Source organism: Clytia hemisphaerica, unplaced genomic scaffold (assembly GCF_902728285.1).
Source record: "Clytia hemisphaerica strain Z4C2 unplaced genomic scaffold, Clytia hemisphaerica genome assembly, whole genome shotgun sequence".
NCBI classification, from domain to species: domain Eukaryota; kingdom Metazoa; phylum Cnidaria; class Hydrozoa; order Leptothecata; family Clytiidae; genus Clytia; species Clytia hemisphaerica.
This window is the reverse complement of record NW_027103286.1, coordinates 1049710-1178349: the sequence shown is the minus strand read 5'-3', so window position 1 is coordinate 1178349 and position 128640 is coordinate 1049710. Positions and strand designations below refer to the sequence as shown.

At 34.9% G+C, this 128640-nt stretch overlaps 3 protein-coding genes across 8 annotated transcripts; 1 reads left to right on the top strand and 2 right to left on the bottom strand.

Annotated features, from left to right (window-relative positions):
• Window positions 1–21391: 21391 nt before the first annotated feature.
• On the bottom strand, window positions 21392–97594 carry LOC136806188 (rho guanine nucleotide exchange factor 18-like). 5 transcript variants are annotated; one of them, XM_067062752.1, is made up of 45 exons: window positions 97356–97594; window positions 96166–96209; window positions 95318–95468; window positions 94523–94816; window positions 93455–93641; window positions 86405–86529; window positions 85923–85982; window positions 84795–84845; window positions 84260–84342; window positions 77487–77571; window positions 76276–77316; window positions 71475–71559; window positions 70608–70661; window positions 70130–70222; window positions 69559–69606; window positions 68069–68162; window positions 67259–67342; window positions 66066–66116; window positions 65703–65733; window positions 56745–56818; window positions 56438–56532; window positions 55892–55960; window positions 55193–55266; window positions 53285–53310; window positions 52883–52997; window positions 52715–52767; window positions 52489–52579; window positions 52141–52226; window positions 51731–51859; window positions 51335–51452; window positions 51132–51181; window positions 50531–50581; window positions 49835–49994; window positions 49590–49678; window positions 49378–49426; window positions 48567–48654; window positions 47100–47149; window positions 32692–32763; window positions 32091–32164; window positions 30259–30297; window positions 28827–28873; window positions 28067–28439; window positions 27615–27659; window positions 27252–27286; window positions 21392–22184 (listed from the first exon to the last, which is right to left on the bottom strand). In XM_067062752.1, the coding sequence occupies exons 1-45, from the start codon at window positions 97441–97443 to the stop codon at window positions 21920–21922; spliced, it is 5166 nt and encodes a 1721-aa protein (XP_066918853.1). In that variant the 5' UTR covers window positions 97444–97594; the 3' UTR covers window positions 21392–21919. The 5 variants fall into 5 exon arrangements, with proteins under 5 accessions (XP_066918853.1, XP_066918859.1, XP_066918866.1 ...); XM_067062758.1 differs by lacking the exon at window positions 69559–69606; XM_067062765.1 differs by lacking the exon at window positions 70608–70661.
• Window positions 24838–26180, top strand: LOC136805864 (ankyrin repeat and SOCS box protein 11-like). Its single transcript, XM_067062426.1, has 3 exons — window positions 24838–24844; window positions 25101–25178; window positions 25618–26180. The coding sequence occupies exons 1-3, from the start codon at window positions 24838–24840 to the stop codon at window positions 26088–26090; spliced, it is 558 nt and encodes a 185-aa protein (XP_066918527.1). The 3' UTR covers window positions 26091–26180.
• An 8351-nt stretch (window positions 97595–105945) lies between the features above and the next one.
• On the bottom strand, window positions 105946–124274 carry LOC136806172 (neogenin-like). 2 transcript variants are annotated; one of them, XM_067062738.1, is made up of 9 exons: window positions 124039–124274; window positions 119883–120008; window positions 116208–116540; window positions 115295–115432; window positions 114002–114169; window positions 112104–112220; window positions 109141–109174; window positions 108469–108559; window positions 105946–107761 (listed from the first exon to the last, which is right to left on the bottom strand). In XM_067062738.1, the coding sequence occupies exons 1-8, from the start codon at window positions 124250–124252 to the stop codon at window positions 108481–108483; spliced, it is 1209 nt and encodes a 402-aa protein (XP_066918839.1). In that variant the 5' UTR covers window positions 124253–124274; the 3' UTR covers window positions 105946–107761; window positions 108469–108480. The 2 variants fall into 2 exon arrangements, with proteins under 2 accessions (XP_066918839.1, XP_066918842.1); XM_067062741.1 differs by lacking the exon at window positions 109141–109174.
• Between the last annotated feature and the right edge of the window lie 4366 nt (window positions 124275–128640).

Genomic DNA, 128640 nt, shown 5'->3' with positions numbered 1-128640 from the left:
CTGGACTCTTTTCAAAAGGTTTGTATCACAGCCATCAAGACTCTTCAGCATGGTTTTTGTCATGGTCCAAGCCATATACCGGGTGCGCCACAAAAAAGTTTCTCTCTTTGAAACTAATTTTCTCAAAATCTAAAGTTTTTAAAAGAAGCACTCCTAATTCATTGGAAAGAAGAAAGATAGACTTAAACTTTGAAGGGTCATTTATTTAATTCGATTCATTAGATCAAAAGTTATGCTCAATTGAATAAAAAAGTTACTTTCAGAAAGTGCTCGAAAACGTCAAAAATCGACCTATCAAATTTTTACTTTAAATTTGGCAATTGCAATAGTCTTTACATAATTAAGAGCATTTTTCCGTAACAAAACACATAAATTTTGAAACGAAAGGGTCGAAAAAGTTTAAAATCCTCATCATCATTAATTTAATTTGGTTTAACTGGAATTTTTCTTAGGTTTTTGGTTCTAGACTGGATAAAGTCTATGTAAGGCTGGATCTACCTCGAAACCCATATTTGATGTATTTTTATGAATTTTACCAGATTATTTGGCCTTTTTCGACGAATTTTCTTCCTTTCATTGAAATTCAACCTTATTTTAAATAACTTCAACCTTCCTTTAAATAACAAAAGGTCATTTAGACAGCTAATTATCATTTTTAATGACTGAAACAAAAATACTGATATATCATATAACTATGCTTCTGTTTAATTTGATAGGTCGATTTTTAACGTTTTTGAGCATTTTCTGAAAGTAACTTTTTTATTCAATTGAGTATAACTTTTGATCTAATGAATCGAATTTAATAAATGACCCACCAAAATTTAATTTTATCTTTCTTCTTTCCAATGAAATAGAAATGGTTCTTTTAAAACTTTTAGATTTCGAGAAAATTAGTTTTAAAGAGAGAAACTTTTTTGTGGCGCACCCGGTAGAAGAATGGGCTCGACAAGATTTCTAAAAGTTTGAAGTTTGAGAGCGTTAGACAAATTATATAACCATACCTTATCTTAATTATTACAAGCTTTCCAAGCTAGACCTTTCCTGATTTTAAAATCGTTTTCAGAGCTGTTAATAGTTGAAATACTTCACAAGTTTGATATTGACACCATTCTTGGAAGTTAAAGGGAGAACATTTCCAGAGGGGCTGATAAATTCAGTTTTTCCAGCATTGCAATAAAGACCGACTTGACTGGCCGAAGTTTCAAGTGAGTGAATAGTCTCAGAAACTAAAGCAAGATCGTCAGCAAGGTCAAGATCGGTCAGAAAAAGGTAATCTGGCACCCGATGTAGAAATTTTCTTCCGACACGCTAAAGCTCTGAAGGTCGGGAAAATTTTCAACATCTGGAAGGTTTACATTACGGAATTTCGCCTGACTGCGTAAATTTTTAGAAAAATGGGCCCGAGTACAATTTGGACAGGGAAGGTGTCATGGCCGACAAAATATGGGTCAGAAAAAACTTCAAATGGTTTCACGAAATAAATTCGAATACAAAACTTTTTGGAGAAGGAATCATGCAAAATATTATCATTCTTTTCACAAGGAGGGCATATTGAAATACTCAAATAAGTATTTTTCCTACATTAAACTGATCACAGAAGCAAAAATAAAATAGAAATAACATTGTACACAAAAAGCCTGAAAGAAGAGAAAAGTCATAATCATCATCTATAATAACACTAAAAGAAAAACTAAAGCTGTAGAAAATGAATTCTAACCCTCAATGAACACTTTTGTGAAGTTTGATAAAGATTTCATCCAAAAAACTTCAGTTCTGGAACACTGAAGTCAGTTTGTTGGTTGTCGGCCGGTGGACAACAGTTTAGTTATATTTGGAGGACTGTCTAAGATAGATAACAACATGAAAGTTACTGATAAAAGCCTAAGCCCATAAGGAACATACCTGCTTTAGTTTCTTTGGTCTTTTAATGGTATAAAATTTGAGAAAGTGCAGAAAAACCATCAAAAGAAACAAAAACAAAAGTTATGATTATCAACTTTTCTGTGGTAAGAACACATTTTTTTGGGTTGGTGCACATACAGAAATTACACTGGATACTAAAACTAATATTCAGGGAGTGATAAGTACAGTTAAACTACAAAAAAACCATCAAAAGAAACCAAAAACAACCATACAGCACACATTTTTTGAAAATTATATCAGCCATGTTGTTTGTAATTTTTGCCGACATTTCTGGAATGCCATACAATTTAAGAATTCAAATTTTTTATTACACGAGATATGGAATCAAAGTCAACAAAGCAAATAAACGCATCTTTGTTAAGTTTTTGCATTTGATCCAAAATACGCCTGATGGCTAAAATCTGTGTAAGAGTACTTCTTCCTTTCGAAAACCATTTGGTTTTTCCTTAGAAGAGGATTAAGAACCAGAACGAAACGTTGTAAAAGAAGTTTAATGTAGATTTTGGCGGCGATAGACATAACAGTGATGCCTCTGTAGTTGGATGCCAAGGTCAAATCTCATTTTTAGGAACAGGAATGATACCGCCAGTTAACAAAGGGGTGAGTTAGAAACTCAAATGTGTGATTACAAAAATTAATAAGCATTTCTATAAAGACGGAATCTTTCCAAAGCAGAGTTTGAATATTATCAAGGCCTGAAGATTTATTATTAGAAAATAGTTTAACACAGTTTGAAAGTTCATCAATTGTAAAAGGAGAAGTTGAAATGTCAAGCTCATCAAAAATTTGAGTTAAAGGGAGCGCATTAGCATTTAAAATAGGTTGGTTTCAGTTTTAAAGTGGATGAGCCAGTTTTCTCTTTTTTTATCTGGTGAGCCACCTTCGAGCTGAATAGAAGGCTGTTAGATAATTGATCGTTTTCAAAGCGGCCGAGTGCTAATGGCTAACATGAAGATTAGAAATTGAGTTCATCTACCCTGAATAAACATTGATTCAGCGTTATTTCTTTCGATAGCCTTTTGTTTCGAATGCTCCACGCCACTGGATACATCCTTGAGAATGACAGTAACAAGTGTCTAAAGAGGTCAATCACCCCATGAGGCATAACAGAACCCTGCAAGATGCCAACCTGTACAGGTGTGGTTTTATATCAGAATTTTCCTATTTTGGTTGCCGTAACCAGGCTATAAGATGCTCCAACTACACCTAGTTCTCCGAAGAGATGGAATGACAAGTAAAAATATTAGAATATGATACAGGTTATATATACTAAAACTCACGGTTTATCTTCAGTTAAAACTCGGTTATATGTGGGTTTTAGACAAATTTCAACACTGAAGTGATTAACATCGTCTCTAGAAAAGTGTTTATTTAACGTATATGATATGTGGTGTTAAATATCTTTAGAAATAAACAATATATTTGTCGCGCAACTTTCAACACTAAAGTGATTAACGTCGAAAATTTTATGTACTTTTGATAAATAATCAAGAAAACTATCGATGAAGGGAAAAAGATAAAGAGAGTCTCACCACAGAAGTGGAAAATATGGAACTGTCTGTCTAGAAAAATTTTTAAACGATCGATAGATCTATATTGTCTTTGCAGTGCAAGGGCGAAAATCAAGAGGCAAGAACTATAAGTCAAAAATGAATAAAAATTTTAGCTTGAGAAAACGGAGACCTGTTGTATATTTTTTGAAAGCTCTCTAAAAATTAAGATTAGAAATATCTTGCAAGTATAGGTGATTTATGTACTGTTCTGTACCTAACTCGAGATATTAACCCTTATTAAAAACAGTGTTTTTCAGCTAGAAACAGCTGTTTTGTCTAGTCAGCCCTGAGAACATTGTAATTTGTGGAAAATTGCAAAGAGCAAATACGAGCAATACTTGATCGATCAAAGAAAGGCGAAAGTTGAATCGACTAAAAGTTTGAAGAGGAAAAATCCATTCAAGAGGAGATTGAAGATGTACGTTCAGAGAAAAGGATGCTTGAAAAAACTGTGCTCTCGTTGTTAAGAGATGCTGAAAAGTCTGCAGAATGCAGAATCGAAATCATCATTGGAGGAAATGACAGCCAGATCCAATTCTTTGAGAAAAATAACTTAGAGAATATTTTGTGTAACTGAGAAAGCTTGCTAAAGACAAGGGAAAGTGTTTAGCTTCTAAACTTATTTAGACAACACTTACTAGTACTGTTGGTGTTGATTGTATATAGTTTTAGATATTTTTTTGTAAATATTACATAGTTTCTAGCATAAAGCTGAATGTGACAGATTTTTGATAAGCGCATGTGAAATTGATTAAACCATTGAATTTGTTATTCGACTTGGGTACAATTAATTAGCGTGTTTGCATTGTGTTCGGCAATGGCGAGCATAAACAAGTTTTTTTGCAACTAAGCTAATAGTATCTCTTTTTAAAGCAAAAATAAAGTTAGCTTAGAACCTTAACTAGCCCCAAAGCGCTTTCTGCGTGAAAGTATTTTTAAACAGACAAGCTTATGCCATCTTTTATTGATAACCAAAAAGTGAGGTTAATTGACCAGTGTTTACACTTGCTGCTATCGTTTCGTTTTTTGAATGACTAATATACAAGGAACTAATCAGATTTGAAGAGCTCTGTCTTACCAAATAGTTTAAAAGAAAGTTCAAGTGAACTGCAACCAACCAACAAGCCAAGATATCAACACGAAACACTATGCAGTATTGGCCAACTATTAGGTAACTAATTCAAATTCAATGTTTTCTTACTCAGTTTTTCATTAAAAGTGGTGCGTTATAAGGGAAATGAAATGTGGCGGATGCAATATTTTAGCATTTTAGCGCACCAAACGCAATTGATATCCCCATACCGCCAGTTAATAAGATCAGGAAAATCGGAATTTGTAAACAAACTAAAAATGTCTTTACCATATGAAAGGTACAACGTAAAGCTCGATTGTTGTACAATGGTAGACAAAGTTTTGAAGTTTTATGAGCATTTAAAACAAGAAATTGGTGATGTACTGTAGGTATATTTAACACCACGCAAATGAATGACTATTTTAATTAGCATAAACCGTATTTCTTGTCTTCTTTGCTACGCTAAATTGGGTAATTTAAAAAGACCAGGCTCTACGGCAAAGATTAATCTTCCGGATTGGAGACCAAAATTGTTTTGTGTGTGAAATTGAACCCCCGCGCGCATCTCAGAATGTAAACAAAAATGCAATGACTTCATTCGAAAACAGGTGGCTGTCACGCCAACTTACCTCCTACTTTAGTGGAAAAAAGGCTATAAACTTAATTAAAATGAATTGTTTTCTGTTTCTTTTCATAGGCTAATGCCTAAGCCAACATGATATGCAAAAAATCTGGGATTGAGATTTTTTTTCGAAAAAAAGAAGATTTTCTGACAGATGACGAAAACAAGCTCTCAGCTAATTTTCATCAAATTCAGAAGCTGTTTTACCGAAAAGCGTGCCGATTGTTCCTGGAAGAGGCAGCTTTTTGCTTGAAGGTGCAAAAGAAATTAAATTTGTATCATCTTTTCATTGTGAGATACAGACCAAAGACTAGAGCAACAATTTTGCCCATTCCGCTTGTTTTTATAAATCAGATCACATGCTTTAAAGCATGCAGGGCCTAACATTACGTAAGTTACAGATCCCACCCACACATACCATGCAATCTTTTAGGGAATACAATGCAAAAACATTGAGAAAAATTAAAATAGTCATTTAAAAAAACATCTAGGGCTTAAATGCGTATAAATTATCCAAAATATTTTTAAGATCTCCCTAGTTTATTTGGCGCCAATTTACGTTTATTGCCATCTAGCAGAAGTGTTTATACCAGACATTCTTCCCACTTCCTTCTAGAAGTGACAATGGACCGTCACGTATATCCCTTAGAAAAGTTGTGTTTTGATTGTGATCAATTTTGCATCGACGAGGAGAGGAGAAGTTCATTAGAAGACAATTTTTTTCTTAAATGATGACCATTTTAATGAGGATCCATATTGTCTTTAAAAAGACCTACTAGAGGCTCTACAGCAAAGATTAATCTTCCGGATTGGAGTCCTCACATAATGAAATTGAACCCCCAGCCAGAGGGTCAGTTGGACGAACACCGAAAAAGGCAAAGGGAAATAAAGGTCACCGTTCACTTAACTCGACGCCCTTATGGACTAGAAGAAATGTTAATGAAATAATGGCCATTGAAATAAATGAATTAACTTCTTTAACGAAAGAGATGCGCCAAGAATTAAATAGACGCATTAAGGAAATCTTTCTATGTAATTTATGCAATAGCATTATGGAAATTCCAAATGTCGCTTCCGTAAAACATTCTGGACCGGTTCGTATCGGCCTCGACTGGTCCATATCAGCCTAGACCAGTCTTACTTTGGCCGAACATCATTATTTTTGTTTTACTCTTGTAGAAAAGCACCATTTTCACTGTAATCCTGTGTTAAGCTAAAGCTAATAAGGCTATTAATCAAAGATCAATATTATTTGTTTTGCATGACTATAACATCAAATCATAAACTAAATCACATCTCAAGATGGATTATTAGAAGTAGAAGAAATCAGAATCTTTAAAATTCAAATTTTGATGGGTTTTTGAGGTTACTACAATCCACCGAAAAGTAACCTCAAAAATCACACCAAATCTTCAATATTTGTCGCACTTTTTTTGACCATGTGTTGCCATGTCAGTAAAGAGTGCTCTCAAGTTTTTAGAGGTTAAAATAGTTTTTACTAAAAGATGTGGTGTTTCAAAGGTTACCCTATAAAAATGATGGTAACCTCAAAAATACCCCATAAAATCTTCCGAAAAATTTATGACAATGCTGGAATCGGTTCAATGTTGCTAATAAAATATATTTCTTTTGTGATGTCCCTCATTTGATCAAAACAGCTAGAAACAACTTGGAGAACTCGCATGCACATCTATGTTCACGAATGCTAACAGTAAGTAGCACTCGTTACTTTTTATATGTTCACTAATATTCTGTACTTTCTATTTGATCTCTGCAAGGTTTTGATGGCTGTACTTTGGGCATGATGAGTGACGTCATCAAAAAAATTTTTTGTCAAAAGTTACCTTATGTAACAAGGATCTTGTGTGCCAAATTTCATCCAAAAAGACCCATTAGATCAAAAGTTAAGGGGTGGTACAGGAAAAGCCCCCCCCCCCTAGTTCTGAACCGCCCCTAAAAGCCTAGTTTGAATAGTGTTAATAATATTCTATTGCTCTTTTTTTTGCTTTCGTTCTTGTATTTTAATGAATAAATATACTATGAAGTTGTCCAACTCATCATCGAATCGATTCGGCAATTGAATGGCTAAAATTACTTAAGAAGGCAATCAACAAATTAGCTTTCGGGCTGCAACCCATGAAGGACTCATAGACACACGTATTTTTTTTTCTATTTCATGTCTATTTCAGTACTTTTAGTCTTCATTTCTACTTTTTATCTTTTCATTTTAAATTGCTCTTTCTAAACCTCACTAATGTTTGATACGCCTCAAATGATTGAAAACATCATATGTTATGTGTGCAAAAAAACTGCCTTAACCCAGTGTATTTTTTGTGAACTCTGCAACACTTGGATTCATAAATCATGTATTAAAATGACTGCCAAAACTTTCAAGTCACACAGTGAGTCTCCTCTTCCATATTTCTGCAGCATATGTACTTCTTCCATATTACCATTTACCACTATAACTAATAAGGTCTTTTCTGACATAATCTCAGTTAAAAAACCTAACTTAAAAACTCTAAAATGCTTTTCCTGCAGCAAAACCATAAGATCTAACCAGAGAGAAATCTTCTGTACACTTGGTAAACATTCATATCATCAATCATGCTTAAACTTAAAACGTAACGAAGTAAACAAATTAAACAAAACCTGGTCATGTAACTACTGTAATTCTTTCCCATTCCAAGAACTAAACGATAAAGATCTCATTACTCAAACTTTTAATTCACTTTCAATCACATATGAAATAAAACAATTAACTCATACTGACAAATATGATTATTACATTAAAAATACACCTAACCTTTTTCTCAACAATATAAACAGGTCTGAGGAACAAGATGAGATAAATGTGAACTTTGCTTACTATAACCTCAACAAACTTTTGAAGACTCTCCAAAACCAATCAAATAATGGTAAGTTGACTCTGCTTCACACAAATATTAGATCCATAAACAAACACATTGATGAACTTTCTTGCCTTAATAAGATCACAGGGTGTTTTGATATCATTGGATTGAGCGAGTTATGGGAACCTGAAAACAGCAAATATGAAAGAACATACACTCTTCCTGGCTACCACGATCTTCAACATCTTGGGGGAAAGACTCAAAACTCTGGTTGTGGAATCTTTGTAAAAGACAGCATCAGATACAAGGTGAGAGATGATCTAAATTGTTCATTTTCTTCAGATAAGGAAGAATTCCAATTATTCTTTACTGGACTCTTTCTAAAATCTGAAAACTTAGTTGTGTGTACATTATACAGACATCCAAGGGGAGATTTTACTGAATTCCAAAATCATCTCATCAAGTCAATCAAGAAAGTCTCAAAACAAAATAAGAAGCTAGCAGTTATGGGTGATTTTAACATCGACCTTCTGAACAGTACCAAACATCAAAATACAGAAAACTTCCTAAACCTCATGCTCGAAAACCTAATGATGCCTAGTATCATTGGACCAACAAGACTAAACGACAATAACAAATATACTCTCCTTGACAATATTTTTTTCAGTGACTTTGATAGCATCGATTGCAGTGGTAATCTGCTATGCCCTATAACTGACCATCTGCCTAATTTTTTACGTTTAAATCTGAAAACAGCTGACCACAATGGCCAAACTATTCTACGAAGAGACTTCTCAAAGTATAATTCTGTCTTGATAAAACATGACCTAGAAAATATGAACATTCTACCAAAACTACTTAACTGCAACTCCGCCAATGCAAAGTACAACCTGCTACATGAAAAATTGACTTTGGTGATTGACAAATATGCTCCTCTAAAAAAAATAAAACCTAAGAACGACTATGACCTAAAACCCTGGATAGATGGAAGGATTATTTCTATGATTAAAACCAATCACATTAACTCGTACAAATATTCAAAAAGTAGGAACCCTGAACACAAGAAAACCATCAGAATACTTAGAAACAAAATAAATCATGAAATTCGTAGAAGTAAGTACCTATATTTTAAAAACTTCTTTGAAAATAATAAAGGCAATATCAAGCGCCACTGGAATGCTGTCAACTTGATCCTCCATAGAAAAAAAAGGTCTCTTACACCAACCTCTGTTTTTAAAAATGGTAAGCTTATCACAGATCCAGCGGATATAGGAGAAATCTTCAACAGGTATTACATTAACGTTGCACCAGAATTGGTAAAAAAACTTCCAAAAAAGAAGGCACTCTTTTCAAATTACCTCAGAAAAATAGATAAACCACTAAATAGTTTTTATTGCAGGCAAACAACAGAGGAAGAGGTAAGTAAAATGATCGAATCTCTTGATATAAAAAAGGCTATAGACATCTACAACTTCCCTATACGAATCATCAAGGACCTCAAGGATGAAATCTCACTGCCTCTTGTCAATATTTTTAATTCTTCTTTTCACTCTGGTACCTTTCCAGATAAATTAAAGTTGGCCAAAGTTATTCCCCTTCATAAAGGGGGCGATCAGTCAATCCCAAAAAATTTTCGTCCAATCTCCATTCTTGACAAAATTCTAGAAAAACTCATGCATAAACGCCTAACATCTTTCTTTGAGACTCATAAATTTTTCAACAAATCACAATATGGCTTCCAAAAAAATAAGTCTACCTCAATGGCTATCCTGGACCTCTTGGAGAAAGCATCTCAGGCTATGTTGAAAAAAGAAAAATCATGTTGCATTTTCCTAGATCTGGCAAAGGCATTTGACACAGTCAGTCACGAAATACTCTTATCTAAACTTGAACACTATGGTGTAAGAGGTATATCTAACAGCTGGTTTCGTTCTTACCTCACCGATCGTAAACAATGTATATCTATTTCAAATTCTATATCAAAACCTTTATCAATTAACTGTGGTGTGCCCCAAGGTTCAATTCTGGGTCCCTTGCTATTTATTATTTACATCAATGACATACTGCAGTGCTCCGAAAAATTTGATTTTGTGCAATTTGCTGATGACACTTGCCTCTTCCTAAAAAATAAGAACAAGGCTACACTCTCTGAATCCGCAAACACAGAACTTTCCAAGATAAGTGACTGGCTTGTGTCAAATCAAAAATGAGGAGCCACCACTACTGAAAATCCAAGGAATCGAAATAGAATGCAAAGAAGTGGTAAAGTATCTTGGTATTTTAATAGATAATAAATTAAATTGGTCTCACCAGACTAAATCAGTTGAACTGAAAATTTCTAGGGGTATAGGAATTCTTCACTCAACCAAATTTCTAATTCCAAAGTCTCTTATTTCAAACCTTTATTTTAGTTTTGTCCAATCACACCTCTTGTATGGTATATCAGCTTGGGGTTCACCTCTCACTTGTATGTCAGACTTAGTAAAAAGATCAGATAAAACCATTGACCTAGTCAGTAAGTTAACCGACCTTAATTTTGCATATTGATCAGCTCTATCAACTAGAATGCTGCAAGTTAATTCTTAATCAAAAACGTAAAATTTTACCATATAACCTCTCTAAAATCTTTGACTTTGCTAACCAAATTCATAACCAAGGCACTCGTCAAGCAGCCCTCGGTGGTATGCACATTCATCACATTAACCGTCTCTTTCCCATACAAGCCCTTTCTTGCAGATTTTGGAACACTCACTGTTTAGAAATCTATGGTCCTGAAGAAACCAAATCAACCTTCATTAATAAACTGAAGCAAAAATTCTTGCAGCCCATTGAAGGACCTTTTATTTATTTTTAGTCCGCTCGTTTCATTAGTTCTATTAATTATTTTTGTTGTTTTTTTCTCTGCGATCAATGATTGTGGTTGTTGTATTTATTTTATCTTGTTCTTTCTATTTATAAACTCATCCTCTTAAAGGAACGATACTTTTTTTTTTCTGTCAAAAAGTTAAGAAAGATTTTCCCTTATTTTCTCATTTTATTCATTTATTTATTTATTATTATTTTTTTAATTTTCTTTTATCACCCTATTTACTTTTTTTTTCTTTTTTAGTTAACATAAAACCCAACAAAATATTTTCTAGTTAATTTTTTTTTTATTCGGATAGAAGTGTACATAGCTCGAAAACCACCCATGGTTAAACCTTATGTACATAGTTTATTCTTCTTCTATAATCTCAAAAAAGATAAACAAACATGTTTTTTATTTTGAAAGGCAAATGAGATATGATTCGAGGGCCAACGATGGTTTGGCCCGAGGAGGCAAAATTTGAAATTTAAGGTGCCAGAAATGCTGAAAAACGCATCTAAATCATAGGTTAATGGATTATTCCGTAAAATGAAAGAATTTAACGATTGTTGATTTTTGATGAGTGCTGCATTCGAGACCTCGAGAAATTCTGCAAACTTAGCTTTCTTTACCTGTTACCCACTATTATAATTTTTTTCATAAATTGCACATTTCCCGTATAGTCCCGCTGCTGAGGTCGATAAATGTTTCATTTCGTGACACACATCTTAGAACTAACTTTTTTTGGTGGAAACTCGCGAATTAGTATATGTAGATTCCGAAATCAAAAAGTTTCCACGATATTATCGTGCAAAATTGCAAGGCCTGGAAATTCATGATTTTTGGGGGTCTTCAAATCAAAAAAAGACCTATATCACATGATAGAGCTCTTCAAACTGAGCAAAAAAGTGTATTACACCAAAAGTCCCATCTTCTCTATATCAAAATTTATTGGCCTATTTGTGGTAAAAAACTGATGGAAAACAGGGAATTTCCCCACAATCTGCATTAATTTATGCAAAATTAAACACCTTTTTGATAATATCGTGGGTACTTTTTGATTTTGGAATCTACATATACTAATTCGTGAGTTTCCACCAAAAAAAGTTAGTTCTAAGATGCGTGTCACGAAAATTGCTTTCTAGCCACTTTTTTCGATCTCAGCAGCAGGACTAGTAAAGAAAATTCTGCTCGTCATAGCTACAATTCTACTCGTCATAGCTACAATTCTTGTATAGATAAGATATTCAATAGCTGAAATGCAGATTCAAAAACTTTATGAGATCCTTTGAAATATGCAGATTCACCGCCAGTATTTCTCGAATCACCGAAATACCGACCCAAAAAATCAATTTTACCGTCACCGCAAGGCATGTCCAACACTGGAATACCGACACTTTTTACTTAAAACACCGAAACACCGACGCAAAAAAGGGTCAATACCGACACACCCACAAACCCGTACGCCCCCCCCCCCCCTTTGAGACCGTCAATATCGTAGGGTACTTTCTCAATAAATCGTCTTCAATCCAAAACCTTTCACCTGTCCCCTTTGATGGCTGGATGTCAATGACAGATTCATCTGAGCTCACATTTTCGGTATCACTCTCTGATTCACATTCCTCTTCGCCTAAGAAGTAAATCAAAAAGTTTAACCATCAGTTTTTCGAGGAGAAAAACGAAAAAAGGTGCATTATCTCCCCCCTCATCCATTTTTCCAATCCCAGCAAAACACCCCCGTCAGTCTGCAAGGGTAGTACCCCGGGGTTCGCAGGGGTAGTACCCATCTGGTTTTTTACTTTGACAGGCTTGAATTACCATTTTTAATTAATTTTAGACATGCAATGATTATAAAAAGGATGACTTTGATGCTTAGACTTCTTTAAAACTTTAAATGAACAAGACAAACTTAGAGGATGATTTACCTGGGGCAAAGTGTTGTAAAGTAGCTGTTGTCTTGAAAAGTTACCCCATCCCCGTGTTTTGGAGTAACTGCTTGACCACCTTCATGACGGTGATCATACAGGTGACCTTACTCATTTTCTACTTTTCTTTTCCCCGTGCGGTCGTCCCGTCGCGGCACGCCGAACCGGGTTCTCGTCCAACTTCTGATTCTGTGTTAGACAGTCTTTTGTTTGTTTTATTATTTATTAAATTCTCTTTAACCACCAAACAATTTGGTATATATCAGTATATATAACTAAACAATATCCTCTACATTAGACTATATAACAAAATTTACACTTTCGTTTTTGATTAAAAATAAAAGCAACAGTAATATCCGAAATGATATAGGGCACTGAAATTTAAGAAGAACGGGATATCCGCTATGCTCTATGGAGGAGAGACCGATCTTGCCAGCGGGGCCTATCCGATGTTCGAAAGCGGTCTTGCCTCCAAAGGCCTAAGTGCGGACCCCACAATAGCCGAGCGGCGACGAAAAGAGCCAGGGACTAGGAGTTGAGATTTTGTTCGGACCTAGACGGACAGAAGACGAGGATTTGTAAACAAACCACAAAATCAAAAACAAGCGATAAGAAAGCTGGAAAATGTGAAGTGATGTATAGTGCATAGTGGTTGGAAGCTAGATTTAGTAGGGCTTGGTCCTCAAGGTTTTAGGGTCGTATAAATAAAATATTAAACATTATCATTATATCCATATTCTAGATTATGATATATAAAAAGTATGTTTTTGAATTTCGACCAGCATGAAGGACAGAGCAAGGCTAGGCTAAACTAAGGAATTGAGGTTTCAAAAATTGTGGTTTCCTCTGTTAAAGAGTACTCCCCGATATAATGATTTGACTAGAGCTAAAAGACATGTGAGTAGACTGAGAGCTAGCTGATTTTGGATTAGTTTCAGTCCAGGCAAAAAAAAAAAAAAAAAAACGCTCACAAAAAGATGGTATGTTATATGGAATTTCTGAGGTCCAGATCTATATATTTTTACCTAGAAATATTTGATTCTAATAAATTTTTTAATTCAATATGACTCTTAGAGTCCCAGTTCCTGAGAATTTCTGAGAGTTCCGAGCGTTTACTTTCATCAAGATGTGATTCATTTTTCAGTTCGATTTTTCCACCAAGGAGTGCGTAAATCATATCAATGTTCTCTTCCAGCGTGATGTTGAATGTCGACTGTAATGTTGAGAAATATCTGTTTTTTGTTGACAACAGGGCCAAAAGGTATCTCCGCGTTGTTTTGTTTTTCATGAGGTGTTGGAGAAATTTGATTTTCCTTTTTTTAACGTTGAACGACACATCAGACAAGTTGAAATATTTGTTTAAGTCGTTTCTGGAATGTTTAGAGATCCCCCACAGTGCTTTCAACGAATTTCTACATTGTTGGTTCAATAATGTCTCGAAATATTTATTAAAATCCAATATCTCTATGCCATACAAAACTTTTGGTACGATGACTGAACGGAATACGGTTGCTGTAGTGCTTGGATGATACCATTTTGCTCCACCGGATATCAAGGAGGTTGTAGTTGCCCACAGTTCTGATAGTCTGGAATCTTTATGTTTGTCTAGAGTCAGTAGATTTCCTTTTGTTCCCCATTTGAACCCCAGATGTTTCATTTCAGACTTGACTGGAATTGATGATGAATGCATTGTGAGGTAGGGATTTGGAAAGGGACAATTTCCAGATATTACAAATTGTGTTTTCAGTTCGTTAAACTTGATAGCATATTCATTTCCGTATTGGAGACAGGTATTTAGCAGACGCTGAAGCTGTGTTAGAGTTGGACTCATCAAGATGATATCATCCGCGAATGCTATTATTGAAGTATCAATGTTTCCTGGAAGAAATGTACCAATGTTTAGCTCTTGCACTCTATGCAATAGGTCCTCGGTGTATAAATTGTAAAGAAAAGGTGCTAGGATCGAGCCCTGACGTACTCCTTGTGATAAATGAAAAGTGTCTGAATACGTGTTATTGTACCTGATTATTGCTTCACCTTTGAAATAAAGTCGGATGAGGAATTTGAGTACTCTGTCCGGTAGGGTGCCTTTTTGTTTCAGAGATTGAAATAGTTTGAGCCAGTTGCAGGAATCAAATGCTTTTTCGGCATCGAGAGAACAGGTGTAGACTGGTGATCCGTTTTGATTGTACTTTTGGATAGTGTCCTTAATGAGTAGTTCAGCATGAAGGGTGGAAGCATCTGATGCAAAGCCGAATTGGACATTTTGGTGTTGTTTGACACTTGGACACTTCAAGACGATGGTTTTTTCGATAATTTTTGTGAGGATAGGTATTAGGCTTATACCTCTGTAGTTGTTTCCATCACTGAGTGGTTTTTGGTATGATTTGACCAATGGTACGAGGATAGACGAAGATAAGCATGTGGGTGGATCATCACAGTTCATCAAGTCATTTATGAGTTTGGTAATGAAACACAGGACGATTTGCGGTATAAATTTGAAGTGCTCAGCTTTTAAATCGAATGGGTCAAATGCTTTATTATTGTTTAGGTCTTTTATTGAGGATTTAATGTTCTCCTCCGTTATGTAAAATTCATTTTCTCCGACAGTCAATTTGGATAGTAGATCGTTTAACAATTCGTTCGATTGGTGGTTATCAATACCGTCAACTTTTGGAGTGTTAAAAATAGAACTGAAGTGTTCTTTGAAGTCTTCAACAATTTCGTCAGTTTTTGTTTTGTTGTTTATGGTGAATAGTTTCTGGTTCCCAGATCTTTTTGTTAACCGCAGTTGTTTCCAGAAGTCCTTAGGTTTTGTCTGTTTTACCTTTTCGATATCGACAAAGTGTTTGACGTTTCTTTGGTTTTGGTGTTTTTTTATCAGATTTCGATAGATTTTCCTTGCAAGGCGATATCTGTTGTAAAACACATGGTTTCATCTTTTGGGAATCCTTGATCTCGCCAAACATTGAAGAACAGTTTTAAAGCTTTTTGTTTTTCAGAGAGTTCAGAGTTCCACCATGGCTTGGCTTTAAAGAAATGAAATGAGTTTTCTCCTTTCAGTTGAGTGTAAGCGTTTACTGCTGAGTTTTTCATTGTTTCATGTAGATAGTTAACTCTGTTGTCGATTGTAGCAATATCTGGACAGTTTTCAAACGATTTAATGAGAAGATTTTGGTATAATTGAATAAATTCTGTATTTTTCCACATGTAATTTGGTATAAAGTCTACATTAGAACAAGGTATTTCTGTTTTTCTGATTGAATGCTGAGTTTGTTTTATTTGAGTTGAGATTGCAAGATGGTCTCCTGTGTTAGAATAATGTAGTTCGTGTACTTTAGTGTCCTCACAAGTGTTGATGATGTTGTTGGAAACAAGTATGTGATCGATGTAACTGCGGTTCGGCAGGGTTGCATGATGGTAAGTGTAGTTGGGTCCTGAACCATATTGAATGTCAATCGGACATAAGGCGTGATTGGCTACAAAGCTGTCTAATATGGTAGATAGAGGGTTTGGGTTTCCTGATCTAGATGTTGAGGGTTCAGAGGGGCAACTTTGAAAGTCACCGAATATGATCATTTCGCAGCAGTCTTCAAAATGCTTAAGCGTTCCACTTATTGTGTTTAATTGGTTTTGATAAGTGTTCAAATAGTCTGAGCCATAACTGATTGACTGCAGGTAAACTCCTGTGATAAGATAAGAGGTTGATGTGGTATCTACTTGAACTGTGGTAACGTAGTCTTCTTTTAGTATGAGATTTGTTTTTTGTATGGATGAGTTCCTAATGAATAATGTATTTCCTCCAAATGGACGTCCTGTATGGTGCTTTTTCCCAGGAGTGAAAAATATAGAAAAATCAGATTTGTAGTTGTGTAACAGATGCTTTTCTGAGTCGAGGAGCCATGTCTCGCAAAGAAAGATAATGTCGAAGTTTGAAAGCAAAACATTTTCAATATAGCAAAGATTGGACTTAAATCCGTTACAGTTTAAACTGACAATTTTGACATTACTCTTGGCCATATTGATATTGTCGAATATTATAAATTGTGTTTTTTTTTCAGGTTTTGTGTGATTTTTTCTATTTTTTGTTAGATGTTGTTTGCTAAAATGTTTGTTTCACCTATAGTGTACTTTTCTATTTTTTTCTATTTGGTTGAGTTGCAGGAGGCTTTGAGGCCTTTTATCGCAACTATAGGCGCTTTCAATGAGCGCCCCGTTAGCACCTTGGACTGACAACCCAATTCCCTCATATTGCATAGGTTGACCCAGGCGAAGGTTCATTCACTTGCCAAGTGAACCGCTGCGAGTGGGAATCGAACCTCAGTCGCCTGTGCAGCAACCAAGGTCAATGACCACACAGCGCCTTCTTGTGTGTCTGTGGGATAGATTGTACGGAAGTGTGTTTGTCAAAAATTTTTGCAATTCATTGTTTCTCCAATATTACTTTTCTTCTATCATCTTCATTTGGATTAGGTTTTCCTTGCACATACCACTATTTAAATTCCCTTCGACCTTTTGCTAAATTTCCCACTGTTTCTGAATGACTTAAAAATTAAACTTTTTTCGTTTTTATCAGTTTGAGTTATTTGTATATAAATACTTTTCTTTTTCTAAAATGACATATATTACATATCTCCACTATTTAAAGAAAAAAACATTATTTTTATGAGGCAGATTTCTGCCGCCAATGGTGGAATAAAAGATTTTAGAAGGCATGTTGCTGCATTTAAAAGGCATTTTCACAATAAATAAAGGAAAGCTATCACGTTTGTCATACAAGGAATGTAGGAAAAAAAGTTTTGCATAGGAACTTTTTGTTTCGGGCTTAAGACTGGGCTTTTGTGTACTCCAAATCGCTTGAGGATTCACATATATTCTTGTGTTTTCTTTGGAGGACTTTCTATCTTTTAAATTAAATTCGAAATTGATGTTTACTAAACCTAATTCTCAGGTACCTAATAGCCGGGAGGATTGGAATAAGCAGGGCGTTTGAAAAAATCTCAAAACTTAATAAGCGGGGGGGTGGAAAATTTTTGAAAAAATAATTAGCGGGGGGACGGCAATTAGGTACCTGAGAGTACGTGGATACAATCATCTGGTATTTTCGAGTCTTTGTTTTTGTCAAATAAAGATTTTTAGGTTATTTGACCTGCAAATATAACTCATCTGATGGTTCAAACTTCCCATTGATTTGATTTAGCTTAAAATTAAATTAAAGTTAAACTTGTATTATTTTTAGTGTAAAGACATATTGAGTGTTAACTTCAATATCTTTTGAAATACGAGATTCTCTCCAGTGAGAAAATTTTCGTTAAAATACAATGCTTGGAAAAGGAATAAAATTCACACCTTTTCATTTAAGAACAAGGTGTTCTTGCAAATGTATCCTTACTTGATACGGAATATTGATTTTGAAGGTAAAGAATAAATTCCTTCACATCGTCCTCTTTGACTATGCTCCCAAATATTATTGCATAGTCAAAAGCTGATGTTAAGCAATTTTCTAGGTATTGCGCCGTAGTAAAAGCATTGAAGTCCAAAATAGTCCCAATGATAATACAAGAAAATGCATATCATGTGTCAATAACATAATCAACAATTTTTGAAATTTTGGTTGCCCAAATTTTAATAGCATATTTCTTTTATTCCTTTGCTGCCAATACAAAGGTATACACTCAAGGTAAAGAATATTTTGGAGTACATGTAAGACCTCTACTAAGCTGGGAGACCCGTCTACTCGGGTTGGTCTAAAAAGCAGGGTAGCCAATTGGGGTAGCCAATTGGGCTAGGTTGTGCTACAGACCANACACGATGTGCAATGAATTGTAACAAACAGTGATTGTTGATTTGAAAGTCGTTAAAGATGCGAAGTAATTATCTTGGGAGTAAATGAACTGAAAATCAATTAAAACAATGTGCTAACAAAAAAGTTACAGAATTATATCCATTTATGTAAAGAAATGTGAAAAATATTTAGCTTAAAAAGTCACTCACGCATTAAATGTGATGTGCCGTTTTTAGTTCTCTTTTGGGAAAACAAAACCTGCTATGCCGGTTACGATTGATTCGTTTTTTATACTACTTAATTGACAAGGAATTTATGATGTTCTCTACCGTTTTGACTTTTTCGACGTCACAACTATGTGTAAGTACTTTCGTTTATATAATGAAAATACACGGATTTTACCAAGCTGATTTAACATTATTAGTTATATGCAAAATGACTCTTTTTTAAAATTATGAAATTTTCCTTGGTTCATTTTATGATATCCTCCTTTTTGTAAAGGTGAAGCGTGACGCTACGGGATCAAGCTGTTTTTTTGCTGGCCCACCAACCTTTGAGATTATAAAGGTACATTTTGTTTTATTTTATAATTCAAATGCCTGAGTTGTAGTTTTTCATCTTACATACTTCTTATTGTTGTTTCTTAACTTTGCTATTTATTTTAGAAAATGAAAAATGAACGGTTGAAGCTTCATTTTTCATCATGAGAGATAATACTACTGACACAGAGTCATTTTTATAGAGAGGGACTATAAAAAAATTTGCAAAATGGATATTGGTAGAAAATGTTGAAAACTTGAAACTTGTGTTATAAAGGTTGTTTGTTGTCAAAATGTATACTATTAGGCTCTGGATTCGCAATTTTTATTTTTTTGCCAAAACCTCTAGGAAAATGAATGAAATTAGGTAAAAAACAGGCCAAATCGCGAAATTTAGTTCACGCGAAAATTTTCAATCTTCCATTCGCAAAATTTTATCCACGCGAAAATTAATCCACTTAAGGTATTGGAAAGTTTAAATTCAAATGAAATAAAAAAACCATGAAATCAAAATATTATATACTTACATTTAAACTTTGTGCTTCATTGATACAGTGTTGGAAATTGCCAATATAAAAAGAATTTCTGAGCTCAAAAAGTTCATCCACGTCATTTGTGTTCGCCATCTTGTCTTGGTCTACACACACTAAATTAGCATCGCTTGAAAGTACAAAACAGTATTCGGTTTTATCCCCGATTTCGTTTGCAAACGCCTGAAGAAGAAGGGCGGAGCGGGCGGAAATTTGTCAGGGAAAACCCCTAAAACGAAAATCAAAGAATTTTGGCAGAAAAGTGGGTAAGCTCTGCTCTAATATAGACGACCAACTTTCTACCCTGCTTATTCTAATTGTTTTTTTAATTAGCGAAAAAAAGTGGACGCAAAGATTGAAAGAAGACATTGCATTGACACCAAAAGAGGGCAATGCATTGATAGTTTTAGACAGCCAACTTTAATTTCAGAATTAGAATAGGCAGGGTGAAAAGTGGGCCGTCTAAACTAGACTAACTCGGAATTAAGTTGAACCAATCAAATAACAACTAACAGTAACAGTTTAATTTAGGTCAGCTCGGTCAGCTTGAGCATAGTAAGGTGAAGAATTCAAATCATTCATCTAACCTTTGTTCGGCAATTCAACTGATCAACTGACCGTCGTTTCGTATGAGATTCCACTTCCCGCACTAATATTCTCCTGATTTTTCCGCTATTTTCCCGGGATAACCGGCATGACATTTACAAGGATTCTTTTTAAAAAGGTACGGAAAGTTTTGTGTTTTAGTTACGAAAATGCCTACCTCCGAAGCCTATTTTTCAACTACCCAAAGTCTTGGTCCTTTTTCCGATAGAAAGGTGGCAGCGGAGTCTTCTTAGTGCGGAAAGTGGGATCTTATACAAAACGACGATAATTTAAAAGACATGAGGGTTAGGGTTAGGGTTAGGGTTAGGGTTATGCCATATTTAATACATATGGAAGGATAATAAATGAACAATACAATTCCTTTAGATTTGTTCTTTTGGCTTTTGTTTTGAAAAAAAATCATCATAGTTATATATACACTTAATTCCCGACAAAAAAAAATTTTAAACTTAAATTTCTAAGATTCTCGTTCAGAAAACAATAAAAACACACATAAGCTAAGGGTTTATAACTTAATGGATACAAAAAAAGTCCTTTAACTTAAATAAACAAGATTTTCGGAGTCTCTATTACTGTTAATTCAATTCTGAAGATTCTTAACCTGAAAAAAATCATTCAAATGGAAGGCCATTGTTTCTACTACAGCAAGGTGAAATGTTTTCGAAAATAAAAACAAACTGGGAAGAGCCCAAATCTATAATTCGGGAATAAAATAGGGGAGAGGTTTATTATCAAAAAAATTACTAAGTGTAGATGTATACTTAATTTATGCAGTAGTAAACAATAATAATAATTAATTATGATAATATCCAGATAATAATATTAAAAAGTAAAAAATAGCTCATTATTTATATAAGCAACACATAAAATGATAAAATTTCTTCATTGGCACAACCTCGTACCCCACAAAGACACAATAGTCTTTTGTAACGACGATTCTGAATTCTATCCATCAAGTTGGAACAGAGGTTTTTTGAAAGCATTTTAAGAGGACAAGAGTATGCCAAAATATTCTAAAGTCCAAAATGGGGCTTCGAATCAGCTGAAAAATTCCCTAAGAAATCAAATAAGTCCCTCACAAGACAGTATAGTACAAAAACGTGATGAGAAAAAATCAAGCAGAATAAAAGGCAACAAAAATGACACAAAATAAAAAGGAAAATTTTAAAAAAATACGAATTTCTCTATCCATTGGAAAGACGCGCGCACAAAAATACTAAAAAATTACGCGAGCGCGCGCACGATGAAAATAGCACGTATCACAAAAAGGGACACATTTTCATAGTGCTGTACAGTACAATATATAAAAATTTCCATTATGAAAAAAAAGTGTTACAAAAAGTGACGGAGAGAGACACTTTTCCATCACAGTTTAACAGCTACCCGGGACCCTTCCGTATTTTGGAGGCAAAAAAAGTCCTGAGTAATTACGTATCATCACTCCATGCCACATTAACGGTACTGAAAAGTACTTCCGGTTGAAGTTCCGGATACTGTAAATGGGTAGGGTCTACCTAGAAGCAAAATAAAGCATGGGCGACAATCTACCAAAGTAACACGCTACATTCGGGAGAACATGCGGACGATCATAGATATACTTCTTCAGGATTTGAGCGATTACGTAACACGCTTCATTCATTCGGCCGTGCGGGCGAACAGGCGGACGATCATAAATATACTTCTTCAGGATTCGAGCGATTACTATAAGTTTCTAGCAGATGTTGATACTGTTGTTTCTTCTCTTCCAGTGATCTATTCATTTTATCAGTGGTACGTTTGAACTCTCTTGATAGCTTGTAATATTGCTCTCTTTCGTTACGGAGAGAACGATCTGTCTCTTTTTGTTGAGTTACCAGTCTATCTTCGAGTTCTTTCTTTTCATTTCGAAGTTTCGCGATTTCGTTACGCGATTCCTGAAGTTCGAGCCGCATCCTAAAAAAAGAAAACGGATTAGATTATAAATTTAACGGAACTAAATTCAAAAGATTGTTTTTGTGGGCACATGTCTGTAAACGAGAAAGAAAACCAATACGATAAAAAAAGTAGATAACACAAATATATGCTCATGCACTCATAGACTGTAAGCAAGTATTAAGTATCTGGTGGCTGTCGGCGGAGCCCAGAGTGAGTGAGTCTATCCCCTTTTCTATTTGTGCTAGACCTGGGAGGTTGAAGGCTGAAGTAGAGCGCCACACCTACTCTCAGCTCCCAGTAACTTCTAGATCATATTATAAACAAACAAAAAGAACCCACAGCCCTTTTAGATTGTAAGGCGAATACCCTACCGACTGAGCTACCCGGCCACAGACTGGAATCGTTTATAATCAATGTATTACAGTACTGAATACGATAATTGGTACGGGGCACACGCTTCTTTTTTATTTATAAGAATGGTGTAAATCCATTTCATCATGTACATTCTTAACTTTTTTGGGAAAGTTATCCTAAAATATTCTTACTGCATTCTTAGGTTAGGATACTAATTCAGACTAGATTTATAACATTTAGTACATACATCCCAAGCATAAAATGACATTTTTGTGAAAGGAGTGAGCCTTACTTGGGTGCAATTGACGATTTATAATTGAAAATGCTCTAAAAAATGGCATTCTTAGCTTGATTAACAAAACTCCATGATGGTGATATTTTTAGCATATCAGGCCATTTTCATCATGGACATAAAATTCTTATAAAGTGTATTCTTATAAAAAAACATGTAATAGCAGATTGCATAAACAATATGTCCCCAATTCGACCCTTCCATAATTTTCTACTATGTCTGAATAATCGTCTAAAAGCTAGACTACTGCATGATCTTAGCTTCAGTGTCGCACTACAACGCTGTCATGATTAGCCTGGATATCCAAGCTCAAAACTTTAGAAAAAACAAAAATTACCTCAACATACAAAGTTCTAAAATTATAGAGCTTGGTCTCCCTAGAGAATGAAAGTGAAAACCCATGTTTCCTAGCCAACCCAGGGCAGCAAAACAGAAATTAATAAAAAGCAGTCTTACAAGATCTAAAACTATTTTAAACAACCAAAGATTACACCAAAGTCCATAAAAAAGTTTGCATGCATTATCATGACCAACCATGTTTTCTTGGAAAATGAACTTGCCTTGTTTTCTTCTTTTTCATGTTTTCATGTAACAGAAAGCCCTATCTTCACTACCAACTGGAGGACTATCCTATTTTTGCTTTACTCAACGCCGTGTAGATTGGCCCTTACGGTTTTAGCGAAGTGAGCGCAAGCAAGCGGAGGGAGACCAGGCTGTAAACAGTCAAGAACACCTTCAAATTAGCCTATCATAGGCTGATTAGCCTATCATAGGCTATTTAGACTATTTTATATAGGCTATTTAGCCGAAAATCGATAAAAACCTCGATTTCTGACGAAATATAAATAGTCGCGTCTATTTTTCACCATTACTTCATTGCCCAAAGCCAAAAGAATCTTTTTCACTTAAACTGATATGACATTCAATTTTGGAAACAGAAATATAAATAAATCTATTTTTATAGGCTAATTTTCTTATAATGAAGTGCCGTGTGCAAAATACATGTTGTTTTTTTCTTTTTTTTTTTTTAAAAAGCCCGATTTTCTTACCCTCGCATGCACAGTACCAAAAAGTGGAATATATCCTAAACCAAAATTGATCCAAAGTCAAAATTTGTCATGAGCATTTCTCTGACATTGAGAAACCATGTATTTCTTAGAGAAGACGCGACTATTTATATTTCGTCAGAAATCGAGGTTTTTATCGATTTTCGGCTAAATAGCCTATATAAAATAGTCTAAATAGCCTATGATAGGCTAATCAGCCTATGATAGGCTAATTTGAAGGTGTTCTTGACTGGTAAACCAGAACATAAAATATCAAAAACTAGACTGTGAAATAGTTTACAGCCTGGATATCCAGGCTATGTCATAATATGCACATGGTTGTTTTTAGAAGCGAAACCATCTTGATTATGTAACGTCTATAAATGGCAAGACAAAATAAGGAAATATCACGTTTCTACAAAAAAGAAATAATTATCGTCTTGGGATTATCATATCGTCTCATTAGATTACGGAACCACAAGAAGAAACACAAATAGATAGTTCGTGTATTGACAATTATGACGAACAGAAATGTGTTTGGATTACAAGTTATTTTTTATAAGAACGTCAAAAAGTTTTGGAAAATTTAGAACATTTTTGGAGCTGAAAACGTCGAGAAGAAAACAAGGATTTAAAAGGCTTTTAAAGTTCCTAGGCATGTTCCTTGAATTTAATTTGCTTTGCCGGGAAGAACGTTAGACAAAATTCTGCAGAAAATATACCACCCTTTTCTCTTTTAGTGCGACGAAAGGTTATAGTAGAAGTTCTTATAAAAGGTTTGTAAAATAAGAAGTAATTAAACAAGCAAATTTATTGTCAAGGGAACAATTGTCAGGTGAAAGCTAATTGAAACCAGTTGGCTGTTGTTAAATTAAACAAAAGAAAAACGATAACTTGTGATAGAGAAACATGTCTAGAGGGTTTTGAAATAGAAAACCGATAGCTTAAATAATGAAAAAAAAAGTCGAGAAAAGATGTGATGAGATGTGAGGAGATGTTGTTGTAATAAGATGTAAGAAATTAGAAGAAACTTGAAATTTGAAAATTCATCAAAAAATGTTGGAGAAAGAGATGGCGTGAAACTTGAAAAGTGGTTTATGAAAAAATCATTCTATAATTTTATACTAAAGCGACTTTTCGGATCTTTTCCCGCAGTATGAAAAAAGCTTTTAAAAAGTTCAAGAGACAATTGAGTGGAGACAGGCTGAGAAGCAATGGACAAAATAAACTTCATGGCTTGAGACGCGTGTGATCATTCGAATGAACGCGCGGTTGATGAAGTGTTGAGTGATGGACACGATATCAACGCTCTTTATTTAGGTAAGGAAAATGATTGTACTGAATTGTACTCAAAATCTCTTTTTTTATAAGAACAAACTATATAAGTACATAAGGCTTTGATGGCCAAAATGTTAAGAACAAGTTAAGCACATTCTAAGGCTTCGCAGACTCGAAAACAGCTAATTTCTTAGAAAAATTGACAAAAATACATGAAAAATGGGGAAATAAGAACATTTTTAGGCTTGATACTCAAAAAGTTAAGAACATCCGGAGACTTAAAACATCTTGGATGTTCTTATTAAAAAAGAAAAACGTGTATATGTAGCGAGGCTTAAGGTTTAAGAAAACTCGTAAACGCGTAAAATTTGAAGAGCTTTTCTGATACAGCTTTTAAAGAACATTGTTTGTAAAAGGAGAGATTGACCTTTTAACAAAAAGTTCATAATGTTCCTATTTCATAGTCATCTCTTTACCTTAGGGACAACACTGTTGAGTCGAGCGATCAACAACCAAAACACAACGCTGGTGCGCTACTTGTTACGAAATGGCGCCGACGTTAACCAAACAACGAACGGAATGAGCCCAATACACAAGTGTATTTTACAGAACAATGCGGAAATCCTACAAATTTTAATCACTTTTGGAAAAAATGTTGATGTGAACCAAACAGTGGCTAATGGGAATTCCCCTCTGCATTTAGCTATTGAAAAACATTCGATTGACTTGGTGGAAATTCTGTTGAAACACGGTGCTGACACTACACTAAAAAACAGACAAGGAGACACGGCGCTTCATTTATCAGCGAAAGTATCTTTCACGGAGATTTTTCGTATGTTGATCGAACATGGTGCGAATGTTTCTTTAGTGAACTGTGAAGGGAAAACAGCTTTGGACATTGCAGGCCAACAGAAAGGCTTTGAAGGAAATAATTTTGTTCAATGGCTAACTTGAGAGAAGAAAAGGAAAGGGAGACTCAATTTAAATGACCGCATTTTCCCTATCTTGAGAGAGACACTTAACAGTCACAACAAAGATTCTATCCAAAATTGTGACAGAAAGACCAATTTCAATTTTTACCTCGTTGTAGAGATAAATGTTGTAGATTCAAATGTTTGAATTTCATGTTTAAAATCATTACAATTTCGAAATTTCGTATTACAGTCATTAAATAGAGCGTAGGATTTTTAGAACATAGATAAAATATAGAATTTTAGATAAAAAGAAAAATAAATATTTATTTTGAATGATAAAACACTTTTATTCATCTACCTTTCAATGATTTTTAATGATCAGTTGGGGTATTCCTTTTTCACGTCAAAAGAAATCTTAAATCTGTGCACGGATACTTCTCCACACCAAAGTGAGGGTGGACAAACTAAAATCAAACTTTTAGCCCTTGGAAATTTCAGAATAACTTTTAACTCCCTAGAATTAAAATATAACTCAAATTAAACTATCTGGAAAAAATGCAAAAAAAATTCCTGATTGTCCAAAGCTCTGGATGATTTCGAAAAACTTCGCAGGATGTTTGTTTCTCTCTTCGTGTAAAAAAATGAATTTAGTTTGCAACCCACAGCATTTTTCAGGGAGGGGGGGCTAAGGTAAAAAGCCCCCGACTAAATTTCAAAAAACTTAAGCCCCACCTTCACAAAGCAAAATATCAAAGAAATTTAGCTTGGAAATTGTCAATAAATTTTTAGCACCGCATGCAAAATATCTTTTTAAGAGGGATCAAAACCTTCCCCACGGCATAGATTTTTAACATGATTCCAAATATTTGTAACCTATCAGCTCTTGTTCCAGTTCTATTACTCAACACTCAGCCCCCTAAAAACCTCCAGTATTTCTTTTAAAATACAGCCCCAATCAAGCAAAAATGGTTTAGTTCACCCCCCTTATTTTCCAGGAGTTGATGAGTCTGCCTGAACCAATGTCGTTTTAAACTTGTCCAAAATCATCAAAAGGGTAATTTTTCCCTGACAGTCAGAAAATTCTGTCGATAATGGGAAGTTAACCCTTTTGAGCAAGTCTAGCCAATGGCGAAATAAACGGTTAATTAAAGCGACAGTAAGTTCTGGGGGAATTGAAAACATTCAAGGAAAAGTGTCTTACTTCGCTACTTCAGTATCCTGTTTCGTCGTTATATCCTGGAGAAAGGAAGAGAGAGGAGATAATTAGTTAATTAAAAATCTGAAAAATATGTAAGTAAACATCTGAGTCTTTACATTGATTTTCAATTCAATTTATTTTATACCTGTTTAAACTATTATTGCTTGTTATGGTTATGACAAAACCATTAAGCGCCACCACTTCAAAAGTTCAAATTTCAAAATATTTTCTGATTTTAAATGAGCCAACACAAACCCAACTACGAAAAAAATTGTGAAACCAACCCTACCGATTTTGCCTTGACACAAAGATCGGGTTGAAAATTGTCTTTAGTGCATAGCTGGAAGGTAATGAAAGACAACTTACCCTTAAACCGTCGAGACGATCTTGTAGCGTTTGACATATCTGCATCTGAAAGACAAAATGACAATAGGTGATTAGCACATTAACGAAAACGTAACAAATAAGGCAATCTATCAGTAAATCAAGTCATTCATCAAGTGATATAGTAGGGGCTCGCGGAAACCGCGGAAAAAAATTCTAGGGAAAACAAAGGAGTGGTGAAGCAATAGACCTTATCGGAGTTTTTTATTTTTCTATAAAAGCGATGCATTGTGGGACTGTTCCGAGTGTATTACGATCGAAATCTCTTAAGAATTCCTCGAGGGAATTCTATTGTAATACACTCGAAACAATCCCACAATGCATCGCTTTTTTAGAAAAATCAAAAACTCCGATAAAGTCTATTTGAGCAAAGAGATCCGTAAATAACTTTCTGCTTAACCGATACATCAACATAAAACGAGTGCAGGTTTTACCTGGGATACAGTAGACGTTAGACTGGTCATCGAAGTCGAATGTGAAGAAATAGAGGCTAGATCTTCCTGTGAACCCATAGCTTTGCTTTTCCATACGTTTAAAAGTGTCGTTTGCGATGGTTTCCTTTTCACAGCCGCCGAGTCGGTTTCCGTAAAATTCAGTGACGGCCGTCCAAGTGCGGGCCGCTGTGAAACGCTTCGATTGATATTGGTGAAGTTGGGAACGGTTTGTGAGCGAGAGGCGCTTGCACCTATGGTATTGCTACCTGAGGTGAGTGGCGAGGGTGAGGGACTTTGGATGGGACCGTCGGTGGGTGATGAAACCGTTGTGGAGAGTTGGTTGACTTCGATGATACACTGTTCGAGAATCTCCCTGGAAAAAGGAACAGCAGATATCAATTTAAAAAAATGCCATCGAACCAAGCTTTACAAAAACGGTGAAATGTATACATACACCCTTCTAGAAAAGGTAGAACAGCATCTATGACTACTTCCCAATAATGGCGACTTGTTGGTGTGTTTTTCTGCGACGGAGCTTGTAATTTGACTAGATCCTGAATGACTGGGGACGACGGTAAACCATTTTTATCGAACTCGATTCAGCGGGTAATTCAAAATCGTTTCAGTCACTCCGCCGTCCTCAAAAGTGCAAATACATAAAAAAAACTTTTTAGCTCGTTGTGTATGTAGGTCTATCATAACTCATAGAATCATAACTCATGGAGACCTCATATTGAATAAATCATTCAAACATTCCTACCTCCCGCTGACGATATCATTCGTTTTCAGTTCCATCGGTGAAGAAGCCTGGAAATAAGAAATGGTCACGTGATAAAAAAGCAAAGGAGATCCTATTTTTGATAGCAAATGAACTTTAGTTACTTCTTAAGGGCTCTGACCATAGTGAATTTTTCATAATTGCCGTGTTTAAAATGTGTTTTCTGACTGATGTAACCAACAAAACTATGGCATGTTATACATTTTCTGTTAAACAAACTATTCCTGAATCTGAAAATTCAAAAATTGCATTGAAAAAGTTTGATGAAGAAGAAAATGAAGACTTTTGCGAGGAAGAGTATTTCAACTTTGAAGAGCTTAGTTTCGGCGAAGAAAAAACATTTTGAAAATTTTTTCGCAGTAGATGGTGTATCTTTTACCGAACAATAAAAATTCTTGCGGAAAATTTTTGTAAATGCTTCTTTGTCTCGAAATCTTCAAAATAGTAGTTTTTCATCAATTTTTCATCTGGATTTTGCTTAAAAAAACAGTCATAACTTTTGACACATCTTTTTAGAAAAATTTTCCGCAAAATTTAAAATAGTTCAATTCTTTGCGGACAGTTTGAAAAAAGTTCGAAACAAAAAGGTTAATTACCCATTAAAACTTAGCACTTTTTATAAAAGAAGGTGATGCAACATATTATTAACGTCTTTTTAAAGTTCATAACGTCATTTTTGCAATCAAGTTCTTAATTACTCTTAAGGGATTTGAATAAAAAGCAATTTATAAAGGCAATTCTTTGTTAAAAGTGTTAAAGAATCTAAAACATAACTTTTATGTTCAGATACTAAAATCAATTTTCTGACTATGGTCAGAGCCCTTAACTATTCTTATCTTAATAAACTGAGGCCCCAAAGCCGTTTGCCTGATGCCGTGATAGGGACTTTTTTCTAGCGTGTGATTACGTGATTTGGAAATTTTTGTCTTCGTGATTGCGTGATGAAAGGTTAAAACGTGATCGTGATTTGAAAGATTTTTGAGCCGTGATACGTGATTTGGACTTTTCAAAGGGATGCATGATTACCAAATTTTTTTGCTATTTTAAAGTGATCGTGAGATTAAAGACAAAAAATTGCGTGATATCGTGATCAGAGTTACCGCTGGGGGCCTCTAAACTAACCAACAGTTTTAATTGTTCTTCTCTCGCCTATCATCTATTGAATGGATCAAAACAATACAGTAGAACAGATATAATGTTGAAGCGAGGCACTTAATTCATGATATGCACCATTGCAATGTCTTCTAATATTACATCACGGACCCAACAACTGATTGGCTGCAAGTGACGTAAAACCAATCAATACGTCACTTTCAACCAATCAGCTGTTGGGTCCGTAGAAGACATTGCAATGTTGCATATCATGAATTGAATAATTAATATGGAAGGAAATAAGTTTTCCAAACAGACATACCTTGATTATCGAACTATCATCCATACATTCGATCAAGTCCTACAAGAATCAGAATGATAGATTTTTATTGACGTGCATTTTTTTTATAAAAAGAGAAAAGCGAATAGGCTCCCTTACTCCCGGCTCCACAGACGGCCATCAGATGAATATGCTTACTTACTATTACGGGAGGAGTTTGTACTTTTACGGTGTGACGGGATTGGCCCTTTTTTAGTACGGTATTACGGGATTTGACGAAAAAAAAACGGGAAAACGGTATTTTAAAATCAGACAGTGACGGTATTTGGCCTTATTTTTTGTCATTATGCCGGTATTTGAGCCTGTACAAACCGGTGTGACGGTGTTATAATTTTTTTCAATTTTCGGGATTCCGGGATTCAGCAAAAATTTTGACGAGAAAACGGTATTTCGAACCCCTACAAACCCCCCCTATTACTTTTAATTCAAATACCCCATCCCCCCACCCGAAGAAAAAAACACAGAAATAGTTCCCTTTTTCGCACGACTTGTCTCATCGCGTTGGAGTGGGGGGATTCCAAATTTTTAGGTGTGACCGCTAGTAAAAATGACCTAATTTTAACTTAACCATATCATAAATTAGAATTTTTCATTGATAGTTTAAAACATATCCATGGTCAACAGAACAGAAGACGGTGGGAAAACCTTGCAACCTGACCGAATGACTCCTTAATACAGTTCACTCTCGCTAATTCGAACTCGAACTGGGAATCTTGTTTGTTCGAATTACAGAGAGATTCGAATTATAGAAACTATTTTAAGGGAGTTTTTTCTTTACGGTGACTTGAAACAAGATTCGAATAAAAGAAGTTCGAATTAACGAGAGTTTATTGTATGTAATGAGACCATGTCCGATGTTCGAAGCCCTACTATCTAACTTCACCTATTGACTTGAAAGGTGATGTTAGCGAAAAGTAGGAGAAATCTTTAATATAGCATATTACATTCACCTAAAACTCCATTGGGAAAGAAGTCAAGGTTATCTCTTTATGCAAAGTATAATAACACAATTCCTGTTTCACGTATAAATACATCCCTATCAATACGATCCAAGGAAACTTAGGTCCCCTCAGGTACCTCCTATTTAGTGAAAGTTTAGAAGTCTCAGAAACTTTGAGATTCTTGGAGGCAACTTCTATATTTTTGGCAAACAACAAGAAAACAATATACCTTTGACGAATGGACAATGTAGGAAGACTTTTAAGTTTTTTTAGAGTTTTAAAGTTTTTTTCATTAAATTTCGAAAATATATCATATACTTTAAGGGCAGAAAGTTTCGCGGAGTCAAAAAGTCGCGAAATTTAGCGAATTTAAGTTTCGCGAATTAGGGTTTTAGCCGAAATTTCACAGATAAAACTTTCGCGAATTCATATAAAATTTGCCCATTTTGGTAACAAAAACTCATAAAACACGCAAAAATTTAGCAAACAGTGCAAAACTGAGTAGAAAAGTTTACTTTTTCGCGAAAAGAAACTTTCGCGATTTTCAGGTTTAATTTCTTACCTGGCAGACCCTTTCGCGAAAAAGGATCAAAATTGCGAAAAACGCGAAAGTTTCTGCCCTTTAACTATAAAACACTAGATAGAGCTTCTCTATCAAACCCATGGCTGGTGAAACAAAATAGTGCACCATCTTTCCTAAAACCACAGCACAAGGCTCCCGCAAGCATAATTTTTAAAAGACTAGATGGAGATTTTTCGTTTCTAACTGATGCTAAAATCATTCGCATCCTTTCATAAAGTGTTATGAAAGTATGCGGATAATTAATGCTCAATCTAGTGTTTTATTTAAGATAACTGTGATCTTCTACTCACCCTCATTTCTGCTACAAGTCGATTTTTATCTGTAAACGTCCTTAACATCTTTTCATCTGCGCTTTGAAGGTTTTCTAAACATAGAGAGATGTACGAAAATTATAACTAACCTCTGTGTTATCTTTTTTTTCCGATGAGGTATTTGTATGCATCTAACAAATTATTGTTGTCAGTATGCCCGAAAAAAAAAAACAGCGGAAAGGTCTCGGAAATGCACCAGGAATGTTTTGCCAAGAATGAGAAAGTTTAGAAATACTACGGTAGGAGATTTGCCTCTGGCTATATCTCACTACTTTTTTCGCAAGTAAATTCTTCACTGATGAAATTCCATGTTGCATTTTTTCCAAGGGTGCATTTTTAATAAAAGTATGACAAGGGATTTCAATCTTTTAAAAATTGAGATGGGTAACTTATTTCTGGCACATCCAATAAAAAAGGGAGGGGAGGTCAAACCCGTCTGCGTAACGAACGAACGAACGAACATCAGTTAATTTATAGGACCTCCACCAAGGTAGGTCCAAAAAGGGAGGAGTTCAAACCCGTCTGCACATTCTTTTGTTGGGAAGGAAGGGCTAAATAAGAGAAAAATCATAAAGCATACCGATCATTTCTTTGAGTTTTTGCATTCGTTCTTCTTCTTCTCTTTTCGCTTCTTCTTCATTGTCCGTTTCTTCTATTGGAAAGAGATGAAAAATGTTGTTCAAGTCATCCGCTTTAAGGGGTTGATATGATTTGTTTGACTCATTTTTTGTTAATCATTTTTTGTTAATCAAAAATATTTTTTTATTGTTTTTCATAAGAGGTCTTGAGTCTCAAACTTGCAAAACCTTAAGAATTTTTTTTAGAATTATATTAAGCCTTTTTAAGTTTTTTTTTTAATTTTTTATTAATTTATATTTTTTTTAGTTCTCCATGAAATCTGTGATTATCAGTTTAGTTTCTTTCATTCCTCTTTTTTGCGCATTTTAAGACAATACTTTCTTTGTAATTCTAGAATCACGAAAGAGTATTTTATTCGAAGTTAAAAAGGGTAAATTACTCCAATTTTCACGCCTTTGAAATGAATTTATTAAAGGTTTTTACGGGAATAAAAGGAGCTTTTTTAGGCAGTGTCTTCATACTGAGTCAGATAAATTAAAGCTACTTTTTTACGCAATGATATCCTGCAAACAAGTGAAAGATCGAAAGTTGTTTCGAGATGTGACCTCACATTCTATTGCTTTTGTAAACAAAAAAATAGCAAATTTACAATCGAATGTTTTGATTATAAGATAGAAAATGTTCTATTTATTATAAACATAAAAACATTCGAAGGAGTATCAGTTAAAGTCCCTTTACTCGAGGAACGTTTTTTTTATTCAATGTATTTTCATTTTTTTCAAAACCTTTTTCTATAATCTTGTCGCACTTGTTTTTACTACATCAGCATCATCCGACCTTTCAATCAAAACTAAACCTTTAATTCGCTCAACAACAATATCCATAAAGTGTTTTTCTTGACTAATTTGCATGGAATTTTAAAAATCTTGGTGAGTGCACTTGCAATACTTTCAAAAATACGACCAGTATTGGAAAACAACAACTCCTCATTTATTAGACGCCGTTATTTGACTTCTTTGTCAGCCTAACGATGTCGGGTCGCCCAAATAAGCACGTGGGATGCAAAAAACCCAACATCAAAATCAGATGAAAATAGGCGAAAAGAGTGTTTTATATTTTCCAAACCAAGTTTAGCTCTTGAACACAACAGGTCTGAGCAGGACACTTTCGGAGTTCCTATGTTTGTTTCTATTGGAGATTTAGAGCTTTCAATTGCATAAAATAATTCTTTGATTGCTGATCGGCTTGGATCACTAACCTGATAACAGATGTGGAGTTTTCTCAACGCAACACGCTTAAGCTCTAAAGATAGCTGAAAATTAACATCTGAAGAAAATGGTAATGGCAATTATCTTTCTTTCTTTCTTCCTGTTTTTTTCTGCTGTAATCGTCGTGCTGTTTTTTCTCTTAAGTTTTACTATAGTAAGTAAGTAAGTCTGCGACCGCAGTCGGAGGCGACCCGAAGGCTCCTCTTTCGATAGCTATCTACCCGAAGGTAGGAGAGGGCGCCACTCTTTCTCCTTGGATTTCTCCACTACCCTTGATCCTTCTCTTAATTGCTGAGCATCAAGCAGAGAGGCATCAAGTACCATTTTGGGAATCTTTGGTATGACCCGGCTGGGGGTTGAACCCACAACCTTGCGAACCGTAGCCGGATGCTCTACCACTGTACTACGGTCGCTTACTATAGTAGGGGGGGGAGCCTGGGGTTTCGTGACATCTTTTTTACGACATATCCATTTTTAGTCTATTCCAAAGAACAGTATATTACAAGATATTTTTGAGAGGGAGGACGCGGATTAGGCCCGGAAAAACTTTTTGTGACCAAAATAGGTACGCCAAATGCAAAACTGCAAGGGAAAATAAGAGGTAAAGAAATAGCTTATTTTCAAAAAATCAAAATAAACGAAATTGATTGGTACCATCTGATAGAGCATGAAATTCTGAGCAAAAGATTGTATTATAACAACTCTCTAACTAAAACACACAAAGAAATACAGCAGCTTTAAGACCAACTAACTGTCAGCTCTACTCAGGGGGGGGGGTCGGTACTAAAATTTCTGACATCATGACTTTTAGTGACGTGGTGGTATTACAAAAAAGGCCTTAAAGCATTACCATGTGTACTAAAATCCCAAATTAGGTAGGGTCTTTAAGAAATTTAAGAAAAATTTAAGTACATAAGTACTAAAAATCACCAAATGTTAGGAAATTTAACTATTGACCAAGCATTTTAGGCAAAATGAAAAAAATAAAAACTTTCTATATAAGATTTAAACACCCCTGTGTTTCAAATTAAGCAAAAATTTCGTTCCCGGTGGGAAAATACCCTTGAATTTCAGCCCCACTAGGAAATTGACTTTGATTTCATCCCCACTCGAAATTCCATGTTAAAAAAATTGCACTCCAAAACCACCCCCACTGGGTTTTTTAACCTTGGAACAATAGAATTTCTATCCCATTAGCATTTCAATGGGAATTTTTATCCCCACTGAGGAAGAAGGTTCCATTCGGGGTTGTGAAACAGGGGTGTATTTAATGTTCTGCTTTTATATACTATGGAATAAATAATGTTTCTTGAAGTTGAATGCTTTGTTTTTGTAAAGAACCATGGATAACTGGATAGAAAAGAAATAGCAAGCTGTAAATTAGAGGTGAAAAATAACCAATCAATCTTTGCAATAAAACTAAAGTAGAGCAGAGCAAAAGTGTCTTGACTGTTTCTGAGTCTTTCTCTAGAACCCTAGAATAGAGAGAGATAGATCAGGTTCATTGACAGCTTAAATAACCAGAGTTGGCATTTTGTTGAAAGTCCAAAGACCGCCATTCTCTGAAGCAAATTACAAAATAAGCCTAATTTAGGTGGTCACTATGCTAAAATGTCAAAACAAATTTTAGTACATGTGTACTGAAATTCCTTTTTCAAAAATTAGGTGGGGGTATGTCAAAAATCGTCAAAAAACCTTTTAGTACTCATATGTGTCTTGGATTTTAGTACCGACCCCCCCCTGTTCTACTGTGATTTGACGTCAAATCTTGTCTTCATCGTACTGACGTCGGTATGTTTTCGAACTGCAAGCGGCTGTATTTCTTTGTGTGTTTTAGTCAGAGAGTTGTTGTACCAGTACATTTTTTTGGGAACCCTAAACCGGGAACCCTAAACCGGGAACCCCAAAGTGGGAACCCAAAAATATGAATCCAAAAGTGGGAACCGTAAAGTGGGAACCCCAAGTGGGAACCTCAAGGTGAGAACCCTTAAAATGGGAACCCCTAAAGTGGGAACTCAAAAGTTGAAACCCTAAAGTGGGAGCCCTAAAGTGGTACTGGTAACACCAAAGTTAGAACCCTAAAGTGGAAACCCAAAGTGGGAACCCTAAAGTGGAAACCCAAAGTGGGAACCCTAAAGTAGAAACCCAAAGTGGGAACCCCAAAGTGGAAACCCCAAGGTGGGAGCCCAAAGTGGGAACCCCAAGCTAGGAGCTCTAAGTGGGGACCTTAGGAAAACTTATCAAATTGTGTCTTTAGTCCATGATTAAACATTCTTTTACGCATTTCGTTATTGATTATAGAAGTTGACAATCATATATAATACAGTTTAAAGTCTCCATTTTTCGAATGCAAAGCAAGTAATACGGAGTTATTTAGGTTTGATTAGGCAATAAGACATAAGTTGATTTATTTGAAATTTCAAGTTTAAAGCACAACAAAACAGATAAAATGACTCAGCCTAACTCACACGGCTATAAGTGACCTCAAGATATCTGATATCTCAAGAATATTTATTTATATCTTTTATCTTTTTTAGTTAGTTTATTCTATTTTGAGGCTCAGCTGTTCTTATTTTTTTGGCACTTTGAGCCTTTTGATCTAGAAAAGTTGAGACTTTGGTTAATACATTTTCTTTCTCAGTTTGAAGAGCTCTATCACGTGGTATAAGTCTTTTTGTGATTTTGAAGACCCCCAAAAATTATGAATTTTTAGGGCTAACAATTTTACTTAAAAACGCAAAAAATCGCAAACTTGGTAAAAACTGCTGGTTTTCAAGCTTGGTAACATTTAAATTCCAAATCAGCACCCTAAATTGACTAAAATCAATGGTCAAAGCTTGTTCACCGGTATTTTGAAAAAAAGTGAAACGTTTTGAGGGGGGTTGGTCACGGCGTAATAAGTGTGTTTCTAGAAAACAAAACAAACCATCGCGCTCCATAGCATAGATAAAGATTCGCTTTTTGAGTCAAAAGTTTGCTTGGGCCAACTTTTACCTATGATGGCACCCTTCTTTCATGCAAAAAAAGAGAAAAATTTAATGATCCAATTTTTCATTAAGTCCAGAAAACCCTATTTTTTTCGAGGGTCACATTTTCATTTTTTGGGCAAAATATCTGAAAAATTTAATGAGCCAAGGTTATAACGAACGAACAAACGGACAATGGTTAATTTATAGGACCTCCACCGAGGAAGGTATCCAAAATAATAAAAATAATAATTAGGCCGAGAACATTGATATATGCTTATAAATAGTGATTCTTTTATAGATAAAGATAGATAAAGACCTCCATGTAGTTTTGAATAAAATACTTAACTAAAAATAATACACACTGTTGAAAAGATAATCCAGACCACTTTTGAAAAAAAAGAAAACCCTGTTGGGAACTTCATTATAAACTATGCTTTGATGCATAATCTCCCCGTAGAACTCATTAAGTGATAATTGATAAAGGTTTTCAAAGTCCCATGTTTTTTACTGTCCTCTTTCGAGACTTACTATTAGTCTGAGTGGTTATAAAATTTTGGCCGTGTAAAACTATTCTTGCCTTTGTGTACAAGTTATGTTATTTAGCAAACTAGGCTGCCTGCACTATTATCAAGTGATTTCTTGTTAATCTCGTGGTTCAGATTGAAATTTTTGAATCAGAAGGGCTGTCGCTGCTGCTACTAGATTTTCTAACGATTAGGAAAAGCTTTAACCTTGAAATTCATAATGTTAGAAATGTCAATCAAATGAGATATGAGATTAAAGCTTGAATGACAGTTTGGTAGGAAAGATTATTGCACTGCAAGGACAATTGGTTGAAAGATATTCGTCCGCTAAGTCACATTTAGAATCTCAAATGTGTCTAAGTCTTACAGGTCCAATGACGGAAAAAAATCCGCGTCAGCATTTCATTTTCATTGGGAACAAGATCAGAAAAATTATAAAAATTTAAGGAGAGCTCAGCCTGAGCCAAAAATTACGTGTATACAACATGTGGCTAAAAAAAATACTTTTATACTAAGAAAAAAAGAAAGGAAAAATAATTGATAAAAAAATCACTCTCGGAGGAATGATACCTGAATAGTTAAGGATTAAATGTGGTGAATGGTTTAATACCTCCTGTGTTGAACAGAATGTGGAAGCTAGGCAACGATAATAAGTATTGTCCACTGAACGGAAAGAATAAACACAGTAAAACAGAGAAAATGAATTAGCATCGGATTAAGCATCCATTATAGCTTTCCTTTTCATTAAAACGGAAATAGAACTTACTTAAACCTTCGAGAATCTTTCTATTTTTTTACTAGGGAAAGTATATAAGTTCCCACTTTAGGTTCCCAGGTTCCCCCATCCCACTTTTCAGGTGTTCATTTAGGTTCCCCACTTTAGGTTCCCAGGTTCCCCCATCCCACTTTTCAGGTGTTCATTTAGGTTCCCACTTTAGGTTCCCAGGTTCCCCCATCCCACTTTTCAGGTGTTCATTTAGGTTCCCACTTTAGGTTCCCAGGTTCCCCCATCCCACTTATCCGGTATGCCATATTTTTGTTGTTATTTTTTTGTATTTATTTTTCATCCCTTTTATGTTGCCGCCTTCTGCTTTAATTTTTTCGGCTCTGAGGAAACCCCAATATTTAAAACATGCTTTAATTTTTCAGTGTGACCCCCCCCCCCATCAAAACGATATTTAACACAACTGATTGGTTGTATCTAAGTGACGTAAAATATGCCAATCACTCGCAACCAATCAGCTGTCGACGATCGATAATTAACACAACTGATTGGTTGTATCTAAGTGACGTAAAATATGACAATCACTTGCAACCAATCAGCTGTCGACGATCGACTGAACGTCGAGTATAAAATGAAAGTACGAGTATGAAAGTTCTTTTCTCCTCAATATGGCAGCAAGTAACGTAGGACCTTTTGATGGTTCATGGAGAGTCAATGAAGACGATGATTGGTATGTTTCGCAATTTGGAGGAGCCCGTGAATTTGGAAGAGTAGGTGAACTTACCCTTGGAATGAGCCCCAATTATCTTTTCCATCCTGGTGATCGCAGGTGCATAAATAGATTGGTGGACCGTTTTAAATTTGTAAATGCAAACCATCCCTGTATAATTGCTGTTTCCAACAACAAAGCGTTCTTCAATTTAACATGGGACAAAATATCACCCGAAATGTTTGGAAGCAAAGGACGGGGAGGAGGTAAGCGTATCCGCTTACTTCAAACATATGCATTTGGTAAAGCTGCACAACATCTTCGTATCCCTTTCCGTGCTGATATGGATGTTTTACGTTATCTTTGATGATTTTTGAATGAATATTTTTTGAATGAATATTTTTTGAATGAATATTTTTTGAATGAATATTTTTTGAATGAATATTTTTTGAATGAATATTTTTTAGTATGATGATGTCGGAAAAAATTACAAAAATACAAATTAATCGTTTATTAACCTTTAGACACCGCTGTTTTTAAAAACAGCGCGCGCTGCTGCCGCTGTTTTTTTCATGAAAATGGAGGTTTCAGGGCTGAAGAAGCTCATTTCATCTCAGAATCGGTTTCGGTGAAGCACACTTTCTCACCAAAATCGACACTCTGGCCACAACAGGTAAATTAAGTCGTCCTGTTGCTCTAAAATTGGCCCTGCACTTACCCTAAGCCTGTAAAATTACTACAATAATCATAACAGACTCTCTATCATGTAAATTCAAGCAATAAAACACCAGAATAGTGGAAAAACTGAGGCAAAACAGCCCTGAGTTGTTGGAGTTAGAGATTTAGCATCTAGCATTTTAGGCAGGAAATACCCCCTAAAACCCCTTCAAACCACATAGAAACTGCCAATAAAGGTTCTCTATCTCATATAATGATATTTATATGCTGAAACGAAGAAAAAACCAGACATAAACATGACTTTTCAGTCCAAAAATCCATCAAACACCCTCAGTCCACCACTAAAACGATGTTTTGTTGACATTTGAAAAATACACCGACATTGAGTTCCAATATCTCGAGATGTATAAAAGCAGGACCCGTAAAATTTTAAATGAATGAACCTTCACCCCTATCCTGTCTGCTAAATTTTACAGAATAGAAAAATTCAAACTGGTCTTTATTTTATTAAACTTTGAAAGGACCCCAGTATCAAAACGTACGTGGTACGTCTCTCGGTATGTATATATGACGTACGTGGTACGTCTCTCGGCGTCTAAAGGTTAATCAATAACCTCAGCTTTTTTTCCTTCATTATGCCCTTGTGGAATGTTTGAACTACACAAAACATATCAAGAGAGAGAAGAAACACGCTTATGAGATAAGATTTGGCAAAGAAAAGTTGAAGGATAACTTTTTCTTTATATTTTAGGGGGTCTTATTTAAAGTTAGGTAGCTACTCCTGGAATTTTCCAAATATAATGTGTGCATCGTTATGAAAAGTATAGAAGTGTGGCTTTCTTGTGGTGCATAGATCTTTTGCATACATACAGGATTTAAATTCTAGTAGAGCACTTAAAATTTTGAATTTTCAGTTTGAAAACTTCCGAGAATTTGTCCTCTATTTTGTTTTTACAGCAAGAAAGTAATATACATCATGTAATACCGTATTGGAAAACAAAACGTCAGCTTTGGAAAGAAAACACAGAAAAAATTGGATGAGTAGAGTGTGTGGAAGGAAAGTTGTATTTGATTACAAAACAGTATTTCTTCAACATTTTGGAATCAGACTTTACACACAAGGTAAATTATTTTTTTTTAAAGAGTCTCCCTATTCCTGGCTATTTTTTGTAAGCCAGAGAGGGTATTATGTTTTCAGTTTTTCTTTGGGATGGCAAGAATTGACCAAAAGGGAGTTTACTGTTGGTCCATGAGTATCTTTTAATTAGTCAGAGAAAATTTTCATCCCATTCCTTCAAGTCGCTTAGCTGTCACTGTCACGTTCCCCACACCAAAGCATATGCACCATCTGTAATGGAGCTTATTGATTGTGGTAAAGGAAGGAAGAATGATGGAAAAATTAAATAGAAAACGTTGGATGAAGTAATGATGTGACCGTCGAAAAGTTTTAAAAGATACCATGCAACATAGTGTCCTCTCCCCCCCCCCTTTATAAAGGGGGGGGAATCAATTTTCCAGTTTTGAATGGGTGAGGGGGGAAAATGAAAATTTGAATAGTAAAGGGGGGAAAAAAAGAGGGGGGAAAACATCGATAGTTGGCAAATTTGGTGGGGGGAAGTGTGAAATCACTTCAATTTTATCTCAGCAACCAAGGTCAGTCCACATGATATCATGTGATTAGATCATGATTGAAAATTAACCAATTTTCGTCTATTTTGTCTAGTATTCCTTTTGCAGCAAAATTTTATGTCTGTGTCAGGTTGAAATTTGAGAAACTTATACGGGTATATGGGGGGGGGAATGATATTTTCAGAATTTTCTGGGGGGGAAACAAAAAAGAGGGGGGAAACTAAAAAACTGAAAAGTCATAGGGGGGAAAAAAAGAGGGGGGAGATTTGAAAAAATCAAGAATTTGGAGGGGGGAACAAACCCTGGAGGACACTATGTGCAACCTGTCAAGAAATAACTTATTGAACAATATGGAACAATTATCATGTTCAACCTGCTATTGATTTAACATTGAAATTTAAATGAGGATTTCTCATGGGAAATGTTTGTAAAGGCCTGTACATGGTCAGGAGTACTCAACAATTTTGGTTTGTACTGTCTCGAAAATTGTCAAATAAAAACTTTAATGAGAATTCAGAATTACTGTAATGCAATCCTTGAAATTATGTTTATCCTCGAGATGTTTTGAAAAGAAAAACTCGAAAGAAAATTAACAGTGCTAGTTTCAATACAACAAAACACATAAAGTTAATGTTTTTTAATGTATTTTTTTTTATTTGCCAACACTTTTGATAACAAACAAAGTTATAGGATTATTTTTCTGAAAGATTTTATTTTATCTTTAAATGATATATATTAAATATATTTATATTGATCCGATGATATTGAAAAATCTTACTTCGTCAGTTATTCATGATGAAGTAAATGGGGTTTCTGGTTTTAATTTTGTTTATAATTTGAAACCTTTTTTAAAATTTAACATTTACATACAAAAATGTGAGAAATGATTTTTCGTCTTGGGGGAAGCCACACTGGAAAATTAAAGCATGCTTTATTTCGTTGCCATAGAAACAAGTAATTAAAGCAGAAAATTTATATGTGACCGCTTCATGCTTTGTTCATTTCTCTTGCTTTAAAAATTATAGCGAAGTTCTGACCCCACTTTAATTTTACTTTAGCTGCTTGTAGACGATTTTTATAATAAGTCTATTATTTTCTTGTGTAAATAAAAATTGGATTTTTCCGCACATGCCGTATGGAAGAAAACAAATAATATCAACAAATAATGTTTTGATAGAAGATAATTTTTTGTTTTTGTTTTTTGTTGTGTTTATTTCTCAACCCTTTTATGTTGCCGAAAAAAAACAACAGTATAATTGTAAAAGGGCTATATTATATATTTCATGTTATTAATTACTTTCAACACTTCTGTATGATTTTATACTTTATCTTTGGGGAAAAAATACAAATTAGGCGAGACCAACTTAATTTGTTGTTCTACGGGCCCGACTGACCCTATTTTTGCTAAATCAAAAAAATAATAATGTTGAATTTCCACTACAATATATTTTACACACTATGTACTGAAAGAATCAAATTTGAACAAAGCTGAAAATTAATTCAAGAAATTGAAAAATTTAGAAAATCAAGCGTTCACTAAGATTTTAATGATCTTCATCGAAGATACAAAAAGTGAATTTTTGAACCAGATATTTTTTGGAAAACATTTTCGGTAAATAAAAAATTTATTCTTATTTTACCGATCGACCGACCCATATTAGACTAACGATCTGCAAGTATAACAACAAATTAAATTGGTCTCGCCTTAGTCGTTTATTTATCAACAACCTCAGCTTTTTTTCGTTCATTATACTGGAATGGTTTGATTGATAAAGAAATCAGAAAAAAAACAGTATAATTGTAAAAGGGCTATATTTTATATTTCATGTTATTTATTACTTTCAACACTTCTGTATGATTTTATACTTCATCTTTGGGGAAAAAATACAAAAATAAAAATTAGTCGTTTATTTTTGGCCATTTTTTTTGAAACTGTAAAAACGAGTTTGAGGACTCTTTTGAGGACTATTCTTGAAGGCATTTTCCTTCATCCGCTCCTTAAAATCTTCAGTTTAGTTCAGATATTCCTTGAATCAAAATCAATTTCAGAAAATCCTGAGCACAATTTCTTCCGCTTTTTGCTCCGGCCTAGGAGCCTTTAATTCTCTCTTCCGACAATCGTCAAGACATTTTTTGTCTGTTTATCTAATCCGATGATATATTCCGATTTAACAAAAACGGATCACTGATTCCGATAATACTGTGATTTGATTGGCCGAAAAGTATTTAGAAAAAGATGGCTATCGAAAGGTCGTGGACTGGTGAGCTGTGAATACTGGCAGATCTCAGTGAAAAATTGATCATTTTCATTCTTATTCATGATGTTTTGGACATGATTTGTGAGAAGTTTGATGGTGCGTTGTACTGCTACTGTATACTGAATTCAAATACGTGTGTTTCTCATGATTTTATGCTGTAAAAATGATCTATTTTGCCTTTTGGATTTTCAAACTTGACAATGAAACTTTCAAACACACAGCCATTGATACACAGTATTTTTTGTGGTGTTATGCATGGCTGAAATTGATCCTGTTTTGGACTTTGTTATTGTCGTATTCATCATCGGTTGGCGACCGTTCCTTTTGATTTTTCAAACCCGACACAGATTTTTTTACAAACATATCACTATGAGAATTCAATAAAGGATACTGAAACACAGTTCCTGTGTAAATTTTAACAAGATTGGAGAAATTTTCACAGTCAGACAGTATTATGGCTGAAAATTATCATTTTTGGCGACCATTCCTTTTGATTTTTCAAACCCGACACAGATTTTTTACAGACATATCACTATGAGAATTCAGTAAAGGATACTAAAACACAATTCCTGTGTAAATTGAACAAGATCGGAGAAATTTTCACAGTATTATGGCTGAAAATGATTGTTTTGGACTTTGTCGTAATTTCGTCGCGGCTGGCCATTCCATTCCTTTTGATTTTTCAAACCCGACACAGATTTTTTACAAACATATCACTATGAGAATTCAGTAAAGGATACTAAAACACAATTCCTGTGTAAATTTGAACAAGATCGGAGAAATTTTCACAGTATTATGGCTGAAAATGATCGTTTTGGACTTTGTCGTAATTTCGTCGCGGCTGGCGACCATTCCTTTTGATTTTTCAAACCCGACACAGATTTTTTACAAACATAAAACTATGAGAATTCAGTAAAGGATACTAAAACACAATTCCTGTGTAAATTTGAACAAGATTGGAGAAATTTTCACAGTAATTACGGCTGAAAATGATCGTTTTTGGACTTTGTCGTAATTTCGTCGCGGCTGGCGACCGTTCCAAGTATTATCCCAGCAGAAAAAATAATGCTTAGCTGAAAACCCGTGGCTTAATGGAATAAACTTTTGCGGGGATTAAATTTTGCTGATTTCGTGGATTTGGGTGTCATCCGCGAAATTAAGTCTCAATGGAAATTTGGAAAGGCCTCATCCGCGAAATATTTCTAAACAAAACTCAAAATTTGTCAAACAAATACTTTTTGATGTTTACTGGCATCAAAGAAGTGCTAATATAATGTGTATTTCAACAACCAAAATGCACGATTTGACAGTTAAGTCACAAAATCGTGAAAATATTGCCACCCGCGAAAGTAAGTCCCTGCAAAATTTTTAAATTTCGCGGGTAGGCCCAATCGTGAAATTAATCCTCGCGAAAGTTTATCCCATTAACGAAATTATCGGACCAATCAAATCAACGGCGCATCATTGCTTCGCTATTGGCAAAGTTAGAAATAAATAATTTATAAGAACTTGGAAATATTGACTTCTAAATGTTTATCTCCTTTAGCTCCAATTTTGAACTTTTTAGTTGAGGATGAGTGGGCGGGGGATGGGCTTGGTTGTTTAAGCAAGAAAGTGCATGTGTAATCACTTAGAAGAGCTAAACTTCCAGCTGGTTTATTTATTCGTTAAGATTATTTCTCATACTCGCTCTGCAATAGATTTATTGCTTTGCTTTCTGATCTGTTCTGATTAGTAGTTTGTGGGCAACGTTCGAACACAACTAACTCAACAAGCTCATCTTTCACATCTTTTAATCTCTAAAGCCGGAGCTTCCAGCGCAGCTGGTTTATTCTACATTTCAAAAAAAAACTACAGAAGCTTTTTATAAATACGAAGCTAGAATGGGCTATTCCATTATTCATTCCATGGACGAACCTTTTCAAGTCAAAATAAAATTCTTGGAAATGTGAGGATACCCCCTGGAAAATGGCAATATTTGCAAAGAAACCCTTGGAAAAATTTATTTTTACACTTTTTACACTAAAGTGACGGTGAACGAACTAAAATCTGTCTTTTACCCCCTGGAAAATGAAAAAAAAACTCTTTTAGAAATGTTAAACCACCCTCAGTATGGAGATAAAATGAAATGGCCCTTTGGAGCCGTTCATAATTCATGTAGTACAGTATTATAGTTGTTTGAAAATACCGTAATAGCACTCCGCATCTAACACGTCATAATACATCTTTTTCCAGTTAGCCGTTTCGTATAAAAAGTCACCAAAATTTCGAGTAAACAAACCATCCCATTGGCTAAAAGCAAAAACATAAACAAAAACATAAACAAAAAAATGTGCTTTCTGTGCTCTTACTCTGGACATTTTTTTGTTTGTGTTTATGCTTTTAGCCAATGAGATGGTTTGTTTACTCGAAATTTTGGTGACTTTTTATACGAAGCAGCTAACCGTAAAAAGGTGTATTATTTCAACTAGAAATTAGTACGATTTCCAATCCAACAGTTCATTTCGAAAAGATTGGAAAAACCGTGAGAGTTATTAGTCTACCTTTTTTGATTTTATAAGTAATTAACGAGCAAGAGCACCTAACGCAAAGGAGGATGGGATTGCAAGTCGTACAAGCGAATAAATTTATGCAAATTTTAGATTCACCGCGGTGTGGTATTGTTACGGAGAAATATTAGGCTGTATGAAACACTGGGAGCATCCCTTGTTCCACGAGAGCTCAAGCCCGACACAAAGAAGCTTGCGTGTCATGAAAACAAAGTATTTTTCAGAAAACAAAAGAAAGATTCGTCGGACAGACTTGGACTGCGTATGACTTTGAAGCTCAGAAGGCTAGCAAAAATTATTTCAGATAAAAACAAAACCGCAAAACGTTTTCAGACCCAAAAGCTTGTTATACATGGTACGAGCCATCCCCACTGGGAATTATGACAGGTCCTACTTCTTAAGAAGTAGGAATTCCTTTAATATTTCACCTCGTCTACGCCTAAGTTTACACGCTCACCCGGCCTCTTGCCGACGTAGTCATAAATCGTATTCATGAACACTGCATATATCGCTCCGGCCCGCTTAGCCGTATCTGGTTCACCTCGATCCAAACCAGACCTACACCCCTAATGTCATCCCAAACTCGGCGTTATTAGCACCAACACACTTTCGAAAATATATTTCTTGTCTGCCTTCTTGCTTGCGTACCCGGCCTTTTTTTGTGTGTTTGTCCTTGTATTCTTTCTTTTTGCATTTTTAAATTTGCGAATAAAGTATTTTTATCATCATTAACAATAAAAAATCTGTCTCAATATGAAGTTTTTGGCTTGCACAGAGGTTTTTAGACGACTACAAATTGTCCATTCCATTTTTGTTTTGCACAATTAGACTTTCAAGAGAACCTTGTCCTCTGTCTTTGTTTAAAATTTCAAAAAAAATAACGATGCAATTTCGATACAAAGTCCAAAAACCTTATTATCCTTAGGCAGTATTTGACTCAAATTTTTCTAAAAAAATATCACCAGGAAATCATTGTGCAGAAAATCAGAAAAACTAATGAACCAATCCCGAGAAAAGCTGGTTTTAGACGGACGAACAGACACGGGTTAATTCATAGGAACGCCGAGGTAGATTCAAAAAGACATGCTTAAGTCAGCTTACCATCTTCTTCTGGGCAATCTTTGATATATGCTTTTAGCTTTGCCATAAATCTAAAAGAAAGAAAGTATTCATTCACATACAACCGAATCATCTAAAAGAAAATACTAAAAAAAACTACCATTAACAAGCAATAGATGACGATAAAAACGCAATCTCGCAAGTTGTGGAAAACTCTACTTAAATTTGGATCGCCAATTCTTTCCTATTATCTAGTTCATCTTCTCAATCTTTCTTACTGTACTGGTGAATGTCAACGAAAATGTTAGCAAACGATAGACTACAGTTTTTTAGAAAGGAGGCTCTGAAACAATGTGAACAATGAAAATCTTCGAAAAAGTTGTTCACTCAAAGTATCAGACTTTTTTGACTCCTCCAATATTTAAGTCGTCCACAATATGGCACAATTTGGCTTCCAGAATAGCTGATACTTCATTTATATGTGTGCGTTTCTAAGTTTATCCTTGTGGAGTTTGAAAAGGGAAAATAATTATGTGGGTGCTGTTCTTGTTGATGGATCAAAAAATTCTCTTCAAAAGATTCTTTTGAATCAAGGACACTTCTTTCTTTCGATTCAATACTTTCAAATCTTCCTTGAAGCTACGTTTTCTTTTTAATCAGAATTTTATCCTGTAAGTTGTTCCCGTTCCTGTTTTAACTTTTTTCCCCTTTTATGATTGCCCCATGGAGGAAAAAAGTTCGAGTTTTATGTAAACAATTTCAACAATTTCAATATACTTCGTAGGCTATTTATTTATAAAGCATTTTGATGCGTGGCTTCACAGTTGTAAAATGAAGAATATACTCGAAGAAGAAATCACTCTGGTATCTGACTTGTTATAGAATGGGCTTTTCCAGAAATAGTCCGTGCCCCCCCCCCCCTGTTGAGGATATCGGATATCCAGGGGGTTAACGATTTCTGTTCAAAAGTGGATATCCAGGGGTAAATATCTACAAGGAAGCGGATATCCAGGTAAAGTGTCTTTTCAAGTAAAAAATACGATATCCAGGCATAAGCATTTTTATAAGAGAGGATATCCAGGAGGGTCTTTACTAATAAAGTAAGATATCCGATTCGTATAAAGTAATATACACGTTTTTTTTTTTTTTTAAGAAACACACTTTTAATAAACATGAGGCTCAGAATGCCTAAATACTAAGAAACATCTAAGAAACATGCTGAGGCTGAGAATGAGAAAATAACATTTTTTAATTCGGTTTTTTAAACAACCTTCCAATCCAGCCTTTCATAAGGCTGATTATGTCGAAAAGTTTAGAAACATGTAAGAAACATTTAAGGCTCAAAAGGCCGATTTCTTAAGAAACATTGAGGCTGTTTGGTAAAACTAGTTTCTTAAAAAAAAACGTGTAGTAAGATATCCATTCGGTACTTCGAAAATTCAATATCCTCAACAGTGGGGTAAATTTTTTTTCTGGAAAAGCCCAATGATCATCAAATGAAATACTCACTGTCGCTGATCTTTCGAATTCTCACAAACGATTTCATAAATCTGAGCGGCATCTTTACTCGTACTGACCAAAAATATGGCTTGTTTATCTAAAAAGAGAACAAAGTGGATGATTAAAATGCGAAATAGACTCCAGTCGGAATTTTAAAATACTCTAATTGAAGAACTTCGAAGCATTCTTTAGAGGTATGATTTTGACTAGCCTATACTAGGTTTTTGGCGAGGTACTCGCTAGATTTCGACTAGCCTATACTAGGTTTTTGGCGAGGTACTCGCTAGATTTTGACTAGCCTATACTAGGTTTTTGGCGAGGTACTCGCTAGATTTTGACTTGTTGAATAAATGACTTTGTCTTCCGGACCTTACAAAAGGTAAGTAAAATTTTGAGAGCCAGAAAAGCTTCTGTTTTACTACTCACTGAGACAGAAATCCGTCTGACAATAGAGCATGTGCACAAGCGAGAAATTTAGAATTTGATTATAAGGTTGTCTCGCGCTGATTCGAGCTCGTACTAATTTGCTCGGGCTACAGAGAGATTCGTACTAATTTAATTTACAGTAATATATTAAGGATTAGAAATTGGTTTCTTCCCGACTGGGACAGAGAATTACTTCGAATTAAAGAAAGATTTTAATAATAGAAGTTTGCCTTATGGGAAGTAATTTTTGCGAAAAAAATTCGATGCATTTTCCAGGTTATTTCTTGCGGGTTTGTCTTTTTTTGGACAAATCTCTTCCATTTTCCTGGAGAGTTTTCAAAATTGTATTTCGTGGGTTCAAATTCAGAGTCAAGTAAAAAAGAGTAAAACAAACCTGTAGCGACATCTCTGACCATAAGATTACGTAATGGTAACTCTGGCGCCTAAATTAAAAAGAAACATAGCTTACAGACTAATTGTAATATTGAGTTGTTAAAGAATCAAGTTTTATCTTGAAAATATGATAGAGCGACAATTACAGTGTTTCTTGATAATATTCAACTAAGAGAACTATCCTAATTGTAAAAATAGAAATTCACCCCTTACTTTATTGTCTACTTGTAGAAGTTGAAGTTTGCCACCGCTGTTGTCTTGGAAGAAAATGATCTTGTCCGCCAGTACAATCATCCGAGTTTCTAAAAAATAGACAGAAATTAATGTAAAAATTGAGCAAATCTATGTGAAATATGAGAACTTTTCAATTCTTTCTGAGTTCTCATTTTTATAAAAACAAAAGCTTTTTCTCACTCATGATTTGCGATTTTCCACTCATGAAATTAATTTAGACTTACCGTATAATTTACTTTTGCCTCTTAATTGAGTCTTTTTATCACATTTGAGTTTACTTCTGGAACGGAATACATTTTTTGCTCTGTATATCGTTTTGGTTTGACCAGTTTTGATTTCGACAACGTTTTTATGGTCCAGATTCTTTCGCAGATTGTTCAATTCCTTGAAATGGAAAAAGGTTGAATAACTTTTAATAACTTTAGGATGTAGCAAGAAAATCGATTTTTCCATTTTGAAAAAAGAAATGACATTACGAGGAGCTTTAAAAAGAGTACTTGAAATTTTACTAAAAAATTGTGCTGATAACGTCATCACAAAGTTCACGCACAACTACCGCTGACCAGTTAAAAATATCCTTTACTAAAAGTTTAACAAATAAAGATTTTTCCAATGTTTAGATTTTCTGGAAGCTATGAAAAAATGCTCCTCTTTGGGAAAGTCTTCCTTTTCTTCTTCATCAATTTTATTCATTAAAATTTTCAAGTTTTTTTAGACCAAGGAATGGATAATCTAGCAGAAATGTTTAAAATATTAGTTTTGTCTAGATCAGATTTCGTACAAAGTGAATGTGAAAGTTCAGACGCTAGAGTCCTTAAGTAGATCGTTATAGTGTTGAATTCGTCTAGGCCAGGATGCTTGTAATGTTAGTAATCTAGCATGGGACTGTATTTCGTGTATAATGTCAAATGTCTACAGACCTTTTGTTGTTCGTAATCATTGACTGCATCGTCTACTGCCACAAGAACTTCCTGTAAACAGAAAAAAATAAGGGAAGTCGAGACAAAGATTGACAAACAATGTTCAAAGAACTGGCTACATATTTAGGATGTTAAGATAAAACACTGATAAATTCCAAATCACAACTTAGTTAAGACGTGTTTTGCAGCGCACTTCAAAAAATGGTGGAAACTCAAAGAAGCATCAAAATGCGCTAAATATGAACAGAAATCGCGACAAAAACACCCAAGATCCACCAATGGAAGCTGCAAACACAACTGCAACATGCACCCTTGTTACGTGTATTGATGACAAAGATCAAAATCGACTCAAATGCCGTAGCTGTCAACATATGGTGCATTACAAGTGGACACAATTGCCACTTTACCAACTGTAAGTCTTCGCTAATTCGTACTAGTAATCGTATGATTTGGAGTGCAATTAACGATTAATCACAAGTAACAAAGGAGAAAAATAGTACTTTGCACTCCAAACCATACGATTACTGGTACTAATAATGTATACAGGTCAAAATTGAGGATCTTAAAAATTAAGTTGAGTAGTTATTTAAGAGTTACTTACTTTGACTAAACTTAACGACGTTTTCAGCATTTCATAATCTGGTTTGGATTCTAACAAGAAAGAAAAACAAAATAAGCACATCAGAGGAAAAAAGATGGAAACAGAAAAATAAAACAGGTCTTTTTCGATTCTTATCGAATAAAAGTACCAGCTTAAGACTATTTTAAAAGAGAGTAACAAGTAATTCAGAAGACAGGTCTTACCTTTTGTTGCCTTTATTATTGCCTCGATGAGGAGAGGATATTTTGTCATTCGTATCGTAACATAGGTAATACATTCTGGTAGTGTTAGGCGCCTTGATCGTTCCATTAATAAACATTTCTGGAGCAAAAAAATATAGAGGTGATGAGATTAAGTAACAAACATTATGTAAAGGAACTTAAGTGAATTGATACTGTAAAAAAAGCCTTATCTGGACTGGAAAAGTTAGAATACAAACTATCTAGGAAAAATCATAGCGCCAGACACCAAAAAAAATGATAGAAAAAATTATTTCAATATTTTGTGTATTTTTTTTAGGTTTACGTTAAACTATTTGTTAAAACTGGTTTTGTTCAGAAAAGAGCCTTTAGAATTTATTTTTAAATAGTAATGAGTACCTTCATGACTTTAGAAACATTATTTTTATCCAACTTCATTATCTCCTTATATTTTGCAACAGCTTCTAGATGTTTACTACAAAAAGTGCCGTAAGCATATTTGAGGCGTTCTCCTTTCTCACCACCAAACTAAAAAAGGGTAAAGTGAATTAAAATAAATCATTATCAGTGTGAAAAAGCTTAGGGTGTTTTTATTAAATTGATCATCAAAAAGATTACTCACTTCCTCAGTAAAGAATCATATATCTGTGTTTATGAACAAAGCAGAAGGCGAAGAGGTGAAGAGGTGTAAAGAAGACTTTGTTAAATCTTTACTTCACAAAGGAGTTAAGGCAAGGTTGGTATTCTGAAGTTAAAAATGTAAGTCTTCGTTTAAAAGGTCTGCTGTTGTTATTGCCAAAGTCACTTACAAACTCTAGCAGAATATCGCCAATGCTTTCAATACAATAATTTTGGCTTTCCTCTTGTCGTTGCTTCATTGCTTTTAAGAATCCGCCTAAATTGGAAAGAAGCACATTTTAAAATATCCCTATAATTATGTGAATAGACTTAAATGAATCACACAATCAGTAATTAGAATATAATTAGTTTAATCTAAATTACTACTAGACGTTAGAAAATCACTGCCTTGATTAAGATTCGAGATCACAGGTTAAAAATAAGGAGTGTGTAAGGTACAATATTTCTAGTACAAACATCTTTCCAAAAAAGCAGAAAAAAAACAAAAATAAGGAAATAATATTATATTCTATGCATACCATTGAGGTCTATTAATTCCTCTAATTCTGGAAAAATTGTATGTATAGTTCTGTCATCAAAATTCAAAGAGACCAAAGCATTCATGTAGATCTAAAATTAAATAACAACAAGGATTTATTTAAATTTGTTTTGTTTGTTGGTATTGTTGTTAACTAAGAAATTTTTCTTAAAAAATGATTGTTGAATAAATTAAAAAATATGAATCACATAAAGTTCTTCAATTACCTTTTTCATAACGTTAAGTGTCCGTACATATTGTGCTTCAGTCTGTATCAGTTCTAAAAATATAAAATAAAATGTAAGTTCAGAGAAGCTAAAAACCCAAATGGAAATATTTCTAACAAAAAAAAACAAGGGCTTACTTTCGAAAACTAAATCATGGTGTTGTCTTACCATAAATTACATCTTGCCGCTTAATATCTTTAGCATGCATTTTACGTTGGACTTTTTTATCAACGAGTTCACTCCATGTTTCAGGAACGTCCTCGGCATCCAAATCTGAATCATACTGTAAAAAAAAAAATAATAAAAGATAGGAATAAACAGCTGTTGTTGCAGTTATGGCAATTCAGGGTAGTCAGGCATTGAAATAAGGGATAGAAAGTGCATTGCAATTTTTTAGTAAGTATGATTTTGCATCCTAAAATGGATCAATTTTCAATTTTTAACTTGTAAAAGTAATCCAAAAATGCATTGCAATTTGCGAAATGCAATACGCTAATTCGATCCCTAGTAGTACTGGTATATTTACCAAGAAATTTAATAAGAAATTTATAATCAAAATACATAACTTACTTCAGAATCATTAAAGTGATTGTAAGCTGAAAATACGAAAAGAATTCAACAAATTAAAGGGGAAGTTAAGTGATTTTTAAGGTATATGTTTTTCCAATGAAAACCAATCCTAACATCATAGAATTCAAGAAAATTTTAACTTCAATGTCTAAACATCAATATATCTTTCATAAACACATACTCTTTTAGATGCAAAAACCGGTGTTTAAAAGACCCCCTTTTTGTTTAAAATTTCTTCTAATCTCTCTTTTGCGTGACGTCATTTGCTCCAGAAAGAATCTTTTTTAAACGACTTTGTAGTAGAAAAGAGCTGTATCATAACTGATCAAAACTTTTTTCAACCCCTGATTTTTTCAATATTTCGTTACTTGATGTTTTCTACGGTCTAACCATACTAGAATCCAAAAACCTTGTTTTTTTAAAATAGAAATTCAATGGTAGCCACAATATCTAGGTATGTGAAAGAATCTTTGTGTTTTCAGAAAGGTCCAGTAAGCTTCGTAAGTTTTGGACTTCTTTCCATGTGAAGAGGCTGTAAGTAAAGTTATAGTTATGAAACACGAAAGACAAGAGATATAAAAATTGTATTTAGACCATTCCTCGCTCTTTAAAGAGAAAAATGTTGTTAAATAATTCCTATTTCATGACAAGTCAACGTTAGTGAGTTAATGCTAACGTACGTTGTGCGCCCTATATCTAAAGTCTAGAACTTGTTTTTACCAGTAGGTTTTTCTAAAAGCTAGCTAATCCAGTGGGAAATTGAAGTCTGAAAGCAACTGGGTTAAATGTATATTTTTCTAAATTCTAGGAGAAGTAAAGGAAGGAGAATCTTCTAGGGAACTTTTGAATCTCGCACAGTAAAGTCAAAGTCAAAATAATGTTAATTCTTTTTTTTCTCGATGGAATCATTTTCAGCCACAAAATTCAAGTGGAATTAGCGATTTACCCAATGGGGATGAGGACTATTCGTGGACACATTTTCCTCTGGAGAGCCGAAGCTTTTTCCGCATATTCAAATCTAGCATTTACGGTTGCTTCATCAAATTAAAATTATCACAAAAGGTCAAGGACTTACTAATCTTGTAGCTAGAAAGAATGAGAAAGTATAGGATCGAAGAAACGTGAAGAAATCTTGAAAAAAACGAATAAATGTCTAGCCATGTCTAGCAGAATCTCTTTACAAAACACTGTTTATCAGTACAGATTTTATTTAAAAGAAAAATTTCTGTTCGTCTTTTGGAGCAAATTACGTCAGAACAGATGCTCGTGCCATTCCTCTTTAAAAAACGCGTTCTCTTTAAAAACTCACTTTTATTGCAAAAAAGAGGGAGCTATATGTCGTAGAAAAAAGTGTTTCGAACGAATAAAAAGTAACCTGAGGCACATGATATTGTCATATAATGATGATAACAGCAAAAAATGGGTACCCTAGAAATTACTTAACTTCCCCTTTAAGAAAAGAATTACAATTTGGCTACCTTATTGGAACTAATTGTCGCGGGAATTAATTTTCGCGTTTTTCTCGTTTTTTTTTGGCAAAACCACAAAAATTTGAACTCGCGAAATACAATTTTTTCCAATTTCATCGAAAAATTCGAAAAATCCCTAGGAAAATGAAAGAAATTAATTTGTCCAAAAAAGGGCAAAACCGCAAAAATTAAAACCCACGAAATGCATTTTTTCTGATTTTTCTTTTCGACTGTGAATACCAGTTCCCGTGAAAAACAGTTCCAAAGGTATATGTGTTTCAAAACAAAAATAGAAGAATTTCTGTCTGAATAAGATCTTTAGAGAGTGACATGAATGTATGATGCTTTTTGACATTATCAAAATTCACTAGGACAGAGTGAAGTGTGCATTTACATTCTATTTGTTTTTAAAGAATTTGAAGAGAGTTAGGCCACTTACCATTATAGTCTGTGTCATCTCCTTCAAGAGTCATTCCAAGAGAATCAAGGGATGTCCTGGAAGAGGACAGGTTCCTGTAATACAAAAATTGAGTAGAAACGTTTGAAAAATGAGTAATCATGAAGATAGATTAAAATAATAATGTGTAGTGGTGGAGGCTGCAATTCAGGATCCATAGAATAATTTTTAAATACTTACAATGAAATGCTACTTTGTCTATTAAACCTTTTGCGTAAAAAATTTGATGGTACAGCACCATCATAACTAAATGATAATGCTCTTGCCCTTTTCATTTTGCAAAAGAAAAACTCTTCAACTTTGTAAAATAATGTATTTGCTATGTGAGCTCAAGGAGAAAAAATTGAAAAATTTATACAGAGATCACCACCTCAAAAGATGTTTTTGTTTAACTGATGGAGAACAAACAATTTTTGTTTTTTAGGTTAGTTAAAATTACATAGCTTTAAAGCTCTTTAGTTTTAAGAAATAATTAGCAGACTACAAAACTTTCTCAAAAAAGACCCCATAGTTTAATAAGCAAACATTGAATTATTTCAAAAGATAACAAAATTATGAAATAATCAACTCTCAAAAGATTTTTGAAATTCTTTCTAATGAGATCAAAAACCAGTTTCAAAATGGGTTTCCTTGGGGTTAAACATAAACATACGCTTTGTAAATAAAACAAGAAATGGTTACTTTGATTGCTGCATACTGTAAGAGTCATAATCAGAGCTTGGCTCACTCATGTGGTCCAATGTTAATGGTCTAAAAGAAGAAGTGGGAATAATATTAAAGATTTTTTTCAATACACCTTTTAGACTGTAGCCACCAATGCTACTGTCCAATGCTTTTGTCCATTTTACCACCCTAAAACCGTCCCAGCCTTTTTTTCGCACCTAACGACAATAGAAAAAAGTGTAAAAAAAGGATTGGATCGAGTTAAGGGTGGTAAATTAAATAATAAAGTGGCATGCGCCAGACTGCGTGACTATGGTCAAAAAGGTGTTTTGGACTGCAATTTCTTATTTTGATTTAAGTGCAGATATCTAGACAAACTCTACACCAAGGTTTTATATTAGAGCAGGCTATCAATCAAGTACAACTTTCTTCAAATTTAAAAATCCTAATGCAAACCTGGAGCAGAATAAAAACTTTTCTAGCACTTGTCTAGGAGACAGTTTTCATATTTTTTTAAGTTAAGTCAGCAGGGGAGTTGTTTAGAATCACTATAATAATACAAACCTTCTGGTGATGACCGGAGACCTTTGACTTTGACGATTTCCACGGTTAACACTGCTTGTGGTGGGGACTCCTCTTATGAAACTGTCCGTAGACCCCTGATCATAACAAAATGATAAGAAGGTTTATGGCTTCCATAATTATCAAATTATTACTTGACAAAATATATACTGCTTATTCCAAGGAACTCTTTGCCATCAATGATTTTCTTTCATAAAGGGTTGATTTAGTGAGTGATGATTGTGTTTTTAAATATCATAGTAAGAAATAATGAAAGTTCAGTTACTAAAAATTACAAAATGAGCCCCACCTTATTAAAGTTCCTGAATGAATTGCCTCTTTTTGCCAAGAAACTCGCAGTTTTACCATCGATTTTGTTGGAAGCTACAAAGATAAAAATGAAAAGAACATAACAGGAGATAATCATGAAAAATCAAACCATTCTGACATATTAAATTTTCTTTGCAAGTATGACCACATTTAAAAGAGTGATGCCTTATCATTTATCAATATCTTTTCTTTCTGGTTCTGGCTAACAGAATTGAGCTATTAACAAACTTTCTTTGAATAAAAAAGGGTATTCAAGTGGCTTCAGAGTGCATCTCTAAAGAGTAAATCTATTTGTCTGAGATATTAGTCTTGTTATGATAATGAGCTTTTAAAAACACTGAAAATGAGAAATAAAAAGTAATACTGACAGCAGTAGCTTTCATAATGGGCAACCTCGTCCATCAAAATAAAGTAACAATTTCAAGAGTTCAACATTTTTTGTTGAGAGACACACAACAACTATACAAACTTTCTACCAAAAACTGACAGCATTTTGAATTTTTCTTCTAGATCTAGTTTGGTTGACACATAATATCAAATGACATAAACACTTTATTTACTTATCATAAGTCAACAAATACAAAATTTTAAAGGCAAGATATTTTGCCAAAGTAGAAGCTATCTTACAAAATCTTTTCCAATTAAAAAAGGCAATTTGAATAAAAAAAATGCTAGAAACAAAGTAAAATGAAAGATATACCAGTGATGAGTTTTAAATGATTTATCTGTTCACATTTTTATGTACCTTTCTGATTGAAGTAACTTGTTTACTTTAGTAACATAATCTTTTTGTCGATTATCAGAATCAACACTTTTATTTAAAAAATGATTCCATTATGATATTATTGATAGCAGCTGACATTAGCAAAAAATATAAGATCAGCCATTGCTCGACTTCAATTTTATCAAATATCCACTCTAAGGCGAGTCTAGAGTGCGAATCCTCTCTTTCTAAATAGAGAGCCTGACTTAAAATCACTTTAATAAGCTAGGCAAGGAGAAAAGGGCCTTAAAAGGGAGGGGCAAGAAATAAGGATGTTGTAGGATCTAAAGAGTAAAAATGCAATATTAATATTTCAAGAAGATACTATCTAAAGCTTTTCATTTTGCATCTTTTTCCATTTCTGACTCATGTATAAATTTGCCAGCTTTATTGCAAATTTGATTTTCATTCAGAAAGAGCAAAGGTAGGAAGATTTTGTAAATATGTGGATAACATAAGGATTGATTTATAGAAGGAGGGGTTGAGACCCCTCTGAAAGTACTATGAACAATAGACTACAGAAAAACTTGTTGAAATCGTAGTACTACTTCGAAAATCCTATGCACAAGAAAGAAGCTCAACCAAACTCTAAAATCAAATCAAACCCTAAATTGTATTACTCATATGCAAATCGCTTCTCCTAATCTAAACCAAAAGTTTGACCCTTAATTGATCCAGACACTAACAAATTGACAAAATCAATACAATCAAGTCTGCTTTTTTGTCAAAAATTCTTGAGGGATAGGCATTTTTAAAGTTTGGGGCGGGGTGCCAAGAAGGGGGTTCATTTAAGAAGGGGGTCAGATCCCTTTCTGCACTATGTATATCCCCAGTTTACAAGAAAGGAAATTGAGGACTTGCTGAAAACTTTAGACCTGTTGCCCTTACATCTCACATTTCAAAGGTCTTTAGATGGTACAAGCCAAGATACAGATACTTTAGTAAAGCTTTTGATAGAGTAGACCATTCCATTTTATGCACAAACTTCAAAAAAATGGCATAAACTGTAAACTCCTCGAATAGATCAGATCTTTTTTAACTCATCGAGCCCACAAAGTTTCAGTAAACTCAACCTTGTCCTCAGAAACAAAGGTTATTTCAGATGTGCCACAAGGATCTGTGCTGGGACTGCTATTGTTTCCAATCATGATTCAAGAAATTGATAACAACATTTTCCATTCTATTCTAAAAATTTCTATCCTATCGTTTGCAGACGACACCTGACTGATAAAAAAATATCCAAACCAGAGGATGTTTGTCATCTACAGAATGATCTACACACTTTCTATCAATGGAAAGACTAAACTCTATCATGTGGACAGGCTCTAAACTTCATCGTATGCGACAATATTGTTGATTGAAATTTAAAAGTTTTTTCAATGGAGTGACTTAAGGAAGCCACTGCGAGAAGAAGAGACACTTTTTGTTTTTATTGCAGATATCAATATAAACATAACATCAGGGCTGCAAGTAAGCGTGGGTCATTGGTCAATGTCTGACTGAAAAAGCCATTTGACCGACTGAAAATCTTTTGTGTCGGTCATGAAGAATAAACCATTAACTTGAGAGTTGAAAATAAATCTCTTACACTCCTGTCTCTTACTTAGCCTATTCTTTTAATAGTCACTTTCTTTGTAGCTTTCAAGAATGTTTCTAAAGTTTACTTTAATTGACTGCGTTCTTGGTAATTTTATTAACGGTTGTTTCTAAGGTTGTTTCACTTTTTTATTGACTGGTTTTCTCCGTAACTTTCAAGAGTGTTTCTCAGATAACTTTTATCAACTCGCTTTCTTCGTAACTTTTAAAGGGTTTTTTTTAAATCTTTTTTATCAACTTGCTTTCTTCGTAATTTTCTTTCTTTCTAAGATCACTTTTATCAACTTGCTTTCTTCGTAAATTTCAAGGGTGTTTCAAAGTTAACTTTTATTGACGCACTTTCTTTGTAACTTTCAAGAGTGTTTCTAAGATCACTTTTATCGACTTGCTGACTTCATAACTTTCAATAGTGTTTCTAAGTTAACTTTTATTGACTCACTTTCTTCATAACCAGTCATAACTTTCAAGAATGTTTCTAAGTTAACTTTTATTGACTTGCTTTCTTCATAACCAGTCATAACTTTCAAGAATGTTTCTAAGTTAACTTTTATCAACTCGCTTTCTTCATCACTTTCAAGAGTGTTTCTAAGATCACTTTTATTGACTTGCTTACTTCGTAACTTTCAAGGGTATTTCTCAGTTAAATTTTATCAAATCAATTTTTCTGTTTCAGTAAAAAATTGTTCCAAGGTCACTTTTATTTTACCTACTTGCTTTCTCCGTAACTTTCAAGACTGTATAATTTTAGAAAAAAATATACAATGAATAACTGACAGGATTTCGAGTTTGACTGACAGGATTTCATTTCTGTCGGACATGATGTTCCATTGACTAAATTTTTTTTTTGCAGCCCTGTAACATTGCACGGGGAATACTTCTGTCAATGTGTTTTATGTGTCATTTGTGACTCCCCAAGCGATTTGAAGTACACAAAAGTCCGATCGCCTAAAGCGGGTAAAAGACCGGTCTCATAGCGGGCGAAGTGAAATTTCAAGCGGCCTAACATTTTAGAAGATCGGCGATGAAGCGGCCAATGGAATTTCCAAGAACGGCCTCAAGGCCTCTATTAGAGGCTTTTTCTTGATCGAGAGACCGGCCAAGCGGCCAGCGGCCTATTTAGCGGCCAGCGGCCTTAGCGGCCTTCTTTAGGGATCTTCTCAAAAATATAATCGATTTTCGTTTATGAAGTTCGATTAATGATTCGACTTGACTTAATTTCCTATAGTCGATTATTTTTAATCTCCCATATTCGATTATTTAATCCTTGTATTTGATTAATTAATCCTTTTTCGCTTATATCGTAGGGATCTTTTCAAAAATGTAACCGAATTTCGGTTAAATGGTTTCGGTTAAATTCGGCAGTTTAACCAAATCGCTTCGGTAGAAAGTTTAACTAAATTCGGTAAAAGTAATTATTGAATTCGGCTTAAGCTTGTGGAATTCAGTTAAAGTTTTACCAAATTTTGGCTATATAAAGAATTTTACATTGTCCAAAATAAAAACAGAGAATTCCACTGACTGAGAAGGGGATATTAACAAAAGGATCATTCGTGGTGATACAGGGTTATCCTAAAAAATTGTTCTTTTAACTACTTACAGATTCTGAATTTGTTTATCTAGTATTTTTGAATAGCGAAATACTTTGCTCTCTTACATTTCTTTTCAAATCATAATATGGATTTGGAAAGCAAGAAAAATGTCTCGAGAGACCAAAATCTTGAGGTTAAGCCAAGCCCAGCATGACCCACAACGAACGAAGCAGAGTGCAGACTTTTACTAAATGTTTGTTTACATTGAGCTCCCTCTGCGTGCTTTCCTTCGTGTTATCCCGTGAACTTTTACCAAAAATAGTGATGAAATACACTCCTTCTGAGTGTGTTCTCTTTCTTTTCACGTGATTTTCATTTTTTCTCTCTCTCTCTCTCTCGCATTCTAAAAGTTGCATCAAACATTCGAAACGTCACAAATCAGGAGCTTGTGACAAATCAGAAGCTTATAAGAAAGCAAAGCCTGCGAGATGCCCTTTTGGAAGCTTTCCCTCTCCTCTACTGGGGAAGCAATCAGGTCCTTTTTATTTTGAGCGCCCTCCCTTTTATATTTTTTATGTTGTTTTGCACTTTTTAATTTCTGGAAAAATCTTTCTTTGTTCCAAATGTACTTGAAAATGTAAGTAAATTGAAAAACAAAGCTAAGGGCTGCTAATGGCCGCTTAGGGCCGCTAATGTCCGCTAAGGGCCGCTAATGTCCGCTAAGGGCCGCTAATGTCCGCTAAGGGCCGCTGTTAGCGGCTTAAGACTTACTATGTGGCCGCTTCACTGTGGCCGCTTTTAATAAGCGGCCTCGCATCGGCCTTCTTCAATATCCGAGCGGCCCAAAAGGTAAAAAGACCGGTCGAGTAGAGGCCAAAGAAGATCGGTCTTTTTACTGATCGGACTTTTATGTACTTCAGATCGCTTGGGGAGTCACATTTATGTACCGTAGATTTGTCTAACCTCGACATGCGTCTTGTTATCTCGACATGGCTGTACACTGGTCTTTAAAACATGAAATCAAAAATAAACAAATACATATCAAAGTTACCAATCAATCAGTAAATTGTACTCTTCCTATCACGTCACAGATTGTTGATATATGAGAAATGTGGAGTGTTATGTTTAAAGAAAATTTTAACGATGTAGTGATCACTAAAAACTAATCAGCATGCTTTGAACAAAGATATCCAAATCAAAATTTTGCACGCTAGGAATCTTTTAGTAGACCTTTTTACCGTGAAATAATGAAAATAACTCCAACCAATAAATTACCAACCAACTCTGTCCTGCCTTCAGTGATTGAAATGAAAAATAGGGAGTCATGTATGTATATGTGCGACCTCTTTGCGCCTAGAGCGTGTGTTTGTGATAAATAAAGACAAGGAAACCAGGCGGCTTAGGCGAGACAAATTTAATTTGTTGTTCTACGGGCCCGACCGACCCTATTTTTGCTGATATTGAAAAAATAATAATATTGAATTTCCACTGCAGTTAATCTTGCACACTGGTTTTTCGAAAGATTAAAAACAGTTGAAAAGCTGAAAATTTCTACCACAGACTTTCGCAAGCATAAAATTACAAATCCCAAGCACTTCAAATGAAAATATGAATTTCATCAAAAGAAGGGTTAAACTTTTGAACAACTGAAGAAAATGTTTTGACACTTTGCCGACCCTCAATTACAAAAAATATATTTTTCTTTTGTCGACCGACCGACCCATATTTTCCCGATAATCTGCTCGTAGAACAACAAATTAATTTGGTCTCGCCTTAGCGCACAAATTATTTTTATTACGTGACTTGAAACGTAAAAAAGTTTGTAAAATTTTAATGATGGACAGAACATTTGCATGCGTTTCAAGTGTAAAATTGCCTCTCTCATTTGGCTGCTTTTTGTTTGATAGATGAACGTGTTCGATGAGAATTAATAATACCAAGAATTTAATTAAAGGTTTATTTTAACTATTTTGCTGATCTGGTGTCGAGATAACAAAGCGAAAGCACATATCCAGGTTGACGAATCTACGTTAAGCATTGTAATATAATATTGGAATAGGAAAGAGAAAAGAGGTAAGTCTTGAGAGAGGTAAGTTTCTATTTCTATTTGGTTGAGTTGCAGGAGGCTTTTAAGCCTATTTTCGCAACTTTAGACGCTTTCAATGAGCACCCTGTCAGCACCTTGGACTGACTACCCACTTCCCCTCACATGGCATGGGTTGACGGGGACCCGGGCGAAGGTTCATTCACTTGCCAAGTGAACCGCTGCGAGTGGGAATCGAACCTTAGTCGCCTGTGCAGCAACCAAGGTCAATGACCACTATACCACAGCACCAGATTTTCCTAGCCTAATTGTCAGCTGTCAGAACAGAGCGAGGGTCTCAAAAGCAGAGGAATGATACATGGTTTTTCTTATCTTAGTTGCTGTAAACTAAACAGGAGGGAAATATCAAGCAATCTGACTTCTTACATTTAAGATAAATGGTCTAAATCTATAACTCAAACTCACAAAATGAAATGAACAGTGGACACTATTAAAGAGCACATAATCAATTTTTAATGATTGTGCTTTTTATTTAAAAGCACAAACACAAACCACAATAAAAAATTGGAAGTGAACTCACTCTACATTTGCATTGGAACAAGACTCTCCTTCTCAACCATTTATAATGGGTATGTATTTTTCCTTATCTGATAAAATACTCAGTTGAAACCAACAAATCATTTACAATTTCCATAATTTTTTTCGCTCACAGGAAAGGAAGCCATTAACTTAACCCTGGGTAGAGCTTTTCGAATGTTTTGATATCGTAAATGTTTATTTTGCAGAATGCTATTGCTACGAGAAATTCGGAATACTTTCGTTTTCGACGTGTATTTCCGGCATTTCAAAACAACCGCGTTTCGGGGGAGGGGGTTACCGTTAATATACGTACTACGAACTCGGTACCTTTTTAAGTTTTTCTGTAGAAAATCAAACTTCGGAAGGTTTTAAACGGAAAGAATCCATGAAAAATAGGAACAGTTTTTAAATAAATTTCTCCAATCTCGCTGATAAAGTCTCATATTTTTCTTTTGTCATATGTATGTCCTTTAAGTAAAAATGAAATACGAGGCGAAAATCACCCGGAAGCACGACGTGATTTACAAATGTTTTTAATTGCGAAACATCCATTTTCTGACTGAATGACGTCAATTTGATAGGGACGAGATGGAGTTTTTTACAAGCTCTTATTTGATTCGGTTGGTCGTTAAAAAGTAATAAAACAATTTTGTAACTTTTTCTAAAGAACGCGTCATATTGATTACTTCAATTGACCAATTATTAAAGTATCTTATAAAAAATCCATTTCATCTGATTTGATGAGATTTTACCAGAAAAGGAAATATTTTTTTCCAAATACTTTGAAACGAACTAAGCTTACGCTCTCTAATTCGATTTTTATCGAATAAGGGACGTATCAAATAGCAGAGCGTTGACGGTGACTTTCAATATTATCGAATAATGGAGTGTACCTGATATTATATCGTCGAATTAGAGAGCGTCAAGTCAAGTAGTCACGTCTCAAACCCAAAAAAGAAAATCGGTCAATAACAAAGTCATACGGAGAGTGAACAAACTAACCATTTTTTAATGTAATGAAACTTTAAAAAACTTCAAAAGAGAAAAACTTACATACCTTATCGACCTTTTTTACGCCGGCCCTTATTGGCGTTATTTTTGAGCTCGTGGCGTAATAAGAGCCAGCGCAAAAAGAGCCGATAATGTAGTCTAGCTCTAAACTATGTATTATACAATACACACAAATTTTCCGAAAATCACCAACATTTTACCAGCTGTTATTCTCCCTGCACGTAGCGAGCGAGCGAATAGACAGTTCCAGGCTTTTGGGCCTTACATGGGAGTTATTCGCTCGGAAGGATGGTATAACCAGGTTTATTATAAACCTGTAGGCAAAAACAGCCATTGAATAATTCCTGATATACCATGGCTATTATACCACGGTAGAATTTTTTTTTCAACTTTTGCTTTCAAAGTTTGATTTTTTTCATCGCTCTTGTTGCATCAAAGAAATTCATTAAAATAAATCGATCGTCAATTTCATGAACAAATTTTATGATTCAAAGTAATTAAGAAAATCATTAAAAAAGAAAATAATTCGAACGTTCGATTGTGGGAGTGTTTTAAGTGAAACGCTCGACTATTAACATAATTAATGTTTTGTTTTTGCCTTAGGTATATAATAAAACATATATTCAATAGGTTTTCGTTGGTTATTGCATTTATTAACCCTCGGTGATGTATATTCAACTCGGCTTCGCCTCGTTGAATATTGAATCACCTCGGGTTAATAAATCTCAATAACCAACTTTTACCTATTGAATATCTGCTTAATAACGTAGCCTAGCTATTTGCTTACATTTTTGATTACGTTGTTAGCGTACGCGATCTACTAATAAACTAGTCTGTACACAGACCCGATATCTACAGCTAATTTCAAAATTCATTACCGTAGATTCATTGTAATACGAAACGGTAAACGTGAGACACTAACAAAACCAGACTGGGTTATTCAAATCGAAACGAAAAAATTGTTGACGCGATGAAAAGTACCGAAAGTCAATTGAAATCTTCTGGTACGCAAGTCTCTTAGATTTAGAACTAAATGCAAGCTGATCACAGATTTACATCCTCATTTCAACTTAATCAAATCCATACACTATACTTCTGATATGGATATACTATTGCAAAAGTAAAACTCCTCGAGAGAAAGAAAATGACGCCTTTTATTTCTTCAGCAGTTGAAACAGTGATTTTAAAATCGAGTGATTATCGAAAAAACATATCATATTGAAATTCATGATATTCATGACGTAATGTTTTCAACGGAAATACCCCGGTTTTAGCCAGTAGTGGCACTTTTAACCTAGACAAAAAGTGTATAAAAAGTAAAAACCGAGGCTTTTCCGTAGAAAACATTAAGTCATGAATATCAGTACCTTGAATTTAGTCAACTTTTTAATATATTTATAAAAAAATCATTCTTACATTCCAATTTGGTAGATGGAGCTTTCTTTTTCTGAAGAAAAAAAGCACAAAGATTCATTTTCTATTGGTCAGATTTTTTCTTTTGCAAAGCTCCCTTACCGTACTTAATTCCATCGAAAATCCAGCTCAACAATCCAATCAATCCGATTGGTTAACTATGATGTAATTGAGGCAAATCAACCAATCAGTGATCAGAAAAGTGATTTGATTTTTGAGCAGACTTTTGGATAGTTTACTGTAACTACAGCACAAAAAATATTACTGAAACGTTACCGGTTTATAGTGGTGTCCTTAATTCTCAATAAATTCATAATATTATGTCATGGGAAAAATCTGTTGAGAAATTTGGTGAGAGTTGGTTACCTTGCTATCAGAATCTTTCCTTTCTCGTAGTTTGTCTTTGTCTTTATTCGACTGTGAAAATAAAAAAAAGAAGAAACTTTTTGTTTATTAGTCAGCCCCGGTGACTCTTCAAATCGGTTCGACGATTTTTTTCCCGCTGGTCGTCGTCGTTAAGACTTTCATTTTAATTCCGATTTCGGATTATTTTCGGAAACAGGATTTCGGGATTATTTAGCGCGCGAAAATAATTTTTTCTTAGCAAGATAAAATAAGAAAAGAAAAAAAACACATAACATAAAAAGAAGCCTTATAATTAATAATAAGAAAAAAAGAAGAGAAAAAAAATTCTTTTTTGCGTCATATCCAATAGTTAATAAAAGATGCTTTTGCATTGTAAATAAAGAGAGCTAATTATAGAGAAAGCATATAGATGGAGAAAGTGAGTATATCAAAGAATTTTTTTTCCTTCGAATAATGTTAAAAGTTATATACTACTTGTAGACTATTTCTTCTATCTGGGTCTTTTATTATTCTCATGGAAAGAGTATAACAACAACGGAATAAATCTTTTTCACCGACTTCTGCTTTGGATACGGATTCCACTATGCACTGCTCTGTTTTCTTCTGAACGTTTCAAGCAAATAGATACGTTCTTTCAAGCTGCTCAGATTTTAACAAAGCCAGATTTCTTATCTGTACTTCCTATTAATCATTCTAAGCCTTCTAAGCATTTTGGGCTGACTTTCCAGCGCAGCTGGTTTATTATCATTCTATTGTAAATTAGCGAGTTTTGTATGTTAGCTTCTGAAACCTGATCAACTGAGGACGACGGTAGACAAGCAATTTTTACTGTCCTTGATTTTGTGGGTCAAAACTGGGAGTTATTCTAAATCACTTCAGTCACTCTGCCGTCCTCAAAAGTGCAAATACATAATTTCGCTATTGATAGAACTTTTACAGTTGAAGAGCTCTAAGTCGATTTTCAAAGAAAATAGTATTTTCGTCGGATAAGGGAGAGTATCGAACAGTAGAGCGTCGTTTATCATTTTCTTGTTGATGTTAACTTTCAATATCATCGAATAATGGAGATAAAGGTGGAACGTCGAGATGGTAAAATTTGGTCCTTTCTTAGATTTTGACCTAAATTCATTTAAATTTAAAAACATCGAACGAGCCGATAAAAAAATAAGACGGTTAAAGAGAGAATTCAGTACCTTTTTATCTTTTTCTTTGGTTTTGGACGAACGAGTCAAAATGCCGAAGCGTCGTTTCGATTTGTCTTCGCTACTTGGTACACGCTGGAAGAGACACATAAGAATACAAAATACATCTTTTGAGTACGTTATCCTAAGGCTGACCCGTTCTCGTAAGAGAACTATTATACCTGAAAAAAAGGCCGACTAGTACGAATAGAATCCTTGAGTCTGAAGTGAACGAGCGCTAAAATTGTTTGAATGCACCATATTTAAGTGAGTAACGAGGGCGACCAGAAGGTTCTCTTTTCTTGGGCGACCGAAAGGTAGGGGAGGTGGCCACTCCTTAACTCAGCTCTAGTTGCTGAGCATTAAGCAGAAAGGCATAAAGTACTATTTTGGAATCTTTTGTTTGACTCGATTTGGGTGTCAATGCAAAACTTTGCGCACCGTAGCTTAGATGCTCTACCTTCATGCTTTGGTCGCTGTCTTTACCATATTACCAGTATGTGCTAATTCGCAGACAAAGACTTCGGATACTGAGGATTTATGTAAAGGCCGGTCTCCACTTGCGCACGCTGCGATCGCACTTTTTGGCTTCAATTTTTTTTGCTTGGAAAAAAGATTACGTCATAAAAATGTAGCGCGTGCTCGAAAAAAAAGTTGAACACATTCCAATTTTTTTTCAACCGTTACGTCAGATCACGCTAATAGAGTTGCTTCATTTTTCTTTTGACCAATAGTGTGGAAGCTTTACTTGAAAAAATGCGATCGAAGCGCGCGCAAGTGGAGACCGGCCTTAAGACTAGAACGAAGGGACTCGCTACTTACCCGGACAGTTTGTTTTTCGAGATGTTCAGAACCTTCATCAGTATCTTCGTCGCTGTAACGTCCACTGTGGCGATGATAGCTGTTCAAGCTGTAACTGTAAGAAATTTATAGTTTGATTAATCTACGAGCAGATCCTGATTAATCCACGCTCTGGCAGAACACTTTAATCTTTTTCATCCAGATTTCATGGGCTCCGTCAACGGGGGGGCCGGGGGGTCCATGGCCCCCCACTTTTTGAAAGACCATTTCATACTTTTTTAAGAGTAACTATTTTAAGCTGGTTTGAGACCAAATCAAACCACAAAAACTATTATTCTCCCCAAATATATATCGTTTTAAGGTGTTTTGAGGGTGTAAAAAGTGAAAAATTTTCTTTGTCGCCCAACCATGGTGGGCGACATTTTTTTCGAAAGTGTTGGCTCCCTCACTCAAAATGGCTCGCCGGGGCCCATGGATTTTAGATGAATATTACATGGAAACGTTTTATGGTGTTTAGAAGGTATAAAAAGTGAAATAATTAATTCCCAAAATTTTGGCACCCTCGCTAGTCAGGACCCATGAATGAAAGAACTGCCAAAAAAGAGGTTAACAATGCTGAAGTTAAGATTACATGATTTTTCTATTGGAAAAACCCAACAAAAGCCAGCATTTGATACTTTAAATACTGTACCTACCGAAAAAAAATCTAAACGTCCTCTAAATAATAAAAAGCGCCAAGGTGACAAAAATTCAGATAGTGCTGCGGTACAGCCACTTTGAAAAAAAGACAAAAGCAAGCTGACGTTTTATCCACGAAAGAAATCTTGCAGAGTCTTTTTTAGCCAGCCAGTTTGTTTCGTCACTTGAATTATACGGAAAGTCTAAATTCCATAATCTTAACTTACATATAAAAAACTAGCAGTGCCATCTCTGCCTTAGGACATATTGACTAACTGACTAGTAATCTGCTGTCTATCTATCCAAGTCTATTGATCTATATGTTAGGCTGTATGTCTGTATTCCAAGGAATCTAAAAGTGGAGTCTCCATAACTCGAACACGCACAGGAAACACAAATCGAGTTACGGAAATTTCGAGTTATCGAGTAAGGCTTATAAGGCTTTGTTAACTGAAGGGACGAAAGAACTTATCTGAGTAAAGAAGACATTCGAGTAATAGAGGTTCGAGTTCGAGAGACTCCACTGTATTTCCTTGTTACGCAAATTTTCTGTAAGATGTGATATTGATGTCATTTGGAAAGATGTTATAATGAGTGCAATACACCTTTTCAACCGTAGTCGTGCGGTCAGGCGCATGCCACATAACTATTTAATTATCCCTCTAAACTCGATCCAATCCTTTTTTGACACACTTTTCTATTGTCTAAAGGTGCGAAAAAAGGACTGGGACAGTTTTAGTGGGATAAAGCGGACAAAAAAATGTCCGCGCGGCAATTGGCGGCTACGGTCAAAAAGGTGCAATAAATGATGGTGATGTGCAGTGGTTCGTTACCTTTGAGGGAGTGCAGAAGTAGAAACACGTCGGTATCTGTCCAAATCCCTATGGGGAAAATTCGCACATTTCTGGTCAGTAAAATGTCTTTTCAGACTTTCCTTGCCTTGGTAGATAAGAATATGTCGTGAGGCTAGTTCAAGGGTTAATGGTTCAAAAACTTCGTACATTTTATAAAAAAATCTTGAAGTTGAAAAAAAATTAATTTGAATTTCTTAAAAACTTTTAAGAGCGTTGTTTACGAGGGTTTCTCATTAACGGTGACTTTCAATATTATTAAATAATGGAGCGTATCGAATAGTAGAGAGTGGTTAATGAGATTTTCTCATTGACGGTGGCTTTCAATATTATCAAATAATGGAGCGTATCGATTCGTAAAACGTCTAATTAGATAGCGTCAACTGTTGACAAAATTGTAAAACGTCATGAGTAGTTCACTATCGTATGAAGAAAGGTAGATGTGTAAAGTGCAAAGTGATATGCAGTGGAAGGGGTGTAAAATGAGAAAAAATATCGAGGTTAAGTATATATGCAGATAATTCGCGATGAAAAGTTCGAATTCATCACTTACTTGTCTTTCTCCAGGTCTTTGCCAAGTTTATCGATGGAGATTGAAGATTGTGACTTTTTCACTTCTGATTCATACGAAACACAACGTACCAATCTATGGTGTTTGTAAGAAAGTTTGTATTCAAAAGTCTATTAAATGATTCTGGATGGGCGAGGCCAAATCATAAAAATATAAAGAAGTTTTTGTATCTCTGATAGGAACGATTACATAATCTAAGGTGTTGTATGTATGTTGTTAAAGTATTGCTTTGGGGAGAAATGCATGAATGATAAGGCCTGGTTCACACGAGAATGGTTTGATAGAATTGCTAATGAATAATCCTCCTTCCGGGTACGCTGATATTAAACGTAATTGTTCGAGGTTACTCTCAAATAGTCAAAAAAGGCTCTTAAGGAACGTTTGAGGGGGGACTTAGGCGTGAACCAGGTCTTATGAGCAAACGAATGAATGAATGAATGAAGTGTACATGGGGACTTACATATCACCATACATATTTTGATGCGTGACACCATCATCGTCTAGATTCTCTTTGCTGTGCATGTGTAAGTTGGTGGAAAAATATGTAAAGAAAGGCGTATGTGTGTGGGGTGAGGGGCGGTTAGGTATGGGTGGAAATAAGTATGCAAAACGTCGAATTAGAATGAATTGAAAAGAGCTTCGGAAGTCTACTACGAATATACTCTCGCTAATTCGAACTCGAACGGGGAATCTTATTTGTTCGACTTAGAGAGAAATTCAAATTACAGAAAAAATTCTAGAAGGGTTTCTTCATGATGACGGAGACGGGAAAATAGTTCGAATTATAGGAGTTCGAATTAGCGAAAGTCTGCTGTAGGCTTTTGATTGATACACAATTTACCACTATTTCGGTGGCGGGTTTTAAATTGACAACTCTACATTTGAGATATTTGTCGATTATTCTCACAAAATCACAAGAAAAGTGAGACAAAAGTGAAGAAATTTTTCATTTTATTTTCCTCCATTTCCATTGATACATCAACTTTTGGGAAAGCTTAATAACGGTACAGAAATGAGATTTGAAAAGATCACAAGAACTCATGCATGAACGAATACAGGTGTAAGAATGGGACAAGCTGGAGTTTTTACAAGCTCTCCTTTGATTTGGTTGGTCGTTAACCTGTAATAAAACAATTTTGTTACTTTTTCTAAAGAACGCGTCATCTCTATCACTTTAAATGACCAATTAGTGAAGTATCTTGTAAAAAATCCAGCTCATCCCGTAAGAATGCGTCCTATGTGTACGATACACATAGGACGCATTCTTACGGGAGACAAAACCCGGCTAGTGCAAGCCAAGTGTATATAAGACAAAAATGATCCTTACCTATCAGATTCACCTAAACCTTTTCCAGTCATATTTCCGAGTTCCAAAGAAATATCTGCCGTCATTGCGATGGTTTTACGACGCTCTAGTGGAAAACAAAAGTTGGAAAATGGTGAGATTACTTTGGTGAGGGTTTTTTTATCCATATTATTATTATACATTCCCTGATACTTAAATATAAAGAGTCATATTTTTGTATAATACGGTTGAATCTCTGTAACGCGAATACCAAGGGAGAGAAAATTTGTTCGAGTTAAAGAAATTTTGAGTCATGGGGTAAGTTTTATAAGGTATTGTTAGGTTTAGGGACGAGAAAACTTGTTAGAGTTAAGGAGACATTCGAGTTATAGAGGTTCGAGCTATGAAGACTACGCTATAGTTGAGTCTCCATAACTCGAACACGCACAGAGAACAAAAATTTGTTCGAGTTTCGGAAACTTTGAAATATGGAGTAAAACATTGTTAACTAAAGGGAACAGAAAATTTGTTAGAGTTAACCCTTTAAGTGCCGATGTCGTATATATACGACATGGGCTATATAGGAGGGCGAAGCCCTCCTGTAATGCCCAGTTTGAGTTAGAAATCGTTATTTTTGGTCGAACTCGTAGGAATTAGATTGTCCTTTATGGTCAAGCAAAAAGAATTTCAAAAATGAGTCTTTCCAGCGAGATTTTAAGCAAAAAAGTCAAAAAAATGAAAAAAATTGACAAAAATTCACTTTTTTGAGATTCTGACCGTTTTTTGACTATTTTTGGTCAACGAGTGATCCAAGAACCTCCAAATTTGGCCCTGTTTTACTTTATTCTGTCTTCTAGTGAATTGATTTGAAGTTTTACCACTGGGCACCTTTCCATCAGTTCAGTCAGGTCCGCGCAGCGGGCCTGACTGCTTTAATTCCCCTAACGTACCCCCCCCTTGGCCGCCCACCACGCCCTTCCTCAATCGGGCGGCGCCGAAGGCGCCCAAAAGAAAGAGGAGACTCTAAGCTATCCAACGAGCTATATACGAGCTTCTAATTCTTTCTAGATCAGGAGATATAAGCCCTTAAAGTTTGAACTAGCGATTTTTAAAAAAAAACTTAGAAAAAAAGACCCTGGCACTCAAAGGGTTAAAGAAAAATTACAAAAATTATTTTTTTTCTTAAATTTCTCAATTTTTGGCCTAAACTCACTCAAAAATGCTGAAAAACACCAAAAAATCACATTTTCAATTTTTTTTTTTCACTTTGTTTAACCCTTTAAGTGCCGATGTCGTATATATACGACATGGGCTATATAGGAGGGCGAAGCCCTCCTGTAATGCCCAGTTTGAGTTAGAAATCGTTATTTTTGGTCGAACTCGTAGGAATTAGATTGTCCTTTATGGTCAAGCAAAAAGAATTTCAAAAATGAGTCTTTCCAGCGAGATTTTAAGCAAAAAAGTCAAAAAAATGAAAAAAATTGACAAAAATTCACTTTTTTGAGATTCTGACCGTTTTTTGACTATTTTTGGTCAACGAGTGATCCAAGAACCTCCAAATTTGGCCCTGTTTTACTTTATTCTGTCTTCTAGTGAATTGATTTGAAGTTTTACCACTGGGCACCTTTCCATCAGTTCAGTCAGGTCCGCGCAGCGGGCCTGACTGCTTTAATTCCCCTAACGTACCCCCCCCCTTGGCCGCCGCCCACCACGCCCTTCCTCAATCGGGCGGCGCCGAAGGCGCCCAAAAGAAAGAGGAGACTCTAAGCTATCCAACGAGCTATATACGAGCTTCTAATTCTTTCTAGATCAGGAGATATAAGCCCTTAAAGTTTGAACTAGCGATTTTTAAAAAAAAACTTAGAAAAAAAGACCCTGGCACTCAAAGGGTTAAAGAAAAATTACAAAAATTATTTTTTTTCTTAAATTTCTCAATTTTTGGCCTAAACTCACTCAAAAATGCTGAAAAACACCAAAAAATCACATTTTCAATTTTTTTTTTCACTTTGTTTAACCCTTTAAGTGCCGATGTCGTATATATACGACATGGGCTATATAGGAGGGCGAAGCCCTCCTGTAATGCCCAGTTTGAGTTAGAAATCGTTATTTTTGGTCGAACTCGTAGGAATTAGATTGTCCTTTATGGTCAAGCAAAAAGAATTTCAAAAATGAGTCTTTCCAGCGAGATTTTAAGCAAAAAAGTCAAAAAAATGCAAAAAATTGACAAAAATTCACTTTTTTGAGATTCTGACCGTTTTTTGACTATTTTTGGTCAACGAGTGATCCAAGAACCTCCAAATTTGGCCCTGTTTTACTTTATTCTGTCTTCTAGTGAATTGATTTGAAGTTTTACCACTGGGCACCTTTCCATCAGTTCAGTCAGGTCCGCGCAGCGGGCCTGACTGCTTTAATTCCCCTAACGTACCCCCCCCCCCCCTTGGCCGCCCACCACGCCCTTCCTCAATCGGGCGGCGCCGAAGGCGCCCAAAAGAAAGAGGAGACTCTAAGCTATCCAACGAGCTATATACGAGCTTCTAATTCTTTCTAGATCAGGAGATATAAGCCCTTAAAGTTTGAACTAGCGATTTTTAAAAAAAAACTTAGAAAAAAAGACCCTGGCACTCAAAGGGTTAAGGAGACATTCGAAGTTCGAAGTTCGTGTCAAAAAACACCAAGGTAATGCTACTGCTGATCAAATTCTGCTATTTTTATGTAAACGAAATTTTTAAGAAACCTTTGAATCCTAAATTTATTGGGAATATTGTCAATGTCGTTTCCATAAAATGACTAGTTTAAGTGGTATCAGTAATCCTTTGAAGGTGCGGTTATTGGGAGTTTACAAGATTTTTTACAAGAGCAATCTATATAAGAACATAAAACTTCGATGGCCAAAATAGTTAAGAACATTTTAAGCTTTGTGGACTCTAAAGCACCCGATTTCTTGGACAAAAATACTAACAAAATGGTGAAATATGAACATGAAGAACATGTTTAAGACTTAAAACTCCTAAAGCTAAAAACAGCCAAATGTTTCAAAATGTTTGGACGATCTTATAAAAGTATAAGTCTTTGTTTTAATAAAATAGCCAGAAAATTTAAGTTATGATTCAAAAAACATTTCGACAAATATTTTTCAGCATAAGCTTTTCGTTTTATCAAAAAAATATAAGTCTTTGTTTTCTAACCTTTCTTGAGTTGATAATAAGAGCGGCGCATTCTTGCTGTTCAAGTTGAATACTATTGCTCTTGGATAAAAATAAGCTTCTCCGTTCAAAATCAATACTTTACAACTCATGAAATTCGTAAAACATTCATATGGTCTATCCTCGATCGTGCAATGCTAATGTTTCTTCAATTCAGAAAATCAAAGAATTCCAATGTATTCTCAAAGATTCGAAAACTTTCACTCAAAAATGTCGTATTCAAGTAGGAGAGGCAGTACAGTACAAGATATGTAAAATGAATTTTTTCACAAAAAATATTGTGCACAATATTTGGAAAGAAAACATTTTTATAAAAATTTTGAGAGAGAAAATTTTCATGTATGTATAACGTTCTCGGGTGTTTGAAATTCAAATAGCATCTTATTTAACAGATATGCCCCGTCAATTTGAATAAACTTAATTTGAAAAAAAAATATATACAAGTCATCTGCATTATTAGAAATAGGGCATTATAGGACATTATGTGTTGTAGGGAATAACATTTGGCGTAACACTGCAGAACTTATGAAGATTTGTCTTGGATTGCATAGATGAGGCATAAAAGTATTGATAAACCTCTTGGGAATGGTACGACGACTTTGTACGTTTTCCCACTAGTATTCGGTCATCGTTTGATTACCTTATCGGCCATAAGTTAGTCGGCCTTAATTTCAGTCGGCCTTAGTTATTAGTTGGCCCTAATTTTAGTCACCTCGTCAAAATTTATTCACTAAGGGCAGACTAATAACTAAGGTTTGGCCATTTCTAAATTTTTAGTCGGCCCTAATTTTAGTCACCAAGCCGAAATTTTGTCACTTAGGACCGACTAAGTTTTGGCCGATAAGGTACTTAATTGCTGGCTTATTAGATTTTCGTAACACTCGTAACTCGTAACACACAACGTTTCATACACCATAATTATTTTAGTTGGAATTTTTGTATGACTTTCAATCTTTTCGAAATGATTGGAAAAGCGTAAAACTTTACTTTTTTGCAAAAGCAGTTAACACCAAAGGCATTGAAAGTCGTACATACAAATAGATGTGTGTAGATTTGTGACTGAATTTTAGATTTGCCACAATCTAACTTCCATTGCGAGGAATGAAGACAGCGCCAAACGGCTTACTGTTGATCCTGGATTGTTGATCACAGCTTTAATCAGTACGTGAAAACCATCCCAAACCCTAATGATTCGCAATTTCAGTTGACTCTCGCTAATTCGAACTTGGAATCGGAATTTCATTTGTTAGAAGTACAATGAGATTCGAATTATAGAAAGCTTTTTTAAGAGGGTTTCTCTTTGACTGGGACTTGAAACAAGTTTGAATTATAGAAAAATTCGAATAATAGAAGTTCGAATAAGCGAGAATTTACTATATCACGAAAAGAAATGGGCTTTTCCAGAAATAGTCCGTGTTCCCCTGTTGAGGATATCAGATATCCACGGGGTTAACGATTTTTGTTCAAAAGTGGATATCCAGGGGGGTTAAATATCTACAATGGAGCGGATATCCAGGGGGTAAAGTGTTATTTCAAGTAAAAAGTACAATATCCAGGGGTAAGCATCAATTTCCTCAACAGTGGGGGTTAATATTTTTTTCTGGAAAAGCCCAATATCATTAATCACTAAAAGAACATACCTTCTTCTGGGATGACATTCTTTTCTTCGACATCCAACGCAGACATCGACTTTGCTTTTTTGCCATGGAACCGGCTAAACAATGAACTACTCTTCTTTGAATGTTTACCGAAATCCTCAGCTGATGAAGTGGAGGAAGTTCGTGACATGTGTACATCGTTCAATGAAAGAGAGGAGGCGCGGTTCGAGTATAATGATATGCGTTCGCTTTCAGAACGCGATCGCGGCGACTCGCAATCGGAAGCTGTGAGCGATTCTTGACTATCACATCGTTCGCCTGTCAAACTAATTTGACTGCTCGAGGGCGAAACGCCATCAGGACGGTCAGTCATCAATGCATCCAAGCTATGACCTCTATTCAATGAGGGCGGTGAAGAGGGCGTGATACTTTGTCCGTTATATAAGTCAAGAATACCCTGATTCTCCACCATCTTCAAATTTTCAAAACTGTCCGAAAGTGGGCGGTCTTTTTTGGCGTTCTGTCGTTTTAAAATTCCCACCCGTTTGGGTGGGATGGGTGGAAGGTCTGTCAAAGATTGTGTTTGATTGGTATTCAATAGTGAATCACCCAACTTATGTCTTCGAATTTGAGGGGATCGTCCTGACCCATCCGCTTTAAGTTCTTCCTCTGTCTCTTCAGTAACTGATTCAAGTTTGAAATTTCCGGGTGGGTGTAGGGCATCGATAGTGACGTCATCCGCTTCGTTAACGGAAATCTCTTGAACTGGTTCCAGTTCTTCAACTTGTTCGACGATATCTGGAACAACTTCGACTGACACACAACTTAATCTCCGTTCAGTGCTTCCCTCAGGGGCGTCAACGCCCTCCTCTAAACCCTCATTTAAGGGCGCTTCTTCTGAAGCTTCTAGGTTCTCAGTTTTGACTACCGATTCTTCGGCAATAACTTCATCAGCCGACGAATTCTCGTTATTAGACGACGGTTTGTCGTTCAAACTCGCATTCTGTTCTTCGTTTTCGTTAGCATTTGTTTCCTCGCTATTTTCGATATTCAAAAATTCTTCGTCTTCTTCTTGTTGCGTATCTTAGAGAGGAAAAGAGAGATCAGTTTCATTACTAGGTATGTGATCAGCAGCGTGATGGAATCAACAAGCTTATTTCGAATAACATAAAATGAAGTTTTTAAGATTAAATTTCGAGAAAAAGTTGTCTTTTAATCGGACATACAAAGCGGTTTGAAAATGATCTCCATACCATCATTTTTGGAGTCTGGTGAATATTCTTCATTGTTGTTGTTGTTTGGTGCAGGGCTGGTTTCCCCATTCATCTCCTTCTCATACTAAAATTAAGAACGAAGAAGGGTATAAGGAGTGGAAACCAGGAAAACAGTAAAAATTTTCGGAAAATTTTCGGGTGAAATTGAAAAAGATGGACATAGCTCCTCTCAATTCTTAAAATAAAAAGTAAGCTAAAGAAAAAGCTAAAACATCACGAGTGCTTCTGGTCAGTGGGTGTATAAAGTAAACTTATTAATTGACTTTATCTTAGAGTGTAAACAAATGCCAGGGTTAGGTGAAAATAAGCGAAATAGAAAACCTCTGGATAACATTTTCACTAGCATATCGTATAACTGTACTGTGAATTGGTACAGTGGTATCATACTGAGTTGAGCATTGCTATTACCGTGAGAAAAAATCTCATAAATAAACAACCGATATCTTTTTACTAAAAAAGGTATCTGATTTCAATTTTTAAAATTTTGGTCAAAACATATTGAATGCACTTGAACAAGGTCAAGTCCTGCGTTCCAGACTTGAACGAATCGACTATGGAAAAAAGGTTACATTTTAAAGAGATATATGGATCAATTCTTTTGTCATTTTATAAGAGTTAGCTAAACGGAGAAAATAATCTTTTAGCTGGAAACAAACCATTTTAAACAAATAAAAACAACTAGAGAAGGTTAACGCTTTTAACGGCGAAAGTTGAAGTTAAATCATCAGTATGCGAGATTTAGGAATGCTTGAGCGTCGTAATATCGCGAGAAAAGGTGTCTCTTTTTTCTGTTTGGTTATTTTATCATGTACCTGTTTTTCGAGGCTAAACTGCAGTGTTTCGAGGCTAAAGTAAAGTATTTCGAGACTAAACTACAGTATTTCGAGGCTAAACTACAGTATTTCGAGGCTAAACTACAGTATTTCGAGACTAAACTTCACACGGACAACAACATGATGATCAACCAATAACCAAGAAGATTTCAAAAAACTTTATACACTTAAAAATAGCAAAAAAGACAGCATATGTACAGCCTTTATACTCTACTACAAGCCTGTGTGTCTTTACACTACTACAACAAACATGGCGGAAATAATCCATCATCACAGTCTAATTGTATCAACAACTTTTCTCTTCCTGCTTCAGGACAAATCTATGATGTTATCATTCCATTTTTGGAAAAATGATACATTCAAAGGGACGAAAGATGTAAGAGTGTTACCATTCTATTTTTCTATATTTTGGAATTTGGAATTGGGTAGAAATAATGTTGGCCTCGGAGGCATCAGTATGAAAAGTTTTTTTTCTTCCCTTCTTTCCTCCTCGCGTTCGATTTCGAAAGAAAGAAGCCGCTGCAATTGTTGACAAGCCTCGCCACTAATACAGTTTTTACTGAATAAAATGACTACGACAATGATTTTAATGCCTAAGACGATTCCTGGTAATAGGCCATTTCACAGTCGCAAAGCGTAATGGGTAATCAGAACCACTGCGCACTAATGACGACTTACTATTGGTCCAAATTTTTAAGAATTTTTGAACCTTATTGCGTCTAGCCAACAGAAAGCCGTTACGGAGGCGCAATCAATCCTGATTACCCATGATCCATTTCGACTGTGAAATGACCTATTTACAGAGATATTTTAGTATGGAGAATTGACATTGTGTGAGAAGGGGAAAAAATGTGCAATGTCACGAAATGTTATATAATAATACTCTCTATAGCACTAAATAATTTGATACGTTTGAAAATCTGCTCAAAATCTGGCATAAGTAGGTGCGAAACAAATTTCTTTGAGTGGCAAACAATGAGCAGAGGTATTTGAACAATTTTGTATATACGTTAATAACTCGAAAAGATGAACCATGATTAAGCATTTCACTTGGAAGAGCTTATGTTTAAAAGTAAATATTTGAGAAAATAATCGACTTTAAGAAAACTTAATAACTCTACTTCGTACAGTAGAGTCTCCATAACTCGAACACGCATGGAGAACGCAAATTTGTTCGAATTATGGAAACTTCCAGATACGGAGATATTTTTATAAGGCATTGTTAACACTGAAGGAACCAGCAAACTTGTTCGAGTGAAGAAGACATTCCAGAGAGCTTCGAGTAATGAAGACTCCACTGTTCCATACGTACCACCATGATCTTTACGTGAAAAAAAAGGATTCAACGAACCATTTAAATTAAAAACGATTTCGTACCAACCAAAGTACTTGACTCGTTCATATATCATGCAGACTATGCAAAATAAATTTACGTGGATAGCCAACTAATCTAGGACTATATACAGCATTTTGATTGTTTTTGGTTTCTTTTATGGGCCGGGATTACCCCTTATTGTGATGAATCAGACCACTCGGTCATAGTTCCTAAACGGCATTCCACAATCAGAAAAGTGTAAAAGAAGTCTGGGCGAAGGTAATGGTACAAAAGGATACACGCTTATACTCTATAAGAATGTTCATGGTGAAATTGGCCATTAAGAATATGCTATACATATACATACCACTGTTATGGAATTAGGCAACAGAACCTAAGAATGTCATTTAAGAGCATTTTTAACTGTAAATTGCCAAATTATCCCTCAAAACTTTCACAATTATTACATCTTAAATTTAAGTTGACTTTGGATCTTAACCTAAGAATACCATATAAACATTTTTAGGTTGGTTTTTCCCAAAAAAGTTGAGAATATCCATCTTATGATTTAAAATGGAAAACGAATTTCTTATAGGCTATCTTACAGTCGAAATGAATCATGGGTAATCAGGAGTGATTGCACCTCCATAACAGCTTTCTGTTGGCTAGATTTCAAAACTTTGGACCAATGGTAAGTCGTCATTAGCGCGCAGTTGTCCTGATTACCCATTACGCTTTGCGACTATCAAATGGCCTATAAAAACGCGTGTTAAGACAGACAGACAAATAATTACCTCTGCTATATCCACCAGTGAAGGTGGTTGAGTGAAAATTCGTCCTTTCCTTTTGGATCTCATACCAGTCACTGCAAACATCCAATCAAACGAAATACCCAACTGAACAACACTATTCTGTCTTGGTTTGAAAATTATGTGTTTTCTCTACTTTTTATATGATGCAATTTATAATAGTTTACTTTCAAAGTTAGCATCACAGATATTCCTTTACACACCAGATAGACTAACTGCCCGAAACTAACACCAAAATAGAAAAATCAGTCCCTCGTACGGTGCCTTTTTTGGAAAATTTTGGGGAAAAGTAGAAAATTTGAGAACATTTTGGAATTTCAGTCCCATTCAGGGTCACTTTTTTCGCAAATTTCGGCGAAATTTTTGAAAAACAAGTCTACGTAGGGTCCATTTTTTGAACCACAGCGGAGCACCCCCGTCGGTCGGTAAGGGTAGTACCCCCCGGGAGAAGTTATAGATCAGTGGTTTGCATAAATAAAACTGTGACAAGTAGTCTAAGATAAAAAGCCCAGATAGCTGACGAAAAAACTTGGGGAAGGTTTCCAGTGCGGTTTTGTCTATCTAGTCTAAAGCTACCTTATTTTGACGTAATTATCATTTCTAAATCCCATACATTTCACAAACATTCTATTTTTAAAAGTCGGTGGACCTTAATCAGAAACCCTGTTTACTTTAGATCAAATTCAAGGCTAAATACGTGACGTCCGTCATCATGAAAGGCTTAATCCTCACCCACTCACTTGAACTTTCACTTGAAGATACACAGTTAACGGTAATAGTGATTTTTTAGGGAAATAGCAAAATTCTAAAACATTATCTTCTAGACTGCTTTTAGTCAAGTTGAGGATCTCAGGGAACCGTTATAAAGATCATGTTCACACATTACGGTTTGAAACAAGTGTGAGCGTCAAAATTCGAAACGTCAAAAAAGAAAAAAAACAGCAAAACAGATCGAAACGGTTTCGCTACACTTTTTTCATTGGAACAGAACTGCTTCGAAACGTACCGAACCCAATATGAACACACTTGATCCATAACGAAAATCATACCGGAGCGAAACGGAACAGTAACGTATGAACATGGTCTAAAAAACGGGTAGTGTCTCTTTCAATGGGAAATCATGCAAACAATTTTAAAGCAAGCCAATCAAAATATCTGGTTTCCAAAGTCCTATTTCCAGCTAAAATTATAATTGAGTTATGTGACTTGTTTGTCACGGAGATTTGAGGAACAAATACTGTAACGATCTGTAAAAATCTAAGTAAACGAAATTCCCAATTTGAATATCTGTCAATGACAACAAAAGATCATTGTGAAATCCAAGGAACTTCTAAACTAAGGTCTAACACAAATGTACTAGGTAAAAATATCCCTAAATTTTCGAAAAAAGCAATTACTATACTATCTTCAACAAAATCCACCGGACAAAATAAGTCCACGGTGATATAAACAAAATGACTAATCAAACTCTAATGTCCTTCCCACAAATAATTAAAACCAATCAAAACACCAAAACACACTCCATAAACGTTTCATTTAACAACATTAACACAGAAAAAGAACGAACCAAGCCAAAGCAGACAAAAAAAACTCACGGAGTTTTTTTTCTCCCCTTGTCTTACAACACTCTTAAATTTCTATTACTTTTAGTTAAGGCCCTTGACAAAAAAAAAAGACAAACGCACAAGAAACTAACTGAAACGGAATGATGAAAAATTGTCGATTCCGCTTGTTATGCATGTAAACAAATAAATGTCACTTCTTTTTGTAGACCAAGTGTTAGATTACAAATAATGTTGCTAGCTGCCTTGAAAGTACAAAACGAAGTGTATTAGCAAAATAAAAAAGTGTATTTTCTTCCTGACTGATATCGCCCTACATATGTATTGGGCACTGTAAAAAACTGAAGTAATACTTACTAAACGAAGTACATTAATGTTAACAATGGCAGGAAAAGGTGTCTGACTGACTGACTTAAAATGAAACCTTGCTGGGAAAGCAGAAAGGTCTAAAAAACTTAGACGTTTTAACTCGCAATAACACATTCCAAATTAAATAGTCATATTGCGAATGCAGTATTTTAGAACCAAAAAAATAAAAATGAGGATGAAAAAATGAAGATGAAAAATGAAGAAAAGAAAATAAACTTTTTGGTAGCAAGAACGGTATGTAGCCAGTGACACAATCGACTGGTAACTTGGATGATTGATAATTGGATGATTTACAACATATTGTTTCTTGATATAGCTAACCAGAACATTGCTGACAGAAAATTTACCACCAACAACCTCCTTAATTTAGCCAGCTAAATTAGGATATGCTAACTACATTCCCATAACTCTATTTTGAACAGTCAAGAAAAGGCACACAAATACCAGCTTTTTACTGTAAGGGATTTTGAAAGTTTAAAAAATTAAATTTAATTGATTTTTTTGGAAGAAGAAATCTGATCCTTGTAAGAAAGCTGAAATACTTTCCTCTTCAAACGTCGCCGAAATTTAAATAAATCCAAATAAGAATTTTTTTCATCAAAGCTCTTCATCAAATGACTGTTGACTGTATGGATCACGGAAATAAATAATTAAAATAATCTTTTCGATGGAATAAGCTTGTGACTTGCGAGGTTGATATATGTGATACAATGGCGACCGGACGTCAAAAAATAAGAATCCGACCTGCTTGCTTACAAATCTTTGCGACTGCAGTCGAGGGCCACTAGTTTTTCATATACAGTGGAGTCTCCATAACTCAAACACTCACGGGGAAGGCAAATTTGTTCGAGTTAAGGAATTTTCGAGTAGACTTGTTCATAAGAGATTTTCTAGCTGAAGGGACCAGCAAACTTGTTCATGTTGAAGAGAATAATAGCAGTTCGAGTTCTGGAGATTCCCACTGTAGTTAACTAGCTGCAGTCTGTTCCTCTAAAGAATCCTGCATTGTAACACGCATGCGTAATTTGCCGTTCTTTAAACCACATGCAGTTAATTTCCGCGATTAACTAAGAGGAATGAATATGTAGGGGTGGTAAAGTCGAGGTTGTGGACGGCAAAATTTTGTCGTTCTTTATGAAATTTGTCGTTCTTTTTGCCTATTTTTAGTAATGCAGGATTCTTTAGATAAACCCCCTCCTATCTACTGAAATTAGATTTGGTTGAATGCTCAACCTTCATTGTCGTTCAAAAATCACTGATGATTCAAAAATAAATATTTTTGTAAAATATACCACGAGCAACGCTTCTCGTTTTCAGAATATTGCTATGATAATAAGCCCCAGAGGAGTTCGTATGAAGTGACACTTTGTAGACGCGAGGGATTTAATTAGCGATAATAACTTCAAAACGAGGCAGTCGTTGCACTCAAAATAAATTATAAAGGCCTATTCTCGGAATTTCTCTATCTATCATTTAAACAAAGTCGGCAATATTTTTAGTATAAGAAAAACAACACTCAAAGTATTTGGATGGAGAGAGATCTAATCCGATAAACGCCCGAGTGTTTGCAAGTACTTCAATCGATTAAAAATACAAAAATCGCTTTAGTAAAATCATTGACGTAATATTATCGAATCACGAAAGAGTACCGTATTTTTTATGACTTTTGAGATGGGAGGACCATCTTTTTTTTAGTTTTAGAAAAATTTTGATCGTAGAGCCTCTGATTAAAGAGAATTAGCTCCATCTTGATTCGTTCTACATATCATTGCAAGAAAGCGAGCCTTAGCATCAAAAGACCCAGATGGACAACCCATTTAGAGAATATGTCATCCCAAAAAGAAAATTGAAAGAGAGTCCTTACTTGATCCACATTTTCTTTATAACTTAAACTTCTCAATCTTCGAATTTCTTCATTGATTTCTTGCAGTTTCTTCAAACTTTCAGCTAAACGAAACAACAAAATAAAAAAAAACAGTTGTAGAAGTTTGAAGTTGGAAGAGAGAAAACATAGAGCCCTAAAAGAGAAAATGGAATTTCTTGGCTACTCGGGGGGGGGGGGGGCACTCGATTTGATAACAATTGTATGTGCTGACGAAAATTAAGATCTGGAAATCTTACAGACCCTTTTACAGTGCAGAATAATTTAAGCAAGATTCAAGCAAATTTGATCAAGAAATTGAGCCTTAGGGTTTAATTTTTTAAATATTTTTGCCTATGTTTTCTCATGTCTATCCTGACATTATGGTAATTATGATAATTTGGTGAGCCTGAAAGTATAAATTACCAACCCACCCCAAGGGGGAAGTCTTAGAACAAGATATCATATTTATATCTCTACAGAGATACATCTTACAGAGTAGCTTTGCAAATAATTAAAAAAACACAATATTACTTACAAAGTGGAGAGATTTCTTCATTTACATGCCCACTGTTCCCATTCATTTTTGCTGCAAGTGAAAAAAGACAAAAAAAATATATCCATCAGATTTTTTACGCTCAATACAATAATACTGTCGTGGACCTGGCACCTGTTGGTTAAAATGTTGGAATCATTGTCACTATCAGTGGTGTCTCTATAACTTGAACCCACACGTGGAACACAAATCTGTTCGTGTTAAGGAAATTTCGAGTGGTGGAGTATAGTTTATAAGGCATTGATAACTGAAGGGAAGAAAAAACTTTGTTCGAGTTAAGAACACATTGGATTTATGCAGGTTCGAGTTAAAGAGACTCTGTTATATCAGCAAAAAAATTAGATAAGGTCATCTCTTATTATGTAGCATGGAAAGGTGGAAATAGTTACAACACGGATGGCTTTAAATTGCAAAATGACGGATATAGCCAAATCCTTAACCCAAATAATTTTGATTTTCCTGATGCTAAACCGCACTGGCTCAACTTCAATATCTTTAAAGTCAATTGCAGGCCAAATTGTAAAATTGATTTAGAAACAATTTCAGCCAAGTCAGATCATTTTTGAAGTCTCCAGGTTGTCCCAAATATTTTAGCCTCACTTTGGGGCTAAGACCACTTCCCTAAGTCTACAGCCTGCATAAAAGTTTGAGCGGATAAACAGAAAGACTGACAGACTGACATTCTCAGATTCTAGCTCGACTGAAGTTGAGAATAAAACCACAGACAATAGATTTTGGGTTCAAATTCAAAGGCATCCTGTAGATTTTCTTAAGGAGCATGTGCGCATGACAATGCTAATTTTCAAAATATGCTCAAAGAATGTTCAAGCTTACTACAAACTAACATTTTAATCAATTCTTTTTAATTGGCTTGAAGTTCCGATGTTTGATTATGGATATTATTTAAAAAAATCCTTTGATATAGAAGGGACACGTATCTCTTTTATGCTGATAAAGCAGAATTAACAATAAAATTTCCTCAAAACACAGGAAGAGTAAGTCTTTTTTCCTTCGTTTAAAAATGCTGTGTAAGCAAAATGGTAGGAGATACGTTAAATGGTGTCCATTCTTTAATAAAGTCAAAATAATTGAATGAAGTTTCCTTCTTACCAGGATTGTCAGTTGCGGAGGCCAGGTCATCTACTTCTTTCAACAACATCAAGTCTTTTTCTAAAACACAGAGGTTTTTTATGTTTAGTTCATTATGTATTTCTATTTCCATCCATTTATTTGTATAAAAGCCTAAAAAAGCTAACATCGCAAATTAAGCACAGAAAACGTAATTTCTACCATTATGGAAGCAAACGTTCGAATCTGTAGTTGCGATCACTTTACGCAAAGCGTAGGTGTGCTTCCACGATGGCAGATATATGGGCAAAATAGAAATTGGAATCAATTAACATCGAGGTTCAAAGTTAGAGGCATGTCTTAAATTCAAGGAGAAATATGAAATACTGAAATAACAAATTCTCAAAAATATAATGTTCATCAAAATCCTTCAGGATGCTTTGCAGATGAAGAAAGTCTAATAGATTTTATCCGTAACACTGGCTTTAATATACAAATGAAAGTTTTATTTTTTGTAGAAATACCTAATTCTTCAGATGTTTTAGAGGCGAGATTTGAGATGGTAGTAGTTCCAAGTTTATGGCGTTTGACACTTGGCCGTTTCACTTCGCTTGTGGTGACTGGGTGCGTACTCTCATCACAAGGTACTCTGAAATGAGAAAATCAAAGAGATATATTTACTTTGTTTCGGAAAAGAAATGAACGAAATGATATGATAGAGTCCATTAAATCAAGTTGATATGGACGTTTACAAGTCGCGATTTCTTTGCCATAAGGTATCCCAGCTTTAATCTTTGTATCTAGTTTCCATGCCTTTTAGAGTCTCAAATTTCCCCATCCTGCAAATCAAATCCCTGCCTAAAAATCTTCTTTGGCCATACTGTCAACGTACATCCACACCAAAAATTTACGAAATCATTCAATCACCAAATAAAATCCCCGCAAAAACCACACTAAGCCACATTATTAAATTAAATCCGAGCCAAAATTAATCCACCGTAAAATATAAAGGGAGAATATTCCCCTTAAAGCTATACTTTGAGTCAACATACGATCTCGCCAAAATGGAAAACTATGCCACTACGGGAACGATTCTCAACTTATGAAACTTTGATGGTACGGGCTTACAGAAACAATGATATAAAAAGGAGTCTCTTTAACTCGTACCTCTATAACTCGAATGTCTCCTTCAATTGGAAAATTTTTATGGTCCCTTCAGTTAATGCCTTTAAAATCTTACTCCATAACTAGAAATTTCCTTAACTCGAACAGATTTGTGTTCCACGCGAGGGTTCGAGTTATGGAAGCTCCGTTGTACAAGAAATATTTTTCATGCAACACTATGTTTGTATACTACACGCAACATGGAAACATAACATAAACTTGTGTGTGGTTTTGATGGGTAATTGAATGTCGTGTAATTACTATAAAAGGATGTTCATTCCTTTAAGATCAACGCTTTATGATAGATCTCCTTGGAGAAATAACGTCATTAAGCAACCCTAAGTATTAGCCTATACTAGACGTCACCCGCGTTTTTTACGCAGCAAGATGAAAAATCCCGGTTTTTAGTGAGGTGCTCGCTACCCTAAGTATAAGAGTAGTTTGAATCATTTAATGTGACACTTTGACGAAAAGAAGGTACCGGTTTCTTAATCTCGCTGGCTGCTACTTAATATGTAGCATGTCCCATCCCTACCACACACGATTGTTGCTTTATTTTGAAGGTTAGAGAAGTTTTGCGTCTCGTTAGTTCCAACTTTATGGTGCTACATACAGTAAAATCATTGAAAAACAGGCGTGTTGCGTAGGAATGCTCTTTTGAAAAACCAAAGATTTGGGTGAGAGGCAGTAAGAAAGTTAGAGCGCAGAATGACTTGGAAACCCATAATATGATTCATTCAGCTCCTATAATTAACCCCCGCATCAAAAGACCCAGATGGAAAACCCTTTTAGAGAATATCATCCCAACTGGAACACCAACTTTATTTTGAGAATATTTCCCCTGGAATCATGGGTTGCGAACGAAAGAATGAAATCCGAGTTTAATAAAAACAGGCGATTATGCGAACGTGGACATTTTTTAGCGTCATAATTAGTGGCTAAAACCTTAAAACCCAGGTTAATATTTAGTTACAGACCTACCTTATCGGGGAAAACTTCGTCGGGTAAAAGTGACGAAATTTTGGCCAAGTCACGAAAATTTTCCCCGGTATTAATACGTTTACCAACTACCAGCAAGTGACAAATATTTTTCCCCGACGAAAATTTTCCCCTACGAAATTTTGCCTGATAAGTTTTGTGCTTACTAAAAAAAGAAGTCTATTCCCATCATACCTTCAAATTTGCCCAGCTCATCAAAAATAACCCAAAAATACGTTGACAAAATGAATAAACCTTTCTCTAACCTGTAGCTTTTCAACAAGCAATAACCAATAATACATAGTTTGCACGTACAAATTATCGAAACAATTCTTGCCTACTTTATTCTTATCTCGGCTTTGTGCAGCTTATCTTAATTTAGAGATATCAACATTTACATATTACTTTAAGCGAAGAGACCGAACTATTATGAACTACACGTTTTTTTTATATATAAGGAACACGTTTACAAGGAACTTGAGGCTGAAAATGGTCCGAAAAAAAAAGAAATTGTTAAGGAACTGCTCAGGCTGAGAATACGAAAACAAGTTAGAGAACAGTAAGAGTTAAACATAAACTTGCACAAATTTACAAAAACCTAAACAAAAAGTTGATGAAATAATGATGAAACAATGTTCAATAAAAGCTTTATACTGTACTGTAGTCAATCGTTTAACAAAACATCAAATCAATCCAAACTTTGAAGTTAAGTAATAAGGAACTCGTGATAAGGAACTTCGAGGCTGAAATTCTCTGAAAAAATAAGGAACTCCAGGCTCGGAGCCAAGTTAAGGTTCCTTATAAAAAAAAAACGTGTATTTCACAAAACATAACACACTGAAAATGACAGAAAGTTAACAAATCATTTTCTCATTTATAGTTCTACAATACTACACAAAAATATCATAACAAAAGAAGCATCTCTAGGAAATTGCATTTTCCCAAAGAAAACAAGCAGCACTTGAAAAAAGAAAACAAAAAATCAAAACAATCAAACACAAAAGTAAATCTAAAACGAACGTAATACCAAACCAAAAAGCTGAATATTGCCGGAAAATGACAGTAGAAAAAAAAAACATCCAAAATAAAACTTTCTCAACAACAACAGCAGCAGTAAATTAACAAAAAAAATAATATTTCTCTTGTTATAATTATAATACAATTGAAACGGGCAGTAATATATTACAACGACATCACGAACCATTAACTTGAATTTAATTTTCTTCTCTTATTAATTAACAAAATGGCAATGGATGCAGTTTTGTGGTGGACCTAATGACGTCAAAAGTCAAGAGCGTCTGCGGTGAAGCGCCACTTTGGCCACCAAGCAAAAACTAATGGAGACAGTCACACTCCTCCGCAATGCTCGACTCCGTTCCTTTTTGGTTTCTAAAAACATCCCTATAAGGTATTCATGCACTTTTAATGGCATCCCTTCACTCGCTTTAGTATGTAATAGTTAGATCAAAAAAGCTGCAGAAAGCATTCCCATATTCTCTTTAAAAATGCTGATTTTTAGCAAGGAACTTAAATAAAAGTCTGTTTTAATAAATAAAGTTCCTTGTTTTTAGAGATTGCCACGTTTTTCAATTTTGGACCTTGTGTGTTTTTTAGACTACAGTACCTATCACTCAAGTAGGACCGGATTAGAAATTGGAAAACAAACGAGTTTGCATTCCTTTTCTTTAAAATGTAGAAATTTCAAGAAATTACACCTAGAATTTTCTATGATTTCAAATTAAAAGTAAACTTTCGAAAGCTTATAGAAACTTCTTAGAAATGATTCCTGGTTCCACAATTATGGTGCAAACGACTAAAATAATGACGTCATGGTTAACATGCATCTTAGTTAGACTGAAGTGCAATGGCGACAAGGAAATCTGAAAAACGCTAACCGAAGCACAAAAAAAAATACCATAAACTATTGAACCTTTTGATTAAAAAAGTTAAAGGGAAAGTTATGACATTTCAAGGAACCAAGTGGTCAATTCCGTCAGCGTCCCAAACCAGATATTCATAGATAGTCGTGGACATCGTGAAAACAATCAAAAGACTGCCTGAAAGTCCTAAATTACTCGAGTATCCACGTGATATTTCTTCAAGTATATCTATGGCAGGAATAGTTTCTACTGTTCAGAAGAAAAGAAGAAAACAAAGAACTTAACAATGTAAAGATGAATTTCTTAATATTTTAGAGGGATCCGCATACTTCAAACGTAACACCAGATCTGATCTTGTGGTAAGTAAGTATATTCATCTGGTGGCTGTCGGCGGAGCCAGGAGTGAGGGAGTCCCCTTTTCTATTTGCGCTAGACCTGGGAGATCGAATGCTGAGGTGGAGCGCCACACCTACTCTCAGCTCCCAGTAACTTACCACCTAGATCAGATTACCCAATCAAGCTACTCATCCGCTGAGTTGGCGGTGACCGGGGATCGAACCCACAACACCTAGATTATATGGTGAATGCTCTACCGAGTGAGCTATCCGGCCACTTGTGGTGTTCTACCTAAAAATTCGATATTACAATCCAACTAATCGATGCAGAAGAACCCACCCAGCTTCTGATGGATAATGATTTCCATGAATTAACGGGAGTTTTTCTTCTTCTTTTCTAAAGTCCAAAGCACAAAATCGTACTAATTTTGCACTCTGACACTAGACATAAAATGGTTTGGAATTTTCAAAACGGTACCTTCTGAGAGCACAATCGAAGCATTTTCCATCTTTTTCGTTATACAAAGGAAACCCATCGATCACATTGTAAAACACCATCTCCATTGCCAGAAAACTTCCACAGTTTTTGCTATATGTATTTTCTTGGTTTTATTGTGAATTTAGCTTCATGGTTATATAAACTGACCTTTATAAACCCAGGACTAAGCTATAAAGGTCATCGAAGTTTTTATGGAAGGGTTCATTGGGGTACCACTTTCAAATATTCCAATCAAAAATTTCAGTTGGCCTGGATTGAAAAATGCCTGCAGAATTTTATATAAAGCTTTAGTGGTTAAGAATAAGTTTAGTAGAAGAAAAAAGACAATTATTCTACTACTCTCTCTTATAGTTTCATGAAGTTACTTTTGCGTGACAAATCTTCAAGCAATCAAATATATACATCAGAATTCAAAAGTAAAAGATTTTGAGACCTTTCTGAAGTGCCTTTGATCACTGCAATATAAAAAGATTAATTTTTGTTGAAGACTTGTATTATATCGTTTTCCTACCCAAGTTTATATCGCCGTTGACAAATAAAAAGGGCCAATCACGGAATTAGTGTCTGAGAAAGCTAAGAGCTTTTCTGTCTAGCAAGCCTTAAATTTGAGATTGACCCATTTTGCATAGTGAGGAGGGTCCCATCTACATGAAACAGGGTCAATCTCAAAAGTTTATGCTCAGACAAACAGAAAAATTCATAGTTTTTTTTTTTTTTTTTTTTTTTTTTTTATCTATATATAGGTAACACGAACAAATAGTACAAAACTAAAGGTTCCTAACCTCCCGCAAAAGGACCACCAGATCATACCGCCAGGAGGTAGGAACCCTACTAAGCTAACAATAAACTATTAAATTAACTAATAAATGGAAAAAAGAAAACAAACTACAGAGGATAAATACTAACAGAAATAAAAAACAAAAACTAAAAGAGCTAGGAGAGCAGTTGGAGTAGACTAAAATAACGGTCCCCCAAAACGGCTTGTATCACAGATAAATTTTATCGTTATACTCAATATATCATGATTTTGGATAATGCTAAAATCGGGGTCGCCATAAAGAAGTATTCTACACAATGTTTTGGGATTAAATGGAAACAAGGTTATGTCAAGTTGAAGAAGGCTGTCGAACACAACAAGTCTGTTATTGGAGTAATCAGAGCAATGCATCAGGAAATGTTGTGTCGTTTCAACAGAATTACTTCGACAGTTGCAGAATGGGTCGATTGTGTCTGCAAAGTTATGTCTAAATTTGTGGTCCCGAAGATGACTGAAACCAACCCTTAATCGGTTAAGTAGATTCATAGTTTTCTCAGACAATAATTTTGAGATTGGACCTTTTGATTTGTCAACGGCGATATCAAAGAATCCCTCTATTTAAAATCCTTCAACAACTACAAGACAATTTCTGAGCTTTCAGCCACGTCTACCTGAAGGCTGAAGATTCATTTCTCTCGTATTCATTTCGATCGACTAACCAAGTTAATACTTTACAATTGAAAATTGATTCTCTTCGAAAAAAGACATAGTTTTTTATGATGAAATATGACCAATGTGAAGAAAGTAAAAATCGAAGATGAATAAGTAATAAAGAATATCAATATGATATGTTATAAAATCTTCGTTTCGTTTCAAACCATGATTGAAAAAATGACCTTGTCGTTAAGCTACCAGTTTCAAATCACTTTTTCATCACGCGAAAAAGTAAAAATGAAAATTCTTATATAAATCTATAAACATAAGATCTCATAAATCTCAAAATTTGATGTAAGGGTTTATCATGAAAACATCATTATCATATCTATCATCAGACCATAAAATACAAATGAAAGATGGAATATTGAAAAATACTACAGTAAATTGAAAAGAAAAATATTTTTCTGAAACAAATAAATAAAAAAGATGATGAAAAAAAGAAGAATTTTTTTTCTTCGATTTTTCTTGGTTGGACTTGTGAAAAAGGGAAGTACAAATTTGACACCTTCACAACAAAATGCAGCCATGAAAATTCTTTAGAAATTATATACTAAGTTTCACACAGCTAGTGGCTTAGAAGAAACAAACCTGTGTCATCATTGTAAACAATTCTTTTAAAAACTAATACAATTTATAGTACCGGGTTCGCCAGAAATAAGTTACCCTCTTTGAAGTGAAATTCTATAAACTTACATTACAGTATAAAAATCTTTTTCATTGTGAAGAGAAAGAAAAATATTTTGATAGGCCACTATTCAATCTTATTTGGTCCATTAGATTAAACGTTAAAAACAAGCCAAAGAGACATGGTTCATCTTCTCAAAATCATCAAAAATACACCTATCATACAGGGGTTTGAAGTAGAACAATCTACACACCAAATTGATAGAGAAAGTTTCAAAATACTATGAAGACAATATTGTCCCAATCAAAAATAAACCCCTGTTGTGTAACAATTTTACTGTCAGCCACTAAATTGACCACAACATTGTAAAATTTCAAGACTTATCGGTTAAGACTTCATTAGTTATGACAAAAAGTTGTTTTTGGGCATTTTTCAAAATGTCAAACTATTTTTAATTGGGATCCAATGTTATCTTCATCATCTATAGACAATAGAGACTTGCAGTGTCATTTGTAAACGTCACTCGAAGTAAAAAGATGAAAAGATGGTAAGGTTAATTGGCTTTCTAATGAGAGAATTTAAATTTAGGGGCTGACCAGGGCTTTAAAAAGACGCTGACCTTGATAATATTTCGATCATTCGTTTATGGTTCGTCTGAGCTGCAATCTCCAGAGGTGTCCATCCTTGGTCATTCATTCTTTGCAATGCCACTTTTGAACCAGCCTTTGTCAACAACAATTCAGCTAATTGACACAAACTGTACTTGGCACAAATGTGGAGAAGGTTCCAACAATCATCTGTGTTATCTAAAGAGTGAAAAAAAAACATGAGCTTCATAAATGTGAGAATTATGCAAAAATCTATGAACCATTATATCTATCAGTAGTAAAATATTTTTTTTACTGCAACTAATTCTTGATATGCGTAAGTCAAGATGACGTCATATTTTTTAACGGAAGCACCCGGTTTTTGACCTCCGTGTTTCTATTTTTAGTAACAGAGAGAGGTCAAAACCCGGCTTTTTTAGGGTGTTTCCGCTAGAAAAATGACTTACGCATATCAAGAATTACTCTCCAAGGAGAAAAACAGAGGCAAGTCCATTTTAAAGGGCTTGGAATGCCAAGTCACTTCTCTTTATAAACTAGATAAAAACATTGGTTATCTAGGGGTCATGTGACTGATTCCCCTCTTAAAAGCACCCATGACAAAACAGAGTAAGAGCAAAATGACCAAAATAGTGTAAGATAATAACTGAATCTCCTAGCGATTTTAAGTACATAAAAATCGCCCGGCTTGATACCGGAAAAACTATTTTTAGAAAAGGATTTGGTTTTTAAAGGGGAGACTTTTTCTGGCAACCTGCCGATGATTTTGTCTACAGTTTTTGCTGGCACTTTTTCAACCCTATGTCATCCGGCAATTTGCCGGCTACTTTTATAACATTGCCGGCTACACCAAACAGATAACAGGCAATTTTCCGGCAAAAACAAAGCTGGATAGTTGCCGGCAAGAAGTTCATGTCCTTTGAATTGCTTGTATGGTCAGATAGAACTATCATAAGTCATAGCCAGAAAATAATATCCAATAACTACTTTAGGTCTAGCTAATAAAGAAATGTGGAAATACAGTTACATTGACTCATTTTGGAATACCAGATAAGATACTTCATAATGTATAAAAAGCCTACCTGAATCATCATTAGCAACACACCACGGCTCATTCCTTGTCAAATGGCGAAAAGACAAACTCAATCTAGCATCAAGTGCTCTTTTCTCCACTAGTGATACATTCAATAAAGATTTGTAAACATCCTCTAAATGTTTCAATGTTTCTGGTATCAGTGCATTGGTGACAAGTTGTTGTGCAAGAAATTCTGATGAGTCACTGGTGAAAGTGAATAAATCTTCAGCAAGGTCTTGTTTAGTGTTATCTGTCCTGAGCTGCGATACAATTAGCTTGACTTCCTCTGATTGATCGTGATCTGAAAATAAACCGAAGAGTGAAGAGTGAAGAGTGATTGAAATAATTATATGATATCCCAAAGTGGGAAACACAATTCTAGAATCACTGTCATTGTAGCAAACATTTTCTGGGGTGACCAAGCACAGTTTAGAGTCCCATCAGATATACCAGGTGCGCCACAAAAAAATCAACAAAAAATCAACAAAAAATAAATTGATAGGTCGATTTTTAACGTTTTTGAGCACTTTCCGAAAGTAACTTTTTTATTCAATTGACTAATAGTTATTGAGAGAGACATTAAATTTTTAAGTTTAAATATCATTGTTTTGGTAAAGACACCTAGAAGCCTGGTGCTCCTTATTTTTGAGGGGGAGCTCTAAAAAGGGCCTTGCTGGACGGGGCAGTTAGCCCCAGATGGGAAAAAGACAGAGCTGGAGAACATCAGCACTGGTGACTTGTATTAAGCTTACTGGGGGAAATTCATAATCCCAGAATAAAATAGTTTGGAAACTAAACTCACCAGGAATAACTGCTTGTAGTGTAAATGGGTTCAATATTTTGGCTGATGTTACATGTCGCAATTTTGATCCTTGAAAAGTGACATAATAAAAGGCTTCGCATGACAGTGGCGCATCAAGGTTGGCAAACGAGAGAAAGAGGCTCTGTCCTCCCTGCAAAAAAAAAAGAATCACAATTACAGCATATTATTTTAACAGTATCAAAGGTTTCAAGAAGCAATGATAAACTGGTCATCTCATGAATGTGTTATTAAATAGTCCTGAAAGGTCTAATGTTAAAATTGAACCCTTTAAAATAGGAAGAAATAGTTTATTAATAAGACTTTGTAGGAACTGAATTTTGCAGTCAAAAGAAAAGAATCAAAATATTTTGGTGGGAGTAATTCTCAGGGCTTCACCCCTTTTAGACAAATTTCTTCTTTTTTCTTCTTCTGTACACAAAAAATAAATTGAAAGTGAGCTTAAAAGTATTTAAAAATACATTCTGTAAATTCTTTTGGAATCAATAGATGTTGGCTCGTGCATGAAGAGTCACCAGACTCCAGACATTTAATTTCATTCCATATATCATTACACGAAGAACAAACTATATTAGAACATAAGGTTTCGATGGCCAAATGTTAAGAAAAAGTTAAGAACATTTTAAGGCTTTGCAGACTCTAAAACTTCCGATATCTTAGGAAAATAGACAAAAATACTCAAAAAATGGCAAAAATAAGAACATGTTAAGAACATTTTTAGGCTTCAATCTTAAAAAGTTAAGAACATCCCAAGGCGTCAAAAATTTTTGATGTTCTTACAAAAACGTGTAATCTAGAGAGATTCATCATTAATAAAAGAGTTTACTTACAAAAATATGTGCTTGCTGTGGAGTGAAAGAAAATGATGCTTTTTCTAAAACGAAAAAAAAGAAGTGTCTATGCCTCACCAATCTGAAGAAATGTAAATGAAATTAAGGAAAAATTTCAGGATAAGTAATAATATATGATGAGAATTGCTGTATAAGTTTACCTTGCATTATAATGCATAAAGTAGGATACTCTCATCTAATATTCGGTTGAATCAAATTTTAAGAAGAAAAAAAACATTAACAGCAAAAAAGGTCTTTTTATATTTTCTAAAATTCCACTTTTTCAGGAACACAAAAATTTAACAAGTACACACAAATTTCCCATTGCTATAAGCTATTTGTTTTACCTTTGATATGGAAAACTATAAAAATAAGAATAGATGAAGGTGAAAGCCAATTTGTTTACTCATATGAAATTGTTTACAAAATGATAAAAATGCATTGCTATGAGGTCAGAGAAATTTCAAGCACTTAATAATACAAATATGTTTGAATTTCTAAACATAATTTATAACGTAGTCAATCAAGCAACTCTTTATTACTAAGCCTTAAGTTTAGATTCTAAAGTTCTTCTTTATTTGCCTTAAGATTGTAACCAAAGTGGCATGAAACTGCCAGTAGCACTAGCAGAATAAAAAAGTGTTTTAGTTCCTGACTAAGTTCTTCTCTATATATTTCTTGAATTTTTAAATAATTCAGTGTAGGTGGTTATATAAAAGGTCAAGATTACTTCTCAAATAATTCATAGGTTTGGAGCTCTATTGTAGTCTCATTAAAAAAAAAAGAAAGCAACAGTCTCTTTAAACTTTCTTATTTGTAAAACATTGGAACACAAAACTTGAAGAAATTTATACCAATTTTAATAGAAAAATATGTGAATTTAGCCTAAAAAAGACCAAAAATGACAAAAATAGCCAAATATAGAGTTAGTTACAGGTCTGTAACTTTTTAAACTAAGAGAGATTAAACTAATTGGAATAAGGTAAATAAATTGACGAAACTTTTAGAGCGGAATAATAGAACTTTCTTAGACAGCTACAAATACATTTTCAGATAATATTACCTTCTTTATCTTGTCACAGTAAAACCAATTTTCTCCGTCTATGCGAGAGTGTATAGAATATAACGTAGTCAGAAATAACACATCATCTTAATGAATATTTTGGCCAACTGGCCTTTTTCAGCATTACCTTCTTTATGTTGATTGCTTGTTACCTCCATTCTTCCATTGTTTTGATTTTCTTCATCTCCATTTGATTTTAAGTCTGGTATCTTCATCACCAACTCCAAGCAAACCAAAACCAATAATAAAATCTATTCTAATATGTTCATATCCATCCCAGTCACTTTATTTTTAAACAAATCTTTTAATGACCTTTATGACCTTTACTTCTCAGTCAGTATTATGTATTCTGTCTGAAAAAAATCTGGAAAAAAGAAAGAGATTTGAAGTGAACCTTATTCAATTTGACTGGTCTTATCGATATATGATTAAAGAGCCGAGATATTTCCTCCTATAACCTAGAATAACATTTTCTCTTGTTTGTTTCCTTTTTCCTATTTTTATGATATTGATCACCATAAATGCAAGCTACAATTAACACAATCATTAAGCAACAAGACTGCCACATAGGAAAGTACCAGTTTTACAAGTGAACAACAAAATTTTACTGCAAGGTCAAAGATGGAAACGTATTTAAATTTAAGCTTCATGTGAAATGTCGTTTAACATGTTTCATTCAAGCAATAAGCTGCAACATTTTTGACTTAAGAAAAGATAGGCTTTGTTCATTTATGAAAACTTTACTTTCAATTTCCATATTTTAAGAAATATCTGAGCTATAAATCTCAAATCTCACACGTAGGCTTCAAATCTACTTGGATATGAGTGCTTAATTTTTGGGTTTCAAATCTTTTTTTCCAAATCTTTGAATCAATTCTTTTTTTTCCTCTACAGGAAGAATTTTGTCTATTTACCTTCATTATAGCTAGTTTAGACTATAATTCCTTTATTAAGATTATTTCATTTTCGATTTCAACAGGGTGCTCACCCATAGATACAGTATTACAGAGATTTGTTAAAAAAACCAAAGATTTTCTAAAATCCCCCATTTCAGTTAAACCAATGAAACTTTTCCATGTCTCACCTTTTGGCACAATATCTTCAAAATGAAAATATTTATGGTTGTAAATTCTTCTTATGTATATTTGAGGATTTTTTGCGGCATTTTTTGACAATCTAACTCTCCCACTGTGATATTGTGGTCATTGACCTTGGTTGTCACAGGCAAAGCCAGCTGCAACTCAACCAGATAGAAAAAGAAATTTCGTCTTCAGAGAATTGAAGAACATTGGATTGAAACAAATATAAAAGAGGCGTTCTGTAGGGCAACATTTTCATAGCCACCTGTCATGCAAGGCAATGAAAGAGCAAGGGCACCGAAAAGAATAAAAGTATAACTATACTACCCATATGAGATTGCTTAAACAGATAAAAAAGGGTTGAGTTCAGATTTTTCAAATTTTCTACAACAAATTTTGAGTAAACTAGTCCAAGGCTTTCAAAATTCAACATAGCAATCAGAAACAAATAATTTTTTTTCAAATGATAGATTACTTAAGGGTGCAATTACACGCTTAGCGCGAATTCAAACAGTGATAGGGTGTAATTGCACCCTTAAAATAATCTACAATTTTGATAGCCATGTAATTGTATGTTTAATTCTCAGAAGTTATTAAGAGGATTTTCCCAGACTGTGATTGTTTTATTGTGCCCAATCAAAAAATTGCTGTACGATTGTTTAAAAAAAGTATACAGTCAAATAAGGTATAGCGCGTTGATCCAATCAGAAAGGATTCTTTGAAAATCTAACACTTGCATATAAATTCTTGCTATTGTTTGAGAACAAAAGATTAGAAAAGATTCAACCCTTAGAATCAAGGATTGAAACAAATACCGTAGCTTCGTGAAAGGTCGACATACCTTGTCTAATTCCGCCATAGCAACTATCTAGTCTACAAAGTAGTTACAAGCAGTTAGTGTTTTTTCAAACCGCTTGTTCAGACAGAAAGTTTTATTCAAAACATCTTAAAGACCAGATAGTTGCTATGACAGAATAAGACAAGGTATGTCGGCAATACACAAAGTTACGGTAAAGTTATAAGACTGCTCATCATCCAAGGTGTTGAAAAGCCATCGGACGACTTGCGCTAAATCTTCACCGTGTCCCGTCTTAAATCATGAAAAAAAAGTTCAATTTTTTAACATCTCTCTGTAAATCATGACAGTTTATAGCATATATTTCATGGGAATGTACCTTTAAAGGCCTAATAATAAAGATATAGGGGCTTAAATGTTTTTTATAAACAGGTGTCTGCCCCTAGGTTGGGCTCTTGTAAACGTGAACCGAAAATAATAAAAAGAACCTGGTTTCCTTTTGAATTTAAATGTGAGCGCCATACTGGCCATCACAACGTGCGGCGTAAACACTTGGTAAACCTAGGTTTGTGGGTTTAAGGCTTTTTACTAACCAATCAATGCTCATTCTGCCCTGTACCTATTGTTCTTGTATTTCTGACCAATAGGAACTGAGAAGAGAATTCCATAACTGGAAACCACATACTGTAGAATTATCTAATATCAACATGTGTCTTGTTATTTCAACATAGCTGGTCTTTGAAATAAACAAGTGATACTTTTATGGACCTACCCGGTTAAGCATTTTAAACACATATATAATTGATATCTACGTGAGCATGACCGTTAAACAATCATTCAGAACGCAAATAGTGACTATAAATCTATTAAAATTAGTCGTTTGTTTCTTATTAAAAAAACGTTTAGAAACCAAAATTTCATGCTCTTGAAATATTCTTTCATATTCAAGACTTCACCGTGAGCAAAGAAAAACATCTATATCATCAAAAAATTGAGTAATTTGGCTAAGAACATTGATGTATACTTATTTATTAATAGTGATTCTTATAGATAAAGATGCGTATTCTTTTTTACAAAAATCTGCTGAAGCAATCTTTTAAGTACCTACTTTCATGCAAAAAAACAGAAAAAATTAATGATCCAATTTTTCACAAAGTCCAAAAAACCTGTTTTTAGCCGTTTTTTTGCCAAAAATTTTTTTTCTTCAAAAATCGGGCTCCGTCACATTTGAGGGTTTATAGTTATACATCTTTGTGCAATAAATCAGAAAAAACTAATGAGCCAATCTCGAGAAAAGTAACTAAACTAACGAACGAACAAACAAACGAAGGAACGAACGGACAGACGTTAATTTATAGGACCTCCACCGGGGTAGTCCAAAAATCAAACATTTAAACAAATACATACCAAAGTTACCAATTAATCACTAAATTGTACTCTCTCTATATCACGTCACAGATTGTTGATATATGAGAAATGTGAAGTGATATTACTTATGTTTGAAAAGAAAATTTCAACGATGTAGTCATCACTAAAATGCGATGTCGACTTTAAAGGAGGGCTGTTCAGTAGAGCTGGAACCTCGATATTCCAGGATTAGAAAAAGCTATACCTGTTATCTTTTTTCTTTAAAGAATCAACAAGCCATCAACACCGATAAATTACACACATTTCCTCAGAAACTTTTAAAATTATCTGCCATTATGACTTTCTTGAAGCCGTTCCGAAATTAACCAATCGGGTTATGTATCAGAATTCCTATGGGAGTTCTTTTCCAAGATTTGTAAAATAGCTAAGTCGGCCAAAAAAATTTTCCCGGGTGTTTGAGGAATAAACTGCTATCATTTGTTTTTTATTTAACCATATATTTAAATTTGCACTCAAAAATACTTAAATAAATAAGTTAATAATATTCAATATACTATTTGTATCTCTCAGAAAATAAACACTTACAGAACGACATAGTTTATAATTTGGAATACCCCCGTGTTTGGACCATTGTATTGTGGTCGCAAAATAGGGCGGAAGCTAAGTAACTCCCTCAGTGCAAGATTGTCGCCTCATCTTTATTCGCCCACGCAAGAACGCGAGCTAATTATTTTTTTCTCGCGCGCTCAAGGGGAAAAGGAAAGTGATCGATATTCTTTGTAGGAAAAACGTCAGAAACAAACCCAAAGACCAAAAGATGTATTTTGTTGTTGAGAATCGATCCTGTGAAGATGAAAAAATTTCTGCTATGCGTTTTTTTCGGAACGCTAAAAAACTCTAATTTCGATCTTCCTTAAGGTAAAGAGGTTGCGAGATTTGGATTAGCGAGGCAAAAATTGCTAAAAAGCTGGTAAAATCGTAATCCTCAAAAATCGAAGTTCCAGCCTCACTGCTGTTGATGTTAGACGATTCTACAGTATATTCCAAACAGACATTTCACAGACAAGATTGTGAAACCAGACTACGGTACGGGTACCACCTCAAGCAAAGCCAAAAAATGGAGCCTGCCAAATTACACCATCCAGTCTATCAAAAAGCATTTATCTCTAAAGTGGCCGCCCCCAGGCTAACATGTCCTAGCCATTATGTCAACATTGGCCAATCTGATTGCTTGTCACATCCAGTCTCTTCTTCATTCTTATATCTTATGACTATGAGTTGATCTGGTCAGCAATTTCAACAATGTTAGGGGACTGTATGCTATTATTCAAAACAACTCACGTAGTAAAAACGCAAACCTAGGTTTAAAAAGCGTAAACCCAAGTTTTAAAGTACAAACCTAAAGCTGGGAGCAAACCGTCAAACATTGTTCTTCAAACATCGTGACGTTTCATGTTTGAAATCGATGTTTGACGGTTTGCGGAGTCAAAAATCGTATCTTTTCAACAAAAAGATAAAAAAATATGTTTGAAACAATGTTTGAACAAGTTCATAATTGTTTCAAACATTCAACTCGGGGTTTCCCTAGAAGGAAGACATTGCATTGCTAATCGAACATTGAATATGATTTCGAACGCGTGATTTGAAAAATAAACAAAAGAAAGAAGCCGTTGTAATGCAACAAAATAAATGTTTGAGACAATGTTGGAAAATGCCGCGCAAACCATTCAACAAGAAAGTTCAAATGTTTGAAGAACCATGTTTGATGGTTTGCTCCCAGCTTAAGTTCACGAAGCGTAAACCCAGGCTTACGAAGCGTAAACTCAGGTTTTAAAGCATAAACCTAGGTTTACGAAGCGACAATACTTTTGTGCATTTAGGCTTCCATACTATATGAGAGATTATTTATATCAAAAACAAAACACACAGATTTTACCCAGCTGCCTGAGATAACTGACATGAGATTGGAAAGGGTTTTTTAGTAAAGGTAACTAACACAACAGTATGGCCCAAGCTTCTCCAGGCCAAGTCATTTGGTGATTTTGAGCTAAAAGGTTTGGGCCAGTCTTTTGAGGTGAAAATCTAAAATTTTGTGGCCCAAACTGCCAGGCTGGAATTAGTGAACAGCACGCCAAATATATATTCGGCATGAGGCAGTGAGTACTTTTGGTGTATATTGGCGTAAGGAGTGAATATAAAGTAAGATATTGGCATAAGTCAAAGCTTTTCAAGACGAGAGGAGCACCGCCATTCTAACGCCCGATTTCATTACGCCAGGTTTAAACGCATCCACCTCGCTCTCCCTTGACCGTCATATAAGATAATGACGTAGAGTGTAATATAATATAACAGTATAAAGCGCTTTTAATTCATTAATCCCTAATCCCATTAATTCCTAAAATATGGCTCATGATCATGATTCATTTTACTTTATACATTTCTTTCTTAGAAGAACAAGCATTCAAGCTCTTTTTCTACAAATTTTGAGCAACTTTTAGGCATGAAAAGATCAAAATTCAGGGCTTTCAGGGGCTTTGCCCCCACCAGGGCTCAGCCCAAGACTTGTTAGGGGGTTTATCCCCCTGCAATTTTGCCTGCCTTTCTGCAAGCTCAACTTCTTTTGGTGTGCACCTTACTTTAATCAAATAACAATTCGGCGTGGACTTTGCATCGTTTCCACACTGGCCAAAACTGGCGAAAATAATGGTTTACTATTTTGACCCTGAGAATCCAGGGAATCCTTATGCAAAACGGCGGTAAGAATTGTAAGAATTGCAGTGATTTGTTTTAGAATTTATATAGTTATCCCAAAGTAAGTTATAAAGCCCGTCATCCCATATTATCATCTAGGACCAGCAGCAGGAGTTGCATGCAAAGAGTGACAGTAAAATATTTAGCTCACATTTTACTATTTTTAAAAACGTGTTATAAACATATAAAATAGCGCTGAATCTGTCAAAGAAAAGTATTAGAAATATACAGAAATCTCACCACTTTTGATAAGTATAAACAATCGAAATCAGTTTAGTCGCGCGGCTGAGGTCGAAAAACGTTTCATTTCGTGATACATCTTTTAGATTCCAAAAAAAACAACGGAAACTCGCAAATTAGTATGTGTAGATTACAAAATCAAAAAGTTTCCACGATATTATCGTGCAAGTAACGAGTAATTGGCGATTTTTTGCGTTTCCAGGCAAAATTGCAAGGTCTGGAAATTCATGATTTTTGGAGGGTCTTCAAATAAAAAAAAAACCTATATCACATGATAGAGCTCTTCAAACTGAGCAAAAAAGTGTATTACACCAAAGTCCCAACTTCTCTAGATCAAAATTTATTGGCCTATTTGTGGTAAAAAACTGATGGAAAACAGGGAATTTCCCCACAATCTGAATTAATTTATGCAAAATTAAACACCTTTTTGACCACAAATAGGCCCATAACTTTTGATCTAGAGAAGTTGGGACTTTGGTGTAATACACTTTTTTGCTCAGTTTGAAGAGCTCTATCATGTGATATAGGTCTTTTTTTAATTTGAAGACCCTCCAAAAATCATGAATTTCCAGGCCTTGCAATTTTGCCTGGAAACGCAAAAAATCGCCAATTACTCGTTACTTGCACGATAATATCGTGGAAACTTTTTGATTTTGGAATCTACATATACTAATTCGAGATTTTCCATCGAAAAAAGTGGAATCTAAGAGGTGTATCACGAAAATCATTTTCTAGCCACTTTTTTCGACCTCAGCCGCGCGACTAGTTGGGTTTCTAAAACTTTACACTAAAACTCTGTACTTCCACCATCAAAAGACAATTAAATATGGCAGATCTTTCATTCATATGATTGGATTCGATGCCGGAAATCAAAACAATACCGCATTCGATGGGATTTCCCCTGAATCTTGATTCGGAAAAATCTTAGGAAAACCGGGTAAAAGATAAGAACAGGCCGACGCGAAAAGAAAACCCCTGGTTGTGGGCTTAGATTTTGATTGGAGTAAAGGATTTACCCTGAGAGCTTCACATTGTCGAGTTGGAAAACTTCGAGTTAGTAATTTTCGAGCAAGGAAGTTTCGAATTGGCTAAATTCTAACGCGTCATGAAAGTTCGAATTATGATGACGTGACTCAATTCTCATTCAATTTTTCATTCATACATAAAGGGATTTTTTAGTTAAATAAAATCCCGGGGCCGGGGGGGCACTAGGGTTGCGAGCACAGATATCTGTAAAGCCCGAAGGGCTAGATAGGCAACTTTAAGCTTTCTCCAGCAAAAAAAAGTGAAGCAAAAATTTGACTTTTAAATTTCGTGCCGATGGATAGGATCTAGCATTTTAATTGTTTTCGGAGCGCAAGATAAAAAAAAGTAGGCGGCAAACGCTATTTCACATCTCTCAAACCGGTGAAATTGCATATTTTAGTCACGTGACTCTGGTAGGAAATCCTTCCAAAGACGAGCTTCACTTTTTGACCAAGGCCGCAAATCTAGCCCTTCGGGCTTTACAGATCTGTGGTTGCGAGCTGAGGGGGGGGGGGGGTACCGCCCGACTTTCGAACTGTGGACCCTTACCGGGACTAAAAAGGAGAAAACAAAGGAACATTTTGAGAATTTTACAACCCTTAGCGGGACAAATTTGACCAATTTTGACCAAATTTCGATCTTTCAGGGGGGGGGGTAGAAAGTTGAAATTTTCGTATTTTTCCGACCCTTAGGCCTTAGCGGGACTTTGGAAATCCAAAAAAGGTACCCTTAAGGGTGGCACATACCGTACCCTCCATTTGCTTAAATACCCCCCTCTCGGGTTAAAATTAACTCAAATTTTGTTTTCACAAAAAAGTTTTTCGAGTTAGCTATCCCATTTCTTTTTTCAAAACATCTTTTTTAGTTAGTTAAAGGTCTGGAGCCGCTTGAAACATTTTATTTCATCAAATGGAAACATTTGAAAACTAAAACACATGAAAAGTGTTACAAATCTGACAAAAAAGTTGCTAGTGACCCCAACTTCAATTGGCGGAAAGAAAATCGATCATATCAAAGACTTAGACCTTTTTCTAAGTCTAAAAAAATGTCCTATGCTTTCGATATCGGTTTCTCTGAAACAAAAAATGTTATTTTCAGTGGGGACAAAAATTAAAGTATAGTTGTCTACTGGAGGAGACGATATTTTGGCCAATTTTTCCTGAGTCTGTCTGTGAGAAAGGGGGTGTGTATAAGCAGCTGAAGAACATGAGAGTGGATTTACTTGATGATACTTTGATCATTACAGTCCATTGCAGTTCGATTCTGATTTGTGACTCTCTACTTTCACTTCAACAAACGAGACCAAATCGGTCTGAGATTGACAAAGGAGGGTTTGACAAGTAGTTATTCGGGATTTGAAGGCATAATTCGTCTTTTTCTTGCCATCGATGACGATGACACGATAGAAAAGCTGAAAAAATGTTGCAGAGAAAAATAATAAACTCGTTTTTCAAGTATACAGTATATAGAAGATATTTTCACGAAAAAAATGCAACAAAAATAAAAATGCAACAAAAATAAAAACACAAAATCAAAAAAGAATTACAAAGTCAGAGTAATTATATCGAGCGCTTCGCCAGCGCTTATGGACACGTTTAAGCCAAAAAGAAAAAAAATCAAAAGATATATACATAACCTTGAGAACAGTCCAAGTCTTATTAATTCGAAAACTCCAACCTCCAACTCAAAATTGTTCGAGTAAGAGAGAGAGAGAGAGACATAATAGCTTTTGACGGTCTCAAGGGACGACAAAGTTGATTGTATCCAAAGTTTGGCTAAAAATTACACGCTTTTTTATAAGAACGTGAGGCTTTTAGGCTTAAAAACTCGAAAACTAAGGCTTTGAAAATTTTGAGATGCCTTGGAGTTTTTACAAGATACTTCACTAATTGGTAATAGAGATGACGCGTTCTTTAGAAAAAGTAATAAGATTCTTTTATTACTGGTTAACGACCAACCAAATCAAATAAGAGCTTGTAAAAACTCCAGCTTTCAAAATTTTGGATGTTCTTATGTACATTTATTAGAAATCATAATTCTTAAAAAAATGAACATAACAGAATCAAACAAAATTAATTTATAAAATTGAAGAGTTAAAAATGCTATCTTAATTCCCAAGGTTAAGCTATAAAATAAGAAAAACCATAGAAATAATCCAGCTTTCACAGTAAGGGATTAAAATCCGTTAGTGAAAGAGCGATTTTTCACGTTTGAGATTTCAAAATTTGGATGTTTTCAATAGCGCTCCGCAATGCATTTTAACTTTTTTGACATTTGTACGAGTTGTAATCCCACAATTCAATGCTGCTCAATTAAAGACACGTGCAAGTCGTTATATATCTTTTGTCAAATGATGCAATTAACGTGCAAAAGAGACTAACGCAAAGGTTGATGGGATTGGAACTCGTATAAACACATCGAGAGTAATGATTATGTCAAAAATAAAATCTATTTCTAGATTCAGCGCGTTGCCAAAAAAATAATAAAGGTGTAATATTGAGGTATAAGATAAAAAAATGTTTCAACAATTTTTTCTAAATTAAATAACTAATTTTGAAACTTTTTCAAATAAAATGATTTTTAACAATACCTATCCACAAGTGTTTCTGTCGAGTAACTTTTTTCTAGTAACACTGGATGGAAATCTCGAAGTATCCGTGGAATGATCTATTCATTTCTAGCATTGACGACGTAATCTATCATACAGAAACACCCTAAAAACGCCCATTCAACCAAATTTGATCTTTAGAAAAAAATAAACAGAGGAATTTCATTTTCAATTTTCCTTGAAGTGTATCTAGTGTCGTCTTTTCGGATGCTCCCGCACGATAGGTTAAGCCGTGTACCACTTCCCTCAACAATCAAAATTGCCAAAATCGCAAAAAAGTGGCTAAACCACTCAGATGAGATGGAGTTTGTATAAGATACTTTAATAATTGGTCATTTGAAGTAATAAAAATGACGTGTTCTTTTAGAAAAAGTAACAAAATTGTTTTATTACTGGTTAACGACCAACCAACTCAAATAAGAGCTTGTAAAAACTCCATCTCGTCTTAAACTACTGCACTATCCGAATTTTTGCGATTTTTTGCGCTCTTGATTGTTAAGGTAATTTTTCGATTGTTACAGGTAAGTACGACATAGTATGAATAAATGCAGCCCCAATAAATTCCAGCCTCAAATAAATAAAGCCTCAATAAATTCAACTCCTTGCTAATAGATGTTTCTGAGGTTGTGCAGAAGGAATATGTTCCAAATCTTTGGGGTGTTTAACTGAAAGAAAGAACAGACAGATTATATGAATCAGATACAATTTCCGCACTCATAATCCGGTATACACTTTTTTATGAGGATAATTTCAAAAGAACAAGGAGGCTCAAAATCGCCAAAAAAATAAGAACAATTTAGATAAAAATTGGGATAACTCATAAAATACCTCATTTTCACCCTATAAATAAGAACAGGATAAGAACAATTTGAGGCTCAAATTGCCAAAAGATAAGAACAACCGAGCCTCATCAAAAAATGACTGGTTCTACTAAAAAAAGGTGTATTTCAAAAAGCAAATCACTTTTGACTTGTCAAAAATTCTCCGTAGAAAAGGTTTAAATGTTCTTTTATGAGAATAGTTCCATTGATTTATACCAAGACGAAAAAATCGTCTGAGACGAGTAGTTTGTAAAATGTGATCTGTGGAGGAGATCCTATTTATTGAAACATGAATGGAAAGCACACTTCTCCATAATGCTCATTTTCTAAATTTCTCGTCTCAGACAAATTAATTGTCTCAGTATAAATAGAACTATTATTGAAATTTGTGTCAAGAGTTCTATCCCAGAATTGCAGTCCAAGTGTTTTAAAAGTTTTTTTCTCTCTTGTGAGCTGATCATCTTTGTAATTGCTTGAAAACGAAAACGAGACAAAATGTGACGTAATTACTAGAAAGGCTCAACATCATCAAAAAACTCTTGAAAAAATACCTGAGGAGAAAGTTAGGCTTTTTCATCGTTCACTAAGCGTGATTTCACTCCTTCGTCTCCTGTGGTGTAGGAGACACGAGGTGCGTCTTTCCTGTAAGCAAAACAAAAAGAACGTTTAGGTAAGAATGTTATGAAAAGCCATCACGTAAAAAGTATGTAAGTTTGTCAGTCAGTTTTGTCAATGTTATATAGATTCCCAGATGAGTAAGGTAAGTCAGGTAAGTTCAAGGGTCATTTATTGGTGCGCGTCTAATCGGTAAAGTCAGATAGCCCAGTAATCTAAGACATCAGTTTATTGAAGTTTCAGTATGACAGTCTCTACTTTAATAAAATATGAGGCATAGTTTCCCTACAGGCAATTTCACAGTCGAAATGGATCATGAGTAATCAGGACTGATTGCACCCCCATAATGTTTTTATGTTGGCTAGACGCAAAAATCTTCAAAATCTTTTAAAACTTTGGACCAATAATAATTTGTCATTAGCGCGCAGTGCTCCTGATTACCCATTACGCTTTGCGACGATTAGATGGTGAGTAGACGACGTGATTTGAGGTGAAATCTAATTGAATGATTGTATGAAAGCGAGATCACGGGCGATAATTAAAGGGTGGTAGATGAAAGGTGGGCGGATAGAGGGTGGTATTGGATGAGGTGAATGAAGTTTTCTTACACAAGGGGTGATTTCTCGTGGTTTGCTCCATCAACTAAAAGAATAAACATGTGTCTATGAAGGAAGGTCAATGCACTTTTTTTCTGTGATACGGAAAATTTCTTAATACAGATATTTTGGTATACAGTGACACCCGCAGGCCAGAAAAATTTCAGATTTTTTACCTCCTAGATTGGTTAGAAAGGCACTAAAATTTGTTAATTAAAACAACTCAAAATGTAAAATCAGCCATTCAACACAGTTTCAATACGAGATTTCTTTCCGATGGAATTATTCTAGAGAATAAAATCAATATTTCTTGCGAAATAACCATTTCTAAATGAGACGGAAAACTTTGACAAAAAATTCTGTGAGACGGAAATCCGGAAATTCTGTGAGACGGAAGAACTTTGATCCCTGTATGAAGGAGAACAACCCAGCTGGCACACAACGTTGTTTCAACGTTTATCTAATGTTCATAGCGTCCATATAACGTTAGATGAACGTTGAAACAACGTTTTGTGCCAGCTGGGTATGTGTCACGAAGGGATGTTGATCAATTATTATGTTCAACGATTCTTTGTCCCGCTGGGAAGGGCTAGAAAACACATTCTAATAAAGACTAGATTCAGCAACTTTAAGACAATTAGTGGACTGCTGCATATGATATGAAGTTAAGGCTCGTGCAGAAGAGAAACGTAACGTCGCATGATTAAAGATGGCATATAAGTATGCTTCATCTGAGATGAAAAAGCTCTTCTAGTGTTTTATAAAAGATATCTGTGTTGGTTAAAAAGCTAATGTTATTAATTGGAGTTTGGTGATAAAAATTTACTACTTCTTGAGTACTTCTGAGTGAAATCTAAATAAAATAAAAACTGAATGCAAGATCCATTTCGTTGAAAAAAATATTTGTATAAATCATCTATTTTGCAATGCAAATGCAAATTTTCATTAAATCGCACTACTTTAATGGGATAAATTTTCGCGGGGATTAAATTTCGCGGTTGAGATCATCCGCGAAATTTTAAGATTTCGCGGGGATTAATTTTCGCGGATGAGGGATTTCCTGATTTTTCGCGGGGATTTAATTTCGCGGATTGGGGTACAAATTAAAATTTTTGAAAAGGGTCAAAACATTGAAATAAAATTTTTCCAGGAAAATTAAGAATTTTTTTTTCAAGTAATAAGAGGGTGTTTTTAAATAGGGCGAGGAGATATGTATCACAACTATCAAAAGTTGAATTTGAACTTCCATGGTGTGGAGCTAAATTTTCAAAGCCTATTTGGGAAAAAATCTTACATATCCTTTTAAATGTTTAATTTCAAGCCAGTTGGATTACCCTCTTACATTGAAAAGCTTTTAACAATAAGCGATCACTTCCAAGTTTGTAAATTTGTGAAGAAAATTTTGAGGAAAGCTTTTTTTGCTAACAAGCATATAGAGGATTTGACCTTTTTCGAGGGTTGCCTCATGTAGAAAAAAAAATAAAAAACGATAAAAATAGAAATTTCGTGGATCGCAAAAAAAATTCAAATTTTTCGCGGAAACTAATTTTCGCGGAAGGGCCTTTTTCAAATTTCCAATGGGACTTATTTTCGCGGATGACACCCGAATCCGCGAAATCCGCGAAAATTAATCCCCGCGAAAATTTATCCCATTAAAGTATACGGGAAGCATGCTCAATGAAAAAAAGGCTTTTGAATTGTTGTTCACTGGAGGACCTGGAGTATTGATATGCAGGTATGACTTGTGTGTCGGTTATCAGTTATGTCATGTTAAAGTTTATTCAAGCCTAAACAAGAGGTGTTATTGTTAGCTGATTATCAACCTCGTTCCCTGCGTATTACCAGATAATATCAGGCGACCATCAGTAATGTAAATAAAGCCTGGAATACACGGGGACAAGGTTAGTCGAATGTTAGTCTCGATTTCCAGATCATTATATAAGGGTAACTCTGCCACCCGAAAAAGAGAGTTTATATAATTCTTCCTCTCTTCACCTCCTCTCTCTTTTTAGTTTGAAATAATTTTAGTAGCATTTTAGTATAAAGTTTTAAATTAGAAATTCCGAATGTCTGATCTTGAAAAGATTATTTAGAATCACGTGCCAGGCAAGCTCGACTCTCGCTTGATTCTTAAAATTCGATGTCTATTTGCCACCGAAGGCTAATATAAAGACATCGAGCAAGAAACATAAAGCAAGTGTCAAACTTGCTTAATGCACAACTACAGATAGTATATACTGATTTCGAAAGAAGTTTTCTTTTGCTTTGAATCAGTGTTAAAATTTCACGAAAGATATCAAACGAAAAATGACTTAGTATGTAATTATCCAGTTAGTTTGTTTGAATTTTCGTGTCAATTACACCGAATCAATATGGGGGAGTTACTCCAAAACCGGTATGTTGTTGACATGCTCCATTCCAAATACACGCTTTTTTTAACAACAAACTATACAAGAACATAAAGCTTCACTAGCCGAAATATTAAGAACAAGTTAAGAACATTTTTAAGGTTTTGCAGACTCTTCAAAACACTCAATTTCTTAGGAAATTGCACAAAAATACTCCATAAAATAAGATTGAAATAAAATAAGAACACTCTTAAGAACACTTTCAGGCTTAAAACTGAGATCATTAAGAGTATATGTGTATAAAAAAACAGACGTGTTGTCGAAAAATAGTGAGAATAAGAAAATCTTAAGAACACTTTTAGGCTTAAGACTCAAACTGTTGAGATCATTATTATAAGGCAAAGGCTTCTTATAAGAAAAACACGTGTGTTGCTGAACATTGATTATAATAGACCTTATCGGAGTTTTTGATTTTTCTAAAAAAGCGATGCATTGTGGGATTGTTTTGAGTGCATTACAATAGAATTCCTAAGAGATTTCTAATGTAATACACTCGAAACAATCCCACAATCGCTTTTTTAGAAAAATCAAAAACTCCGTTAAAGTCTATTGATGAAGGAAACGTACCATCGTCAGTGTTTTGGTGTTTGGACTTCTTGAAGCAAGTGTACAATCCAATGATGAGGAACAATAGAATAGCTTCGATCAGGATGCCAAGAGCAGGCCAGAGAGCTCCCAATGGGTCTGTAGAATAATACAAAAAAAAAAGGTTTGAGATTGAACACAGCCTTTCAGGAAATAATACCGAGTTTATGTATGTGTGTTTTTCTGCGACGGAGACGGTAAGGTTCTAATTTGTCTACGTCCTGACTGACTGAAGACGACGGTAAATCAGCACCTTTCTGTCCTCGATTTTGCGGGGCGGAACTGTGGGTTTTTCCAAATCGCTTCAGTCACTTTACCGTCCTCAAAAGTGCAAATACATAAACTCGCTAATAGCCAGTTTTAGTTTATGTATTTGCGCTTTTGAGGACGGTAAAGTAGCGAGATTATGTATCTGGAATTCTCTACGGCTACGGTTAAAGTGGCGAGGGAAATGGTGAGTAAGGCAAGTAATGGCGGGTGAAAGCAAGTTCAATATTTGACGTACGGCATTATGTCGACTTTGCTCATACGGTGTTTTGGTGTTTTTCCCGTACAGAGAAAAGTAGACGACGACATGTCGCCTTTGGTGACGACCCGCACGGGCAGACCCGCAACCGTAGCCGTAGAATATCTCCGATACATAATCTCGCTAGTGACTGAAGCGATTTGGAAAAACCTGCACTTCTGACCCGCAAAATCGAGGACGGTATAAGTGCTGATTTACCGTCGTCCTCAGTTGGTCATGATCTAGTCAATTTGGAACCTTACCGTCTCCGTCGCTGAAAAACACACATACATAAACTCGTTAATACCTTCTACCTATACCAGGCCTCTCAACTGAATGGTGACCTCTATAATAAAGGCAGGAGAGAAAATACCATAAAAATTTCTATAAAATCATAAATAACCAAGCTCCGTCTTACTTACGTAATTATCTGCCAGCAAGGCTTACAGAGCCAGTTAACATAAGAACAAGAAATCCTATTTATCCTCTTAATATACGAACTGAGCGTTTTCTTAATACTTTTTTTCCTCGCTGCATATCCCAGTGGAATGTCCAGGACGGTAATACAAGAAATCTACCTTCTCTGTTAAGACTTTCAAGACTGCAATTGTAAAATTTTTGAGACCCAAACAATCTTTTTGATGTTTCCGACAATCAAGGTGTAGTCTTACTAAATCGACTTCGGGTAGGGTTTAGTCATCTCAACGAGCACAAATTTAGGCATGGTTTTCTAAGCACTCAGAAAAAAATTGCAATTTGTTCCAGTGGCTTCTTTAAGGAGTTAATCCTCCTAATTTGTAACTTTTTAAATTTGGTTCAGTATTTACAATCTAGGTGATATTCAGGCTGTAAAATGTTTTTTTTTATGTTTCTGGTTTACCACCTGGTCTTCGTTAAAGTGATTTAAATTTCAATATCAGGAAGAGGCGAATACATACTTTTCCTATTCATATACTGTGCGCAAAAAAAATGTTTACAGCTTGGATATCCAGACTAAAGGTCGGTCATCTCCACTTGTGTGCGGTGCGATCGCACTTTTTCGAGCAAAGCTTCCACGTTATTGGTCAAAAGAAAAATAGAACAATTCCATTGGGGCGATCTAACGTAACGGTTGAAAAAAGTTTATTATTGAAACTTTTTTTTTCGAGCGCGCGCTATATTTTTATGACGTAATCTTTTTTCCAAGCAAAAAAGATTGAAGCCAAAAGGTGCGATCGCAGCGCGCACAAGTGGAGACCGGCCTTAAGCTCTTAAAAAGTTAAATTTCACAATTTGATAACTGTAAAAGAGCATAGTGAAAAAAGGGTGTTTTAATCACCGAAAGAAAAAGGAATATTAAAATAATTTTAAATAGTTTGGAAGAAAAATTACTAACCTCGGACACGAAGTATAAACTCTTGGCGAGATGATTTTCCACTCTGAAATGTAGCCACACAATAATATTTCCCACGGTCTGTGTATGTGACTTTTGAAATGGCGAACAGCGAATTCTCGGTGCCGTACTTTGTGTCGTTGCTGAACGTGTACCTACTATCATCGCCAGCTATAAATCATCAAATCGATAGAAAAATAAATAAATCTTGTAGCAATCATGCAGCGACACTTGCAAATTTAAATATACGGAAAATTTGCTTTTTGTAAATTATAGATCTAAAATGTTTACCCATTTTACCCATTAGGGCTACTTAGACCATGTTCACACGCTACTGTTCCGTTTCGTTCCGGTTTGATTTTCGTTACGGATCGAGTATGTTCATATTGGTTTCGGAACGTTTTGGAGCAAGAAAAAGGAGCAGTTCCGTTCCGATGTAAAAGGTGGATCGAAACCGTTTCGGTCTGTTTTGCTTTGTAACGTCTTCTTTTTGACGTTTCGAATTTTGACGTTCAAACTTGTTTTGGAACGGGACGGAACGGAACCGTAACGTCTGAACATGGTCTTAGACTTCACATTAAATTGACGAACAATATTCGACAATATGTTTGATGGACCAAATTGTACACAGTAAACGACAGTTAAACTATTATAAAAAGGAATTTTCTTTCTTTCTGTAAACTACTCCCATATATTATAGAAATATTGCAAATGGAGTTGACAATATATTAAGAACACCTTATGATCGACGCTCAGCAATGCATTGTCAATAAATTACCACACAATATATTGTGTAAGTGTATGTAGCACTTATGAATTTTGTATGAAAAAAGTAAAAATTGGTACCAATAACTTCTCCTATTTTCACGAAAAGTGTGTACCTTATTGGCCAAAACTTAGTCGGTCTTAATTTTTAGTCGGTCTTAACTATTAGTTGGCCCTAAGTTTAGTCACCTCGTCAAAATTTAGTCACTAAAGGCCGACTAATAATTTAAGACCAACTAAAAATTTGGGCCAAATAGGAGAAAGCTTAAAATACTGGAAAATAAGGAAAGCTTAAAATAGTGGAAAGTGAGGAAAGCTTAATTATAAACTTTTAATTTGGCCCAAACTTTTAATTTGGCCCAAATTTTTAGTCAGCCCAAATTTTAGTCGGTCCAAATTTTTAGTCGGTCCAAATTTTTAGTCGGCCCTAATTTTAGTCACCGAGCCAAAATTTGGTCACTTAGGGCCGATAAGGTAATAACATTATGTATGATAATAATATTGTAAGCAACTGTCCAAGTGTTCAATTACCTGCTAAAGTATCATCTCCTTTTTGCCAGTGCAATTTTGGGATAGGATATCCTTTGATCAAACAAGCCATTTCGACGCTCTCTTCGTTCATTTTTATGATCTCTTGTTTGGCTGGTGTTGAAGTATCCTCCCATTTCACTACGGTAAAGTTTAAAGGAATAATCAGATGGTTTTGAGATTTTTTGCCTGAAGAAACCCTCTGTGGTTTTGAGTAAAATTACTAAGTATTTTTGTCTAACTATATTCTAAAGTCAAGATCACAACAGTTAAAATTTCTGGAAATGGGTTCTCACACGGTTCTTACGTTGAAATTATATTGTTTTTTACTAAAAGTCAAAAACTTGTAACTTAATTATCTCGACTTTGGGAAATATTTTATTTAGGCAAAAATATTTTGAGGTTATGCTCAGGACAATAGAAGGATCCCATATGTCAAAAATCTCAAACCACCTGATTATTCCTTTAAAAAGAGGATGGTTTAAAGTCAGTTGTAATGATTCAACTTCAAATAAATAATAAGTACTCCAGTGTATAGATATTACCGAGAGCTTATTACAGAGATATTATCGTCCTTTTTCACTCGCCATACTGAATAACGCTATCACTGTGTCTTACTAACATTCTGCCGATTGGTAGTGTGAAGGTTTCAATCACAGACTTTCACCGCAATGAACTGTGTTCGAATCTTAAACACTTCCAGGTAGGGTGTTAGGGAAATATGGTGATCGACTCTCTACCTTCACTCATACAAAGATATTAGATCACTATAGCTGGTTGGAATGGAAGAGCTTGATGAGTTGAGAGATATATTCTCTTCCCCTAACTGAGGGTAGACAAAGAAGGATAACTGTTGAAAAAGGGTTTTTGGATGAAAAAGTGAGACTCCAAAAGTTGAATTTCTATAATAACAAACCTTCAATGTCTGCATCCTCGGAGAAAGTTGAATCAGTTGTATCTCCACTTTTCAAATTGACATTTGCACGGCATTGGTAGATTCCCTCATCCTTATTCGACGCCTTGGATACAGTCAAGGTGGATGATTTATTTTCTGCTTCATCAACAAGCTTGTTAATTTTATATTTGTTAGAGTTCTTATCGATTAATTGTCCATTGAAAAGCCATTCCAATGCAAAGTTTTCCCACTTTTCAAACATTTTGACTTTGATGTCACATGTGAGGGTAAGGTCATCATCTTTATTGACAGTTTCATTTTTGGGGTAGAGGTTAATCATTGGTTTACTCACAACTAAAAAGCAAAGATGGGAAATTCTTGGGTGCGCGAATAGAGAAAAGGACTGCAATCACTGACCTTTATATATCCCTGGACCCAGCTATATCCATCATCTTTGATCGAAGTGTTTTTCGAATTGGTACCCGTAAAGAAGCTATTACAGTGTTAAAAATTCACGTCTAACGGCGCTACATTATCAAATTTTTTCGAGGGAAAGTAGACCTAGCGCTCTCGATGCATTTACACCGCCATTGAGTAGTGCCAAAATTAGGGTACCACTTTTCAACATATCGTCAGCCTGGGTTTAGGTCCCAGGGAAAAACTAGGTCCCCCCTGAATTTTAAGTCCCCCCAAAAATTTATGAATTTTTCGTTAGCCCCCAGGACTTTTGACCCTAGATACTTTCAAAAAATTGATCCAGTAAAAAAAGGTTATTCCAATGTAAATTGCGTTCAGTTCTAAGTGTAAGATAAATAATTTTGCAAACTTTCTACAAAAATATTGCACCGCAGGCGAAATTTTTTCAGATTCATGAGCTTCAATTTGAGTAATTGAAGCCAACTATTAAGCTGAATTATTTTAGCCCCCACGTTAAGTGATGAGATTTTAGCTCCACCAAAGTACATAGGTCCCCCCAAAAAAGTGGTGTACTTCCAGCCCCCTCCTCTTTTGGGAAAAATTTAGGGTGTAACCCCCGCCCCCCCCCAACCAGCAGGGGGGCTGATGCTATGTTCAAAAAACTCTGATTTTTGCTTGACCGGGATTGAGAAACTTGGTCCAGGGTATATAAAGGTCAGTGGCTGCAATACTGCTGTAGTGATAAAGCATGGCGTAATAATGAATATAGTATAATAATAAACTTAAATTGATATACATAAAAATCCTTATAGATTAGCTGAGCTTTTATGACTAAATTTCTTTTTCGAAAAAATTGCAGGAAAATTAAGTGCGCAAAGAATTCCGTATTAGAGCGGTTAGTGTAAAACGCAGGTCACAGGTCACAGGTCACAGGTCAGTGTTGACAGGTCAGCTTTGATTACTGTAAAACACAAAGAAAATGTTTGAAAAACAGTTGTTAATGTCAATGATATAATTCCAAAGGTATTTTATTGATCTAGAACTATTTTAAAGCTAAAAATCTACCCACGTGTTTACCACGTGATTTCGCGTTTTATGCCGTGTATAACACGGACCTGTAATACTTGTATTATATATTACATCTATATCACACATGCAAAAAAGTTATCTTTTCAATGTTCGCATGTTACGAATGTTATATACAAAGAATAAAGAAATATTCGAATATCGATCTCACCTTTGCCTTAAACAGCCCCTAACAGGAAAATAGCTATTTCACAATCACTAATGTCATATCTCATTTTATCTCCTGCATCACCTTGGGTATGATAACAAGAATTGATGAAAATAGCGTCAATGGGATTATATTTTATAAATGTTTTAATATTTTTATCCCTGCTTCGTATTTTTGATAAAATGACGTCACTATTTTCATCTCTCTAAAACAGCTCTCTTGGAGTATTTATTGTTTTCAAAACCTGTCAATCTATATCCACTTGCAGCGTCGGCATCCTATTACGCATGATAAATATTTTATTGTTAATTGGTGTACAAAACCTCATACTTCGAGATAACATCATTATTTACATAATTTAAGTGTCATTTGTTGTCAATTTTTGGGGTTGATGATTTGTCGTTCAAAATACAATATTTTGATATTACATTTCCATTACATATAATATTTTCAGGAACTTTTGTTATGAGTTGTATGTTATGGGTTGTATGTTACAAGTGCGTTACAGTTTTCCGGTCTGTAATTTGTATGACCTGTGACCTGTGACCCGTGACCTGTGACCCGTGACCTGTGACCTGTGTTTTACACTAACCGGTATTAGAGTAACCAGGCTGGTTGGCGGGGACGGTTTTGTATACGGGCCAATTTCTTCTTAAAAACTATAAAACTTTATAGCTAAAACTACTTACTTACTATTGAGAAAAAAAATTATCATAATCAATTTTGGCTGAGGGGTAAAGTATTCAGCAAATAAAATGGAGGACTATCCAGGGAGGGGGGGTCCGTAGTAAAATCTCAGACATATATGAATAGTAAAAGGATTTTTACGAATTTTTACATACCACCACCCAGACTCTTGGAAGAGGTATTTTACTACCCTGGTAGTAAAATCTTTTGGGACAATTTGTCATGGAGACCACCTTGGTTGCTATTTGGACTGATATTACAAAAAAGCTAAAAAATGATTATTTCTGTGACACATTTTTCACTTAGTGCAAAAATTAATGTTTTGCCCTTAGAATTAAAGTCTTTTTTATATTGACAAAAAAAATTGAGAATTTTTTGTTTGTATAGCAAACAACTTTCCAACAGAAAATTGTTTCAAAAATATAAAAATTTTCAGATTTTTTCAGAAAAGTCACGCAAAAAATTAAAAGAATTACAAAAATAGCTAAAATTTGCTAATTTTACCAGTTTTAACTACCCAAGGTAGTAAAATCTTTTCAACATTTTAACACATAGATACTACCCATTTTAGTATCTAACTACCCTGGGGAGTAAATTTTTGTTTAATTTTTCATCACATCACCACCGTAGTAAACGTCATTATGTCTCCCCCCCCTGGACTATCTTAGCTATTCAAAAAGTAGTCTTTTCTTCGACTCAAGAAGCGTACTTTCATCAGAACTTTGGGTGAGATATGGTCATTTTAAAAAAAACCTCATTTCGTCCAATTTTTTCATCTATCTGCTTTTTTTTTCGTCGAAAGGGGCGTTCTATGCAATGGTTCATTTAAAGTGAAGTCAGTTGGTTTCGAACGTTTGATGACACTGGAATGCTATCAATCTTTTATTTTGGCGCGAAATTCGTCCGCCAGGTAACCTCTTGACAAATAGCAAACTAATTGTTGATCGCTGCAATTTGATTTTTTGTGTGAAGGTACCTAAGATATTGTAGTTGAAACAGTACTCATTTTTCTCCTTTTTATTTTATCTTTTTTTAAAAAAAGCTCTGTCTTTACAATCTCTTTTGACATAAAATTGATGTTTTTCAACAACCCGTACGAAAAAGTGTATTTTTCAAGTTTGGCAGGTGGCAATGTAATCTTTTCACAGATGATAAAATAAAGGTTCAAAAAAAAGGAGCTAAAGGATTTTTCTTTAAAATTTGCATTTTTTCTCTGGGTTCAAAGTCGCTCGTCCAACCCAACCCAATCTATTTCATATTTTGAACTCCATTTTTTGTCGATTTTGCTTTATTAAAATTTGTTCAATTTTTTTTTCTCGGACATGTTTTATCTAATATCAATCTAATATTATTCATACTCGGTATAATATGGATGTTGTATTTAAAACTATCAGTGTCATCGACGTCACAAGACAAGTCAGGAATCTCAATGTCGGTCAATCGAAGTGGGTTCCAAATCAATGTCAACACTTCATTGAAACCATCTGAAAAAAAAAATTAGAAATGTTTTGATATGTAGTTACAAGACATTTGATTGGAAGAATGTATTATAAAAATGCCATCCTTGTGGTAGAAAATTCAGGATTTCCGTGGAGAAAGCGTATCAATTCTTGTATATAAATAATTTGTAAATACTCTTGTGGAATTAAGACTGAAGTCAGCGGATTTCATCACAACTTCAGATGCTTAAGAGAAACAGCGGGGTTTGAAAAAAGATTTTCAAATCTTAATAAATAAGGCAAACCTAATTGCTAGAGGAGGATGCAAATTGTATATCTGAATACCCCTTTTCTTTAAATAAGGTTAAAAACTGACAGAACTTAAATACAAATATCAAGAAAACAAGGGGTCCTAATAAGACCCGAATGGGTAGAAAAAATAAAAAGATAATAAAGGGAGAGGTTATTATAGACACTAAATATCTATGATATGCACCACTGCAATGTCTTTTGACATTACATCACCAACCCAATAGCTGATTGGTCAATGGAAGACATTCAATGGTGCATAGCATGATGAATTGGTGAAAATTGAAAACTTTATAAAACGTCTAAACAGTAAACAAGCTTATATATTATTTAAAGAATATAATAATAAAACCTCCTTTAACCCTATTCATACTGTAGGGGGGGCTGTTTCTGTTCAGAGGTCAAATTAATGGTAATAGCTCCTGAAATAATAGAGCTTTTGCCATGAAATTTTGGGCATACCGGATAAGTGGGATGGGGGAACCTGGGAACCTAAAGTGGGAACCTAAATGAACACCTGAAAAGTGGGATGGGGGAACCTAAGTGGGAACCTAAATGAACACCGGAAAGTGGGATGGGGGAACCTAAGTGGGAACCTAAATGAACACCTGAAAAGTGGGATGGGGGAACCTAAGTGGGAACCTAAATGAACACCGGAAAAGTGGGATGGGGGAACCTAAGTGGGAACCTAAATGAACACCGGAAAAGTGGGATGGGGGAACCTAAGTGGGAACCTAAGTTGTTTAATTATTAATAGAATTGAAATATTTTTCTTTAAAAACAAATACATAAGCGAAAAATAAGACTTGCTCGATAGCAAGTCTTATCGTAGTTTAAGAAGAATTCCTTTATGTTTAAATAAATAGGTCTATTGAAAATGGCGATTTGTGTTTACTTTTCAAATTTTGCACATATTTTTTACCTGAAAAGTGGGATGGGGGAACCCGGGAACCTAAAGTGGGAACCTAATTTGTTATTATTATTATTTTTCTTTAAAAACAAATACATAAAGATAAGAAAGATATTATATGCAAGGAAAGCAAAACCTTTTATCATAATAAGAACACCAGTTATTTACTTTTTACATTACGGTTCGCAAACAATAATGTTGAAAATAAAACAAAGGGAATTTATTTATTCAATTAGCTCAAAAAAGCATGTTTATTTATCAGCAGTTTTATAGTGCATCTTTTTGAAAGGTTCGCTTAGTAAATTGACTTATTGACTTTAAACTTTAAACTTTAAACCGTCATATCTTCAAATCTAGAAGGAATTAGAAGTTCGTTCATAGCTCGATGGATAACTTAGAGCCTCTTCTTTCTTTTGCACGGATCTAATTTGCTTGAATACAGAATCTAGTAAAACATTATTTACGATCTAGTTTTTGTTCACTCTTGATGCAATACACATTGTTTTTTATTAGCAGCTCCAATTTTCGGGTCAGGGCTGGGGTCGCTTAGCATTTAACGGATTCTAGCTCGTTTTTCTTTCTGTACCAACCAAACAGTACAGCGTGTGAATACACTTCATTAATTAAAAATGTTTGATAGTAAAATAGAACATATTGCACGGCTTGCCACGTTTCAATACACATAAGCATAGATCCACGGGGGGGGGGGCACTCAAGGTAAACGACCTACCGTACGTGCGGCCCTTTTTTCCAAGCTTCCCAAAGTACACTGTAAGGGTGGAAATTAGCAAAAATTAGAATAAGTGCACTCTAAGGGTTTAAAATTTGGTCAAAGCTTTTAGAATTTCATCCGAACAAGTGTCATGTTTTAACACTGGGTAAATTTTGGAACATCAAATATGTCCATCCCTATCAGGATCTGTTCTAGAACATGTTGACCAAGAAAAAGATCTAGGAGTGATAATCGATAGTGACCTGACCTTTGAAGCCCATATATTCAGTAAAATCAAGAAAGCTAACTCTATCGTTGGCTTGATTAGCAGGAGCTTCGAATTTCTCTCACCAGATATGTTTCGAACGCTTTTCATTGCATTTGTCAGACCCCATTTGGAATATGCACATGTAGTATGGTCTCCAAGGCTAATCAAACATATCAATGCAATCGAGGGCGTCCAACGAAGAGCTACAAGGCTAGTTAGTTGCTATAGAAACTACTCATACGAAGATCGGCTACGACTCATCCAATCTACCTAGCCTAAAGACCAGGCGGCAAGTTGGTGATATGGTGGAAGTTTTCAAGAACCTCCACATTTATGACGAGTCTATAAGATCAGAGAAAAATTTACTCCTCGAACACGACCACGACGTCAGCATGATTACGAGCTTCAAAGGAACTTTGCTAATGACGGTATGAGAGGCTACCAAAGCAACTCTCTTTTTTACAGAAGTGTGAAACACCTTGGAATGATCTAGAAGAAGATATTGTTGAAGCACCATCCTTACAAGTCTTCAAAGAGCGTTTGATAAAAGAAAGGGAGAGAAAAACTTTATAAAATGTAAAATCAAAAGTTCTGTTTCATAGGAGGGTCAATAGACGTGCGAAATATATTGCTATAAAAAAAAAAGATAAAAAAAAAAAAAAAATAAAAAAATAAAAAATTAGGTTCCCACTTAGGTTCCCCCATCCCACTTTTCCGATGTTCATTTAGGTTCCCACTTAGGTTCCCCCATCCCACTTTTCCGGTGTTCATTTTAGGTTCCCACTTAGGTTCCCCCATCCCACTTTTCCGGTGTTCATTTAGGTTCCCACTTAGGTTCCCCCATCCCACTTTTCCGGTGTTCATTTAGGTTCCCACTTAGGTTCCCCCATCCCACTTTTCAGGTGTTCATTTAGGTTCCCACTTTAGGTTCCCAGGTTCCCCCATCCCACTTATCCGGTATGCCGAAATTTTGTTGTAAATTCCTAACTTTTATTTAGTTTTAAAATATAAAAAAAATTGACACCTAAAAATTTTCACACCTTGAGCATGATGACATTTCTGACAGTAAGGTGCGTGTCACAAAAATTGAGACTGTTCCAATACAAATTTATTTATTGAATATTTAGGATAAAATAAGCATTTTAGCACTTTTTCTAAAGCCTTAGACCAGCAGCCGAGGTAGTGAATTGTGTCACTTCGAAGGGCACCCCTTAGATCAGGGCGAATTTATATTATATTATACTCCTAATAGGGTGTAGAATTGACAAAAAAAATTTGCCATGTCCTGCAGTTTTCGTGTGAATTGATTTTTAGTTAATCAATAGAAAAATGCTGACGTCATCGGAAAACGCCAAAAACATCAATTTTTTCGCCTTAACAATGCTATTTCTCGGCACCAGGTGGTTGAAACTAACAAATAACCCCATTTTCTTTATCTACTTTTCACGCTGAATCTGTTGGTAGCCTCAGATATTTGATTTTCAGACTTCGAAAAAACCGTTAGTAAAGGGGGACCCTTGATAAGTTCTATCGATTAACTAAAAATCGATTCACTCGAAAACTGCAGGAGATTCGAAGGGCAAATTTCAATTTTACACCCTATTAGGACCATGATATCAAAATTTGCCCTGATCTAAGGGGTGCCCTACGAAAACTATTTTTAAGGCCTTTTCTGAATCTGGGACATTGGTCTAGTTAGAATACATAGCTATTTATAAGAACAAAGAAAATTTTCAGTTTTTGCTCACTTTGGGTATGATGAGTGACGTCATTAAGAAAAAATTTTGTCAAAAGTTACCTTATGTGAAAAGAATCTTGTGTGTCAGATTTTGTCTAAAAATCCCTAAAAGCCTAATGAATAGGGTAAAAGTCTTACCAATGTCTTTTATGAATGTTCTATGCCCATCAGTACTGCCTTCAACCGCATTGTTATTTCTGTCTCGGAAAGTGGCATTTGGTAGCTTATCTACTCCAGTGACAATACATTTGACAGTGAATTTGCTTCCTTCCAAAGGGAATACAGATCCTGAAGGCTCTTTAACAACAGTGAATGAAGCTGAAACTAAAAAAATTGGTAATGAAAACCACATATAAGCATTTAAATAATCTATCAGCAATCAAATCGATCAAATGTCCACCAGTTGAATGTTGAGTTGGATGGTTTATTGGATATTGCACCCAGAACATCATCTGAACACAAGCAAGGAATCTGTTTGATTTCATTTTGAAGGTTAGCAAAAGACATCCTCTTATTAAACTCTTCAATTCTTTTGAGAGGGAGTTGAACAAGATCAAGACCAAACAGGTTGATAAGAAATTATTATTCGCTATTCTGTAAGGCAGTCGAGGTTCCTTGAATTCGAACCTGTTCGAGCTTTGCCAAGGCACAATCCCTCGTCTCTGATTCTGATACTCCATAGGTAAGTGAGCCTAGTGTTCTAAAATCTTGAGTATCAATCTTGAATCTTGAGTTTTTTTTTTCATCAAAAGGCTATCAATAGTCATTTAGGAAAACGCAATGGGTTATTGGATATCTAATCACAGCAGCATAAATTTTTTTAACGATAATGTTATCTAATTAATTTGCCTTCTTCAAGACAGCTGTTGCATAGAAACAAAAAATGTTATCCCATCTTTACTGTTTGGAGTAAGCAACTTATGTTTTAATAATTTGTTATTCAATAAACTGCTGCGTTCTTCTCAAAGGCTATTGTGATCAATTGATTATCAATAGAGCCTTCCTGGGGCCTTCCTTAAAATCCTGATTATCAATTAAGTCTATCAATCATCGGAATCAATCGAAAGTTGTTTGGGAGATTGCGACAAACTATTGACTCAGTTCTGCATTTTAAATTACTCCAGCCATTCTGGTGTGGAAGATTCACAGTGTCAAAGAGTGCTAATTCAGGAGAATGTTAGCATGCCAATTTGAACAAAACATTTATCTGTAATATCTAATTTCTCGCTGGTTTCACTTACATCCACTGAATTATAGACTAATTAGTTATGCAACAGACCGTTGGGTTCGCCTAAAGGAGTAATCATTCATTCAATTCTTCAGACGATCAGGGCTCGAAATAACGATATTTAGGTGGTCTGACACATTGACCAATCAAAAATTTATTTGGGTCGGACATGTCCTAAGGCTTTTAAAGTAAAATAGGTCGGACATGTCGGATTGATTTTTATGTGGGGTCGGAAATTCGTCTTTCAACTTAAAAGCAAAAGGTTTCTGTACGTAGCTAATATAATAAATCATCTCATACATAATTGAATTTAATTAATTAATTTTAAGCCTCTATCTTCAAAAATCATAAATTAGATTTGAAAAACTATGTTCGATGAATAAACTTTGCCAAAAAAAGTTTTCCAAAACTAGGTATTTGCAAACTAAATGAAAGTCATGAAAACAATCTTATACTTATACCGTGATCATCATATAAATACTCAAGAATGCTTAAAATGCTAAATTTCCTTAAGGTAAATCAAACAAACGATCGCGATTTATTTGAGTGAAAAAGGAAAAAAGCAGGTGCCTTATTTTGTTTTTGTGAGCTTACATAAGAATAAACCGAAAGTGTGTGTTTCTAAACATTGACCAGAAATGGCGACCACAGCCAGCGACCACGACCACGACCAGCGACCACGACCACGACCAGCGACCACGACCTATGCTCCACCGTAGAGAATGTTTAGATCAAGTCCTCAGAATACTAAAAAGTGACCTTTGAAGTAACCAGTCATTTTCTTGACAAAGTGACACTATTTGGCAAAAATATTGACAGGGTCATTGAATATGATGTTTGTAAGCTTTGTTTTTAAACCAAATATTCTAATTATGCTGCATAAGATGCCTTTAGTATGAATAGATAGAACTTGTTATGTCAGTAGGAAAAAATTGGGAAGGCCAGTTTTAGAGATATTAATCTAACCAATTATTCTATTGTCTTTATGCTGACAAAATGATTAATTTCAACAGAAATAACAATCGGATGATGAAATACAAAACCATTTTCAAAAGAATTTGTGCTGCTAACTATTGTGATGCTGATAATACAAAAGGATAGAAACTAACACCATAATCAAGCTCCAAGAGCGTCGAAATGGTTGTTTTACGTAATTAGCACGTGGCTTTAATACACGGGTTTCGAATTAAATCTGGCGCGAGAGAAAAAATCAAGTAAATAAAAGGAGCGATAAGGGGAAATGCCTTATAAAAGGTTGATAGATTTCCTTTCTTCTCTTTTGAAAGCCAGGTGTTCATTCAAAAGATGTTTTTCTATTTTAAATTCAATAAAAGAAATATGATTAAACGATTGACTTTTTATTTTAATGTTTTTTGTTTTCATAATGACCCATAAAGTCTGTCAAAATGGAAAAATGAGCTAAAATTGCTTGATACACGGCCAATTTTCGTTCTGTTTACTTGATATTTTTCGTGCAAATTTACAAGGGATCAAAGCTAAAGCTAAGCAAAAATTTAATTCGAAACCCGTGTATTAGATGAGACAGGGGTGGGCTTACTCTTCAATATTAAATATATTCAAATGACTAGGAGAGACACTCTACGTTGGAGAAAGAGAAAAAGCTTGATAACCCAAATTTATCTGGTCGCTGGTCGCCGGTCGTGGTCGTCATTTCTGGTCGACGTTTAGAAACTCCCAGAGCCACTTTAATTTTTTTCTTTCTAAACTATTTTCTTTTAAAAGGTGTTATCCTATTAAATGGTAATTCAGTTTTGTGTTTACGGTCTTTTTTCATCTTATCGCATTTTTCTATTAACAATTATAAAGCGTGGTTTTCATCTGGCGATAAGAACGAGATAACCACAGTGCGCATGATATCAAATCGCATTTTCCCCTTTCACGATAGAAAAACTACGAACGGTCCTCACTACAATCTCTCTTCTCTCTTTTTATTGACCTGTGTGTTAAGTTTCATGATGGTTAACAACTACAATATCATCAATGTCAACAAAATGTTAGAAAAAAGAGAGGGAAATCTACTCACTTTAGGTACATTTTGTCGGCATCCTTTGAAGATTATAAAATTCGAGCTATCGCCACTCTTATCGCATTTTTTGAAAACAAAAATTTTTGTTTTCAAAAAAAGCGATAAGATAGGGGGTATCGCAAAAAATGCGATAACAAAAATGCGATAACAAAAAAATTGCATGTTTTCACTGGCGATAAGAAAACATCCTATCGCATTTTATCATGCGCACTGTGGTTATCTCGTTCTTATCGCCAGATGAAAACCACGCTTAAGTAATCTTTACTTGAATGAAAATACACCTGTCAGACTGCACTTACTTCCAAATCTATATACTTCAAGTCTAATATAAGCTTCTGATAGAATTTCACATTGACCACGAAGAATAAATGGTCAGGAGCCCATGGTGTTTACTTGAAGTTGAAGCATGCTTTCATTTGTTGAGAAAAAGCATCACACAAAATGAATGTCTAACACTAATAATCGCAACTTTAAGAGTTTGTGTGTAAATAAAAAAGTTACTAATTCTATGTAAATTATAATTTTTTTTGGAAATTTTACAATGCATCTGACAAAATTTTTGAAGACACTGAAATTGGGTCGGACATGATGTCCGACTAGAATCGATTTGGGTCGGACATTTCAGCAATTGGGTTGGACAATGTCCGATGTCCGACCGTTATTTTGAGTCCTCAGACGATGTAAATTGAATGAATCGGACGCCAAATCGATTGAACACAATCAAACACAGTCGAATAATTGCGATTGGATTGTCGAATACAATTGAATCGTAATTGGATATATTACACAGGATTTATGGTTTCATCCAGCTTTTTAAACCCACCCCTATCAAAAGGTTAAATCCCCATCAGCCTTATCCCCTCCATGACCAAAGGAAGTACATTTCTCAATTACTTTTGCTTTTATACTCTCCTATAATCCATTTATCATGGATCAAAGTGATAATTCCCCTGAGGGTGATAAGTCCCAAAAATGTACCAAAGAATTGGAAACTGTGGATCTAATAGCAGAACTTTGCTTTTATGCCTCCTTGGATTCTGTAAAATTCTGTTTGCGGAAGTATCAATATGGCAAAAGTGTACTAGATATTGAAAATGACATGTATAAAGAAAAACTTGACACCTTGAAAGAACCTGCAAACTTCTTGAAAGTGCCAAAATATAATGAAAAAACCAAAAGATCATTGTCTCATCTGATCATCTGCAAGATACAAAACCTCTTACCGGATAATTGCTTCATCTGCAACAGAAGATATAAAATTGGTCTTATGGAGCTCCCCGACCCCCTGAATGTGCCGTTGTGGTCAAGGGTACACAAACCAGTTGGTTAAATCTTGCTAACATTCACAAACAACACCAATATTGATGAGGACACCGAAGCTGAACTTCAAAGCTTGTATAACCCTCTAAATCTACCTGGTTGTTCTACTTTGTCATGCTGTCAAACTAACACAATCCCAAGTGAC

What these genes read in the sequence shown, in the direction of transcription:
- LOC136806172 (XM_067062738.1), bottom strand. Translation starts at nt 124,252, where the DNA reads ATGTGGTTTTCATTACCAATTTTTTTAGTTTCAGCTTCATTCACTGTT. An exon ending in GTTTATACTTCGTGTCCGAG is followed by an intron (nt 112,221 to 114,001) that starts GTTAGTAATTTT and finishes ATTATTCTACAG; the next exon opens with ACCCATTGGGAGCTCTCTGG. An exon ending in ACACCAAAACACTGACGATG is followed by an intron (nt 109,175 to 112,103) that starts GTACGTTTCCTT and finishes TTATTCTTTTAG; the next exon opens with TTGATGGAGCAAACCACGAG.
- LOC136805864 (XM_067062426.1), top strand. An exon ending in TATCAACGCTCTTTATTTAG is followed by an intron (nt 25,179 to 25,617) that starts GTAAGGAAAATG and finishes TCTTTACCTTAG; the next exon opens with GGACAACACTGTTGAGTCGA.
- LOC136806188 (XM_067062752.1), bottom strand. Translation starts at nt 97,443, where the DNA reads ATGAAGATACCAGACTTAAAATCAAATGGAGATGAAGAAAATCAAAAC. An exon ending in GCGATATTCTGCTAGAGTTT is followed by an intron (nt 51,860 to 52,140) that starts GTAAGTGACTTT and finishes ACCCTTTTTTAG; the next exon opens with TTTGGTGGTGAGAAAGGAGA. An exon ending in AATTCGAAAGATCAGCGACA is followed by an intron (nt 47,150 to 48,566) that starts GTGAGTATTTCA and finishes TCTTTCTTTTAG; the next exon opens with ATTTATGGCAAAGCTAAAAG.